Source organism: Nilaparvata lugens, chromosome 3 (genome assembly GCF_014356525.2).
Source record: "Nilaparvata lugens isolate BPH chromosome 3, ASM1435652v1, whole genome shotgun sequence".
NCBI classification, from domain to species: domain Eukaryota; kingdom Metazoa; phylum Arthropoda; class Insecta; order Hemiptera; family Delphacidae; genus Nilaparvata; species Nilaparvata lugens.
The window spans coordinates 3,352,093-3,496,271 of NC_052506.1; the positions used below are offsets into that span (position 1 = coordinate 3,352,093).

Below are 144,179 nucleotides of genomic sequence, written 5' to 3' on the forward strand. Positions count from 1 at the left end.
ATTCAAACATTCAAACATTCAAACATTTAAACATTTAAACATTCAAACATTTAAACATTCAAACATTTAAACATTCAAACATTTAAACATTAAGAGAAATGCCAAACCGTCGACTTGAATCTTAGACCTCACTTCGCTCGGTCAATAACTTCCTGATAAATTCATCAACAAGCACTGCCATTATAACGTGGACCTCACTATAGTCAAGTCACTGTATGGTTAGATTAGTCATGAACTGTCAGCATCCTATAGAAATAGCATTGATACCTCCCATTCGATGCTAACAAAGTGAACCAGACTATATCTAGGTGGCAGTACAGTAACTATATAACTGGTTATATAGTTGGCAGTGGTGTCTAGTCCCAGTATAAACATAGATATATTGCGACAAGTAAACGAACACTATAAGTAGTGGTATCTTGTCCCAATTATTATATATAAGTACCTGGGATTCCCGCCTGCGGACTGGACTAACGACCTCATATGCGTCATAGCGACCAATTGCATGTTAAAATGCAACCTTTTGATTCTAATTTTAGTCCAGTAGACTAGATTGATTATGAACCAGTAGACTAGTAGTTCTGTGAACAGTAGACCTCATGCAGTTTTCTCATCCACAAGTATCTGGTGTCAACTGTTCTAGTTCCAGCTGTACCGTACCAGTCTTTCTCCAAAATATCTGTCATATGTTTTACAGTCTATCATAAACTCCCTAAATTTTAGAGATGGTATAGATGATGAACGTTTTCTTTAATCACCTATTAGATTAGTTTTTACTTTCCTTGCCCTATTACCATGGGTAAGGAAAGTATTGCTTTCCGAAAAAAATTAAGGTACCCCAATTTCTGAATTTCTATACGTTTCAAGGTCCCCTGAGTCCAAAAAAGTGGTTTTTGGGTATTGGTCTGTGTGTGTGTGTGTTGTTTGTGTGTGTGTGTTGTGTGTGTGTGTGTGTGTGTGGTGTGTGTGTGTGTGTGGTGTGTGTGGTGTGGTGTGTGTGTTGTGTGTGTGTTGTGTGTGTGGTGGTTGTGTGTGTGGTGTGTGTGTGTGTGTGTGTGGGTGTGGGGGTGTGTGTGGTGTGAGGGTGTGTGTGTGTGTGTGTGTGTGGTGTGTTGTGTGTGTTGTGTGTGTGTGTGTGTGTGTGTGTGTGTGTGTGTGTGTGTGTGTGTGTGTGTATGTATGAGTGTATGTGCGTCTGTGTACACGATATCTCATCTCCCAATTAACGGAATGACCTGAAATTTGGAACTTAAGGTCCTTACACTATAAGGATCCGACCCGAACAATTTCGATCGAATGCAATTCAAGATGGCGGCTGAAATGGCGAAAATGTTGTCAAAAACAGGGTTTTTCGCGATTTTCTCGAAAACGCCTCCAACGATTTTGATCAAATTTATACTTAAAATAGTCATTGATAAGCTCTATCAACTGCCACAAGTCCCATATCTGTAAAAATTTCAGGAGCACCGCCCTTTCTATGCAAAGTTTGATTTTAGATTCTCAATTATCAGGCTTCAGATACAATTTAAACAAAAAATTCCGAGTGGAAAAGATTGAACATGAAAATCTCTTCAATTAATGTTCAGTAACATTTTCACCTAAAATTGAAAAATAAGCTCGAAATTCGAGAAAATGTTATTATTTCAATTACAAACTGTTGGCAACTGTTGATTCTATTAAATCATTCACTATGAAGAGATAGCAGACCTCATGTGTGTCTCCAGCGTTATTGCCCTGTCACCAGCTGGCTCAAATCTTTGAATAGTAGTCTTGAGATGCGCGGGAACACTAGCGTCAGGTGATAAATTTTCATAACGGCAAGGAAAGTTGTGTGAGTGCGCCACACCAGATTTTTTCAAATGTGAGAATATTGATACTGATGGGCACGCATTATAATATCATGACTGCAAAACAAAACCATGATAGACACGGCTTCTCCAGACATCTGTGTAATCCACGTGTCAGCTGATTGATTATGAATAATTCTATAGTCTGATTAATCCTATCTTCAGAGTAGATGATTTATTTAGTGATATCGGAGTATGGAGGGAATTTCTTTCCCTTTTATATTATCCTGAAAATGCAAAATCTCAAAAAACCTTGTGTATACATTGACGTGCAGTTGAAAAAGGAATATTCCTGCCAAATTTCATAGAATTATATGAACGAGTTTGGCTGTAAATGCGTTACATACATAGAGACAAAAGAAAATCCGAGTAAAAACATAGACCTCTCTACGTTCGGTCAATACGTAATGCCTGTTTCAAAAATGTACAAAAAACTGGTAATAATACAAGATCCTTTGTGTGAGCCTTTACACAAGGCTCATTCTCTTTTTGGCAACCATCATGCACTATACTCAAATCAATGAAACTTGTTTATTAAAACAGATTAAAAAGTTACCTACACCTTTTTCAGCTCCAATCTAGAGTAAAACAGTTCCATTACCGTGTCCAAATACACAAGCTATACTGGAATACTTAATTACTTAATTATACTGGAATTCACTTCAAAATGTCAGTATACCTTATTGTGAACATTAATACTTCCCATTAAAACAATGCTACCACAGACCAACAAGCTACGCCTTCTTCTATTATAACAGTTTCATTAACGTCGAAATTTCAGCTAAAAACTAAGATTCAGTTTAAACTGTCAGAATTACTTGAAAATAGCATCAATTCGTCCCATTCAAAGAATAATATACTATAGTGAGGTCCAAGTTATAATGGCAGTGAAGAAAGATAGGAGAATAACGTTGCCGATCCTCTGTCTTGTCAATGCCTTCTATAGACGGTAGCTGATACAGGTTTATTGATGTGGAATATTAACTGTTCATTCTAGTTTATAATAATCGATTATATTTTATTAATCAGGAAATAATTATTTTTTCAATAATTTCATAATTGAGATGAAATATTTTGTTAATCAATTATCAATTCTACATTGTTGAAAGACAATCTGGCAGCAGAGCAAAGCGAGAAAGAGATACCGCTATCCGCTTTGTTGAATGATAGACAAGGATAGCAATGCTAATCAAACACTGCCATTATAACGTGGACCTCACTATACCAGTTTGAATTTAATCCCAGTGTACCAAATTTTTTTTGTATCCTACAGTCAATTAGGTGGTACGTTTTTCTCCATTAGTATTTACACAATCTTTTCTGAAATCCTATCCCGTTATATTAAGCGAGCAATTTCTGAATAATATATTTTCATATCTGGTTATTTATGTTCAACGGATCTCGAAAACGGCTCTAACGATTTTCACGAAATTTTGAACATAGTAGGTTTATGATATAAACATTCGATTACACTAGGTCTCATCCCTGGGAAAACTCGCTGAAGGACATAAAAAGGATAATTCATCCTTGGAAAAACAGATGATAATTTTGTCGTCTGTCGATAACAGAAGATGCGTGTGCCTGTGTGGAAAATCAGATTACCGTATCTTGCGAGAAATCTAGAAATTTTTTGACTCAATCAAAATAATCTGATTTTTTGACATGAGATGGTATATATCATAATATTCCAAGTTAATCATTATTTTACAGTTCTAATTTATTAGTGACTATAGTGAGTGTTATTTTGTTATTCAATTTGGTTTGTAAACAATCTAAATTAGAACCAAATATTTGGATTGAAAATTTGACCTGAATTCAAATGTATGGAACATAATAACCTATTTTTGGAATATTTATTGACCGAGCAAAGTGAGGTCTAAGATTCAAGTCGAACGTTTGGCATTTCTCTGAATGTTTAAATGTTTATATGTTGCGCATTTACGGCGAAACGCGGTAATAGATTTTCATGAAATTTGACAGGTATGTTCCTTTTTTAATTGCGCGTCGATGTATATACAAGTTTTTTGGAAATTTTGCATTTCAAGGATGATATAAAAGGAAAAAGGAGCCTCCTTCATACGCCAATATTAGAGTAAAAATCAGACTATAGAATTATTCATCATAAATCAGCTGACAAGTGATTACACAGATTTGTGGAGAAGCCAGTCTATTGCTGTACTTCCATAGGGTCTATTGTTTTAATCAGGCACGGTATGTAGAAGAAGACGGTAGGTGTCACGCGCATGTTTGTGCTAAATTTCCGGTGTAGCTGACGTCATTTTATATCCAATCATCTGTTTTAAACAAATAAGTTTCATAAATTGCCAATACGTGTTAAAAACGTCGGTTGGTGGCGATGATGCAATGTAGCTGGCTGGCCACTGCGCACACATTCCATGACCACTACCGTTTTCATCTAAATACCGTGTAATCAGATACTTGTGGATGAGAATACTGCGTGAGGTCTACTGTTCACAGAACTACTAGTAGTGTATAAATCAAAATTCGGGGAAGAAACAGTTTTCGGCTATGCCTGTTAGTCCTTCCCCAATTATTTTGAAGAATTGAGTTCTGTTTATCAATAAATAAATAACGAGCGAAGCTCGGTGCCCCGATATTCCGTATTAAATGGGTATAACTGTACAAAACAATCTGTATACAACAATCTGGGATCTGTATACAATCTGTATTAACTTGAATAAATGCTTGGAATAATGAGATCTCCTTCAGACTGTCATACTATCCAACATTAGTAGTATGATCCTGTCACACTGTGAACATTATATGAATAGGAAGCTATGATATATTTAACACTGACAGTTCTCCGTGAAACTCACCTACAGCAACATGCCAAACAAAGATATGGCAACTTTTTCATGCCATCGGATTTTTCTCTCTAATAATAGCTGACTGCCAAGTTTGAGTTTTTTCTTGAATTTAAATTTTTTGACTTCCCACTATATAAAACTGCAGTAAACTGGTCTCTAATTATTTTGGCAGAGCGTACAACTAAAAAACTGGATGCCATTGAATTCCAGACGTCTATTGCTTTATTGAGTTTTTTAATATACAAAAATATTGTTCTTATGTAAGAGTATGTAAAACTGACAGATTAAAATAACTTCACTTATATGGGCTACTCTTGTTCAAATTAATAAAAAAACTTATAGTACCCTTCAAGTATTTTAACGATAGTTGAAGTTTTTAATAAAGGGTACGGTACTATAAGTTTTTATAATAAAACAATATCACAACTTACTTAGTACCCTTCAAATATTTTAACGACAATTTAAGTTTTTAATAAAGGGTTCTATAAGTTTTCATAATAAAACAATTAATATATAAAACAATATAACAACTTATAGTACCCTTCAAATATTTTAACGATAGTTAAAGTTTTTAATAAAGGGTACTATAAGTTTTTATAAAAAACAATAATATATAAAACAATATAAAAACTTATAGTTCCCTTCAAGTATTTTAACGACAGTTTAAGTTTTTAATAAAGGGTACTATAAGTTTTTATAATAAAACAATTAATATATAAAAAAATATAAAAACTTATAGTACCCTGCAAGTATTTTAACGAAAGTTAAAGTTTTTAATAAGGGTACTATAAGTTTTCATAATAAAAAACAAACAATATATAAAACAATATAAAAACTTATAGTACCCTTCAAGTATTTTAACGACAGTTGAAGTTTTTAATAAAGGGTACTATAAGTTTTCATAATAAAACAATTAATATATAAAACAATATAACAACTTATAGTACCCTTCAAGTATTTTAACGACAGTTTAAGTTTTTAATAAAGGGTACGGTACTATAAGTTTTCATAATAAAACAATATGAAAACTTATAGTACCCTTCAAATATTTTAACGACAGTTAAAATGTCTAATAAAGGGTACTATACGTTTTTATATTGTTTTTATCAACTGGCTGATTATAAATCATATTATTTGTTTTTTATGAGGAATAGAGAATTTTTCGAATTTATTGTATAGCAGCCTCTAGTTCTATAGCTGTATAATAGCTTGAAATACAATAAAAATTATCAAAAGTACCCTTAATTTTATTGATTACTAGCAGGTAATCCGTGCTCTGAAAGAGTCTAATTAAAGCTTGACAAACTGAAAACTTGACCTGCTGAAAAACATGACGAATTTTAGAATAGGTCGATTTTATTGGGTTTTTGTTTACTCATCTGTCGCCATTTTGTGATCTTTGACTTACACAGTAAGTTGGCTTTTAAATGGAATAATTATTATTCAATTGGTTTGTGAGTGTTGATGATGGTATAGGTGGCTTCTAAATTCTAAATCATCCTCAGTCAATCAAGAATCTATATTTTTAGAATGATATTTTTGAAATTTTTATTTGTAAAAATTTAGGAGAAGACATTTTTGGGCTATTCCTATTGTCTTCTCTCAATCATATTATATATAATAATTTTGATTTGTGATTGTCAATAAAATAAATAAATATATGCAAAATTCCAAGTTCACTTGAGTAGTTGACAAGACTTTACATTAGAAGCGAGCTGAAATCCTTGAAATCATGGCGCTTCTCGAAAAACTGTGGACACACCCAGTTCAGTTAGGATTCTGAATTTAGAGAATCTTAGGTTTTTTGTTAGAAAAAACTGCAAGTAATGATTGGTTTGCAAAAACTAGTATCGTAGTGGATAATTGTATCTAAAAGGTCGTTATTTGAATTGTTATCTGATCCTTCAAATCAAATCAAATTTTATTTCGCCATAATAAAAATAATAATCTTTAATACAAGGTTGAAAAAAACATATCATTTTTTTATTTATTGTATTAAATACTATAATCATAATACAATTATGAAATTGGAGGAAAACTAGGCTAAGCCTGTACTATTTCTCTCCAGAGATTTTGATAAAATGTTAATGTTGTCCAAAAGATAAGGTTATATAATCACACTTATTATATTGATTGATGTAACTATATATACACGAAAACAATTTTTCAAAACATAATAGCATGTTTGGCGCTGCCTGCAAAACCGAAGTTCGAGTGCTGGCAGCTGAAATCTCCTTAGTTCTTATTTTTTTTTTACATACAGTACAGTTTTTTAACACTCTTTAAGTGTAGGTGATATTATAGGAAGTAACTAGTACCCTCATAATATTTTTCAATGTGTATATTATACATAATAATATATACAATGTACAGTATTATAAATTTGTGATATTTATCTGTATAAACATCAGCTTACCATCCAACCAATACTAGGAGTTTGAAACAAATCTCACTAGCTGAAATACAGCTTTGTTTTACAAAAATCAGGCATGAGTCAGTCAACTGTTTTTGATCTATATATATAAAAGCGAAATGGCACTCACTGACTGACTGACTGACTGACTCACTCACTCACTCACTCACTCACTCGCAGAACTAAAAATCTACTGGACCAAAAGCGTTCAAATTTGGTAGGTATGTTCAGTTGGCCCTTTAGAGGCGCACTAAGAAATCTTTTGGCAATATTTTAACTTCAAGGGTTGTTTTTAAGGGTTTAAAGTTCGTCTTTTAGCATGTATATTCTTCTTCTCCCAATCTCTTAATTATAATTGAAATTTCCATATCATATGTTACTATAGAACAATAATCTAGATAGAGTACCTCTTCGAAACAGTTGTTAACTGGCAACTAAATTAATAATTTTGTCAGGTTGGCATTAAGTTGAGTTGAATTTGTTAGGTTGGTACCAAGTTGAAGATTCAAATGCATTTATCGCGGAAAAATTGATTGGGCACTGCTACTTCAATCCTGGGAATATAATATTACTAGCCGTCAGGCTCGCTTCGCTCGTCATATCCGTTTAGCCAGACGTTTAGTCTGGACCCCCGACTGGATTGTCCTAACATATGATAAAAATGCTCAAATGAAAAATGCAGGCGAGCGAAGCGAGCCTGCTGATCTCTTTCTTGGACAATCCAGTCGGGGGTCCAGGGGGCGGAGCCCCCTGGCTAGACGGATATGGCGAGCGAAGCGAGCTTGACGGCTAGTATGTTATATAACATACATGGAGAGAAGAAGATTGTGAGAAGATGATTCAACATGAAACGAAAATATCAACATGTATAAAACGTGTTGAACCAGAAAAGAGAGAGAGAGAATGATTCGAGGTCAGGCCCTATCTACTCTACTGGAGTTATCTTTGAGAGATCTCGTCTAATAGACGACCAGTAACATGATATTTAAATGCTGGAACCTGAGAAATTTTGTGGAACTTTTTGAGTGAATGATATCATAGAGAAACGATAGTATAAATAGATATCCCATGGTATAGGGCGTTTATGTCGCAACTTTTACTGTTATCCCAAGCCGATAGTTCTTTCCTATGCAGCTGTGTGACGCTGGTAGTCTCTCAATTTGTGCCGTTCATACACTCTCACCCCAACAAAACAGTAAAAATTGACAATAATCGACAGTAATCGGCTTCAGATAACAGTAAAAGTTGCGACATAAATTCCCTATACCATGGGATATCTACTTACGCTATTGTTTCTCTATGATATTATACATAATAATATAATGTACAGTATTATAAATTTGTGATATTTATCTGTATAAACATCAGTTCCCATCCAACCAATGCTAGGAGTTAGAAACGGATCTCATTAGCTGAAATACAGCTTTGTTTTACAAAAATTAGACATGAGTCACTCAACTGTTTTTGATGTTATATAACATACATGGAGAGAAGAAGATCGTGAGAAGATGATTCAACATGAAACGAAAATATCAACATGTATAAAACGTGTTGAACCAGAAAAGAAAGAGGGAGAGAGAGAGAGACAGAGGGAGAGAGTGAAAGAGAATGCTTCGAGTTCGGGCCCTATCTACTGGAGTCATCTTTGAGAGATATCGTTTAATAGACGATCAGTAACATTATATTCAAAATCTGAACCTGAGAAATTTTTTGAATAAATACTTCAAAGGACACCTTTAAAGAGAGATTGATTGATTGAGTACTTTATTTATGTAGATTACAATATACTGGCTTATACAGTTATATACAATAGCTTACAATACAGCAAAATTATAGATGAATTTACATAATATAGACTAAGAAAATAATTATTGAACTGTATATGATATGAAAAAGTAATTTGTAATATAATAACTATAGATATTATATTGTTATGCATCTACATAAATTGGCGGAGCTTTGGACATATCAATGTCCATTCTTCGGAAAGAATATTAAAAATATCCTCCCCACTAACTCTCTACCAGAGAGAGAGAGAGAGAGTGAGAGGGCAGGATAGAGAATGCTTCGAGGTCGTGTCCAATCTACTGGAGTCATCTTTGAGAGATTTCGTCTAATAGACAATCAGTAACATGATATTCAAATGCTGGAACCTGAGAAATTTTGTGGAAAATTTCGGTTGAATTTCTGGAACCTGAGAAATTTTGTGAAAAATTTCGGTTGAATGATATATACTGACTGGTCCCATCTTTTAATCATAGGTAAAAACTAGTTAAGGGAGTGATTTACATGTAAGTTATTCACAGAAAATTGGGAGAATATTCATCTATTATTATATTACTGTTTGCATTACTACATTGCTTACAATTATTTAAAGTGAATGCACGATATATTTTTTTACTGATACCATAATTATTTTATTTTATTTATTCAATAATTAATTCACTCATTTATTTGTAGCTTATTTAAATCCCAATCAAGTCAAATAATAGACATCAGGAGGATAATGGAGAAAAATAGTAAATTTGAATGAATATTCTCCCAATTTTTTGTGAATAAATTATACATATAAATCACTCCCGTAACTATTTTTTCATTTATTCATTTATTTATTTATTTATACATTGGCTACAATATAATTCTCAACTATGAATGATTGGGAAAGGAACCACAGGCTTGAAGCCCAAAACTGTTCCTTTCCCAAATTTGGATAGAAGTTGTCCAAAAATATATGAACCAATATGATTTATTTTTTTACAAATACAATAGACGTGACTCATCTAGCTAATTTCACTGGTTTCATTTTCTGTCTTTCAAAGTTTGAAGATAGTCTATCAAAAAGTTGGTGATTATAATGAGAGGGTAGAAAACTATAATACGATTAGAATGTAATAAGAAATAACCAATCAAAATTAAGTTTTTTTTTGGTCCTTCAAAATTATTTTTCAAATATATTAATATTTCCTATTTTAGTGATAATAATGTAAATTTTCTTCTATGTTTGGTTTTGAAGCATCTAAATTTAAAAATCTAGAAAAAATGTATTAAAGAAATAATTTTCAAGGACCAAAAAAACAAAACTAATCCTCTTCATCTCTCATTATAATCACCAACTTTTAGTTAACCTCAAACTTTGAAAGACAGAAAATGAAACCAGTGAAATTAGCTAGATGAGTCACCTATTTTAGTGATAATAATGTAAATTTTCTTCTATGTTTGGTTTTGAAGCATCTAAATTTAGAAATCTACTTTGTGAAAATAATTAAGAACTGAAAATTTTGTGAAGTGAACAACTACAAGACTCAATCTATTTCTGACTATGTGTAACCTTATCTAAATTTGGGAGAAGAATAGCATAAGGTTACCTCTTATTTTTTCTCCCCCTATCATTTTTAATAATGTAGGAATAAATAACTACTACTTATATTACCTACCTACTTAACTACTTACTATTACCTTAATAGTAACTACTATAGTAGTACTACTTAGTAATACTACCTACACATATTGTATGAATCAAAGAATAAATAACAATGTCCATGGAAATACGTACCTACTTTCCACTCAAATTACTGCAATGAGAAATTCCTTCTATTCGGGAAAGTTATTGACCGAGCGAAGTGAGTTCTAAGATTAGAGTCGACGGTTTGGCATTTCTCTTAATGTTTAAATGTTTACATGTTTATATGTTGCGCATTTACGGCAAAACGCGGCAATAGATTTTCATGAAATTTGACAGGTATGTTCCTTTTTTAATTGCGCGTCGACGTATATACAAGGTTTTTGAAATTTTTCTTTTCAAGGATAATATAAAAGGAAAAAGGAGCCTCCTTCATACGCCAATATTAAAGTAAAAATCAGACTATAGAACTATTCATCATAAATCAGCTGACAAGTGATTACACAAATGTGTGGAGAAGCCAGTCTATTGCTGTATTTCCCATAAGGTCTATAGTTTCAATCAGGTACTTGTGGATGAGAATACTGCGTGTGGTCTACTGTTCACAGAACTACTAGTCTAGTTTTTTTCTGTTTATAAAAGATTCGTTATAAATCTGTTCCTTTCAAATAATAGTTGATGGAAATTTTTGAACGGTATCAAACTTAGTATGAATAACACTAGTTAAAATGATTCATATCAGAAAAACCTTCTACTCAAGGAAGGTAACTAGTTTTTTTCTGTACCAAAGCAGAAGATTAGTCATAGCTTAACCGTTCCTTACAAACAAAAGTTCATGGAAATTTCCAAACGGTAACTTCACTCCAAGGATAGTAGCCTATATATCTATATACTATTCTTGATTTTACTCAGGATAAATAAACCGTGAACATATGAGAATATATATAATTTACATAAAAAAATTCCTTTCACATAGGAAAGTTGTCCAGTTTTTTATGTTGGCTAAAGATAAATCATAACAGTTTCTCTCATCGGTTAAAGAAAAGTTTTATGAAAATTTCCTATCGACCAGGAAACACCCGGGAAACCGACTTCGTATCTAGAGCTAATCATGCAAAACAGTGGATGTTTTTCTTGCTTTTATGTAATCAAGTTCTATTCAATACATATTATAGTGGGATTTCTAAGCGTATTGCGTTCTTTCAGAGCAAGTTTTAATGATCCATTTAAATTGCACTTCTTGTTTACAACTTAACTGGAACCACAAGCCAATTGGTGGGCTGCTGATGATTTATAATGATAATGATCCAGATAAAAATTCCATCCTCTTAAGAACTTGCTTAACTAGTTACATGCTCTGAGAGGCTTTCATTACTGTTGCATGAGATTAACTTTCATCAATAATTGTATTGATTGTTTCTGGGATAACCCCATCAATCATCAATCATTTCTGGAAAACTGCATCAATCAATCAACTATTTCTAAAAATTGTTTCTAGTAAAATTTTTCCAATGTTATTCACTTATTGAAAGGTTTCCCTGATGAGATTGGAAGAACAATTTTTCCATCGGTTTATTGCAATCAATTTTTTTTAATTATAGACTTTAAAATGTTTCTAGAAGTGGTTTATGGAATTTTTCATTGTAATATAAAAATTATTAAAAATAAATAATTATTAATATTATTATTGACCGAGCGGAATAAGGTCTAAGATTCAAGTCGACGGTTTGGCATTTCTCTTAATGTTTACATGTTTATATATTTATATGTTGCGCATTCACGGCGAAACGCGGTAATAGATTTTCATGAAATTTGACAGGTATGTTCCTTTTTAAATTGCGCGTCGACGTATATACAAGGTTTTTGGAAATTTTGCATTTCAAGGATAATATAAAAGGAAAAAGGAGCCTCCTTCATACGCCAATATTAGAGTAAAAATCAGACTATATAGAATTATTCATCATAAATCAGCTGTCTAGTGGACTATAATACTACCCGTTCAAAAACATCGAACATCTTGAAAATGTATCTTTCCATAAACGTTAGTAGACAGTTGACTATAATACTACCCGTTCAAAAACATCGAACATCTTGAAAATTGTATCTTTCCATCAACGTTGTAGACAGTTGCAGCCAGACCTGATAACAGCGCTCACACTCACATTCCGGGACGAAACGTCACGGTACGATATAGGACAGAAAGCTTTATGTTTATTTAGGATTTTTTCTAGACATTTTTAATAATTGATAAATTTTTTATTAATTTTTGAGAAAACATAACAACAGGTCAACTAGCTCAGTGTAACTCACTGAGCGCGAGGTCTACTGTTCACAGAACTACTAGTTATTATTATTAATTTATTAATTATTAATAAATATTAAAATTTTTATTTCATTTTTTTATTTTTCTATTACATTCTTTTACAATGAGTTATATCTCTGATGACATTAGAAAGAAGTTTTTCATCTGTTTATTTAACCAAGTTTTTTATTGAGATTAATTTCTCCGACAAAACTGTAATTAGATTTAATTTTGTAAATTAATTTTTTTTTCTAAGATTGTAATTAGATTAGATGGAAATTAGACTTTGGAATGATTCTATAGTAAGGTCCACAGTATCTGATTAACATTGGCGCTGCTATCCTTGTCTATTATTCGACAAAACAGATAGCACTATCATTTCTAGCTCCGCAGCGTTGCCAAATTCGTTTTTAACAATGTAAAAATGTAATTAATCAAGGCAGACAAACGACAACACTGTTCTTCTATCTTTATCCACTGTCATTATAACGCGGACCTCATTATAGAAATGTTTTCTGGAATAACTTTTGAGTTCCATTTTCTTTTAGAAACTGGAATGAGATTGGAATGATATTTTCCTGGGATGATATTTTTTATTGGAATGATATTTTCCTGGGATGATATTTTTGATATTATTGATTGGAATGATATTTTCCTGGGATGATATTTTTGATTGGAATGATATTTTCCAGGGATGAGATTGTAAGAACAATTTTACCATCAGCTTATTGACCAAGTTATGTTACCTTCATACCACTCACGAACATGTGTGAATTCCATAAAATTATTATTTATTGCAATCAAATCTTCCAGTGGAATTGGAATTCAATTATTTAGGCTTTAAATTGTAGACTGTGACAAGGATATAATAGAAAATTGAAATTGGCTACTCAAGGAAATCAAGAATTTTATTACTCATGAAATATGTTTCAATTGAAATCATATCAAAAAGTATTATTTGTTTCATTGATGAAAATATAATTTTCCATAGAGGTTGAAAGTTATTGATGTCGGTAGGAGCGTACCGTAGTATGTTGCTATTAAGATAATAAGACTGTTTACAGTAGGCCTATATAGGCCTATTAAATACGTCGATATGATTAGTAGAATTGATGGATTGAAAACTCTCCAAAATAAGAAAACAAAGATATTGTCAAATCTCACAATACTATTATTATAGTGAAATTTGACAATATCTTTGTTTTCTTATAATTACGTCAATATGAATTACAATATAATTATCCAATATCTGTATGAATATAATTTTATAAATTTCAATGTCGTTTCCACCATAAGCTACATTTATATTGCATCTTATTACTGATTTATTTTTGGAAAAAGTCATTATTTGAAAACAGACATTGATTGATTATTATAATGTAATTTTCTTTCATCAACAAGATGCATTGACCTACTTATGAGAAATTGATACGGTGTAATGTACTTGACCCTTTCTCGATAAAAATTATCTTCAAAATAAAAAATGTATCCAACTATAAGAACAAGTTTCTTGATATACATTACAGTGAGTTATCTATCTTTAGTTATCTATAGTTATCTATCTCAGCAGCATTGAAGAAACTTAATTAGTTATGAGATTGGAAGTACTGTATTTGCTGATTAACTTATCTCTAGTGATAATATTTTCAATCTGGCGGCATTCCTTATAGGATAACACCAATGCTTTCCATTTAACCTATGCTGACAGTTTGAGAGTAAATCTGACTACAGCAGTTATTGACACGCCCCTCTAATAATGTTCAATTATTTTGCTTCAATGGAAACATTATTAGAGACCAGCAGGTAATCAAAGGGTCCAATTAGAAACTTGACAAACTGAAAACTTGACCTACTAAAATCTTAATGAATTTGAAATAGGCCTATAACCATCCTCGGTAAATTGAGGGTCGATATGCAAAATTTCAGGTTAATCAGTTGAGTAGTTCAGACGTGATGATGCGTCATTCGTGAATTACTTATACCGAACGTGTACGTATAAGCATAGCCACCTCTAATTTTAAAACCTTAAAAAGATTTTTTAAAATACCAGCTGATCTTTTTCACCAATCATGTATAAAGGTGCGTACAGACTGTCGCTCTGCTCCGCAACCGAACGTCACTCCAGCAGAGCGATTGATGATCGACCGGGGAGCAACAATGGTTCGACCGGGGAACGCGAGAAGATCAAACATCTTCCGTAACGTTCATGATGGGTGCGTGGGCGGCGCGACTGTGGTTCGATGGAGGAACGAGGGCGGTACGAGGGCGGTACGAGGGAGGAGCGTGCTTGGTGCGGGTTGGAAGAGCGCATATGTGTACGCAGCTTTAGATTCTAAAGCTGCGTACACATATTATTCGTGCTTCCAACCCGCACCGAGCACGCTCCTCCCTCGTACCGCCCTCGTACCGCCCTCGTACCGCCCTCGTACCGCCCTCGTACCACCATCGAACCACAGTCGCACCGCCCACGCACCCATCATGAACGTTACGGAAGATGTTAGATCTTCTCGCGTTCCCCGGTCGAACCACTGTTGCTCCCCGGTCGATCATCAATCGCTCTGCTGGAGTGACGTTCGGTTGCGGAGCAGAGCGACAGTCTGTACGCACCTTTAGCCTACGCTGCGACGTTGCAATATCGTAGGCCGGGGCCTTGTATTAGAGGTGGCTATGGTATAAGCTAATTCTTTCCTTCATTATAATAGATTATGAAATACTTTTAGTACCTATGTAGACACAGGTGTATGTGATTGCAAATGTATCATTTCTAAAAAAAATTCAGTGGCCTTCAGATATAATAGGATAACTTTATTAATATCCTATGGCCATTATAAACAACTTTCATAATTCAATATATAGATATTGATTTTTCCATTAAATGTTAAGTGAAGGCTGATTCCTTTACATTTAGATTTTCTTATGTGCATTTCTAATTTATTATATGACCTTTAATCAAGTTATTCATATTAATCCTTCCACGATAAACACCATAGAAACAACTATAAAAAGTTCATAAATACAGTGCAGCCAAAAAATTTATTGTCAGTGATTTTTTAATCAACTATATGATTGAATTTTACGGTCAAATGAGAATATTTTAAACCTACTGGAGGGAATTTTGAAAAATATTTTATGTATTAATAGTTTTGACATGAGTAGGCTGCATAAAATATATTTAGTTAATTATTTTTTTATTCTAAATAGCTATAGATTTAGTTTATGTTTATCAATACTTTTCTTCAACCAATTATGTAAAATATATTAATGCTATGACTATACATAAACTAGTAGTTTTGTGAACAGTAGACCTCACGCAGTATTCTCCACGGTATATAGAAGAAGAAATTTCATCTAAATACCGTGGTATTCTCATCCACAAGTACCTGATTGAAACTATAGACCTTATGGGAAATACAATAGACTGGCTTCTCCACACATCTGTGTAATCACTTGTCAGCTGATTTATGATGAATAATTCTATAGTCTGATTTTTACTCTAATATTGGCGTATGGAGGAGGCTCCTTTTCCTTTTATACTAGTAGCTCTGTGAACAGTAGACCTCGCGCAGTTATAAACCACAGCCTCCTCTTATACTGTCCATCAGAGTAAATCCTGTCTGTATGTCTTGTCGGCGAGATATCGGTGTGAAAAAGGCTAATGGCTGTTGGGGTTGATGTATCAAAAATTCTAACATCAAAAGCTAATCTCCTTCAAGACATACTGGCAACAGGTCCGCCCGAGTTGAAAGCAGAGAAAGGTCGAGAGACAATACTATGCTATTTTAGTTATTATTGTTTGCGTTACCGGTAATGCATGCAACCAAAAGTTCATTTAATAGTGCATAAAAATTGCATGCAATTAATAGTCCACACAGCAGCTGATTTTTTACCAAGTTACATTGAGATATTGAATTGCATGCGTCACGACCTGACGCAGTATTCTCATCCACAAGTACCTGATTGAAGCTATTATAGACCTTATGGAAATACAGCAATAAGACTGGCTTCTCCACACATCTGTGTAATCACTTGTCAGCTGATTTATGATGAATAATTCTATAGTCTGATTTTTACTCTAATATTGGCGTATGGAGGAGGCTCCTTTCCTTTTATATTATCCTTGAAATTCAAAATTCCCAAAAACTTTGTATATACTTCGACGCGCAGTTCAAAAAGTAGCATACCTGTCAAATTTCATGAAGATCTATTGCTGCGTTTCGCCGTAAATGCGCAACATATAACCATTTAAACATTCAAACATTTAAACATTAAGAGAAATGCCAAACCGTCGGTTAGACCTTACTTCGCTCGGTCAATAAAATATTGAGATAATATTCATCAATTCATTTTATAATAATATGTTCAACGCTAGAAAATATTCATCTCCCGTCTAATAAAGGATATTTTCATTTCATTATCATGAGTAACTCTATCATAGATCAGCTTGAAAATAAATCTACAAAAAATATTTGAAGGAGATAAAATTCACATAACACATGTGAGACCACCCACATAAATATTTATTACAAAAGTAGAAGTTTGGAAAAACATCTAGCAATTTGCAGAAAATATTAAGAAAAACTAGATGTTATACAATGAAAAGCACGTCGTAAACATGAAACACCATGCTGTAGAAACAGATTATAAAAACGTTCAAACCTTTATAAATTGCAAAGTGGAATCTTGTCTCATATATTCCTATTTTTTATAGATTGAAACTATTAATAGATCTTCAAACGTTGAGTGAGAACAGCCTTGTATTATTATCCTTTGTTAATACACTCAAGCTTATATTATCTAACTCTCTTGGAAAAAGTTCGGAAAAACTTTTTTTAAGGCGGTGGCTCCGCTTTTTGTATTGAGAGAAAAAAAGTTGAAAACTGTAAAACGTTAATAGACTAGACAGACACCTTTATTCATCAATTCTACATGGTAATTTGAATATTTTATCGATAAAAAAAGCTCAGCAACTGAAAAACTCACCTATTAATGACTAGCATTAAATCAATTATCATAGATCTATCTATTGTTCTTTTATCAATTTACATGAAGTTAGTGATATCACAGTTGGGCGTCATTCCGTATTATTAGAGCCTCTAATGCTAGATCCACTTAAAACTGTCAACAACCTCATAGATTTAACATCAATGTGATTACTAGTAGTTCTGTGAACAGTAGACCTCGCGCTCAGTAAGTTACATTGACCTGTTGTTATGTTTTCTCAGAAACTAATAAATGAATTTCCAAATACAAGAAATATTTTTACAAACTAAATAATCATTACGGTAATAATTACAATAGTTTTTGGCGTAACTGGAAAAAGAAGCCTTGAGCTCCAGCCACGAGTTCTAAAAATAAGAAATACATTTTTAATCTAATAACAGCAGTACAATTGATACAATTCTGTTGATAAATAATTTATCAATTTAAAATGTCTAGAAAAAACCCTAAATAAACATAGAGCTTTCTGTCCTATCGCACCGTGACGTGTCCCGGAATGTGAGTGTGAGCGCTGTTATCAGGTCTGGCTGCAACTGTCTACAACGTTGATGGAAAAATACATTTTCAAGATGTTCGATGTTTTTGAACGGGGAGTATTATAGTCCACTAGACAACTGATTTATGATGAATAATTCTATAGTCTGATTTTTACGGTAATATTGGCGTATGAAGAAGGCTCCTTTTTCCTTTTATATTATCCTTGAAATCCGAATTTCCCAAAAACCTTGTATATACGTCGACGCGCAATTAAAAAAGGAACATACCTGTCAAATTTCATGAAAATCTATTACATTTAAACATTAAGAGGAATGCCAAACCGTCGACTTGAATCTTTGACCTCACTTCGCTCGGTCAACTATACAACCAATGCTGACAGTTTAAAATCAGTTACATCAGTTTTATACTATAGTGAGGTCCACGTTATAATGGCAGTGGAGAAAGATAGGAGAACAACGTTGTCGAACCTCTGTCTTTACAATGCCTTCTATAGACGGTAGCTGATACAGGTTTATTGATGTAATATCAACTGTTCATTCTCGTTTAAAATAATCAATTATATTTCTCTATAATTTCATAATTAAAGATGAAATATTTTGTTAATCAATTATCAATATTCTACATTGCTAAAAGATGATCTGGCAATAACAGAGCAAAGCAAGAAAGAGATAGCGCTATCCGCTTTGTTGAATGATAGACAAGGATAGCATTTCTGATCAAACACTGCCATTATAACGTGGATCTCACTATAGTCATCATATATAATTATTATAAAAACAAGATTGTTGGGGTCTTCATCTAAGCACTGCCTGTTTTAGAGAAACTTTAATAGGCACGGTACTTAAATTTAACAATAAAATACTATAGGCATCATATAATTATAATCAAAACAAGACGGTTGATTTCTAGACACCACCTTTTTTATAGAAAAACTTAAATAGGAATTTGAATAATAATTGATCAATGATCCCTCGTTGTGGGTTATTGAAACAGACCTATTATTATAGAGTTGTTGTATGCATTTTTTTGTATAGTCACGAAAAAGTGATTATCTATAAATTTGCATAGGAACAGTTTTTTGGGAATATAAGTCTGTTGTGCATTTCCGAATGTTCAGTAATTTACAATATACCTATATAATAAATTGATTGATAAGATATATAAAGAGTGATCTGAAAAAGGTGCCCATAGAAAATAGACAAAATCTGTTAAGCTCTCTATTTGTCATGTGTTTTGTATGTAATTGAGGATTATTTTTTCAAGGTTGCGTTTGTCTATTACAGACTTTTTCAATTTCAATTTTTCAATTCAATTTATTTCCACCAAAAAAATACATCAATAAAACATTTACATTACAATTCAATAATAAATATTTTCAGGAAATAAATATTCCCCCACATAGACTATTGGTCCATGTGTGGGGGAAGAATTCCCATCTATTATAACTGTAAAATAAAAAATTCTGCTGATTTCTACCTTAATATTATTCTCACTTAACTATTACAATATTAGAAATATTTTATATAAAGAAAAATAAATATAAATCACTAATAGTTTTTTTTTAATTAACAGAGCATGATGTCGTGGGTTTCTTTTATTAAAGACTTACTATTATGTTGGAGTACCTATCTCCTAAAGTTTTAAAATAACTTATTATAATGTTCAGAGTGCTGCATCACAGTACCAGAGTTAACAGAGTTTGAATCAGAATCTACATATAAGGCGAGTTTATGAGGGCTTCTGATGCCTCCCGACCAATACCAAGCAACCATGTGACTATCTTCTTTTTGTAGTTAGCAACACTGCATCCCTCAGCCTCTTTTATTGTGATTGGAAGATTGTGATGAAGTAGGTGAGCAATACGAAATGGGTTGTTATCGACCGATGTAAAGGTAGCTCTAGGTGTATTAAATCCAAAATTCAACATATGTCTAGTGGGGTAGTTATGGTTTAACTGTGTAAAAATTTCTGTTCTGTACGATTTGATAAAAATAAGAAGAGTTTCAATGTAGATTTGTCTTATGTCAAGAACAGGAAATTCGGTGTAGACTTATTCTACATATTTCTCTTCGAAATTAAATTTTCTACAAGTTCTGTAAGAAAATATTCTGTGTTGATTGTACATTTAATTGAATATATTTATTGCAAGTATTGGTAACTCAATCAAACTAATTCCATCACATATTTTCATCTGAATTTATTTTATTTTTCATGTTTTAATTGATTTTTTGTTTTGTTCTTAGGTCAGGAGATCCTGCTATCAGACCTGAAAGAGCTGCCCTGCCTGGACCTGGGTCATTTCACACTGAGACTGGAGGTCGATTCGCCAACTGAAGATGTCTCCGAAATTGCACGCAAAGAGCTGCGGGAGAGCCCCGACATTGTTCAGGAAAGCGTCAAGGCACTAAGGGAACTACTCAAACGTGAGACAATCCACCAATTTATCAAAATAACAAATTAATAGAATAGAATGGAATAGGATAAAATAGAATATTTATTTCGCAAAAATACAAGATACATAAGACAAAAAATGTAAATTATAATAAATCTTTAGCACAGCCAGCGAAGTCAGACTTGTGAGCTAGCTGTGAGTTCGTGAAAAGAACAGTACAAAATAAAAAAATACTGAAAGATGAATAAACAACAAGAAGACAAGATAAATGAAAATAAAAAGTAGCTTATACTAATAGTAATTCTAATCAATAAAAACAATGATAAAGAAAAAATATGAAGTAATTTTGTAATTATTATTATTAAACAAAAATCCAAATTAAATGCTATAATTCACCCCGAAGACTTCTGCTACTGCACATATTCACAACAGGGTAAACAGCTAGATGGAAATTCGATGATCGCTACTATTCAAAAATTATTTATCAGCCCGGGAATCGAACCCAGTACCTTCAATTGCCGGTCAGGAATGCTTACTCTTACACTAAACTGACAATCTCTGGATAGCAGCGCTCATCGGATTTCCATCTAGCTGTTTACCCTGTTGTCAATATTTGCAGTAGCAGGAAGTCTTCGGGGTGAATTACAGCATTTAATTCTGATTTTCGTTTAACAATAATAATAATAAATTTATTAGCATTTGAATAATTGCAATATCTCAGTAACTTCCATCTGAAGTAATTTTGTGTTAACAGTATATCCACCAAGTGATAACCAAAACAAATCAAATGCAATTACTCTTCTAAATTAGAATGAATAAAGAAAAATACAATAAAAAATATAAAATAAATTAATTAAACAGAATAACTTGATGTATCTTTCTGACTATAGTGAGGTCCACGTTATAAAGGCAGTGGATAAAGATAGAAGAATAGCGATGCCGATTCTCTTTATTAATTAATCATTTTTCAACACTGTCAAAAACATAACTGGCATCGTTGTGGACCGAGAAAAGGATAGTGCCAACGGTTTTGTCGAATGATAGACAAGGATAGCAAAACCAAAGTTGATCAAATACTGTCATTATAACGTGGACCTCACTATAGTAAAACGAATGACAATAGCCTAACTCTTTTTTACAATTTAGTGATTACCAACATCCAAGTGCTTATAATCAATTTTCGAAAATAATATAAAATATTGAAAGACATTCAAAACTCAAACGAAACATAAATTAATTTATTAGAATTTAGGTATTGAATCATATATTCTGCTCAACCCATACATTTATTTTCCTTCAAATAATGTTGTACAAATAATATAATTACATTAACAATATATGTACCGTACCTATTAAAAACACTCTATTTCACATTAAAATATGACAAAGTTCAGAATATAACTACCTTACACTGCTGTCCAATTTTCTTTCAATTATGAAAAAATAATTGAAACATAAATTAATTTATCAAAATTTATGTATTGAAGCATATATTCTGCTCAACTCCTATACATTTATTTTCCTTCAAATAATGTTGTACAAATAATATAATTACATTAACAATATATGTACCGTACCTATTTAAAACACTCTAATTTCACATTAAAATATGACAAAGTTCAGAATATAACTACCGTACACTGCTGACCAATTTTCTTTCAATTAATTTATCAAAATTTATGTATTGAAGCATATATTTTGATCAACCCTTACATTTATTTCCCTTCAAATAATTTTATACAGATAATATTTATACATATTATCAATATATGTACCGTAATTTAAAACACTCTATTTCACATTAAAATGTGACAAAGTTCAGAATAAGTTACTTAAAACACTATAGAAGACCGTACACTGCTGACCAATTTTCTTTCTATCTCTAGGCTACAATATGATTTGAATGGAATAGATTTCTAGAATGGAATAGATTCGGGCCAAGCCTGTTGTTCCTTCCTAATCATATTTATATGATTTGTTATTCTGTCCACAAATAAATTAATAAATGAATGAATATGTTTTATCATGAGCAATTCACTTTTAATCAGCTGACTATATCTGTATTTTCACGGAAATGGCAAGATACAGATATAAAAAGCTTGGCATCAGCTGATTAAAAGTGAATTTCTCATGCTCGTGGCGCGTATATCTGTACGCACCTTAAGATGATACATCCTATTGATATAGGGAGTTATTCTCCAATGTTAAGTTTATAAAAAATGCCTGAGTTTACAAAAATCGTCTTGAATCTTGGAAAATAAACGACCTATACCAGGGGATATCTTCTTATGCTATCTTTTCTCTATGTTTCTATCTGATCTTTTTTATAATGCTGATGAATTAAATGACAGTGGAATTCTCATAGGACAAAATTAAAATTATCCATGAATCTTTTGATATCTATAATATTGTATTATCTTCAATATTTTTTATCCATATAATTAAAAAAAAAAATTGATTGTATGGTAAGAGAATATGTTGTGGCATTTCTCCATAATATTGAAAGAATTTTCAGCTGAAGATGTGGCAGGTGTTGCCATGAAACCTGGTTCTGTAATTTTAATTGATTTTGAACAAATATAGGGGTGTTGACAACATCAACATCTTATTCTTTCAATCGTTTTATTCAATTTCTGTTAAATACGGTAATGAGCCCATTCACGAAATTATCATCTATAATTTTCATTTTGGTGTATGGAATTCGTGACCAGTATGCCTACTGTGCTTAATCAATTTATATTAATTTTTAATTAATTTTTTTTAATTTCAGAGGAGACCGATCTTAAGGCACCAATTGATTCCGATGCTTGGTTAATACGATTCCTCAGACCAACCAAATTCTACCCAGAAAGCGCTCTAACCCTCGTAAGTTTGAATTAAACTCCATAGAACTGTAGTTGCAATAATCCTATTTTGATAGTATAAAGGTGCGTACAAATATACGCGCCTTCAACACGCTCCACGCACGCACCGCAATCACTCCGATCATGAACGTTACGGGAGATGTTAGCTCTTCTCGCGTTCCACTCTTGCTCCCCGGTCGATCATCAATCGATCTGCTCGAGTGACGTTCGATTGCAGAGCAGAGCGAAAGTCTGTACGCACCTTAAGAATTACAAACCACTGTATCATTAACAGGAAATACAACATCCAAGTACCCTTTATTAAAAACTTTTGTTCACTACATGTCTCAAAACATATATTAAGATAATTAAATTTAATTAAGATAAGTATTTTCATCTGATTGAATGAAAAAGACTAAGAAATTGTCAAAAAAACACTGTTTATCAGAGATTGACAATGGTGTAATAACCGAAACCGGTCTTTCTAACTATCAATAAATCAGTGGTTTTTTGACAATTACTTAGTCTTTTTCATTCAATATGAATAATTACCACAATATCAACTTCTCAACTACACAAAAAGTGAAAAAAAATTTTCATTTGAGTTTATAGATAAGCATTTTTAGTTGAGTTCTGAATGTATTTCACTGCTGTTTGCAGACAAGATTTTTCTTAAGCAAACAGTATTGTATTCAATGAGCTGTAATAACATTTGTATAATGGAATTTGTCATGTAAGTGATATCATTGAATAAAACTTGATTTGATTTGATATCATTGTCATTAAAGTAAAAATAAGTAATTTCAATGGATTAATTCTGAAATAACTTTTCAATATTATTTATACCGGACGAGTAGGTCTAGGATGGTTAGTTATGAACTTTTAAAATGTCATTTCAGGTATTTTAATTTGTGTTTCTCATGAGGTAATGTTTAAAAATTATTCCATTCTTTCAAAAATACATTTTAAATCAATTATACGACTTGTGTACTCAAGTATTTCGATAGAATGAAGAAAACAAAATGGCGGCTGAGAATATGGTTTGTTCAGTTTTGTACAGTCACTGTCAAAAGTAAATATACTGTAAAATATTCTGGCAAATAGACAACATTGCAAAGCGAGAGAGAGATAGTGCTATCTGTTTTGTTGTATGCTAGAAAAGGACAGCAACAGTATTGTCAATCGTACACTGCCATTATAATGTGGACCTCACTATAGGACGAAATTAAAATTATACAGGAGTCTTCTGATATCTATAATATTGTAAACTTCAATATTTTTTTATTCATATAATTTGATTGTATGGTACGAGATGTTGTGATATTTCTCCATAATTGAAAGAATGTTCAGCTGGAGATGTGGCAAGTGTTGCCATGAAACCTGGTTCAGTAATTTTAATTGATTTTGAACAAATATAGTGGTGTTGACAACATCAACATCTTATTCTTTCAATTGTTTTATTCAATTTCTGTTAAATAATAGGCCCATTCACGAAATTATCATCTAATTATTTTCATGCTGGTGTATGGAATTTATAACCAGTATTGGGCCTACTGTGATTAATCAATTCATATTAATTTTTAATTAATCATTTTTTTAATTTCAGAGGAGACCGATCTTAAGGCACCAATTGATTCCGATGCTTGGTTAATACGATTCCTCAGACCAACCAAATTCTACCCAGAAAGTGCTCTAACCCTCGTAAGTTTGCATCAACATTCATAGAAGTGTAGTTGCAAAAATCCTATTTTAGAATAGAATAGAATGACTTTTTTATTTATGTTGACGTGGCGAAGTTTGGACAATAATGTCCACTCAACCACTTAACCACGTCAATTCATATTTTGATAGTATGAGAATGAGAAATCACTGTATCATTATAAGGAAATAGAAAATCCATATACACCCTTTATTAAAAACTTTTGTTCACTACATGTCTCAAAGCATATTAATTAAAATAAATCACTCAACTGAAAATGGCATATGTTGTGAATGAAAGTTTTCAATGAAGGGTAGGGCTATGCTATTTGAATGTTTTATTTTCAGATAAATAAGAATTGCTCTCACCAAAAAGTGAACACTGTAACTTTATTTGTAATTGCATATGTAATGATATGTCTCAATCAATGATACGCAAAAATACTGGAAACGTGAGAAAAATGATAGACTTATTTCTTGTCGTCACACTCTTATGAAAAAATACGCATGAGGCTAATTCATTTATTGAGGAAATTTGATTGCTAGTCGTTCTATTTATAAAATAGAATTATAGTAGCCTTTAAAATTATAATTTAAATCAATTTAAAATTAAAATTATAGGACCTTATAAATAGAAGAAAGTAGCCCTGATTCATACATCGTTCTATTTGATATCAAAAAAGTGATTTAATAGTAGGCTATTCAATATTTACATCATTAAATTGGAATTTTCGTTTAATCTTCCAGCGGTCGCGCTGTTGTATAAAGTAGTTTTTTTCTGTACAAAACTATTGGATTGGGTGGTGTCAGTAAATGAGTCACCTATGCATTCCAAAACTTTCTCCCCATCACTCCACTGAGTTGCAGTATCAACCGAGCAATGGTTCAGTCTTTAGGTGCCATTTAGTCGCGACAGTGCATGAGTCGCACTGTGCATAAGATAGGGAAAGACTGTATAGGGAGACTGTAAACGAACCAATAACATAGAATTGATGGCTTTGCTTGATGTACCTTATTGGGCTATGAAATGGTAATCATCCAAATGTTCATAGGCGTACAATAATCCAAGAAGATGGAAAAAGTAATTATACAATTAATTAATATGCTTTGACAGTAAACATAGTACATAACAAATTGGATGTTGTACAAAATACAACACGCGACTGATCGTGTGATTGAGTGGGGCGCGACTACCGGAAGGTTAATACGGTAGTTAATAATGATTTAATAGTGATTAAAAACAACATTGAAGAGCTAATTATTATACTTCTCTGATATTGTTTTTTTCATTAATAATTGTTTGATTTTTAGGTGAAAAACTACTACCAATTCAAAGTGAAGCACAAAAATGTGTATGACAACCTGCTGCCCTCGAGGGAGAAGAACGTGTTCAGCCATGACATCCTCACAGTTCTGCCCAGACGCGATCAACTCGGCAGAAGAATCCTCATTCTTGAGTTGGGAAGTGAGTAACGATACTATTCAAAATATAAAAACTATATTTATAAAATAAAATTATATTACCCTTTTATTGAAATTAATAAAATAATAGATTGATTTTTTTTTAACATGAAGATGGTGTGGGTCGCACTGAAACTACATAGTTGTTATAATGTGTATTTCCAGTATATTATTTTATTAATTTCCAAAAAATATAGCTATTATAATTTATTATTCTTTGTTGTAATTCAGACACTGTGTTACTTGTAAATATTTGATAAAAAATACTTACTTTTATTGGAGTATTGAGGAATGCATTTCACTCCTGAAGTGAAATGTTTAAAGTAAGTATTTTTTTTTTCAAATATTTACAAGTAACACAGTCTCTGAATTACAACAAAGTTATTTATAGTGTTTCGTCATGGAAAGCAACATCAACTATAATACTATTTCATGAATAAATATAAGTAGCCCTGAATTCACACATTTAAAAAATTATATATTTGAAGCACCTAATGATGCTCTAATGTAAGGTAGTATCACTTTTTAGTAGAATTGTTGATAATTTTTATTTAAGGGCGAGCAAACCTCTGACTAGCAATTAGGAGGCACCGGGTTCGATTCCCGGGCTGGCAAATAATTTTTGGATAGTAGCTCTCATCAAATTTCCATCTAGCTTTTAACCCTGTTGTCAATATTTGCAGTAGCAGAAGTCTTCGGGGTGAATTGAAGCATTTAATTTGGATTTTCGTTTAACAATAATTATTAATTCATTTGCATTTGAATAATTGCAATATCTCAGTAATTTCCATCTATCTGATATTATCATACATTTTTTTTCAGACCGAAGCGATAAACTTCAGTTTTAGTAGCTATTAAACTACAATAATTGAATACTTAATTTGGATTTTCGTTTAACAATAATTATTAATTTATTGTATAGAGGTCAAATTCCTAAGTAAGAAACTATACTTTTTTAAATGAAGAAACTATATTTAAAGCAAATAGGTTGATTAATTATCTATTGTTCAAGTTCCAATTCCTGAGCGACGACTCTGTAGCCGCGATGTATTAGCTGCTATAGCTGTATCTGCTGTAGCCATAGCCTACTAGCCTATAGCTGCTCTATAGTCGAACAGCTGTTGATAAAGTCGTCGCGCGACTAGAGTCGGATAACCGAACGTCATCCGGATAACTGGTCCAGATAATCAGTGCTATTATATTAAGCGAGCAATTTCAGTATAATATATTTTTATATTTGGTTATTGGTTAATTATATTTATGGTTATTTATGTCCAACGGATCTCGAAAATTATACATTGAAAAAAACTATATATAAAAACTACAAACAATCGAAAAAAATGGCTCTAACGATTTTCACGAAATTTATAACAAAGGCTAGTATCATATAGCTATCATAGGTTTACCGTATGATATAAAAACTCGATTGCACTAGGTCTCATCCCTGGGAAAACTCGCTGAAGGACATGAAAAGGATAATAATTTTTCATCTTTAAAAAAACAGAATGATGATAATCTCGTCGTCTGTCGATTACAGAAGATGCGCGTGTGGGAGAGAGACAGAATTATGTTATGAAAAACAGAATGATGATAATCTCGTCGTCTGTCGATTACAGAAGATGCGCGTGTGGGAGAGAGACATAATTATGTTATGAAAAACAGAATGATGATAATCTCGTCGTCTGTCGATTACAGAAGATGCGCGTGTGGGAGAGAGACATAATTATGTTCAGCTGTGTAATCAATCAGCTTATCTCACGAGAAATATTATCTAGAAATTTTAATCGACTTGATCAAAATAATCTGGTTTGTTGACATGACATGGTATATCATTCTAAATTAGAGTAGCCTATATCATGATTTTCAAAGTTGAACATTATTTTGAAGTTTCAAGTGTTATTTTGTTATTCAATTTTGTTTGTAAACAATCTGAATTAGAACCATTCTGTTTTCAAATATTTGGACTGAAAATTGGACCTGAATTCAAGTGTATGGAACAAAACCTACTTTTTGGACTATTTATAGTGTATAATTTAAAATTCGGGGAAGAAACAGTTTTGGGCTGTGCCTGTTAGTCCTTCCCCAACAATAGTCTGTTCTTCTTTAGGGCTACTCTTGAATATAAATGAAAATAGAAATCTATGTGTTCTTTTCAAAATATTTACATGTTGTGTAAAGGGTACTAAAGCTTCGTTTACACCAAAGTTACTAACAAAATGTTAATAACTTAATCCTTTTAGATTCTATTAGATTGAACATGACTTATCATACACATGATGAACATTTATGTGTTTGTCAAGTTCCGTTCAATCTAATAGAATCTATAAGGATTAATAAGTTATTAACATTTTGTTGATAACTTTAGTGTAACCCAGCTTTAGTCCTTCCCCAATCATTTTAAAGAATTTATATTGTGTTCTGTTTATCAATAAATGAATAACGAGCGAAGCTCGGTGCCCCGATATTAATGTAATAGATCATTCAAAACTAACAGTACCTATACTGTATTAAAATTGATTCAAATAAGATGAATATTTTTGACAATCAATTAATGCTCAGCTGTTAATGTAATTTGTGTTGATGTTTACAGAGTAGTGGAAGCTCGTCAACTATTAATGTAATTTGTGTTGATGTTTGCAGAGAAGTGGAAGCTCGTCAACTATTAATGTAATTTGTGTTGATGTTTACAGAGAAGTGGAAGCTCGTCAACTATTAATGTAATTTGTGTCGATGTTTGCAGAGAAGTGGAAGCTCGTCAACTATTAATGTAATTTGTGTTGATGTTTGCAGAGAAGTGGAAGCTCGTCAACTATTAATGTAATTTGTGTTGATGTTTGCAGAGAAGTGGAAGCTCGTCAACTATTAATGTAATTTGTGTTGATGTTTGCAGAGAAGTGGAAGCTCGTCAACTATTAATGTAATTTGTGTGATGTTTGCAGAGAAGTGGAAGCTCGTCAACTATTAATGTAATTTGTGTTGATGTTTGCAGAGAAGTGGAAGCTTGTCAACTATTAATGTAATTTGTGTCGATGTTTGCAGAGAAGTGGAAGCTTGTCAACTATTAATGTAATTTGTGTCGATGTTTGCAGAGAAGTGGAAGCTCGTCAACTATTAATGTAATTTGTGTTGATGTTTGCAGAGAAGTGGAAGCTCGTCAACTATTAATGTAATTTGTTGATGTTTGCAGAGAAGTGGAAGCTCGTCAACTATTAATGTAATTTGTGTTGATGTTTGCAGAGAAGTGGAAGCTCGTCAACTATTAATGTAATTTGTGTTGATGTTTGCAGAGAAGTGGAAGCTCGTCAACTATTAATGTAATTTGTGTTGATGTTTGCAGAGAAGTGGAAGCACAACAAGTGCTCGCTGGACGAGGTCTACAAGGGTGCAGTTTTGTTTCTGGAGGCGGCCATGTTGGAGCCGCAGTCGCAGATCTGTGGTGCGGAGGTCATCTTCGACATGGACGGCCTCAGTCTGCCGCAGACCTGGCAGTTCACACCGCCATTTGCCAAGCGCATAGTTGACTGGCTGCAGGTAGGCCTTATGCCTTATTGGTCCTTATGTTAATATACACGTTTTATTACATAGAATTACTATTAGGTCCACGTTATAATGGAAGTGTTTGATAAGCAATGGTATTGCTATACTTGTCTATATAGCAGCTGTGCAAAGGCTAAAAATAAACTTTCTACTCGTGATATTTTTCAAAGTTTTTCGATTTGTATATCATCAAGCTATCAAAATGAAAAAGTTTTCGCAGGAAAACATTTTTTCCGATCATTACTTTTTGAGATATGAGCGTCTGAAGTTTGTATTTTTGGGACAGAACATTTCAAATTCGGTCAGATATAAATCCATGAGATTCAGAGGATGGATTCTCCATGATATTGTGATCTAGTAAAACAAAAATTTTCTGAAATATCAATTTTTTCCTGAGAAAACGTTTTCATTTTGATAGCTTGATGATATACAAATCGAAAAACTTTGAAAAATATCACAATAGAAGATTTATTTTTAGCCTTTGCACAGCCTTATAGGACAACATAGGTTGTTTAAGACAATAGGTTGAAACTGTATGAGAAAATACCTTCTTACATTGGTGCTAAATTATACAACAAATTGCCTGCCGAGTTGAAATCTAAGTCAATAAGCATTTTCAAAAGTAGTTATACAGCTTTCTTGCTGCAAAGGCCTACTATAGAGTTATAGAATTCTGTGATAGCTAGTAGATATTGGCACTTACAAGTTGTATTTAAGCACTTACAAGTTATTGTATAAATACAAGTATAAGCGCATTGCATCAATTATATCGGTATAATTTTCTCTTCATATTTCATTGATGTATGGTTTCTTTCTGTAGCTTATTTTAAATCAATCTCTATGATGATGTTCAACTGTTTATTGTATTACATATTTATGATATAATGTGTTGAATAAATTGGCATCTTATCTATCATTCAACGAAGCGGATAGCGCTATCTCTTTCTCGCTTTGCTTTGTTTCCAGATCGTATTTTAACAATGTAGAATTAATAATAAAAAAATATTTCATCTTAATTATGGAAATCCATTATAAAATTATTGGGAAAAATATGATTTCTTGCTTGATAAAATATATATACGAGGTTGGAAATGGGACAGTTCTATAGTGAGGTTCACGCTATAATGGCAGTGTTTGATTGCTATCCTTGTCTATCATTCAACAAAGCTGATGGCGCTACCTTTATCTCGCTTTGCTCTGTTGTCAGATCGTCTTTTAACAATGTAGAATTAATGATTAATCAACAAAATATTTCATCTTAATTATGGGAATTCATTATAAAATAAAATTTCTTGCTTAGTAAAATATAATTGATTATTTAACGAGAATGAAAAGTTAATATTGCATCAATAAACCTGTATCAGCTACCGTCTATAGAAGGCATTGACAAGACAAGAGGATCGGCAACGTTTTTCACCTATCTTTCTCCACTGCCATTATAAGTGACCTCACTATAGATGGAAATTCGATGAGCGTACTATACAAAAATTATTTGTCAGTCCGGGAATCGAACCCGGTACCTCCTAATTGCCGGTCAGGAATGCTTACCCTTACCCTTTAAAATAATTCAATCAATCAATCAATCAAAAATAGGTATTCTTTATTCCAAAAATACAGTAATTACAAAAATTATGAATAATATGAAATATAAAATACAAATAATTATGTACTTAAATTATCTAACTTTTTTTTCATTTACTGAGATTAACAATAAAATTTATCATTCTCCTTTTATTTTATCAAATTTGCTTGATGAAATAAAAGGGTACCGTACCGTTAACTACTGATAACTTTTATTAATAAAAAAATACTGTTGGTAAAAAATAAAAATATTTCTCAGCTGATCAGCTGATCAAGAACACTTATAAATTCAGACAGGTGTAACAGAGAAATTTCAAGTTTATCCTACTAAACTTTCATTGATCAGAAGACAGCTAATTTACACAAGCAGTAACTGATCAATGCAATACCTTTTGACTTGGATTTCAAAATTAGTAAAAAGAGCGTCAATGAGTGGATTAAGAGGGAATATTCTTTATCTTAAATATAGCTATCCAATTTTAATTCTTTTATTTTCATTTTATAGTCTTTTATATTTTCATGATTCTGCTGTTCTAAAGTTTCTATAGTAATTATTAGTTAAATTTAACCTAAATTTTCTGCATTATTTCGAAATCTTAAGCTGCCTTTACACCAAAGTTAATTATAAAATGTTAATAACTTAATCCTTATAGATTGTATCAGATTGAACATAACTTATCATACACATGATGAACATATGTGTTTGTCAAGTTCTGTTTAATCTAATAGAATCTATAAGGATTAAGCTATTAACATTTTGTTAATAACTTTGGTGTAAGCCCAGATTTATATTTTATTTCTTCTACTGTTTTTCAACTCTCACAGAGGACAAAAAGTTTCTTGTTGCTGGTGATGCCTAGATTTTATATTTAATTTTAATTTTATTCAAGTATATGTATGAGTAATTATGTTATTTTATCATATTTTAAATGATATGTCATATTATAAAGATTTTTTTAATATGTCTATTCTTGAATATTCTAATCGGCAATAAATGAAATTGAAATTATGTTTACCTTTACTATGCAGTTGATGAGAATTCCCTATAATTTTTTTTCTTCTATTTTATCAATGCATAAATTATATTTTTATCTGTTACAGGAGAGTGTACCAATGAGAATAAAAGGTGTCCACATTGTAAACCAACCATTCATCTTCAACATTGTATTTAATCTCTTCAAACCATTCCTGAAGGAGAAACTGAGAAGCAGGGTGAGTAATAATATAATATCTTGTTTTCAAATTCAACACTCGTTAATAGTCCAGTCAAATGGTCGTTTTTCAGGAAACAGCCCCTAAAGAATTTCTCTCGACGGTTCTATATGTATTTTGGGGCGCTGAATTCTAATCTGGAATTTGCTGACACGCCAGAGGGCGGCTCCACCCCCCAAACTCTCCAAAACCCCTCAAAATTTCGGACTTTTTCAATGTTTCTATTTAATCTCGAAAACCTTGAGTTTCTTAAGGAAAAGCATTCTCGACAAAAGTAAAGAGAATGAAATTTCCAATAAATTGAGTGGTCGCGCAGGACTACCATTTTTGGTTCCGGAGCTAGGAATTTTCAAAAAGAGGGTATTTTTTTAACTATACATACAGGGTCTGTATAATAAGTAACCGGACTGACCTCAGGACATTTTTTATTGGCAAAATATGTACAATTTCTCTTCAGGAATCTTTAAAGTAGTTCCCATTGAAGTCGATAAAACGCTGATACCGAATTTTCCAATCCCTGAACGCTCCCTGGAAGTCGGCAACCTCTATACTGTCTAGAGCCCTCGTCGTAGCACGTTGAACGTTTTCCAGAGTCCTGAACCGCGTCCCCTTAAGTTGTCTCTTGATCTTGGGGGCACACCTGCCTGCTCGTCACCGAACAGTTGGCCAAACAGTCGAGGATAACGTTGCCACATCCTCCTTACATCCCGTTTATGGCACCGCCGGACATCTTTTTGTTCCCCAAGATCAAAAGACAACTTAAGGGGACGCTGTTCAGGACTCTGGAAAACGTTCAACGTGCTACGACGAGGGCTCTAGACAGTATAAAGGTTGCCGACTTCCAGGGATCGTTCAGTGATTGGAAAATCCGGTATCAGCGTGTTATCGACTCCGATGGGGACTACTTTAAAGATTCCTGAAGAAAAATTGTACATATTTTGCCAATAAAAAATGTCCTGAGGTCAGTCCGGTTACTTATACAGATCCTGTATATTATAACTAGTATAGGTACTATTTTACAAGATTTTATATAACAGTAGCCTAAGTCATTTTCCATTTATAATCACGTTTTCACTGAGGGATACTCGTATTTACATGAAAATTAAAAATCAAATAACCCTCTTTTAACATTATTCTATTCATTTGAATAGAGATTAAATTTCTTTAGTCTTGAAATAGAAAGTGTACAAAATATTAATAAAAACAATATAAAAACTTGTAGTAACTTATCCTTTATTATTAAAAACTTTAAAATAATTAAAAATAATAATATTAGGTAACGTATGTAAAAATAATAATAATTATTGAAAACATATTTATTATTTTTTAATATTTATTATTTTTTAATATTTATTATTTCAACATAAAATTATGTTAAAATTTCTTAAAGTTTAAGTTTTTAACAATAAAGGGTACTTAAAGTTTTTATATTGTTTTTATCAATTTGTATAAAAGTAGCCCATAGAGGTGGAGTGTTTTTAGTATACAACATGTTTGGACTTTTGGACTATATAAAATATCTATTAAGATAATTTTCTCAGAAATGAGACTTATGCTAGTTGATAGGGCTTATAAATAGCTATCCATGATATGAATTTGAAGAAAATCGTTAGAGCCATTTTCGAGAAAAACGTGAAAAACATGGTTTTTTAGTAATTATCCGCCATTTTTTCCGCCATCTTGAATTGAATTTTATTGAATTTCTTATTGTCGGGTCCTCATGGTATAGGGACCTTAAGTTTAAAATTTCAAGTCGATCGGTTAATTAGGAATGGAGTTATCGTGTTCACAGACATACACACACACACACATACACACATACACACACACAGACCAACACCCAAAAATCATGTTTTTGGACTCAGGGGACCTTGAAACGTATAGAAAACTTGAAATTGGGGTACCTTAATTTTTTTTGGAAAGCAATACTTTCCTTACCTATGGTATAGTGGGCAAGGAAAGTAAAAAATTAAGGTAGGTACCCCAATTATACGTTTCAAGGTCCCCTGAGTCCAAAAAAGTGGTTTTTGGGTATTGGTATGTATGCGTGTGTGTGTGTGTGTGTGTGTGTGTGTGTGTGTGTGTGTGTGTGTGTGTGTGTGTGTGTGTGTGTGTGTGTGTGTGTGTGTGTGTGTGTGCTCGGTGCTGGTTGGAAGCGCGAATATGTGTACGCAGCTCATGAGTGTATGTGCGTCTGTGTACACGATATCTCATCTCCCAATTAACGGAATGACTTGAAATTTGTAACTTAAGGTCCTTACAATAATAGAAGGATCTGACACGAACAATTTCGATTGAATGCAAATCAAGATGGCGGCTAAAATGGCGAAAAGTTGTCAAAAACAGGGTTTTTCGCAATTTTCTCGAAAACGGCTCCAACGATTTTGATCAAATTTATACCTAAAATAGTCATTGATGAGTTTTATCAACTGCCACAAGTCCCATATCTGTAAAAATTTCAGGAGCTCCGCCCCATCTATGCAAAGTTTGATTTTAGATTCTCAATTATCAGGCTTCAGATACAATTTAAACAAGAAAAATTAAGTGGAAAATATTGAGGAAATCTCTACAATTAATGTTCAGTAACATTTTCACCTAAAATTGAAAATAAGCTCGAAATTCGAGAAAGTGTGATTATTCAATTGCAAACTGTTGGCAACTGTTAATTCTATTAAATCATTTACTATGTAGAGATAGCAGACCTCGTGTGTCTCCAGCGTTATTGTCCTGTCACCAGCTAGCTCAGATCTTTGAATAGTTGAAATGATTTTTGTGTGTATGGATTGTAAATTGAGTGTGTAATAGAAGAATTTTGAAGTGACATAACCTCTAGCTACATTTGAACTGTTGTATAAATTAGAATTGGAACCGTTTGGGCGTAAGTTAGCATGTGGTACTTTTCTGTAAGTTGTATAATTCTGAATGATTGAATAAATTTTTTAACACTTTTGCCGGTGTTTTTGCCTCACCTACTGTACCGTACTTATGCATGTGATCATAAATTGAATCTTCATTTTAAAACTATTATTTATAATAAAAAGGATATCATTTCGTTATTATATCTAATTAAATAAATGTATGTATCTTGGTTTAAGTGCAGTAGCATTATACTTATATTTATTTTTTGTAAAGCTTTTTTGTATTTTGTTTTTGGCAAATAAATAAATAGTTGACTTGAGATGCGCGTGATCACTAGCGTCAGGTGATCAACGGCAAGGAAAGTTGTGTGAGTGCGCCACACCAGGTTTTTCATATTATTCAACATCCATAATTTATCAATCAACATTATTTTCAGATTATCTTCCACGGAACCGACCGAGATTCGCTACATCAGCACTTGAGCCCCAAGTGTCTGCCTGAGTGCTACGGCGGTACACTGGATGTGCCGCGTGTCAAGGGGGTCGACTGGTACCAGGTCCTTCTCATGCTCGAAAAGGAATACGAAGGTAAAACTATTCAATTCAAAAATCAAATTTGTATTTTTTTATTCCAATTTACAATACATATTCACAATTACAAGCAATAAGATATCAGAAACACACCTTCTTCAAAAACAGGTCTTTCTCATGCTTGAAAAGGAATACGAGGTAAATCTATTAAATTCAAAATAAATAAGAAATACGAAGGAAAACTATTAACTTTGTTGAAGTTCTGACACTGTGTTACTAGTAAATATTTGAAAAAAAAAACACTTACTTTGTTTGAGTATTGAGGAATGCATTTCACTCCTGAAGAGGAGCTTCATCAGCCAGGCTGATAAAGCCTGTAAAATATTTTTTCAAATATTTACTACTAACAAAATGTCAGAACTTCAACAAAGTTATTATATAGTGTTTCGTCATGGAAAGCAACTTCAATTAAAACTATTAAATTCAAATTCATATTTTTTATTCCAATTTACAATAAATATCCACAATTACAAGCTATAAGATATCAAAATCACACCTTCTCGAAGGATAGGTCGTTCTCATGCTTAAAAAGTGAATCTATTAAATTCAAAAATAATAAATACGAAGGTAAAACTATTAAATTCAAAAATTATAATTTTTATTTTTTATTCCAATTCACCATATTCACAAGCAATAAGATATGAGATATCAAAACCACGCCTTCTCCAAAAACAGGTCTTTCAGGAATATGAAGGTAAATCTATTTAATTCAGAAATAAGAAATACGAAAGTAAAACTATTAGATTAAAAAATTCAAATTCATATTTTTTATTCCAATTTACAATACATATCCACAATTACAAGCAATAAGATAGACAGAAACACATCTTCTCCAAAAACAGTTCTTTCTCATGCATGCTTGAAAAGGAATACGAGGTAAATCTATTAAATTCAAAATAAATAAGAGATACGAAGGTAAAACTATCAAATTCAAATTCATATTTTTTATTCCAATTCACCATATGCTCAAGCAATATAAGATAAAAAACCACGCCTTCTCCAAAAACAAGTCTTTCTCATGCTTGAAAAAGAATACGAAGGTAAATCTATTAAATTCAAAAATAAGAAATACGAAGGTAAAACTATTAAATTCAAAAATTCAAATTCATATTTTTCATTCCAATTTACAATACATATTCACAATTATTACAAGTTATGAGATATCAAAACCACGCCTTCTTCAAAAACAGGTCTTTCAGGAATATGATGGTAAATCTATTAAATTCAGAAATAAGAAAATGCGAAGGTAAAACTATTAGATTCAAATTCATATTTTTTATGCCAATTCACCATATTCACAAGCTATAAAATATCAAAAACACACCTTCTCCAAAAACAAGTCTTTCTCATGCTTGAAAAGTAATACGAAGGTAAATCAATTAAGGCTGTACGGTACATTTTTTTATTATTTAAATTGGATAATGTTTTACAATATAATAGTTAAGATCATTATAAGAGTGAGAAAAAGTGGCAAATGAAATTTTCAAGTGGTCTGATAAGCGAGTTATGGGTTGTTGAAGTGCTAAACTTCGTTTTCTTTCCAGATCATAAACGGTTTTGACTATATTATTAAGATGCGTACAGATATACGCGCCGCGAACATGAGCAATTAACTTTTAATCAGCTGATGCCAAGCTTTTTATATCTCTATCTTACCGTTTCTGTGAAAATACAGATATAGTCAGCTGATTAAAAGTGAATTGCTCATGTTCGCGGCGCGTATATCTGTACGCACCTATAGAACTTCTCTTAAAAATTCAAAAATGTATCTTTCCAAACTAAAACATTTTATTCCCCATATCGTTCATAAATAAAAAAGTAACATTTTTTGTAAATTCGATAACTTTTTTATTCTAGCATTAATCGCAAAAAACGCATATTAGCACAAAGCCAATGATATACTGAATGTATTAAAAAAAACTCCAATGGAAAATTCGAAACCGTTTATGATCTGGAATGAAAACGGAGTTTAGCACTTCAACAACCCCATAACTCGCTTATCAGACCACTTAACAATTTCAGTTGCCACTTTTTATGATCTTGAAAATTATATTGAAAAAGATTATCCGCCAATTAAAATGAAAATAAAAAGGTGTTCCGAACAGCCTTATATTCAAAAATTCAAATTCATATTTTTATTCTAATTTACAATCACAAACAACAAGATAACAAAAACACACAGCTCAGCAGGATGAAAAATAATCATGAATTGATTATTATAGCTAATAGATAAAGGTAACAGAACCTGCACTTGTGTAAACGCATTCTGATATATTATAGTGAGGTCCACTTTATAATGAATTTGTAAAAATATTTGAAGTTTGTTTAATGTTTTTCGAAAGTTATTTTATCATCAATCTAACGACATTTGAAATTGTTTGTTTTATTCTGATGTAAAGTGTCAGACTGATGATTAGTAGCTGAAGAAATTGAAATAGACATAACCTACATTAATATTTAGACAATTTGAGATAAAATTAGGAATTGAAGAAGTTTTGGGCAATAGCCTGTTTTTTTTATTTTCCGACTCTATTGTATTGTTTTTGCTCTATTCAATAAGTAAATAAATAGATAAATAAATGAATAAACCACCGCAGTAAGTAAGTAGTAATGTAAATAAATAATAAAATAAATTTATAAAATGTTCATTTACAAAAACTAATATACTTTTCTATTTTTTCAGCTGTCAACTCCTATGGCTACAAGAACACCAAGAACAACAAGAAGTCATGAGTTGATCGCTAATTCGTGATCAAATTCAAAATGCATTCCTGACAAAGAGGATATAATCAAAATAAACTTAATCAAAAACAAATTTCCAATGACATTTCTGCCAACGAAGAAATCCATGATTTATACAGCCATGTTAGTTGTATACAGCTATTTTATACAGCCATGATTTGTACGGCCATGCTGTATACAGAACTTATTAATTATTCTCGAAATTCATAAGGAAACGAGATTCAGCATATTATATTGAAATAATCATTAAAACTCAAATTAACAAACAAAAAATATTGAATTTCAAAATAATGTTGAATGGATTATCACTATTATACTCATTGGCATATTCTCTTCAACTTTATTCTAGAAATTCATAAGGTAACAAGATTCAGCATATATTGAAATAATTATTAAAACTCAAATTAACAAACAAAAAATATTGAATTTCAAAATAATGTTGAATGGATTATCACTATATACTTATTGGCATACTCTCTTCAACTTCACAACTATGTGTCAGTTGAATTTAACCGCCGTAAGATGACGCATTATATTTCCATTGATGTTTAGGACACGTCATTTTACGGAGGTTCAATTCGATTGGATATTTGTGCATACTAAACCGGCGGCAAGAAATTTTCAATTTCCATGAAAGTTGATTTCAAATCAATTTACCTTAAATTTACTTACCTCATATAATATATCAAATTAGCATAATTGATATTAATTACTATGTATAGATATTGTATAAATTAGGTACTGCATGAGATCATAGACAATTTGTATGAGGATGTGATTATATATACTAGGTATTACATAAATTAAGTGGTTACTGGTTGAATTAAGTTATTATTTCGAAATCAACACTGTAATATAGATATACTTTTTCCAACATGAATGTATTAAAATCCTGTAGATAAAGTTTAATTTTTATTTTTTCAAGTGAAATCATTCCAACTATCATAGAAATCACAAAGAATAAATTATTGTGATATATTGTCTAAATATCAGAGCTTACTGTCTTACTTGAATGTAACTTTTGCATAAAAAATTGGTTAGTTTTTGAATCAATATCGAAATCAGTTTCAGTAAATATTCCACAAAATTAGTTTCGATATTATTGTTTGAAACCTGGCAGAAGCAAAAAATAGCTGAATGCGCAAAAAGTTGAGAAACTTTTATTCAAAATAGGTGACCGATATGCGGTACTGTAAAACAGCTCATGTCACAATCCAGATTTACTAAAATTTAAAAATAATTGAATATAATTATAGAATTTGATATACTTCCCACAATTGGCATTTGAATCACAATTCCAGCAGTGCTTTTCTGATACCACAGAAAATATTGATATTCAGGAATATTAATATAACATTTTATTTTTATGATATTCAGGGAATAATTCCCTTCTCCTTTATCTTCCTGTATAAAATACACAATCGATCAGTTGAATTTGATTGATTGATTGAGTACTTTATTTATGTAGATTACAATATATACTGGCTTATACACTTATATACAATAGCTTACAATACAGCAAAATTATAGATGAATTTACATAATATAGACTAAGAAAATAATTATTGAACAGTATATGATATGAAAAAGCAATTTGTAATATAATAACTATAGATAATAATCATATTGTTATGCATCTACATAAATTGGCGGAGCTTTGGACATATCAATGTCCATTCTTCGGAAAGAATATTAAAAATATCCTCCCCACTAACTCTCTACCAAAGGGAGGAGGACAAAAGACAAAGAAGACTCTCTTTGATTGAGTTTAATTGTATTTAATGGCAATAGTTTTCTTTGTACAAATCAATAGAACATTCAATATCATACTCTCAACCCTTAGTTTGAATATAAGCCTATGGAAGACATTTTATAATAAGAATTATTGATAAAGTTCAATATGGCTAATATTCAATATAAAAGGATGAATTTTGAATATTATCAATTAGTTAAGACAGTCTTCACATCAAATTTTACTTCTTAACACAGAGAAGGGATACTGAATATTTATTATATGGTCTTACATAATGAATAATTGACTAAAAACTATTAGAAAACAATTTCAAACACCAAACATAATATCAAACGCAAGTAGGTTTTTGAAATATGTGCTCCAGGTATTATCGAAGGTGTTATTTGAGAAATCTATTAAAGATTGAAATCTTTAATGAATAATGAATAATGAATAATTGAATAAAACTATTAGAAAACAATTTCAAACACCAAACGCAATCAAACACACTATCAAACGCAAGTAGGTTTTTGAAATATTTGCTCCAGGTATTATCGAAGGTGTTATTTAAGAAATCTATTAAAGATTGAAATCTTAAATTCAATCTTAGATTCTTAAATCTATTTAAGAGATAGATTCTTAAATCTATTCACTGATTTGAATATGATGAGATTCTTAAATCTATTCACTTAGATTTAAGAATCTATCTCTTAAATAGATTTAAGAATTTATGAAAGGAGCTATTAGAGAAACTACTTTTGTTTGGTGTACAACTGTTTTAACCCAACCTTAAAATTGAAGAATTTAAAAATCCAATTCTATGTATTAACCTTCCTACGGACTGAATATTGCTCATTCTTACGTTTTTAGTATATAATATATTATTTTTTACTGTGATTTGTAATTCATTCAATCGGTGTAAAGTAAGATTATATATATTTATTTTTAATAAATCAAAATTGTACCATACAAGATTTTATTTTTGTCTAATTATTTTATTTATCGATAAAAAAAATATCTCGGGCCACTCCCGTGTCTCGGATGGACACGTTAAGTGCCTAAAAAGCAGTCGTAAGGTCATGTCAGAGGCCCTGAAATTGATCAGTTACGACCTGAAAACTCTGACACCAGACCTGAGCCAGCCAGGTCACTCGATATTATTACTTATCGATAATTGACCGAGCGAAGTGAGGTCTAAGATTCGAGTCGACGGTTTGGCATTTCTCTTAATGTTAAATGTTTATATGTTGCGCATTTACGGCGAAACGCGGTAATAGATTTTCATGAAATTTGACAGGTATGTTCCTTTTTTAATTGCGCGTCGACGTATAAACAAGGTTTTTGAAAGTTTTGCATTTCAAGGATAATATAAAAGGAAAAAGGAGCCTCCTTCATACGCCAAAATTAGAGTAAAAATCAGACTATAGAATTATTCATCATAAATCAGCCAACAAGTGATTACACAGATGTGTGGAGAAGCCAGTCTATTGCTGTATTTCCATAAGGTCTATAGTTTCAATCAGGTACTTGTGGATGAGAATACTGCGTTAGGTCTACTGTTCATAGAAATACTATAGTGTGGTCCACATTATAATGGCAGTGGATAAAGATAGAAGAATAGCGATGCCGATTCTCTGCATTGAGTAATTATATTTTTACACTGTCAAAAACATAATATTGGCATCGTTGTGGACCTAGAAAAGGATAGTACCACCGGCTTTGCCGAATGATATACAAGGATAGCAAAACCAAAGTTGATCAAATACTGTCATTATAACGTGGACCTCACTATAGTAGGGTTGCAGAGGCGTGAGGAGGAAGTGAATAGATAGCGCATGCGCTATATATTATGTTTCATTCGTGCTAACAAATAGGGCAGTCAACCTTGTCATCTTCACTCTCTATTGAAATTCACCAAGGTGGATAAAGCATTGAAATTCACCTAATAAAGTCAGCAACTGGTGTTGCTATCCTTGTCTGTCATTAGACACAGCAGATAGCTCTATCCTTTTCCACTCCAGCACTGTTGCCAAATCGTTTTTAATTGACTTTTAAGAAACATAGTATTCACTAGCTTATCATAGCCCATTTATGAATTTCTAGGTTTTAAACTTTCAACTTGATTTTTCTAGGGTTTAAACTTTCAACTTGATTTTTCTCGATTTCCTCTCATCGTTTTTCCCCCCGACCCTTCATATAATTTCTATTATGTTTTTTTTGTCATTTTCGGACATTTCATTATTTAGAAAAAAATTGGAAAGAATAGTTTTGGGCTATGCCTGTTGTTCTATCCCGATCATATTCATATGATTTGTATATTATATCAACGAATAAATAAATAAACTACCAAAAAATTTCATCTCAACTATGAAAATTTATTATAAAATCGTGAGAAATATATTCATTCTATATTCTCATGATTAATTATACATTTTCATACCAAGATTGGATATTATTTTGTACATTATCTTCAAGTGAATAGATTACCTACTGTGCGGAAAAAGATAGATTTATCAGCTTAGTCCAATGACAGTCAGGGATAGCAAAATCGAATCTAGGCTATATCTTGAAATTTTACATAAGAAAATGAGAGACAAGTAAAAGTATTATAAGGAAACCCCCCATAGAAGACTACAGGTCTGTGTGTGGGATGGAGTTCAATATGATATTTATATAATAAGAGCGCTCAACTTATATACACCCTGATTCAAAAAGAATAGGTACCACAACTTTGAAAATCTGTATTAAATAAATGAAACATAATAGAAACTTGGATGGTAAATCAAAATTATTATTATTACATTCCTTAATCACAACATCAAATTAATGATTGGGAGAGAATCAACAGGATAAACCCAAAACTGTTCCTCTCTCTAATTTTGATAAAAATAGTCCAAATGAGGTTATGAAAACACTTTTATAAAGATCACAAAAATTTACAGTCCAAATATACATTATACTAAAAATTTTGTACCTCGGTTGATCAGAAAGATGAAACAAATTATTATTCCACTTGAAAATGCATTAATAAATTGAAAAATATTAAAAAACTTGATAAATTTGAAGCCAGAAAAATCACAAAAACATTCACTATCAGCATATGATCGTACATAATGAAGAGTATTAAAATACGTTTTTCTCCACTATATAAAACAAGTTCACATATGTTAAATGTGACCCCCTCCAGACACTCGAGTGATATCAATACGATACTCGAACTCGTTGCACACCCTCAGTAGCATATCGGGCGTAACAGTTTGTATAGCTGCTGTTATTTCTTGTTTGAGCTCCTCAATGTTAGCTGGTAGAGGAGGTCGATACACTTTAACGTACCCCCACAGAAAAAAATCGGAGGGGGTGAGCTCAGGGCTTCTTGGAGGCCAGTGATGAAGTGCTCTGTCTCGATCTGCTTAGCAGCCGATCCATTGCCTCGGATAGTTTTCATTCGAATAGGCACGGACAGATGAGTGCCAATGCGACTAAATGGGCCATATGAATAAAGTTGAGCATTTGCTTATACTTCTAAAATATGGAGCATTTGCTTTTTTTCTATGGATAAACGTGAGCAAAATCTTTTGCTCATGCTCATCAAAAAAATAGTTTGAGCTTTTGCTCAAAATTGTATGAATAAACTAGAGCATTTGCTCAACTTTTGAAGCAAATGCTTCAAAAAAGGTGAGTCTAGTCTAGAGCAGCTTATACCCTTTTGCTCATAGTAAAACGGCTCAACTAATTCGTATGAGGAAGAGGAAAATATACCAGATACGATCACAACCAATAGTTGAGAACTATAAAACTCTTTTTAGATTCAACCATGATACATATCACCATTATCCCTACAAAAGAATAAATACAAAAGATAGCTACCTACCTGTTATAAAGATAGCCATCACAAAATAGGAAATAGGTATTTAAGAAGATGAAAGTGTAGACGATTATAAGAAGGCTATTGATATTAAAAGAATATGCTGAAGATTATTATAGAGATGACATTTTTTCACGCTATTATTTCAAAATTCTAAAACTCTATTCATAAATAGAAAACAGAGCAGACGACGCAAACACAAGCGGTGCACCCTATTTGCATATTTAGCGCTTCCGTGAGCTATAAAACAAACTAAGGCTACAAAAGCGAATCAGCTGATGAAAAATCTCTAAAGTACGTGAGCATTTGCTCCAGAGTTCAGGAGCATAAGGTAAGAGTAAAAGGTAAAGCTTATTCATATAAAAATGAGCAATACTTTTGCTTCTACATTTTGCTCATGAGCAAAACCTTATGCTCCTTGCTCTTGCTCATGAGCATTTGCTCTGGTTTTATTCATATGGGCCAATAAGGAACTAAAAAAACTTCAGAGCTTCCTAAAATCGATGACTATCGATAAAATCGATAAAATCGATAGTGCTTTACTCTTCGTTTAATCTTTGCAGAGTTATCAATTTTGAAAGTTGTGGTATTCTTTTTGAATCACGGTGTACTTAACTATCCAAATCGACTTTGTGAAAATAATTAAGGACTGAGTGAACAAATATACAAGACAACTTATCTTATCAACTATAACTTATCAACTTCGGTGATGTTTAATTCATGGATTTCATAAAAAATGCAATCTCCCAGATTTGTTATTCAGGCTATGGATAGAGGTTGACCTAACAAATGTCGTGCTATAATAATGAGACGTTTCACTACAATACAGAGTGAGTAATTTACTGAAACATAAAATCTCACCTCCACTCTCAGATCGGAAAAATCACTCATCTTCAAATGCTTATAACTCAAGAATGGGGGTGAATTTTTCCAATGTGATGACATATTATTATTCCTCTCGTCAAGTACTATCATTTCTGATAGTTTGTGCAATTTTAATTTGTTACCATTTTTGCAAAAATCCTTGATGTTTATTCATGGATTTCATAAAAAATGCAAATCTCCCAGATTTGGTTGATATTCGGGCTATAGATAGAGGTTGACCTAACAAGTGTCGTGTCGTGCCATAATATGAGACGTTTCGCTTCAATACAGAGTGAGTTATTCACTGAAACAAAATCTCACCTCCACTCTCAGATCAGAAAAATCACTCATCTCCAAATGCTTATAACTCAAGAATCTATCTATCTATCTATCTATATATATATATATATATATTATATATATATATATATATATATATATATAAAAGCGAAATGGCACTCACTCACTGACTGACTGACTGACTCACTCACTCACTCACTCACTCGCATAACTAAAAATCTACCGGACCAAAAACGTTCAAATCTGGTAGGTATGTTCAGTTGGCCCTTTAGAGGCGTACTAAGAAATCTTTTGGCAATATTTTAACTCTAAGGGTTGTTTTTAAGGGTTTAAAGTTCGTCTTTTAGCATGTATATTCTTCTTCTCCCAATCTCTTAATTATAATTGAAATTTCCATATCATATGTTACTATAGAACTATAATCTAGATAGAGTACCTCTTCAAAACAGTTGTCAACTGGCAACTAAATTAATAATTTTGTCAGGTTAGCATTAAGTTGAGTTGAATTTGTGAGGTTGGCACCAAGTTGAAGATTTAAATGCATTTATCGCGGAAAAATTGATTGGGCACTGCTTCTTCTATCCTGGGAATATTATATTACTAGCCGTCAGGCTCGCTTCGCTCGCCATATCCGTTTGGCCAGCCGTTTAGTCTGGACCCCCGACTGGATTGTCCTAACATATGATAAAAATGCCCAAATGAAAAATGCAGGCGAGCGAAGCGAGCCTGCTGATCTCATTCTTGGACGATCCAGTCGGGGGTCCAGAGGGCGGAGCCCCCTGGCTAGACGGATATGGCGAGCGAAGCGAGCCTGACGGCTAGTATATAATTATATAAAAGCGAAATGGCACTCACTCGCTGAACTAAAAATCTACTGGACCAGAAACGTTCAAATTTGGTAGGTATGTTCAATTGGCCCTTTAGAGGCGCACTAAGAACGGATTTGGAAAAGTTTCCAAAGATACGCCCAAAATCTGCGTTTTTCCAGCGTTTTCTCAGCTTTATCGAGAACAAATGAACAGAAAATGTTCAAATTTAGTACAGAAGCTCAGCTAGGGTGTAATGATGTTGTGTTGGAAGGAATTTACAATAACGTCAAAGATACGCCCAAAATTAGCGTTTTCTCAGCTTTATCGAGCACAAATGAACAGAAAATGTTCAAATTTAGTACAGAAGCTCAGCTAGGGTGTAATAATGTTGTGTTAGAAGGAATTTGAAATAACGCCAAAGATACGCCCAAAATTAGCGTTTTCTCAGTTCTTTCATCAAGTATCTTTGGCGTTATTCCAAATTCCTTTAGACAGAAAATGTTCAAATTTGGTACAGAGGTTTAGCTAGGGTCTAAAACTTTTGTGATGAGGTGGCCTTAATATCTCATCAAAGATACGCCCAAAATCAACGTTTTTCTCAGCTTTTCTGCGTTTTCTCAGTACTTTGAGTTTCTGAGTAGGTTTTTGATTTTGTATTGAATTTTTTTAAATAAGTGCAATATTTCTAAAGTTTTTAATTTATTGTGATACATTCTGTGATTCATTTGGAGTAAAAAATCAACCTTCAAAATTCAAAATTTTAAATCATCATTCCTGGACCGAAAATCAAGTAACGAAGCAGTGTGTGATTACATAACCTTATCTTTTGGACAACTTCAACATTTTATCAAAATTTTTGGAGAGAAATAGTACAGGCTCAGCCTAGTTTTTCCTCCAATGTCATAATTATTGTATTATGATTATAGTATTTTATACAATAAATGAATGAATGAATGAATGAATGAATGATGGAATGAAGCATGTTCAAATGAAAAATGCAAGCGAGCGAAGCAAGCCCGCTGATCTCATTTTTGGACGATCCAGTCGTAGCCTGGCTAGACGAATATGGCGAGCGAAGCGAGCCTGACGCCTAGTAGGATATAAAATCAACAAATAGAACTTTTCTTATACAGCACAATTTTATTGAGAAATAAAAATGTCAACATTAAGGTACGCCACATACAAAGCTGATGCAATATTTACAGAGACAATACAAGAAGCTCTATCATCATCTAAATACCAAAGACATAAATCCTATACCTAACGTGATGCAGTCTTCATTTTAAGTTAATAATTAACAACTGTTTTCAACTAGACAAAGAAGTAATACAACAATATTATATGAAACTATACAACAACGACATAAAAGAAGTAAAATATAATATTCAAAAAGTTTTTAAAAATCAGGTAATTAAAATTAGCAGAAGCTGCCCTATTAGCGAAAAATACATGATTCAAAAAAATATGACCTTCATCTCTACATTATTTTTCATGGAGGTTGCAGTTCTTCACAAAGACTGGTTTTAATATTATTTGAAAGAATAATCAATTTCACAAAATTGCATGTCTTTATTTATACTTATATCATAAAGTTAAATTTTATCATTTTTAAACTTGATTACGTAGGGGGAATTTCTCAAATTTATCCATTTTAGCCCATACTCATATTAAATTGTAAATGGACAGTCAATTTTGTACATTTCCAATGTTTTCTGTTCAAAATCAAGGATTACATTTTCCAATTTTGCAAAATAACAGTTGAAATCCGAGGTTTATTTCGTGAAAACTGAAGATTTCTAAGTTTTCAGTGCCAAGTAAAATATTAGCATCAAGAGGCACATTATTTGAATAGGAAACATTGATCTTATAATTCTGACACTTTCAAGTGAATACCACTAAGAAATCTTCAATCTACAGCAAGTTCTTCGGATGACGAAACATTAAAACATTAAAATTATGTTCCTCCACTTCTCAATTATCAAATAATTAAAATACAACGATTTAGTTACACAAATAAGATAATTCAATAAAATTATTTATGTCTCAATTTATAAAACCATAAATTTTCTGAGTCAAATGTCAAAGTTTGCACTATATTTGAAGAAATCCTGTTCACAAGAAATGTTCAGAACCCTTATTAGAAGAGAAATTCACTACTAGAAATATTATAGAATTTTTATTACAATATTTATAAGTGATTATTGAGAACCTTCTTAGCCAAGCACGCTTTTAAACCAATCAGAACAATGCTGACAAACTTCTATTGGTTGCTAGTCGACCAAAGCTCACGTGGCCAAGAAGATTCTTGAGAATAGGTTATAAAGACTGCCCAGATAGTTCCTTAGTATTTCTAGTAGTGATTACTGGAATTTTCATCTCGTTAAAAGTGAATCTACACCGATGAAATAGAAAACTTCCAACTGTGTAAATATTTCTATCATTATTACACCGTTACAAGTCAGATTTTTCTCTAGAAGTTATAATACACTAGACAATGTTTCAATTTTCAACTTTAACTGGAAAATTAGATCTGAACAATATTTTTTGAATTGGACGTAACCATAATGAAAGGCATAGTCAAATGAATATCTTGAAATCATCACTTCCACTCTATTTAAATGATGGTGTAACAACCGAATCCAGTATCTCAATTTTTCAATGGCTGTGGTTGTGAGAAATTCTGGTAGTTTCTTTTAAAATCGTAATCTACTACAACATTACCTCCAATACAAGACAGATACACAGAAATTAGGCTATACTTGAGTTAAATGATGGTGTAACAACCAAATCCAGTATCTCGATTTTTCAATGACTGTGGTTGTGAGAAATTCTGGTAGTTTCTTTTAAAATCGTAATCTACTACAACATTACCTCCAATACAAGACAGATACACAGAAATTAGGCTATAATTAAGTTCTAAAGGTCGTCATACACCCAGTAATTGTAGCCATGTAGCTAGGACCACGGTATATAGAAGAAGACGGTAGGTGTCACGCGCATGTTTGTGCTAAATTTCCGGTGTAGCTGACGTCATTTTATATCCAATCATCTGTTTTTTAACGAATAGGTTTCACAAATTGCCAGTAGGTGTCGAAAACCTCGGTTGGTGGCGATGACGCAATCTAGCTGGCTGGCCACTGCGCACACATTTCATGTCTCCTACCGTTTTCATCTAAATACCGTGGCTAGGACGACGTAACCGTTCTATCTCCCAATGTTAAATGCTACGCTACGCTGGTGTGAACGGGACAGATTGCGTAGCATTTGTTTAAATTTGAGAGATAGGACAATCAAGGAATACGAAATTGTATTCCTAGCTAAACTTAGCTGGGTGTACAATGACCTTTACAGAGACGATAGAAAACAATTATGAAAAATGATCTATATAAACATATTTCTCACAGAGACGTTAACTATTAATTTTATGTATAAAAAAATACGTTAACAATTATAAATTGAAATGGCATTTCAAGTTACAGTATAGTAATACCATAGAGAAACAATAGTGTGAGTAGATATCCCATGGTATAGGACATTTATGTCGCAACTTTTACTGTTATCTCAAGCCGATTACTGTCGATTATTGCCAATTTTTACTGTTTTGTTGGGATGATAGTGTATGAACGGCACAATTTGAGAGACTACCAGCGTCACACAGCTGCATAGGAAAGAACTATGTGAACTATCGGCTTGGGAGTAAAAGTTGCGACATAAACGCCCTATACCATGGGATATCTACTTATGCTATCGTTTCTCTATGGTAATGCGTTAACGATTTTTCATTCGCAATAGAAACACATGTTGCTTGTACTACAATTTATTACAATAGAATAATAATTTTATTCTTGTAAGGCCACTTTTTACGAGTAACCTATAAACTATGTCTAATGAGAGTGAAATTCGGTGAGAATAACATTTCAAATGGAAGCAATTGTGAATATATTCTAACAGGCTGGAATCAAACGTTAATACTTGGAACTCGATGAAATTTATTACATTAGAATACGGATTTTAATGGCATCTAATTGTTTTCATGATATTTCATGGAGTCTCTAAGGAAATTTTCTTACAATCCTACGTATTCCCAAAGAAAACTCACACATTTCCATATAATTTCATGGATTCTCATAGAAAACTTACTCATGGATTTCCAAATAAAACTCAAGTTCTAACGTCTCAGTACCCAACACACGAAGTTTCCGGGAAGACGAAGTTAGCTGACTAGGCACATTTTATTAACACCAAAGAGTTAGTACTGTACGACCAAATGTACAACCAGAGTACTAATTTGAAGCGCCGCCATTGAGGAGCCTTAGCAATTTGCAAAACGGAACCACTGAATCACTCTATAATCACCTTCAAACGAAGCTCTTTCAAGCTGGATTCGCACTTAACTGTGAACATATGAATTCTAATCGGATCAGCCAGACTAAGGCCCGGTTGCACAAAAGCCGGTTGAATTTTAACCGTGATTAATTCCACGAGAATCAAACAGAAAAGCCGTCTTATCAAAAAGCTGATTGGTTTTCCTGGAAAATAACAACGTTGAAATTATTCCTGGAAACTAATAAGCTTTTTGGTAAAACAGCTTCTCTGATTGGTTCTCGTGGAATTAATCACGGTTAAAATTTAACCAGCTTTTGTGCAACGGTACAAATTGGGTATGAATACTGAATAGTACTATTAGATTTTATGGGAATTATTTATTTACACTTTCACTGTTGTATGCGAATTCAGCTTAATTTATCTTAAATCTATTGATTCCATCTTAGATGTCCGGTTTCACTAAGCTTGATGAAGGCTTTTCAATACAGAGTTATCATAAAAGAATGGTGCGGTTTCGAACATGGTTTAAAGAAAAACCAAATTACTTACAGTTGATGTTGTTTATTCATCTAATTTGTCGTCTCAGGCAGTTTTTTTACATCATTGATAAATTTAAATATGTGCGCCTTTAGTCGTTCGACAAAATATCCAAACGATAATCAATTTCTCTCCAAACATTCGCTAGCATTTCATTGGCTATGGTTGTCATTGCTTCATTAATCCTGTTTTTAAGTGGTTCAGGTAGATTTTTTCTTGTAAATTTACATCAAAAACATTGTTATTCACAAGAAATCGCGAACTGAACCACTTTAAAACAGGATTAAGAGCCAATGACAACCATAATCGAGAAATGTTATCGAATGTTAAGAGAGAAATTTATTATCGTTTGGACATTTGTCGAGCGACTAAGGGGCACTTATTGAAAGTTATTAATCATGTAAAAAACTGTTTCAGACGACAAATTAGGTGAATAAAAAACATTAACTGTGAGTAATTTGGTTTTTCTTTAAAAAATGTTCGAAACCGCACCATTCTTTTATGATAACCCTGTATGGTACGCTTTAGAACGAGTGCACTGGAACATATGATTTCTATGGCGATTGTTACCGACGTTAATTGCAATGCTCACTTGTAAAATAATTATTGTAATTGTAAATCTCACCCGGCTCTACCATGTTCAAATGTCTTGACCCAACTTCCTGAAACCGGAAATCAGTGCTAAGTAAGAAACTTCTCAGGAGATTGGCTTCAAACAGTCGTATTGGTTAAATAGGAAGAATTGATATAATTTTAAACAAATACTAAGTTCCGGTTGCGCAACAGCAGGTTAAATTTTAACCGTGATTAATTCCACGAGAACCAATCAGAGAAGCCGTCTTATCAAAAAGGCCTTCTCTGATTGGTTCTTGTTCTTGGTTCTTAAATTTTAACCGTGATTAATTCTACGAGAACCAATCAGAGAAGCCGTCTTATCAAAAAGGCCTTCTCTGATTGGTTCTTGTGGAATTAATCAAGGTTAAAATTTAACCGGCTGTTGTGCAACCGGCACTAAGGGTCAGTTTCCGAGCTCGGGATTTAGCTAAGTTCTAGACTTTAAACAGCTGGAGTCAGAAAATTGACTTTCCAAAACGGGGCGTAGTCGCAGCTTTTATAATAGTAGTCGCAGTTTTTATTTTCTCATTCCTAAAATTGAGGAGCTGGGTGCAAAAACGACCTCAGGCGGCTGAGGTCGTTTTTGCATCAAACGGTTCAAATCATTCTCCATCATTTCAAGCACATGCCATCAAAATCTCATCGCTGTACCTTGAAAACTGACCAAGTTATACGGAATTTTCTGTCAGAATGCTGGCAGACTCTTCATATAATCAGTGCTGAACGTCAAGTCGTTGACTCTGATGGCATCGCAGCACCATCGGACCTACGGTTTGCTAGGTTATGCTCCAGGTTATTATGAGTATCAATCTTAATAGTTGAATAGTTTATTATTCTAAACAATAGTTCAATATACGTATTGAATATATTTGAGAGACATGACTTTCTGCCTTGAAACTGTTGATGGATGCAAAAAAGACCTCAGTGGACTTATTTTCTATGATAAATATAAAAGTAGCCTGATAAAAAACTATTTATTCATCATTTCAGTAGCAAAATAAAGAGAAAATATTGAATTTTCATTGATATAAACACTTCTAGAGATTGGGTGTGATAATATTGAGAAAAAGTATGAGAAAATCTTTACATGCAATTTTCTCAAAACTACGTTTTGTGACTGAGGTCTTTTTTGCACCAAACTCCTCAATTGGAAACGTTTTTCCTTGACAAAATTAGATATTCCTAAATAATTCGAAATAGCTGAAACTTTACACTATTTTCTTTTATTCTATTCTGTGCTCAATTTTCTAGTTTTTCAAAATTCAATTCAAACGTGACTATGACAATGACTGCGACTAGGCCTCGTTTCGGAAAGACAATTTTCTGACTCCAGCTGTTTAAAGTCTAGAACTTAGCCAAATCTCGAGCTCGGAAACCGGCCCCAAGTGATAAGTGAATCCCTCTCATGGCGGATCTTCAATTTCTTACGTAGGATACTTCACATCAACATTTCCAACTCTTTGATAAGCATATTTTACTATACATTGAACAGTTAGCATTGATGTAATTTCATGAGGAATGATACAGTTTGAAGTGAATCTTCTCTACACCTAGCGCATAACAAGAAGGCCCCTGGTTTTCATTGTTGGCAATGGTTTTCTAATGGAAGCCAGGGGCCATCTCGTTATGCGCTAGGTGCAGAACAGATTCACTCCAAACTGTCAGCAAGCCCCATTAGAAACATCATAGCTTCCCATTCAAAACAATGCTGACAGTTTAGAATCTGTTCTGCACCTAGCGCATAACGAGATGGCCCCTGGATTCCATTAGAAAACCATTGCCAACAATGAAAACCAGGGGCCATCTCGTTATGCGCTAGGTGCAGAAAAGATTCACGTAAAACTGTCAGCAAGCCCCATTAAAAACATTATAGCTTCCCGTTCAAACAATGCTGACAGATAGAGGTGAATCTCGTCTTCTAGTTGTGATGGTTTAGCACTGTCAACGACTGACGACGACAACAGTCACACGTAATTTAATAATCGGTCACAGATTGTCGGCGAGATCAGTCTGTTTTGGTCTGCACTTTGTTTGCCTTCTGCAGCTGAGCGCGCTTCAGCTGGGCCATCAGCTGACTGGACTGCCATAACCAGCTGGCCTGCAACACAAATTTCAAAATCAGCTGATCGAATAATAAGTGACACATAACCTAGCTACATTTGGAGTACAGCTGTATAAATTAGAATTGGAACCGTTTTGGGCTTATAGGCCTGTGCTACTTTTCCGTAAGTTGTGTAATTCTGAATGATCGAATAAACTAGTAGTTCTGTGAACTGTAGACCTCGCGCAGTTATAAACCACAGTCTTCTCTAATACTGTCCACATCACAGTTAGAGTGATCTATTAGAGCAATCTATTAGAGCAAGTTGTAGAGATTATTTCAAAGAGTTAAAGATTCTCCCACTACCAGGTGTATATATTTTAGAGGCTCTTTGTTTTATTGATAGGAATAAAGATAGGTTCAATACAGGAGAGTTGTTCCACTCATACAATACCAGATATAGACAAAACCTCAGAGACGACATTCATCGAACTGGTATGTATGAGAGGAGGGTGAAGAGTGCAGGAATTCGGCTTTATAATTCATTGCCAACACGCATAAAAGCTCTTACAGGTGAAAAGTTCAGAATTAAGGTGAGGGAGGAGTTGTTGCAGGTTTGTCCTTATTCCAGTGAGGAATTCTTTTTGCATTATAGAATGCAAAGATTGACGACTTTAGATTATAATTGACAAATCCTTATACCCCTTTCATAGGTGGTCAGTGGGATGAAAAAAATGAAATGAAATGTCCATCAGAGTAAATTCTGTTCTGTCCTGTCGTGTCGGCGAGATATCGGTGTATAAACGAGTAATGGCTGTTTTGGGTTGTTGTATCGACAATGCTAATAATCTGATGTAAACAGCTACCTATGCTACTATCATCTAAAGCTTACCGAGTTGAAAGCAGAGAAAAGTCGGGAGAAAATACTATGCTACTTTAAGTTATCAATTGCATGCCTCACTGCATGCAATTAATAGTCCACACAACAGCTGTGTTTTCAATAAGTTACATTGAGATATTGAATTGCATGCGTCATTGCATATGTAATGTAGCCGATTATTTGACATGAATTTTCACAATCCGAGAGCATCCATTGTTTAAAAATTAAAAGTGTCGACGACGGTGAAAAATCATGACAAGTAAAAATGACTGAAAAATGTATGCCTCTTGGCAGTCGGTTACGAGGACGGGACCTGGAACTATCTACAGCAGATAATCGGGCCCGGCTCTACCCCTCTGTTCCGAGACATAATTTTCCTGGCGCCTCCACCATGTAATGGGGTAATTGATTAATGGTAATTGGGGTTATATTGAGTATGGTTTTGAGCTGGTATTATAGGGTTGTGAGAACAACCCTAGACATTATGGTAACAATTTATAATGGGGGAATCGCTTGGCTTGCGAGAGGTTAAATTGATCTAACTCTATAACTCATGAGAAAGGAACTATATTTAAAAAGAGTAAACAAATAAACAAATAATCGGCCACATTACACATATAATCCACTCGACAGCTGATTTATGATGAATAATATTCTATAGTCTGATTTTTACTCTAATATTGGCGTATGTAGGAGGCTCCTTTTCCTTTTAATATTATCATTGAAATTCAAAATTTCCAAAAAGCTTGTATATACGTCGACGCGCAATTTAAAAAGGAACATACCTCTCAAATTTCATCAAAATCTATTACCGCGTTTCGTCGTGAATGCGGAACATATAAACATAAAGAGAAATGCGAAACCATCGACTTGAATCTTAGACTTGAACTTCGCTCGGTCAATAAATAATATCAACCATACATTAATCTGAAACAAATAAAACTGCAAGCGAGGTGAAGAGCATCTATAGTGGGATCAACGTTATAATGACAGTATTTGATTAACTTTGATGTTGCTATCCTTGTCTATTATATAACAAAGCAGGTAATACTATCCTTTTCTAGCTTCACAACGATGCCAAATCTTTGAATTGAGGATTAATTGAGGCAGAGAATCGGCAACGCTGTTTTTCTATCTTTATCCACTGCCATTATAACGTGGATCTCACTATAGATAGAATACGGTAGAGGTCCATGTTATGATGGCAGTGGAGAAAGATAGGACAGCACCGATGGGTAGACCGATAAGGATAGGTTAAGATCTAAAGGGTTGAAGACACTTATAAAAAATCTGATGTGGTACACTCACACAACTTTCCTTGCTCATTGATCTATAAGCCTCATTAACGAGCATAATTTAGGGGAATAACATTATGCCGATTGGCGGCTAAATAATTAAAACTACGATCATACTATTGTTATTGTGTTCAGAGTACATTTTCCTTTGAATAGATTATGAAATTTGAGGATTTTTTAAAAGTTGTCAAAACAGCTGTTCTACAAATAAAATATCGACATGTGTTCTTTTGAATAAACTGCTCTACCTACCTCACGTATGAGAAGGAGGTTACAAAGTAAATTTCTCAAGGATTGGGTGGACCCCCTGTTAATTTCTCAGGGAGGAGACTCATGCCAGTTAATAGAGCTGATATATAACTATACAGGGTATGAATTAAAAAAAAATCGGTCAAGTCATTTTTGAGAAAATCGTGATAGAAATTTAACAAAATTCATTCTTCTCAGGAATATTACGGAGCTCCTGCAATTTTCCCAGAAATGAGACTCATGTCAGTTGATAAGGCTTATAAATAGCTATCCAGGGTATGAATGTGAAGAAAATCGTTAGAGCCGTTTTCGAGAAAACCGTGAAAAATATGTTTTTTTAGCCATTATCCACCATTTTTTCCGCCCTTTTGAATTGAATTTTATTGAATTTCTTATTGTCGGATCCTCATGGTATAAGGACCTTAAGTTTAAAATTTCAAGTCAATCGATTAATTAGGAATGGATTTATCGTGTTCACAGGACACACACACACAACACACACACACACACACACACACACACACAACACACACACAAAAATCATGTTTTGGACTCAGGGGACCTTGAAACGTATAGAAATTTAGAAATTGGGGTACCTTATTTTTTCGGAAATCAATACTTTCCTTACTATGGTATAGGGCAAGGAAGTAAATAGAGTAACACAATAAAGAAATAATCGTCTACATTACACATATAATCCACTCGACAGCTGATTTATGATGAATAATCGTATAGTTTGATTTTTACGGTAATATTGGCGTATGTAGGAGGCTCCTTTTCCTTTTAATATTATCATTGAAATTCAAAATTTCCAAAAACCTTGTATATACGTCGACGCGCAATTTAAAAAGCAACATACCTCTCAAATTTCATGAATATTACCGCGTTTCGTCGTGAATGCGGAACATATAAACATAAAGAGAAATGCAAAACCATCGACTTGAATCTTAGACCTCACTTCGCTCGGTCAATAAATAATATCAACCATACATTAATCTGAAACAAATAATACTGCAAGCGTGGTGAAAAGCATATATAGTGGGATCCACGTTATAATGACAGTATTTGATTAACTTTGATGTTGCTATCCTTGTCTATTATATGACAAAGCAGGTAATACTATCCTTTTCTAGCTTCACAACGATGCCAAATCTGTGAATTGGGGATTAATTGAGGCAGAGAATCGGCAACGCTGTTCTTCTATCTTTATCCACTGCCATTATAACGTGGACCTCACTATAGATAGAATACGGTAGAGGTCCATGTTATGATGGAACTGGAGAAAGATAGGACAGCATCGATGGGTAGACCGATAAGGATAGGTTAAGATCTAAAGGGTTAAAGACAATTATAAAAAATCTGGTGTGGTACATTCACACAACTTTCCTTGCTCATCTATATAATAAGAGAGAATAGGGTTGTGTTTGTTCGTGTGTTCGCATCAAAACATGTCAACTTGTGGATTGCATACCGGAAAAACGGGAATGATTTAGATCTCCAAATTTTGAACATAGATTCTAAAAATATCAATCTCGTGCACCTGGAAGCCCAAATTTCAATTCTCCTTCTAGATTTTTCAAAATTAATGTTCAAATTCATCTATTCTACCGTAGGCTACATGAAGTTCCATAGCCCAAAGTGTGTTTTTTTATGAGCAGTTTATAATGGTGTTATAAGACTACTTATTACGAACTTCTATGTAGCGCAGCGGTAAAACACTTGCTTACGGAGCTATAGTTCCCTCGGTTCGAATCCCCGATCCTTCCCATTTTTTTTGTTATTAGTTTTTTCCCTCGAAACGTATTATTATCAATATTTTTTGAAGGAATTTGTTTTCAACTATTGAACTTGGATTTTATCAAAATAATATTTTTAATGTAAAATTTTGCCACCAGTACAAATGATTGGACATAGTCTTCATGCTGTAGGCCTATAATTGAATTCATAAGAAAAACATGAATATATCACAATAAAATAAGTAATAATTATATTATTCAGTTATAATGTACTATCAGAACAAATTCCCAGTGAAACGAGTATTTTAGGTATTTTGTTTGGAATTGGAAAAACAAAGGCTGCCTGATTCAAATTGAGGAGGATCCTAATCGAACTAAAATTTATTGATCTATTGGAAAAATCAATATGATTCTGTGAGGTTTTCAAGTATTATGTATTCTTCAGTTTATATACTATAATAAAGGAAAGAAGGCTTATACACGTAAGGATAGGGAATTATGTTTGACGCATCATCACATACTCAACTGATTAATTGAAATTTTGCATATAGATTCTTCATTAACGAGGATGGTTATAGGCCTATTTTCAATTTCGAATTTTTTATTACGTCAAGTTTTCATTTTGCAGTTTTAAAATAGACCCTTGCGAAGCACGGGTTATCTACTAGTTGATCTATAAGCCTCATTAACGAGCATAATTTAGGGGAATAGCCGATTGGCGGCTAAATAATTAAAACTACGATTATACTATTGTTATTGTGTTCAGAGTACATTTCCTTTGTTGAATTATGAAATTTGAGGATTTTTTAAAAGCTGTCAAAACAGCTGTTCAACAATAAAATATCGACATGTGTTCTTTTGAATAAACTGCTCTACCTACCTACCTACCTCACACGAGAAGGAGGTTACAAAGTAAACTTCTCAAGATGGGGTGGACCCCCTGTTAATTTCTCAGGGAGGAGACTGCATGCCAGTAATAGAGCTGATATATAACTATACAGGGTATGAATTTGAAAAAAATCGGTCAGTCATTTTTGAGAAAATTGTGATAGAAATTTGACAAAACTCATTCTTCTCAGGAATATTACGGAGCTCCTGCAATTTTCCTAGAAATGAGACTCATGTCAGTTGATAAGGCTTATAAATAGCTATCCAGGGTATGAATGTGAAGAGAATCGTTAGAGCCGTTTTCGAGAAAACCGTGAAAAATATGTTTTTTAGCCATTATCCACCATTTTTTCCGCCCTTTTGAATTGAATTTTATTGAATTTCTTATTGTCGGATCCTCATGGTATAAGGACTTTAAGTTTAAAATTTCAATAGGAATGGAGTTATCGTGTTCACAGACACACACCAACACCCAAAAATCATGTTTTTGGACTCAGGGGACCTTGAAACGTATAGAAAACATGAAATTAGGGTACCTTAATTTTTTTGGAAAGCAATACTTTCCTTACCTATGGTAATAGGGCAAGGAAAGTGAAAATAAATAAATAATGAATAAATAAATACTTACAATCATGATCATGCAATTGAGCAGGATTGGTACCGAGAATACTATCGATATGAACAGTCCTTTACTGTCAAAATACTGTTGTTTTGAGAATATCCTGCAAAAAAAAAAATCAAAATTATTTGCATATCAAAAACTATATTATTATAGACTCTATCTAGTCAAGTAAAATAGTGTAATACAGAGGAAAGATAGCATAATCTTAATCCCATGGTCACAGAATACATACAGAATGGAAAGTATATATCATTCCAACCAATGCATTTTACATGACGCCAAGACTTGAGTGCACCAAGACCACTGCGCCATCTTGTTAGAAATTACAATTACCGCTTTCATTACAATGCTGAAATTTCTTTCAAGATGGCGGATTTTGGTGTCAGGGTACTAGCTGACTTTCCATTCTGTACGTATTCTGTGCTATTGTATAACGCGTTTTTTTGTAGACTCTAAGCTAATCAAGTGTAAACATAGAGAAAAGATAGCATAGGAGGATTTAGGCGTTGTGTATCAAGTTGAGATGATACTGTATCATATTGTGTTGATACTGTATCATGTGTGGTGATACTGTATCATTTATAGTGATAACATAGAGAAAAGATAGCAAAGGAAGATATCCCATGGTATAGGGCGTGTATGTTCTAAATTTCACAGTTAACTGAAGCCGATAGTCCTAGTAGTTGTTTTTCGTGAAGCTATGAAACATTCTTACAATTTCACACGACCAAAACAGTAAAATAGACAGTAGTCGACAGTAATCGGTACAATTTAACAAGGCCAAAACTGTAATAATAAACAGTAGTCGACAGTACTCGGTGGAATGTGCAAAATAAACTATCTATACCCTGGGATATCTTCTTATGCTATCTTTTCTCAGAGGTATAGGTATATCTAGTAGGCTATAGACAGCTAATCAAGGACGGTATGAGCCAAGTTATCTAGAATATTCTAGATACCCTGATATAAGCTATTCAAATATAAGTATAGTGAGGTCCACGTTATAATGGCAGTATTTGATTGACAATGGTGTTGCCATTCTTTTCTATCATTGTAGAAAGCCTATGGCGAGTCCCCTCTAGCTTTGCAATGTTGTCAGTTTGCTAGAGATATATCATTTTTACTTTTGGCAGAGACTGTACCAACGCTTATCCAAGTTCAAGGTCAAGCGAACCCACACGCTGGGCTGGGTCTGTCAACCCATGGTCCACGTTCCTCGCTACCCAGACAAAAGCCGAATATAGCCGAAAAACTCGACAAAAGTCGAGTATAGCCGAAAAAACCCGACCAAAATCCGGCAGACTATAGTTTATAGGTCTCAACTAGTATTGTCTCACCATGGGCGATATAAATAAAAACAGAGCATATGCTCATGAGCATGGAGCATAAGGTTTTGCTCATGGCCATTAGGTAGAAGCATAAGAGTTTGCTCATTTTTATATTAATATAAGCTTTACCTTATACTCTTACCTTATGCTCCTGAACTCTGGAGCAAATGCTCACGTATTTAAAAGATTTTTCATCAGCTGATTCACCTTTGTGGCCTTAAATAAAATTAGTAGAATTGATGGTGATGTTGTGAAATCTCTCCATAATAAGAAATCAAATTTCACTGAAAATTTATTAAAAACTTTAAAACAGAGTTAAACAGATCTGTTTTAAAGTTTTTAATAAATTTTCAGTGAAATTTGACAATATCTTTGTTTTCTTATTATTTGTGGCCTTACTTTTTTATAGTGAAAGGTTAGAATGTGCTACTCACGCAAGCGCTAAATATGCAAGTATAGACAAGCACTGCTTGTGTTTGGTCGTCTGCTCTGTTCTCTATCTATGAATTGAGTTTCAGGTTAGTTGAGTTCTGAATTTTGAAATAATAGCGTGAAAAAATGTAATCTCTATAATATTCTTCAGCATAATCTTATAATCTCAATAGCCTTCTTATAATTGTATATGCTCTCTCATCTTCTTAAATGCCCATTTCCTATTGATGTCCTTATTTCGGATAGGTATCTTTTGTATTTATTCTTTTGTAGGAATAATGGTGATATTATATCATAGTTGAATCTAAAAAGAGTTATAGTTCTCAACTATTGGTTGTGATCGTATCTGGTAGTTTCCTTATACTCACACGAATTAGTTGAGCCATTTTACTATGAGAAACCTTTTTTCTTTTTCTTTAAATCTGTAATTGTTTGACAATTTCTTAGTCTTTTCTCATTTGAAAGGTGAAAAGCTGCTCCAGACTATACTAACCTTCTTTGAAGCATTTACTTCAAAAGTTGAGCAAATGCTCTAGTTTATTCATACAATTTTGAGCATAAGCTCAAACTATTTCTTTGATGAGCATGAGCAAAAGATTTTGCTCACGTTTATTCATAGAAAATTAAGCATATGCTCAATATTTTACAAGTATAAGCAAATGCTCAACTTTATTCATATGGCCCATTATGTCTCAACCTATCCTATACAAACTATACTCTGCCGGCTTTTGGTCGGGTTTTTTCGGCTATACTCGGCTTTTGTCGAGGTAGCGTGGAACGTGGACCGTGGGTTGACTTTGCGGACAGACAGACCCAGCCCCCAGCGTGTGGATTCGCTTGACCTTGAACGTGGATAAGCGTGGGTGGTGGCCTACTTTGCGGCAGCCCTCAACCAGGGGCCTATTTCACAAAGGTACAAGTATTGTTACCAACCATGGTTACGAACAAGTATTGTAGTTCAGTTTACAAGTACTCACGTTTCACAAAAATTATGATCTACAAGTTTACAATTTTACAAGTCTACAAGTACTTCAATAGTAACATAACCTATTTTCATGATGATCTCCTTTTTCATCCTTTATAAAGGTTACTTTACTTTTCAATAATTATTTTTGAAAATATTGAAAGCAATATAATGTTTTTTGTACAGTCTACTTCATTTATTGCTGAATTTGTAACCTACACACTATATGTACTCTGTATATATATAGTAGATGTACTATATAATGTATATTATATATACTGGTGTATATATACTATAGTACACATAACCTATGAGTAACACATTAATAACTATTTTGGAATTTATTAAATTTATTTCCTGATGCATATATTTCCAAAATAATGAATTTTAGAGGGATATAGGGCATTATTGATCATTAGAAATATTTATTGAATATTAAAATCATTTTAATGATTACTTGTAAATGCTTTACATAGCTTTCCACCTCGGTAGAAATTTCATAGTTACGAACAAGTAATTTGACAAAATTTGTTGGCTACAATGAAAATCTTTGTGAAACACTTGTTCGTACAAGCAAATCACTTGTAAACTTGTAGAAATTCATTGTAACTACAAGTTTACAATTCTGCTTTTGTGAAACGCTAGTAATCAGCTGTTCTCCAAAACCATGGTTGGCAACAACCTACTTGTTGACTTGTAACCTACTTGTACCTTTGTGAAACGGGCCCCAGGTCCCAACTATTATCAATAGAATATTCCTATAGTTAGATTCATTCAAGCTGTCAGCATTGTTAGAATTTAAATCAAATTGATGTTATCAATAAGGTATGCTGACAGTATGACATGAATATTCATCCATGAAATTTAGAAATTTCAAGTTTAAAATTTCTAAATTTCTAGGTGTAAATTTAGACCTAATTTCTAGGTGTAAATTTTTAAATTTTACACCTACCTCCAGTTATTGGCTGCAAGTTCGTTTATATTTTCAGAGAAGTACACCAGTAACACTGCAAAATGGAAAAATACACATTTCAATAACATGTTCTTAGTATTATACAACGTTAATACTAGTCAAAACCGTTTTGAGATTCACGATCCTCAATTAATCATTTTTGCTGGTAATTTCTATTCCTAAATGATTCACTAAATAACAAATATTCAATGTAGAATAATCTTATAATAACATTAAGATAAAATAGAAGCTCTAGTATGGAATCCTAACTAACTCACTAATTCCTTAAGTAACTCTATAGGTGCGTACAGACTTTCGCTCTGCTCCGCAACCGAACGTCACACCAGCAGAGCGATTGATGATCGACCGGCGAGCAACAGTGGTTCGACCGGGGAACGCGAGAAGATTTAACATCTTCCGTAACGTTCATGATGGGTGCGTGGGCGGAGCGACTGTAGTTCGATGGAGGAACGAGGGCGGTACGAGGGAGGAGCGTGCTCGGTGCGGGTTGGAAGCACGAATATGTGTACGCAGCTATAGGCCTACATAATTCCTTTTCCTCTTCTCTTGTATTGCCGTTTGTTCTTTGCTCTTCTTTCTAAATTTGTAAAGGTTATATTAATTTATTTCTACTTGACAATTTAAGTCACAAAGTATCACAGTATAATGGTACTTGTCCCACACACAAGTCTAAAGGTGCGTACAGATATACGCGCCGCGAACATGAGCAATTCACTTTTAATCAGTTGATGCCAAGCTTTTTACATCTGTATCTTACCGTTTCTGTAAAAATACAGATATAATCAGCTGATTAAAAGTGAATTGCTCATGTTCGCGGCGCGTATATCTGTACGCACCTTTAGGCCTACATAATTCATTTTCCCTTTTCTCTTGTATTGCCGTTTGTTCTTTGCTCTACTTTCTAAATCTGTAAAGGTTATATTAATTGACCGAGCGAAGTGAGGTCTAAGATTCAAGTCGACGGTTTGGCATTTCTCTTAATGTTTAAATGTTTATATTTTGCGCATTTACGACGAAACGCAGTAATAGATTTTCATGAAATTTGACAGGTATGTTCCTTTTTTAATTGCGCGTCGACGTTTAAACATGGTTTTTGGAAATTTTGCATTTCAAGGATAATATATAAAAGGAAAAAGGAGCCTCCTTCTTACGCCAATATAAGAGTAAAAATCAGACTATAGAATTATTCATCATAAATCAGCTGACAAGTGATTACACAGATGTGTGGAAAAGCCAGTCTATTGCTGTATTTCCAAAAGGTCTATAGTTTCAATCAGGTACTTGTGGATGAGAATACTGCGTGATGTCTACTGTTCACAGAACTACTAGTTATTTCTACTTAACAATTTAAGTCACAAAGTATCACAGTATAATGGTGCTTGTCCCCACACAAGTCTAAGACTCATGTGGGACTATTTTCAATTACAATTACAATTTTTTGTTGTGTCGGTGCAAATCAATATTATGTATTTCGTAGGCTATATTTTGTATAGTTTTTTCGGCCATCGGTTGGTAGCTGTGTCGTGGTTGTCTGTTATTAAATAATAATGGTGGCACGGTTGCGAAATGCAGTCGTTGACTGATGGCTCAGGATTTTGTATAACGAAATTACAAATTTTCTACAAAACTTGCAAATTTTGTATGACCTAGCGATAATATTCTTGGTTGATAATGCTTTGTAAACTGATTTTTAGTCCTATAGCCTAAAACATTTATGTATGTATTCTTGTGCACTGTATATGACAATAAATAATTATTGAATTGAATGTTATTCCATAGAGAAACAATAGCGTAAGTAGATATCCCATGGTATAGGGCGTTTATGTCGCAACTTTTACTGTTATCTCAAGCCGATTATTGTCGATTTTTACTGTTTTGACGGGTGGTAAGAGTGTATGAACGGCACAATATGAGAGACTACCAGTGTCATAAAGTTCACAGGAAAGAACTACGTGGACTATCAGCTTAAGATAACAGTAAAAGTTGCGACATAAACGCCCTATACCATGGGATATCTACTTATGCTTTGTTTCTCTATGGTTATTCTTAGCTACCACAATATCAAATTCAATAATGCACAGAACTGTGAATTTTGATTTTCGTTTAATAATAATTATTAATTCATTAGGCTATCATTTGAATAATTGCAACAAGGAATTTTCTGTTAAAAAATGGGATATCTACTTATGCTATTGTTTCTCTATGGTTATTCTTAGCTACCACAATATCAAATTCAATAATGCACAGAACTGTGCATTTGGATTTTCGTTCAATAATAATTATTAATTCATTATCATTTGAATAATTGCAACAACAAGGAATTTTCTGTTAAAACACGAGTTATTAACTTTTGTTAAGATAAATTTTTAACAATTCAGTCAAGTTAATAACTCGAGTTATTAACTCCGGTATAAACGCAGCTTTAGGCCGGTTGCAGACGAACCACTATCGCATGTGGGATTTGGGACCGACATACCACAGAACAATACGTCTAAAGCAGAGAGTCTTTCACACTACATTTGAGAAAACGCTCATTAGTGTGATTGTGGTATAAAAGCTAGGGTTACGTCCGATGAGCGATTTCCGATGAGCGATTTTGGGGGTTAGCAGTCCACTGAGCGATCCATTGTTCAGAATGACAACAAGGATAGGCAGACGCTATGAATGGGAGGACTTGGGTGTCATTAATCATCAGCGACAGTGACGGAGAAAGGCTACAAGCGATAAAGTATCTCACAGATATCAAGAAGATTCAAGATCAACTTCACATCTGAAGAAATCTACAACTACAAGTAGTCACAAATTTCAAGTTTATGCCATAGAGAAACAATAGCGTAAGTAGATATCCCATGGTATAGGGAATTTATGTCGCAACTTTTACTGTTATCTCAAGCCGATTACTGTCGATTATTGTCAATTTTTACTGTTTTTTTTTTGGGTGATAGTGTATGAACGGCACAATTTGAGAGACTACCAGCGTCACACAGCTGCATGGGAAAGAACTACGTGAACTATCGGCTTGAGATAACAGTAAAAGTAGCGACATAAACTCCCTATACCATGGGATATCTACTTATGCTATCGTTTCTCTATGTTTATGCCAATCTACAATCATTATAGAAGTAATACATATAGTATAATAGAAGCGAAATGGCTCCTATATTTATTCACATAACAGATTCCATCAACGGAGCTCAAAATCTACATTTAAACTTAGGCGCTTAAATCCCAAAAATTAATAATCTGAGATGTTTTTCATTGAGTTGTTTGATAATACCCAAATCGAATTTTTTAACGGTTTGTTGAAATATTGTTTATTGGATACAATATTATCTTCAGCAAATGATTCATTTTTATAGGTAGGTACTGATTCAATCATCATCAGAGTATACACTTACGCTTGTGGCCTTCCTCCGTCTCTGTCCCTATTTGGTAGAGAGTTAGTGGGAAGGATACTTCGAATATTCTTTCCGAAGAAATGGACATTGATATGTCCAAAGCTCCGCCAATTTATGTAGATGCATAACAATATTATCTATCTATCTATAGTTATTACAATTGTTTTTTTTTTCATATTATATAAGCTCAATAATTATTTTCTTAATTTATATTTGTAAATTCATCCATAATTTTGCTGTATTGTAAGCTATTGTATATAAGTGTATAAGCCGTATATATTGTAATCTACATAAATAAGTACTCAATCAATCAATCAATCCCTGATTATTAATTACTCCTAAGTCCTCCCATTCATAGCGTCTGCCTATCCTTATTGTTATTCTGAACAATGGATCGCTCAGTGGACTGCTAACCCCCAAAATCGCTCATCGGACGACACCGAAGCTAGGGGAAGCGTGGTGCTCAAACCAGTGATACCACAATCTCAAGGAAAATAATCGCTACCACAGGGCGCAACGCCATGTAGAAGTATCAGTGCCACTGCCATGCCTGCCAATGTATTCCAAATGCGCTGCGTTTGTGGTACCACAGATGGGAAATAGTAGCTCCCACATCCCACATGCGATAGTGGTTCGTCTGCAACCGGCCTAAAGCTGCGTTTACACCAAAGTTATTAACAAAATGTTTATTTTGCCGTCCTTATAGATTCTATTAGATTGAAGATAGCTTATACACATTATGTGTTTGTCAAGCTCCGTTTAATCTATAGGACAGAAAAATAAACATTTGTTAATAACTTTGTTGTAAACGCAGCTTTAGTTTTTTTATTAGTCATTATCAATATTTTTATCACAGCATTCAGTTCACTTATTCATTAAATCGTAAAGTATTTTAGCCTATATCATTGGAAATCACCTATAGATACAATTGGACATTTTTGAATTGATTGAATATTTCCTATCATTGATTAGATTTAGTATTCTATTTTGAGGGTCAGGAAGGAACTGACATTTTTTTGAAATTGAAATTTATTCACAACACTGATATATTTTACAAATATTTTTACAATGCAATCATTATATTTATAAACTATTTTATAAACTATTTTGTAAACTATTTGAACACATGCTTCAAAATGCAGAAAAAAGCACTTCGGGTTCTTGAGGAGGGAGTCCTTCTTCTTCCTGTAAACCTATACTCAGGAGACTCCAGCTTCTTTCTGTTCCAGCTATCTATTTCTTGCAAGTGGAATTTCTTTTGTGTTCAAAAATTCAGAAATTTTCAATGTTGACCGAATTAATCATGCATACAGAACTCGAGGTAGAAATGCATGTTTGTTCCAGCTCCCAATTCATAGACTCTCTCTGCTTGAAAGAGGGCCGTATTACTCAGGATTGAAGTTTTATAATTGTATTCCAGAGGATATTAGGTTGTGTGGTGGTTATAAAGTGTTTCTATCTAAGATGACCAGGACATTGGTGGAGGCATGTCCCTATAAAATAGAGGAGTGCTGCAACGCATTCTCAGGATCCCGATCCTGAACTTGACATGTTGCATGCCACTTGAGCCTTGCTCAAAAATGTGTGACTTTACGCAACTAAATTGTAATAAATAAATAATAAAAATAAATAAACACACTCCCACAGAAAACTTGATGATAATTTAACCCCTCTATAAAGGAAATCCTGATATTTTTTTTTGATTTCTTTAAAAAAAATCTAAAAATTTTCTTTTCATCCCTTGACAATCGTTATAATAAGGTTAGACAGTTTATATCATAATGTTTTGTACTCTATTGCTACAACCCTTTTTCACGTATCGGTCGATATTAGCCGAAACCCGATTAGCAAAGAAGTAAGTTGACTGGTGGTTGTTAGTTTGGAAGCTGCTTTACATAATTGGATTACTGTATTGCTTTACAACAAACAGATACACTTCACTTTCATTTTTGGTTAAAAAATTGGGTACACTGAAATTTACAGAAATTTGTCAAATTTACCAAAATTCAACCTCCCAAACTTCATCCTCTTGAACTTCAAAAAACCGATTTCCATTATTTTTGAGTCGAATTTATTTTGTAAGATTCTTAATTTAATTGAAAAATATAATTTCTTGCTAAATCCTATTATATTGAGCGAGCAATTTCTGTATTTATATATCTGGTTATTTTTATATCTGGCTATTTTTATAACTGGTTATTTATGTTTTACGGATCTCAAAAACGGCTCTAACGGCTTTCACTAAATTTGGAACATAGTAGGTTCATCATGTAAAAATTCGATTGCACTAGGTCTCATTCTTTGGAAAACTCGCTGAACGACATTAAAAGGATAATTCATCCTTGGAAAACAGATGATAATTTCGTCGTCTCTCGATAACAGAAGATGCGTGTGCCTGTGTGGGAGAGAGGCAGAATTTTTTCCAGCTGTGTAATCATAATCAATCAGCGAGAAATTTTATCTAGCTAGACAATTTAATCGATTTCATCAACATAATCTGATTTGTTGACATGACTCATGATAATCCTTCTAAACTAGAGTATATATCATAATTTTCAAAGTTGATCATTATTTGACAATTTCAAGTGATTAGTGAGTGTTATTTTGTTATTTAATTTGGTTTGTATATAATCTAAATTAAATCTTTTGTTTTTAAATTTTTGAACAGAAAATTGAACCTGAATTCAAGTGTATGGAACGTAACCTAGTTTCTGGACTATTCATAGTGTATAAATCAAAATTTGGGAAAGAGACAGTTTTGGGCTGTGCCTGTTAGTACTTCCCCAATCATTTTAAAGAATTGTGTTCAGTTTATCAAGAGTCAATAAATAAATAACGAGCGAAGCTCGGTGCCCCGATATAAAAATAAAATTGATTGATTATAAGATTGATTTTAAACAAGAATGAACTGTTAATATTACATCAATAAACCTGTATCAGCTACCGTCTATAGAAGGCATTGACAAGACAGAGGATCGGCAACGTTGTTCTGCTATAAATATATCTCCATTACCATTATAACGTGGACCTGACTATAGGTATCTATATCCTGCCCGCAGATCGCTTTCTGTGAGTCCAGTCCCTCAGTTACTGAAATCTTCAAATGCTTCCCATCACTACTATTGATTACTTATGCATTTATTGACCGAGCGAAGTGAGGTCTAAGATTCAAGTCGACGGTTTGGAATTTCTCTTAATGTTTGAATGTTTATATGTTGCGCATTCACGGCAAAACGCGGTAATAGATTTTCATGAAATTTGACAGGTAAGTTCCTTTTTTAATTGCGCGTCCACGTATATACAAGATTTTTGGAAATTTTGCATTTCAAGGATAATATAAAAGGTAAAAGGAGCCTCTTTCATACGCCAATATTAGAGTAAAAATCAGACTATAGAATAATATTATTCATCATAAATCAGCTGACAAGTGATTACACAGATGTGTGGAGAAGCCAGTCTATTGCTGTATTTTCATAAGGTCTTTAGTTTCAATCAGGTACTTGTGGATGAGAATACTGCGTGAGTTCTGTGAACAGTAGACCTCGCGCTGTTATAACGAAGTCCCAAACCATAAGCACATCCACAATGATACACTAATTATTTATTTGATCAGATCATGCTTATACAAGATTTAATTATCATATAACGCTTTCCGGAATTTAGCGCGATAAAACCAGAAGACATCTAGTCGCCCAGACGAGCTGTTATAAGTTCTTTGCATCCTATCTAATAGTGCATAAAAATTGCATTCAATGAGGCATGCAATTTATAGTCTACACAGCTGCTAATTTTTTACCAAGTTACATTGAGATATTGAATTGCATGCGTCATGGCATGCAATTTATAGTCAACTCGATAGCTGATTTATGATGAATAATTCTATAGTATGATTTTCACTCTAATATTGACGTATGAAGGAGGCTCCTTTTTCCTTTTATATTATCCTTGAAATGCAAAATTTCCAAAAACCTTGTATATACGTCGACGCGCAATTTAAAAAGGAACATACCTGTCAAATTTCATGAAAATCTATTACCGCGTTTCACCGTAAATGCGCAACATATAAATATTTAAACATTCAAACATTTAAACATTTAAACATTAAGAGAAATGCCAAACCGTCGACTTGAATCTTTGACTTCACTTCGCTCGGTCTACTAGTATGAGAACCTAATTCAAGTACATAATTATTTGTATTTTATATTATTCATCATTTTTGTATTCACTGTATTGTGGAATAAGGAACATTCTTGATTGATTCAGATTTCTTAGAGGAGTTTAATTCTGTCCAATCAAAATAGGTGGGTCATTGACTTAGTAACCCCTAGCAGGAAGCTCATTGCTAGAGGTACATTACAAATGTCCTATTGTTCTTATCGCCCCACTCAAGTCATTAGCTTCAACGGAATAATCAAAGTAAAATTACACTAATATACAGTAATTATTATTGTCTTAGGAAGAATTAGACTGTTGATGAGGACTGCATTTTGAAAATTTTCTTTTGAACAACTTATTGTTTAATGTTGATGATTCTTAGTCCGAGTTTGTCAAAAATATTAATCAACATATGAAATGATAGGATGGCATGGTTGCCACTTTTTCCATCATCTATACTATAATAAGGGGAAGGATTATTAGCTTATAAACGTACGGGATAGGAAAATTATGTTTGACGCATCATGACGTCTGAGCTACTGGACTTGAAACTTGAAATTTTGCATATACATTCTTAATTAACCGAGGATGGTTATATGCCTATTTTCATTTCTTCAAGATTTCAGGTTTCAGCTGTGAATAACAAATAGTAGGTTTTTGATTTTGTATTCAAATTTTTTAAATAAGTGCAATATTCCTAAAGTTTTTAATTTATTGTGATACATTTTGTAATTCATTTAGAGTATAAAATCAACCTCCAAAATTTAAAATTTTAAATCATTCCTGGACCAGAAATCAAGTGACGAAGCAGTGTGTGATTACATAACCTTAACTTTTGGACTACATTAACATTTTATCAAAATTTTTGGAGAGAAATAGTACAGGCTCAGCCTAGTTTTACCTCCAATGTCTTAATTGTATTATGATTATAGTATTTTATACAATAAATAAATAAAAATAAAATAAATTTCATTACGTCTTTGTTTGTCAAGTTTAAAATTAGACTTTAATTTAGAAATTAAATTTTGAAAAACTAGAAAATTGAACACAAAATATAATAAAGAGAGAATAGGGTAAGTTACAACCATTTTGAATTATTTAGAAATGTTTCATTTCGTCATGGAAAAACGTTTATAGAAATGAGAAAATAAAGATTATCATAACAACTACGACAACGCCCCGTTTTGGAAAGCCATTTTTTTGACTCCAGCTGTTTAAAGTCTAGAACCATAGAAAAACAATAGCATAAGTAGATATCCCATGGTATAGGGCGTTTATGTCGCAACTTTTACTGTTATCTCAAGCCTATAGTCCATGTATTTCTTTCCTGTGAAGCTTTATGACGCTGGTAGTCTCTCATATTGTGCCGTTCATACACTCTTACCCGGTCAAAACAGTAATAATCGACAGTAATCGGCTTCAGATAACAGTAAAAGTTGCGACATAAACGCCCTATACCATGGGATATCTACTTACGCTATTGTTTCTCTATGCTAGAACTTAGCTAAATCCCGTGCTCGGAAACCGGCCCTATATTTTTATATGAATTAAAGATATATAACAATATAAATTGGATTCAATAATAGAAGTTCATTATATCTTCATAATTAAAAATATATATTTTGGTATTAATTTCTTCATAGTGAACAAACAATTTGGCAAAGGTGCTTAGTTAGAAATGGATTGAACTATCTGCTTTGTCTAATGACAAACAAGGATAGCAACACCAATGTTAATCAGGGGCCTGTTACATTAAAACTTGGAAGTCCTGTAATACAGGAACAGCTGATTTTTTCGGCCATATTGAGCATGTAATTGGAATGGTGATTCTCCTGTATTACGTGTATTAATATTTTAATAATATATAACAACGTGACTTAGGCTATAAGTTTTATGAAACAGGGCCCAGATGCTGATTTTGAAAAGTGAATCTCTCTATAGAGTGTTTCATTCTAATTTGAAATATCAATTCAATTCGTAACCGTGATAAAATCAACGACACTGTCAAATAGCATCACTAATTAATAGACAATTCGCACTATTTAATAGACACAAATATTATAGTTCTACAAGAAATTCGTTGCAAGCATTGACAGGTTAGTGAGAAAATAATGATCTAGTTAGAGCTCTGGAATCACTAGATTTACAGAATAAACTCTGCTAACGATAGGAAACTTTCTGTTATAATGGGAACTATTAATTAAGTAGTAGGCTATAGAAATCGAAAGAAAAATACCCTTTTTGAATCATTTAATCACATAAAATAATTCAAAAAGGGTACTGAGATTTTTATTTTTCTTTTTATTTCTATAAAAAGTAGCCCTATACAGAAAAGAAATAGGCTATATTATAGTGAGGTCCACGTTATAATGGCAGAGAAGAAAGATAGGAGAAAAGCGTTGCCGATTCTCTGCCTTGCACTGCCTTCTATAGAGGATAGCTAATACCCGTTATCTGATCTAATATCAACTGTTCATTCTTGTTTAAAATAATAAATTATATTCTAATCTCCAAGAAAATATATATTTCAATGATTGAATAATAAATTTTCATAATAGAGATTTAATCTATTATGTCCCGATGTTTTTCAATGTTTTTCAATGTTTTTTCGATGTTTTTCAATGTTTTTTCGATGTTTTTCAATGTTTTTTCGATGTTTTTCAATGTTTTTCGATGTTTTTCAATGTTTTTCAATGTTTTTTCAGTGTTTTTCAATGTGTTTCAATGTTTTTTCGATGTTTCTCGATGGTTTTCAATGTATTTCAATGTTTTTCTATATTTTTCAATGTATTTCAATGTTTTTTCAATGTTTTCTCTCTCAATTTATTTTCTTTTCAATATCATCTTATAATCGTAATATTATAAAAATATATTGTTAATTATATATTTATATTTCTACATGGTTGAAAAACCCGATCTGGCATGGTGCGGAGCTAGAGAAGGATAGCGCTATCTGCTTTGTCGAATGATAGACAAGGATAGCAACACTTATGTTTATTACAGACTGCCATTAAAACGTGGATCTCCCTATAGTAACTCACATACGGTACCCTACATTTTTCCAAAAAAAAATCACAATTGAATAGGCCTATCAAGTTTTTGTGACGAGAAAATTATTAAACAAATACAAAGGACTAATTTATATCATCCCACGCCAGAAGTATGTATGTAGCTTCAGATTGACAAAACATTTCAAGGACAGCTGGTTTAATTACATGTTATTAATCCTTCAGTTAACCAATTACATACATGTTATGTAATTGTCACTGTTTAAACAAGTTGAAAAGTGAATGTATCCAATTACGTTCTTCTACATTCATTAATCATGACTTGAATAAAATAAAACTGATATCCTATACTATTAAACGAGCAACTTCTGTTTATAGGTTCATATGTTTAGATGTTTTTATGTTTGTATTTCACCGGATCTTGAAAACGGCTCTAACGATTCTCACGAAATTCAGAACATAGTAGGTTTATAATATAAGGATTCGATTGCACTAGGTCTCATCCCTTGGAAAATTCGCTGAAGGACATTAAAAGGATAATTATTATTCATCCTTGGGAAAACAGGTGATAATAATTATTTCGTCGTCTGTTGGTGATGGAAGTGAGTGAGCGAGTTCATGTGTGTGGGACTGTGTCAAAATTATGACTCAGCTGTTGAACTTTTGTAATCATTCAATCAGGTACTTAGTGCCGGTTGCAAAAAAGCCGGGTTATTTTCAATCCTGATTAATTCCAGTATATCCATCTTTTTGAAATGGTCTTCTCTGATTTGGTTCACGTGAAGTTAATCAGGGTTAAAATTTAACCGGCTTTTGTGCAACTGGGCCTTTGTGAGGGAAATTTTTGCATTCCTCTGGGAATTGATCTCAATGTACTGTGATTAGATAGAACATTTCTTTATGGATGCTATTATAATTTCTTCTTTCGTAATAAATTTTTTATGCTTTTGTACTCCAGAGCGAAGCTCGGCCCCCGATATTGGCTTTATTATTTTTCGAGTAGATAAAATCAACTAGATTATATGAAGGATATTATTTTTATATGAAATCATCTCGAACTAAAGGTCTGAAGTGAGTTCGTCATTAGTGAGGTTCACGTTTATAATGGCAGTGTTTGATTAGCAATGGTACTGCTATCCTTGTCTATCATTCAACAAAGCGAATAGCGCTATCTCTTTCTCGCTTCGCTCTGTTGCCAGATTATCTTTGAAAAATGTAGAATTAATAATTAAGGAAATAATTCATCTTAATTATGAAATTTCAGCATTGACAAGACAGAGAATCGGCAACGTTTTTCCCCTATCTCTCACCCGGTCGTGTATTAATGGGAAGGATATTTTATATCCTTCTTAAAGAATCGACAATTATTTGTTGAAACACCGCCGATTTATGGAGTTACATCACATTATTATATTATCGTTATTCTAATTGCATTTCTATATTCATTCTCATTGATTAATTACTTATACTTTGTGAAATTCGTTGAATAACTAGCATTATCGTCATTTAATGTAAATTAGTGTATAAGCCAGTAAATATTGTAACATAAATAAATAAAGAAATCTAATCTAATCTAATCCACTGCCATTATAACGTAGACCTCACTATAGATTATGAAGGATATTAATTTTATATTAAATCATCTCAAACTGAAGGTCTGTCTGAAGTGAGTTCGTCTACCATCAAAGATTGTATCCTTTTTTCATAATTATAACTTGATTTTTGATCATCAACAAGTTCATCACTCCCATTATTAATAAAAAATCTTCAAGTCTTATAGAAATGAGCACAAACTCTCAGCGCAAACTTAATAAAATCGGAATTAATAAACAAAAATTTATGAACTTACAGAGTGTCAAGAAAAGAACAACTTGAAAATTGCCATGATTCCTAGTCAGGATGGCCATCAATGTTATGATAATATGAAATCCGATCAATCCTATCAGCCAGGGATCACGCCAATCAATCTGCAAAAATTAAAAAAATACAATACAATACAAAAATGTTTATTTTTTTAAACTAGCTCACTAGCTTCTTATTTTGAAGAAAAATCTACTTATTTATTAATTGACCGAGCGAAGTGAGGTCTAAGATTCAAGTCGACGGTTTGGCTTTCTCTTAATGTTTAAATGTTTTATATGTTTTCATGTTGTGCATTTACGGCGAAACGCGGTAATAGATTTTCATGAAATTTGACAGGTATGTTCCTTTTTAAATTGCGCGTCGACGTATATACAAGGTTTTTGGAAATTTTTCATTTCAAGGATAATATAAAAGGAAAAAGGAGCCTCCTTCATACGCCAATATTACCGTAAAATCAGACTATAGAATTATTATAAAATAAGCTTATTCATCATAAATCAGCTGTCTAGTGGACTATAATACTACCCGTTCAAAAACATCGAACATCTTGAAAATGTATCTTTCCATTAACGTTAGTAGACAGTTGACTAATACTACCCGTTCAAAAACATCAAACATCTTAAAATGTATCTTTCAATCAACGTTGTAGACAGTTGCAGCCAGACCTGATAACAGCGCTCACACTCACATTCCGGGACGACACGTCACGGTACGATAGGACAGAAAGCTCTATGTTTATTTTAGGATTTTTTCTAGACATTTTTAATTCATAAATTATTTATTAATTTTTGAGAAAACATAACAACAGGTCAATGTAACTCACTGAGCGCGAGGTCTACTGTTCACAGAACTACTAGTGTAATGAAATTTATCATAAATTCATATCCAAAGATAAATATAAGATCGTGGGAACATAAAAAACAAGTGTAAATAAAGTAGAATATTGTGATAGTTTTTTATGTGCGCTTCAATGATCATTATATTATCAATGCTAGTCACCACCACCACACTAGAGGTCAATAATGCTGATAACGCATATGGTGTGATGGTGTGATCTTTCAAGAGCTCTCCATGCTATCAGGAAAAAATAGTGATTAATCATTGGAAGACTCAACGTATTTCCGTGCTCAAGTATGTCTGTATTGATGAATTTGTATTTTCAAACAGAATAGCCGCGTTATTATTTTATTATTATTTTTATTGCATCCCAAACATCCGAATAATCAGACTGGGGATAAGTCAAAAAGAGCAACCTAAAGGAGGTTCTCAACACATATCATGATACATTAAAATACTGTAATTATACAATAGTCACATGAAATATTAATAAATATATATATACAGTATATAAAAACGCAGTTAGTCAAGATTACCTATGTACAAGGACCTGGGAAGAATCAAAGACAAGGAACAATAATATATCACTCCTGCAGAAACTCATCCACAGAATAGTATGGCCTTCCAAGTAACAGCCTCTTTAACATTCCTCTGAATCTTCGTAAGTCCGCCATGTCTCTAATATCCTGAGGTAATCTATTATATATTTTTGGGCCCATATATTGCGGAGATTTTTCAAACATGGCGGTTCTATGAGCAGCCACTGATAGGGAGGCTGAGTGCCTTGTATTGTAACTGTGGATTTCATTATTGCGGGTGAAGTTTGGTAGGTTTTTGTGAACGTATGAACAGATCTCCAAGACATACAGTGACGGCGTTTGTTAATAATCAATTATTATCAATTGAATATGTTACAAGTTGATCTACGAATTAATCATGAGTCATTCATATGTTACACATATGAATTGTAAAGATGCATTTTCAATTTATTCACAAAATAGTAAGTACAACAGTACAATGTTTAGTTAGTTTAGTCAAGCAAGTCAATGAGAAACTTGTTGATTTATATCAAACTTGTCAGAAGAATATTGTCCACAAGTAGTTTTATACAAAAAAAAATGTAAATTATTTTTTGTGAAAAACAGATTACTGTTCTCAAATTTAGAGCAAGAAAAGTTGTCAATTTTTTCCGAGAGAGAGTAGGCCTAGTCAGTGTGAACTTGTAGAGGAGACCATTTTTTGGCAACTTTCTCAGTGTTTCTCACACAGAATGGGAAACAAAAAATTTGTTAAAAAAAAGGTTTTTACAAGTTGACGACAAAATGATGTTGTGCTTCTGTTGAGAAATTGGGAACAAATTGTAGAAAACTTAGTTGACAACACTGGTTGGAATCACATTTTTTTGGAAACAAAGACATGAGTTCCGGAATTTGTTGGAAACTCATGCCTTGTTTTCAACTATTTTTTTTGGATGTTTACCTTCCAAATTGTATAGCTCGTTTTTAGCGCAGAAACAAATTTTCAACATTTTGATCTTCAACTACACTGAGTGGGGAAACAATAATTATGTTTCAAACAATTATTTCCTCACTCAGTGTAGGTGAAGATCAAATAAATTTGATAAAAACAATTATTTCCCCACTCAGTGTAGGTGAAGATCAAATAATTTTGTTGAAAACAATTATTTCCCCAAGTTGACAAAATGACAAAATGGTGTTTACTAGTGTTGAGAAATTGACAAAAAATTGCTGGAATCTGTTGAAAACTCATTCCTTGTTTTCAACAAAATTTCTTTCCGACCAGTGCTGTCAACTAAGTTTTCAACAAATTACAAAAGTTTGATGCCAGTTTAAGAAAAAGGAAAGCATTACCTTCCACAAGTTTTGCAGCTGTTATTCAGCTTAACAACAAGTTTGCAACATCTTGATCTTTATCGATACTGAGTGGGGAACAAACTTTAGAGTTAAAAGATGTCAACTAGACATTTTGTTAAAAGAATTTCCAAAAGATTTTTGCTGTGCTTTTTCAAGAAATTGGCAAGCGATTGCCGGAATTTGTTGAAAACCCAATTGACAACTCTGGTGTAATTGCGGTTTAATAAATTGAACTAGAAAAAGGCATTAATATATGACTGTGTTTGATATAGTTAGGCCTACCTTTATAGCTAGAAACAACAGTAAAATTGCAGTCATAAAGCACACAACCTGTAACAAATTTTACTCAACAAATAATTTTACAAAATTTTTAAGACTAGAATCACAAGAGACTTAAGCAGTAGTCTTAATAATATTTTATATTGAATACTTACACTGGCAAGAAAGATCCAAAAACTAAAGTCGGGTACTTCAGTCTCCATTTCAAATTCTCTCATAGCACATTTCCCAACTTACATAAGTCTAAAAGAAGTGTGTGTATTAAACACAATCAATAGAATGTAACCAAAACGGAATAAAATAGTAGCCAGAGTTACAACACAACAATGAAGCAGAATGATAAAAAGTCATTGACAATATAATTTATAATGTAAAGCCAAAAACGTGAATACAAATCAGGTTAAATTCATTTACACACCGAATTTATTAGGCTACCTTGTTCAACAAACATGAACATGAACATCTGTCATCTGTCAAGAAACAAGAATGAAAATAGTGATGAAATCAGGTTGGAATCAGTTGGTTGTTGGAATTAAAAAGCATAAATAATACATCTTTATTGAGTCATAGATTTGGGTTTTAATATGAAAATGAATATAATAATGATCATTATTAAATATATACTTTTTCAAATACCAAATAGATCTATTGGTTTTAAATAAATACAACTTCAAATGGATTATTTTTGTATAGATCAGCTGCACGTCAAGTTGGCAACAACAGAAACAGCAAAGCATTGAAGCAGCTGTTGGAATAATTGTTGCACGTTGCTTTTGCTTGTGAATGCGGTAAGCGGTTTTGTGGTTATTAACAATCAGTAATCAAACAATATTAATAAATTACTGTTTAATAATAAGCTATTCATTGTTTACAAACTTTATTTCAAAATGGTTGTACTTTTAGGAGATTTGTTTCCAAATTTTAAAGCAGACACGACTATAGGGAACATTGAATTTCATGAATGGATTGGGAATGGGTAAGTTGGTTAGCGGTTCTTGTTTACTATTAAAAAAATTATTCATCATATAGAATGTTTATGTATATAAGAATTATGTATGAATAGTTTTATAGACAATTGAAGACACAGAAGCATAATCTAATCGCTCAAGCGGTACTGATATTTTTAGTATTTAGTATTTATTTAAATAAGTCCATAAAAGGGATCACTAAAGTGAAGCCCACTGGGACACGTCAAAATGTAAAAAAACAACTGCACAGAGGCAAAAATTAAATATGAAAATAAGCACTTAACACACTGCTCTCCAACATATAGAACTCACGGAGTAAGTATAGAGGGTGATCCGTCAGCAGGCTCTTCAGAGCTCCTCGAAACCGCTCAGCAGGCATATCCCTGGCCAACAGAGGCTGATAGACATATGAACCCAGTCCGACTTCTGCTCAGCCTCTGGTAGGGTAAATCCAGCCTGAGTCTACCCCTAGTCTCATATGGGTGGAAGCTCTGTCGGGTCACGAGCAACCCCACGTTCGCATGTGTTCTGCAAAGGGTATGGAGAACATAGAGGGAGAAGACGGTGAGGATCCTCTCTTTGATAAAGAGTGGGCGACAGTGGGCTAATCTACCAGCCCCACAAATAATCCTCAGGGCCCTCTTCTGGAGACGAAGGACTCGGGCGACATCTGTGGCTCCACCCCAGAGGGGGAGGCCATATAAAATCACGCTCTGAAAAAAGCCAAAATAGCACATTTTAAGATAATGAGGTGGCACACTGTGTTTGAGACCCCTCAGCAGGAAAACCACTCTGCTCAACCTGGCGCAAACTGTCTCAATGTGCTCGCCCCATGAGAGCTTCCTGTCAAGGGTAAACCCTAACAGTTTGACAGGCGCAAAATTGTATTCATTCCCATTTCTGAGACTGAACACAATAGACTGAGTTTTGTCTTTTGAGGAGGAAGCGATTGGCAGAGAACCAGTCCGATGCAAATGCTGCAGTCTCCACCATAGCTGCCCTCAGTACTCCCATCACGACCAGCATTGAAGGGTGGTGTCGTCCGCATAACAGACAACACACCTGCCATCCACCTGAGCTATATCGTTAACTGAAATAAGAAACAACAGAGGCCCCAGGACAGAGCCCTGAGGCACTCCACAGTCAACACAATCCCTGATCTCAGAGAGAACTCCATTAGCCAGCACCGCCTGTCTGCGACCCCCAGGTAGGCCTGAATCAGTTTGAGAGGAGACAGTCCCACACCATAATGCCTAAGCTTGTCCACGAGAATAGCATGATCCATTGTATCAAAGGCCTTGCTGAGATCACACAAGGTGAGCCCAGCAAGTCCCGTGCCTCAAAGCAATCAAATATCTTGGAAAGCAGGAAATCTACTGCATCAGTGGTGGATCTACAAGTAGTTTTATACAAGCAAATTGTAATTATTTTCTGTAAAAACAGATTGCTGTTCACAAATTTAGAGCAACAAAAGTTCTCTTTTTTTACCGAGAGAGAGAGTAGTCAGTGTGAACTTGTAGAGGAGACCATTTTTTGGCATCTTTCTCAGTGTTTCTCACACAGAGTGGGAAACAAAAAAATTGTTTAAAAAAAAGGTTTTTACAAGTTGACGACAAAATGATGCTGTGCTTCTGTTGAGAAATTGGGAACAAATTGTAGAAAACTTAGTTGACAACACTGGTTGGAAACACATTTTTTTAAATCAAAGACATGATTTCCGGAATTTGTTGGAAACTCATGCCTTGTTTTCATAAATTTTTTTTTAGATGTTTACCTTCCAATTTTATAAGTCGTTTTTAGCGCAGCAACAAGTTTTCAACATTTTGATCTTCCACTACACTGAGTGGGAAAACAATGATTTTGTGAAAACAATTATTTTCCCACTCAGTGTAGGTGAAGATCAAATAATTTGATGAAAACAATTATTTCCCCACTCAGTGTAGGTGAAGATCAAATAATTTTGTTGAAAACAATTATTTCCCCAAGTTGATGACAAAATGGTGTTTAGGCTACTAGTGTTGAGAAATTGACAAAAAAATGCTGGAATCTGTTGAAAACTCATTCCTTGTTTTCAACAAAAATCTTTCCGACCAGTGTTGTCAACTAAGTTTTCAACAAATTACGACAGTTTAATGCCAGTTTAAGAAAAAGGAAAGCATTACTTTTCACAAGTTTTGCAGCTGTTATTCAGCATAACAACAAGTTTGCAACATCTGATCTTTATCGACACTGAGTGGGGAACAAACTTTACAGTTAAAAGATATCAGCTTTAGAAAGTCTCAATTTGACATTTGTTGAAATAAGAATTTCCACAAGATTTTTGCTGTGCTTTTTCAAGAAATTGGCAACCAATTGCCGGAATTTGTTGAAACACCAGTTGACAACTCTGGTGTAATCGCTGTTTAATAAATTGAACTAGAAAAAGACATTAAAATATATGATGTTTTAAATAGTTAAGCCTACCTTTATAGCTAGAAACAACAGTAAAATTGTAGTCACAAAGCACACAACATGTAAAAAATTTTACTCAACAAAGAATTTACAAAATTTTAAAACTATAATCACAAGAGACTTAAGCAGTAGTCTTAATAATATTTTATATTGAATACTTACACTGGCAAGAAAGATCCAAAAACTAAAGTCGGGTACTTCTGTTTCCATTTCAAATTCTCTCATAGCACATTTCCCAACTTACATAAGTCTAAAGAAGTGTGTGTATAAAACACAATCAATAGAATGTAACCAAAATGGAATAAAATAGTAGCCAGTTACAACACAACATGAAGCAGAATGATAAAAAGTCATTGACAATATAATTATAAAGTAAAGCCAAAACGTGAATACAAATCAGGTTAAATTCATTTACACACCGAATTTATTAGGCTACCTTGTTCAACAAACATGAACATGAACATCTGTCATCTGTCAGAAACAAGAATGAAAATAGTGATGAAATCAGGTTGGAATCAGTTGTTGTTGGAATTAAAAAGCATCAATAATACATCTTTATTGAGTAATAGATTTGGGTTTTAATGTGAAAATGAATATAATAATGATCATTATTAAATATATACTTTTTCAAATACCAAATAGATCTATTAGTTTTAAATAAATACAACTTCAAATGGATTTTTTTTGTATAGATCAGCTGCACGTCAAGTTGGCAACAACAGAAACAGCAAAGCATTGAAACAGCTGTTGGAATAAAATTTATTGTTGCACGTTGCTTTTGCTTGTGAATGCGGTTTTGTGGTTATTAACAATCAGTAATCAAGCAATATTAATAAATTACTGGTTAATAATAAGCTATTTATTGTTTACAAACTTCATTTCAAAATGGTTGTACTTTTAGGAGATTTGTTTCCAAATTTTAAAGCAGACACGACTATAGGGAACATTGAATTTCATGAATGGATTGGGAATGGGTAAGTTGGTTAGCGGTTCTTGTTTACTATTAAACAATGTATTCATCATATAGAATGTTTATGTATATAAGAATTAAGTATGAATAGTTTAATAGACTATTGAAGACACAGAAGCATAATCTAATCGCTCAAGCGGTACTGATATTTTTAGTATTTAATTAAATAGGTCCTTAAAATGGATCACTAATCTGAAGCCGACTGGGACACGGCAAGAAAAAGTGAAATGAAAACAACTACTCGTAAGCATAAATTAAATAAGAAAATAAGCACTCACCACACTGCTCTAACATATAGAACTCACGGAGTTCAGAGGGTGTTCCGTCAGCAGGCTCTTCAGAGCCCCGCAAAACCGCTCAGCAGGCATATCCCTGTCCAAAAGAGGCTGATAGACATATGAACCCAGTCCGGCGTCTGCTCAGCTTCTGGTAGGGTACATCCAGCTTGAGTCTACCCCTAGTCTCATACGGATGGAAGCTGGAAGCTCTGTCGGGTCACGAGGAACCCCACGTTTGCATGTATTCTGCAAAGAGTATGAAGAACATAGAGGGAGAAGATGGTGAGGATCCTCTAATAAAGATCGGGCAACAGTGGGCTAATCTATCATTCTAATCGTTATTATTGATCAGCAAACAGGATGTATTGGATAGATTTTCTCATCAATTGTTCTTGTGTTTTGCTAATTTAAGCATTTTCAATTACAGATGGGCAGTACTATTCTCGCATCCGTCAGATTTCACTCCGGTGTGCACAACTGAACTAGCCAGAGCTGCTCAACTAGTTCCTGAATTTGAAAAAAGGAACGTAAAGATCATTGGACTTTCATGTGACACTGTTACTTCTCATAACCTATGGATACAGGTAATGTTTGCTGAGCTGTTCAATTCAAAGTAGTGGTACTGAAAGTTGTAATCTTTGTTCAGAAATTGAGCATCACTCCAGTTTTTCAAAATGTAGTTCATGAGATTTTGAATAATTCACTTCCTACTGAAGCCGTGTTCACATCAGATCTTTCAACAAATTGCGACAATTTTTGTCGATTTATTGAAAAGCACAGCAACATTTTGTCTTCAACTTGTGGAAATCCTTGTCTCCAACAAAATAGGAAACACTGAGAAAGTTGCCAACAAAATGTTGTTTCTCTACAAGTACACGCTGACTACAATTATTGACAACTTTTGTTGATCGAAATTTGAGAACAGCAACTTGTTTTCTACAAATAAATGGACACCTTCCTCGTGGAAAAATATTTATGGGCAGCATTTTGATGACAACTTTGATATAAACGAAGCTTAAAAATGCTCTCATCAATTAAAACTTGTTTAATTCAATTTTTCTTCTGTCTGTGACCAGTGTATACAGGTGTTCTGAAAAAAGGTGCCCATAAGCCAGGGCGTGATTACTCACATCAAAAGAAGAAAAAGTTCTAAATAACATAGGTCCGAAAATGCTTAGTTACCAAGTGAAATATTTCGTCTGAATTTCAGTTCCCCTGCCGAAATGAAGCCCTATGGGTATTTGTTGGCTGTTAATTAAGATGTAAAATTCAGCGTACTTTATGTAAAATAAACTTAAAAATTGAATAAAACCGTTTCCAGACCTGTAGCTACAGTAGTTTTTAAGATATGTGACAAAATAGGCGAAACTTGGTCCCGAAAACAAGTTCTTTTAAGGTTTGAAGCAGATTTGCTTTGTTAAATGTACAATAAACACAACATATTTTTTCACACAACTTGTAGAAAATTTAATTTCGAAGAAAAAGATGTAGAAAAAGTCTATAATAGACAAACGCAACCTTAAAAAATAACTCTTAATTACTTATAAAACGCATAAAAATAGAGAGCTTAACAGATTTTTCTGTTTTTCATGCGTTTTGTATTTAATTAAGGATTATTATTTTAATGTTGCGTTTGTCTATTATAGACTTATTCTACATCTTTCGCTTCAAAATTAAATTTTCTACAAGTTTTGTGAGAAAATATTTTGTGTTTATTGTACATTTAACATAGTAAATCTGCTTCAAACCTTGAAGAAACTTGTTTTTCGGGACCAAGTTTCGCGTATTTTGCCACATATCTTAAAAACTACTGTAGCTGCAGGTTTGGAAACGGTTTTATCCAATTTTTCAGTTCATTTTACATGAAGTACACTAAATAATACATCTTAATTAACAGCAAACTAATATCCACACCCATAGGACTTCGTTTCGGCAGGGGAACTGAAATTCAGACGAAATCTCTCACTCAATATATCTTGGTAACTAAGCTTTTTCAAACCTATGTTAATTGGAATTTTTTTCCTTCTTTTGATGAGAGCTGTCACGCCCTGACTCATGGGCACCTTTTTCAGAACACTCTGTATAATTGATAGACATTGTCGATACACAAAAGTTCAAATATTTACAATATTATCTCAAGATGGCCGATGAAAGAGACTGACAAAGTCTCGAAGTCTCTGTGTTATGATTGTGACTGGCCTATATGTCGAACTGTGATGTTGAGGCTAATAAAGATATGTTATTCTGTTCTATTCATTGTAGGATATAAAGAACTATGGTGGACTGACGTGTGACAACTTCCCTTATCCGATAATCTCGGATGCCGATCGCACATTGGCTGTACAGCTGGGCATGCTGGACCCAGTAGAAAAGGACGCCGACAATCTGCCTCTCACTTGTCGAGCGATCTTCGTCATTGATCCTCATAAGAAACTACGACTTTCCATTCTCTACCCGGCCACCACTGGCAGGAATTTTGAGTGAGTAATCCAATTAAAATCAATTTTTTTAGTTTTATTTAAATTAGTTTTTGTCTGCAAATTGAATTGGAATTGTGTGAAAACACATATTTAAATTAGTTTTTGTCTGAATTGGAATTGGAATTGTGTGAAAACACAGCCATCTCTTAAGCAGTGTTGTCAACTACGTTAAATTTCGGCAATTTGTTGTCAGTTTCTTGAAAAGCACAGCAAACTTTTGTCGTCGACTTGTAGAAAACTTTGTCAACAAAAAGGTTGTTACTCCAAAGTTGCCAATAAAGTTTTGTCAATTGGTTGTTGGCAATACCAGCAGAGTTGTCAACAAATTTTCTCTCACACTGTGCCGTTCTTACACTCACTCAACCAAAACAGTAATAGTAGAAGGTAATCGGCTTGAGAGAACAGAACATCGGCTTGAAATTTGAAACATAAACGACCATAAGGGGGCATGCTTCGACTGCATCGGACGTGCTACTGCTTCAGAAAAAGGCAATCAGAATCATAACCTTCTCGGACCGCCTGGAACATTGCAGGCCACTGTTCAGAAAACTGAGAATTATGACAATGTTCAGCCAGTACATACATATATTGCTCATTAATATATGTAAAAGACAAAGTGGACAGCCTGAAGAAACGGAGTAGCGTACATGTTCACCAAACCCGAGGTGCAGGGAACTTGGATATACCCCGTAGCAGACTGACAGGGACCCAAAGGAGCTTCCACATAGCGGCTCTTAAATTGTTCAATCAGCTCCCCAGGTCTATTAAGGATGCTGAAAAAAAATGCTTTCAAACGCACGATAAAGGAGCGACTGGTAGAGCGGCCCATCTATTCGCTGACGGAGCTGGAGGATGAGCCTTTATTCCCCAACGATGTCCATGGTCTCACCAGAATCTGAGGGAACGTGCCCCTCATTTTCCTTGACACAGTCTGTCTGGTCATCCCAGCTAACGACGAAGGATTCAAGTATCAAGTAAGTAAGTACCTATATACCATGGGGTATCTCCTTGTGTTATCTTTTCTCTATGGTATTACCATGAATGATACAGTATCACCACACATCATGATACAGTATCACTACACATGATACAGTATCATCTCAACTTGATACACATCACCAATATCTTATTATGCTATCTTTTCTCTATGGTAATACTTGGCTATACAGTGCCATTCTCCATAATGCATTTATTAAGCTGACCACTGACGATTGTTCCAACAAGCTAACACGTCAGAATGTCCCCCGATTGGCTAATTCTCACCAACAGCTGATTCAGCCAATCGTAGGACATTTTGGGTGACGTGCTGGAATGATCAACAGTGACAAGCATTTAGAGGTATCTGTGGTTGAAGACCTAATCTTAAGTCGGACTGGTCAGCTCTAAATTAATTCATAATTTAATAATTTTTACTTTCCTTGCCCTACTACCATAGGTAAGGAAAGTATTGCTTTCCGAAAAAATTAAGGTACCCCAATTTTTAAATTTCTTTATGTTTCAAGGTTCCCTGAATCCAAAAAAATGGTTTTTGGGTATTGGTCTGTATATGTGTGTGTGTGTGTGTGTGTGGTGTGTGTGTGTGTGTGTGTGTGAGTGTCTGTGTACACGATATCTCAACTCCCAATTAACGGAATGACTTGAAATTTGGAACTTGAGGTCCTTACAATATAAGGATCCGACACGAACAATTTCGATCGAATGCAATTCAAGATGGCGGCTAAAATGGCAAAAATGTTGTCAAAACAGTTTTTTCGCGATTTTCTCGAAAACTGTTCCAACGATTTTGATCAAATTCCTACCTCAAATAGTAATTGATAAGCTCTATCAACTGCCACAAGTCCCATATCAGTAAACATTTCAAAAGAACCCCGCCCCATCTATGCAAAGTTTGATTTTAGATTTCCAATTATCAGGATTCAGATACAATTTAAACATAAAAATTCAAGTTGAATAGATTGAGTATGAAAATCTCTACAATTAATTTTCAGTAACATTTTCACCTAAAATTGAAAATAAGCTCGAAATTCGAGAAAATGTGATAATTCAATTGCAAACTGTTGATTCTATTGAAATCATTAACAACAATTAAAATCATTAACTATGAAGAGATAGCAGACCTCGTGTGTCTCCAGCGTTATAGTCCTGTCACCAGCTGGCTCAGATCGTTGAATAATAGACTTGAGATGCGCGAGAACACTAACAGCAAGGAAAGTTGTGTGAGTGCGCTACACAAGATTTTTCTATAAGGTACGCCAGAGAAACTAACTTATTTGAAAAAAAATTCCGCGCGGTGAATTGGTCGTGTTAAGGGGCAGGAGGGGTCGCATCTGGAGAGGGAAGTTCCCAATTTTATCCTCCATCAAGTAAGTAGTCATCATGCTCTGGTCTAGAGAGCAGCGGGCCTTCGCAGCTGCTATGGCGATTTCTGACTCCACTGTTCGACTAATTTCCAATGAAGACATTCAACTCCATGCCTATAAATTGGCTGCTGTTCAAGAATTGACTGAACGCGATTTTGTTGCCCGTCAAAATGCATGTGATATGCTGATTGACAACCTGCCTGAAGACGCGGTCACAGAATAGGTACAGAATGGAAACTTGTAATCAATCGCCTATCTAACCAATGCTTTTTACATGACCCCAATACTAAACACGTCACGTGACCTTGGGAAGTTCCAATCCTGGTCTTCTGATTGGCTCGTAGCAGTGAACGAGATCAATTGATCCGGATCATTGAAGTGATCCGAACCTACCATTCAATACTATTACAATGCGGCGCTTCCTAACAAGATGGCGGATTTTAGCGTCAGGGTACTAGCCAAGTTTCCGTACTGTATGTATACTGTGACGCGGTCATTTGACAAGGCTCATTTCCACATGCGTTTCCTCAATTCGATTTTTTTTATTGGGTTTATTTGAAATCACTGGTTTATCTCGATCGACCACGGACCATAACATACCTCAAGAACAACATTCGCGACGCCATTGCCAACTCACCGATTGATATACTGCAACGAGTGGATACAAATTTCAAAAATCGACTTCATCAGTGTATGCGCAATGGGGGTCGCTATTGATCTGATGTCATTTTCAAGACTGCATGAAAAACATAGGGTTGTTGTATTCTCGTATGAAAAGGTAAAAACATAAACTAGAGTACTTTTGTGTTTATTGACCTTTCAAATAAGTAAGTTTCTCTGGTGCACCTTGTATAAATTCATAATTTTGAATATGTCTCGTATGCCAGCGCCACACTCTTGTCAAGTGTGTACAAATGACGACGAGCGCGAGAGTGTGGGTTGCTAGTATGCTAGCGCTCGCCTTTACTCCAATATTATTGTCGCGACGAGAGAGAGAGTATTGTCGAAGGCGAGTGGCGAGTCGAGCATCCCATCCACACTCTCGTCAACATTTGCGTGCTTGCGGCAAGCGACTTGGCAAGAGTGTGGCGCCGGATAGGCAAGTGGCGAGTCGAGCATCTCATCCACACTCTCGTCAACATTTGCGTGCTTGCAGCAAGCGACTAGGAAAGAGAGTGGCGCCGGCAAGCCAAGCAAAGGCAAGTGACGAGTGGAGCATCCCATCCACACTCTCGTCATCATTTGCGTGCTTGCGGCAAGCGACTTGGCCTAGGCATGACGCATGAGAAAACAGCATTTTAATCTGTTCATTAAAAACAGTAGTTGTTCATTAAATACAACTACTAAAATCGTTTAAACTTCTTGTCCTAACTGTGTATATTAGCTTTGATTAAACACAGAATGCATTACCCTAATTCCAGCGCCACACTCTCACCAAGCCACTTGCCAAGCGGCTCGCTGTATGCATCTATATGTGCTGATTGAAGGCGAGCGGAGGCATAGTAGAGTAGTCATCCACACTCTCGTCAAGTACAAACAAATGTCGACGAGAGTGAGATTGTGGATGGCTACTTTCGCGCATGACGACACTCGTATTCACTTGGCGAGAGTGTGGAGCGGCATAATGGCACTACCTCCGTAAACAAAGCCGTAGTGCATTCGTGTGACGTCAGCACAGGTAGGGCTCCTACACCAATAAAAACACCAGCTAATATAGATCAGCTGAAATCAACGAATTTGTATTGGTGTAGGAGCCCTACCTGTGCTGACGTCACACGAATGCACTACGGCTTTGTTTACGGAGGTAGTGCATAATGGTCGTTTCAGTCGATGGTTGAAGCATCTATCCACGTACAAGCCTAGGGCTTGAGTAGGCATCATCATCAGCGAAAAAACTCTAGTCTTGAGAAATATTGTCATAGTTTGCAGTCATATTTTTCTTTTTTGTGCGCTTTGTTCTTTTTTCCTGCAAAAGTTGATGCTCTCATGAACCCTAGGCTTGTGCTCGTGTAATGGGATGACAAATCAAATTTATTGCCTTACAAAAAATGTTAACAAATAAACACAGATTACAAAATGTAATATTTTAGAATAAGAAGTATAATTTTTTAACATGATAATATACTAATTCGGCGAAACCAGCAAAACCACAGTTTGAGTGCCGGTGACGAGTACCTCTCTAAGAGAGATGTTTTTTTTTTTAAATAGAAATAATGCGTAAGATACTTCTCAAATGAGTTGTTCTGAAAATGTTATAAGTTAAGTTATATGTTAAGCTATTGACCCAGTAATTGGAGCCTTATCTAATCACTAATATCATAATAATCGTCGTGCTCCTATGTTAGTCTTTGTATGCTTAATGTTTTTATCAAATTTCTACATCTAAACTTTCACCTCTTGCGTGAAAAGTTTGTGAAATTGAACGTTGTAGCCTACCTGAATGAACTGACCGATTATTGAGTTTTTGAAAAATATTTCTTATTGTTACAGTGAAATTCTGCGAGTCATTGATTCAATGCAGCTGACCGACACGAAGAAAGTGGCTACACCTGTTGATTGGAAGGTTAGTTGTCTGATATTCAATTTGATTAAGGACCGAATTCACCAAAAGAAAACTTGGTTTGAGCGCCAGTTGTTTCTAAATGAACAAAAAATTATATTACAAAATCAAATCAAAATCATCTTGACTTAGAACCAACTGCCGTTCAAACCTAGTTTTCGTGTGAATTTGGGCCTAAATAAATAATGAATCGTCTAAAGGGCACGCCACACCAAGCTCGCTACCGCGGCGGTAGCGAAGTTTTAAAAATCGCTAGCCATGTATTCAGGTTGATCGCGCCACACCGAGCTCGCTACCGCGGCGGTAGTACGGCGCACTACCACCTACGACCGCCTGCTAGGCGATTCAACAAAACTTCGCTGAGAGGTAGTACGGCGGACAAAGCGAGCTCAGTGTGGCGCGCTCAACCTGAATACATGGCAGGCGATTCGAAGAGGTAGCGCATGCGCACAGAGTGATGACTCATTCGGCGTTCCTCCTTGCAGCACAACGCAACTAGTACGTCTCACTCCCACACTGTAGTTGGACTCCCTCCCCCCACTACTAGACTCATTACTCGGAGACTACCGCTAGCGGACGTTTTTCGGTGTGGCGTGCTCAGCCGAGAAAACTACCACCAGCGGTACTACCTCGGCGGTACTGGCGAGCTTGGTGTGGCGAGTCCTTAAAGGTGCATACAGCACCTTCGACGCGTATATCTGTATATCTTGTTCGCGGCGCGTATATCTGTACGCACTTTCACTTGCTTGAAAAATACCTTTAAAAAATGATGCACCACACAATGGGTGTTTACATTTGAAATTTTCGAGTTACAACCCCCTAAGTCACCCCCTCATGAGGGGTTGAGATTCAGTTGTACGTCAAAATGTGGAGTATTCGGCCAATAACTCATCCTGGAAGTTACAGTATCATATCTACAACAGTCTTCAACTTGTTGAAGGGTTCCCATACATATGACTCACTCTGTATGTCTCTGTATTATTGTAAATACACTTTCTCTAGATGTAAATCATTGGCATTGAGCAATTATTATTATCATTCAACTACAGTAGAGAGAAGTCATCTAAAGCATTGGGACTCACTCTGTATACGTATTTGCTTCTCACTTGCACATTCACGTATTCAATGGCCCATATGAATAAAACCAGAGCAAATGCTCATGAGCAAGAACATGGAGCATAAGGTTTTGCTCATGAGCAAAAGGTAGAAGCAAAAGCATTTGCTCATTTTTATATGAATAAGCTTTACCTTATGCTCCTGAACTCTGGAGCAAATGCTCACATATTTTAAAGATTTTTCATCAGCTGATTCGCTTTTGTAGCCTTACTTTGTTTTTATAGCTCACGGAAGCGCTAAATATGCAAGTAGGGTGCACCCAAAGACCTTAAAGATGCATAGACTCACATGCAGCGCTAGTGTCTTACTTGGAATTGAAATCCGTCATTGAGGGGGCAACCCATAAGATTATTACATACCAATGCCACCAATGCCTTTGTGATCTATAGTATTACAAATATTATATATATATATAATATCTCGTGCTAAAATACTCCAATGGCGGCCTTCAATTTCAAGTAAGAGCTATCATCGGGAAGGCATAGGCATTGTGGGTCTATATCTCTTTAAGGTCTTTGGGTGCACCGCTTGTGTTTGCGTCGTCTGCTCTGTTTTCTATTTATGAATAGAGTTTTAGGTTGGTTGAGTTTAGAATTTTGAAATAATAGCATCTCTATAAGAAAATTCATCATATTCTTATAATATCAGTAGCCTTCTTATAATCGTCTACACTCTCACTTCTTAAATGCCTATTTCCTATTTTGTGATGGCTATCTTTATAACAGGTAGCTAGCTATCTTTTGTATTTATTCTTTTGTAGGGATAATGGTGATATATATCATGGTTGAATCTAAAAAGAGTTTTATAGTTCTCAACTATTGGTTGTGATCGTATCTGGTATAGTTTCCTCTTCCTTATACGAATTAGTTGAGCCATTTTACTATGAGCAAAAGGTGATAAGCTGCTCTAGACTAGACTCACCTTTTTTGAAGCATTTGCTCCAAAAGTTGAGCAAATGCTCTAGTTTATTCTATTCATACAATTTTGAGCAAAAGCTTTTACTTTTGAGCAAATGCTCAAACTATTTTTTGATGAGCATGAGCAAAAGGTTTTGCTCACGTTTATTCTTAGAAAATGAAGCAAATGCTTCATATTTAGAAGTATAAGCAAATGCTCAACTTCATTCATATGGGCCAATGTGATCACACTCTAATTTTTTGGCCTCCACCAATTAATAGCTCTGTTAATCCAATGCCCCTTTCACGGTTTCAGCAAGGAGGCGATTGTATGGTACTGCCAACCGTCAAGAATGAAGAGATCAAGGACCTGTTTCCGAAGGGGATCAGCAACTACATGCTTCCATCCGGCAAACAATACATTCGCACCACTCCTCAACCATAGAGTGCATTAAAACACCTAAGAATCAATGGTTGTTACCATAGAATAGATGACAACACCATGGAGTCAATTGTAAATGGTTTACAACACGATAGAGGTTGTAACTGATGGATTACAACACCATAGAATAGGTTTTGTGATTGGACAAGTTGAAAATAAAGTGCCTTAATCTTTTGTAAAACGTTATGAAGAAATTGTCTTTGATTTTCGTTTAAGATTTAATATTCCCAGTAGGATTAAAGAGATTGAAAGAAAATGCTGAATAAATTCACGTGTGTTGATTTTCGTTTAGCAGTTAATATTCCAATTAGATTCTAATATTATTAATATTCCCTGATTGAATCGGTCTGAAGAGAAAGGGTCCATGTCAAAAGTCAGAATTTTTCAGGGGAGAGAAAAAACTGAATACAGATTAAAGTATTGATAATTTCAAGATTGTTTTTTGTCATTGGGGTGCAAACTCTTTTAAGACAACAATTTTAATCCAGTGTAAGCACTTATAATTATAAGATTCACCCCTTAAAATTGAGTTTTTTGTTACCTTATGATTTACCTTTATGATTTACCTTTGATTTACCTTTTTTGTTATCTTACTCATGATGATATTATAAATTATCACTCTTCAACTTTTACAATAAACACCTCAACCGAAAGCAATCTAACCTCAAAGCAACACGTCTTTGATTCACGCGTTGCTTCGAGGTTAGATTGCTTTCGGTTGAGGTGTTTATTGTAACAACAAAAGCATAAAAATCGCAACTGACAAACAGTTGATTCTCGAATTTTCGGCGTTGAAAGGAAACATGTGTGTCATGACTATAAGTTCCAGTTTAGTTATAGTTCCCTTTCACTCCAGTACAGCAAAAATAGATACGGTATATGTTTCTCGTTTAAAGAGAATGCTGACATGTTCCCTTTCAACTCCAATCGATGTATCCCACAGTAAACAACTCATTTCAACCATAAAAAAATGAAAAATTTTGACATGTTCCCTTTCTCCTCAGGCCGATTCAATTATTCCAATTAGGGTTAATATGAGATGGAACAACAGAGATCGAAACAACAGAGGTCACGCAACACAAACCAAAACATTTTGAGGTTAGGATTGAGCGACTTTTTGATCACTCTGTATATTTGAAATAAAATTGTTTTGATTGGATTTAAAGATTAAATTTAATAGAACAAGATCATTCCATATTTTTTTATATAATTTGCACTAAGAAAACGTTTGTATATTTTAGTTTATACTAGAGACTATCAAAATTATGTAAAATTGTTTCATTGGATTCAAAGATTAAATTTAATAGAACAAGATCATTCCATAATTTTTTATTTTCATAATTTGCACTAAGATGAATAAAACGTTTGTATATTTTAGTTTATACTAGACTATCAATATTATGTAAAATTGCAGATCAATTTCCAATATGGTACGGTAGGTAATCCAAGTGAAACTATTCTGCTGGAAAAATTGAATAGGCCTACTGCGAGTAGATTTTTGCTTTCAATAAGTATAATATTTATAAATATTGAATAATTAAGAAAAATTGATAGTAACTAGCCTATTTGTAAAATATGGACTGTTATATTTTTTGTCTAGATATGAGAATAATTTGTATGTTGTTGAAACATAATAAAACTTGTGATACTTGATTTTTTGTTGTGATTTTTGCCGCATTCAATTAGGGTATACTTTCAAGCTACATCTTCTGATTAAAGATGAAACACAAAAATCCTTTTTTTTCGAAGACACGAGATCAGTTGTATGACATCGAATTAAATTCAACCATCTTAAAATGGTGTCATTTGTGATGACGTCAGATTCGTTGTCTATGCCATCATTCTACGACTGCGGTTAAAGTTTTGGTTTTGAAGTCTGCTAAATGGCAGTGTCTAAAAGCTGGTCTGGTTCACCTTCCACGAATAATAATATTATAACAAATTAAAATCGACTACAGCGAGGTCCACTTTATAATGGCAGTGTATGATTAGCAATGGTATTGTTATCTTTATCATTCAACAAAGCGGATAGCGCTATCTCTTTCTCGCTTTGCTCTGTTGCTAGATCGTCTTCTAACAATGTAAAATTAATAATTAATTAACAAAATATTCCATCTTATAATATAAAAACTCAATATGAAATTATTGAAAAATATAATTTCTTAATAAATATAATTGATTGTTTTAAACGAGAATGAACCGTTAATATTACATAAATAAACCTCTTTCAGCTACCGTCTATAGAAGGCATTGACAAGACAGAGGATTGGCAACGTTGTTCTCCTATCTTTCTCGGCTGCCATTATTGAACGAGCGAAGTGAGGTCTAAGATTCAAGTCGACGGTTTGGCATTTCTCTTAATGTTTAAATGTTGCGCATTTACGGCAAAACGCGGTAATAGATTTTCATGAAATTTGACAGGTATGTTCCTTTTTTAATTGCGCGTCGACGTATATACAAGGTTTTTGGAAATTTAGCATTTCAAGGATAATATAAAAGGAGCCTCCTTCATTCGCCAATATTAGGGTAAAAATCAGACTATAGAATTATTCATCATAAATCAGCTGACAAGTGATTACACAGTTGTGTGGAAAAGCCAGTCTATTGCTGTATTTCCATAAGGTCCATAATAGTTTCAATCAGGTACTTGTGGATGAGAATACTGCGTGAGGTCTACTGTTCACAGAACTACTAGTAAAATATAATTGATTGTTTTTAACGAGAATGAACGGTTAATACTAGGTACATCAATAATAACCTCTATCAGCTACCGTCTATAGAAGGCATTGACAAGACTGAGGATCGGCAACGTTGTTCTCCTATCTTTCTCGGCTGCCATTATAACGTGGACCTCACTAAAATAAGCGAGATAGTCAGCTCGCAAGCCAATCCAGCTGGAAGCTGGCAACGTTGTAAAAGTAGGATTATAGGTTCAGCTGGTGAGACTGCTTTGCTAGACAGGTGGTCGCAATGCAGGTAACGAGATGGCCCTTTACAGCCATTTGAAACAATGAAAACCAGAGGCCATCTTGATGTGCGCTAATAATAAAATGAGTCATTGCATTACAACCTATTTCTTTCATGTTCACTACTATTAAATGTATAGGTGACCACCTGGTTTTATACAGTAAAGGTGTCAAAGAAGGCCTAATACGACAAAAAATGTCCTGTGCATAATTATAGAAAATGTGAGGATGCGTCTGGAGTGAGATGGCCTCACCTACGAAAGTACTTATAAGAGGACGCGCATCCTACCTGGCTGAAGGTTGGTCATAAATCATTTCCTTGAGAGTACGAAGACGCGCGTCATTTCAGTGCGCTCCTTTGGTAATTGCCGCACCTTTTTCTAACTGTTCTCTACTTGCTTTCATGAAATTATGATAATATAATTATATATAAACATACATGCTACTACTTATCTTCTAGTTTTCTTCAATAAACCCCTTCAAAAAAATCGACATGTTGAGGACCGAATGGTGAATATTGAATTAGTATATTTCGCACCTAGAGCAGAAAATGAGATTTTTTCGGCTCGAAATCAGTTTTCAAGTCCGAGGACTAGAAAAGATTGAGAGAAAGATGATGTTCAATTATGTGGGAGGTTGAGTTTATACTTTCTTATTCTTTCAAATGACAATAAGATGTTATTATTATAAATGTTTCATTATTGAATAATGAACACAAATAATGAAAAGTTTTCTGATCACCTTTCTTAGTTCCATGTTAGCGGCTGGAAAGGGTACTGTTTCCGGCCTAGGCCGGAAAGAAACCTGGCGTCAGACGAGAGTCGTCTGCAAACAATGTCTTTCAGATCTACGTAGAGACTGGAAAACAACTGCTTTCTGTGCAGTGTGGCGAAAAATATTAATATTGTAGATTTCAGTTATTGTTCTCCAGTTGTGTTGAAGTGATTAGATAAAAGCCGAATTTATTGATATGAATTCCAGTGAACTTCAATTTATGTTAACTGTTAATTTTATTATATTTTTGTGTTTAATTTTAAGTGTTAATTTTATTTTTTGACTGGAGTTCGATTCTGCTAATTACTTCAAAGCTGCAATACCGGTACAGTAATTTCAACAACATAGAAGTAATTTGGACTTCTATGTTGTTGAAATGATTGCAACTTTCAAGCATTTCCACAGTATTGAAGCTGATTGATCAATTCTCTCTAAAGTTCTAGTCAAATATAAAAACAGGCAGAAAACGCCTCCAGTAAGTCACAAGTGAGAACTTCGCTAACGCTCGTTCTAAAGTGGAGACTTATGTTTCAAGCTATATATACTCAGCCTGAATTTTGAACCCTTGTCAAACTCGAATCGTAGAGAGCGCGCTCTCTTCGTACCTCACTGATTACCCTTCTGACAGCTTGACAGAACTTTTGCATGCGCGCCGTCTTCGTTCTCCCCTCACCTATACTGCAATGCTAAAACGAAGTCGGAGCGGCCATTTTGTCTGGCTCTGTGTATGACACCCTTATAATAATTCTCATGGAAGAAAGAAAACCAAGAAAGGTATTCTTTCTTCCATGATAATTCTTTTTAAACCTAGAGATGTCTGTGCCATTACTCAAGTTACACAGAGATGCACTTCAAACTGTTCTAGGTATCAAATCTTCCCATTCAAATGCTGAGTTGCACTCAACCGCAACTATATAGTCAACAATTTACCAATTTTTGTGTCTAGAAATCAACTTCTGTCGAGTTGAGTAGACTCAATCGATGACCCACCTTATCCTGTTCACATAATACCAGTAAATTGAAATAAAGATAGAGAATCAACATTTGTTCGATGCAAAATTATATCGCAATGAAAAAGAGAAACTGGTATAGATCGTTGTAAAGATGAGAGAAAGGTTTGCTAGTAAAACAAATAGGTAGTATCATTTACTAAGAAAATGATACCTCAATGAAAAAAACTGTGGTGTAGATGGCTGTCACGTGACTGAACCACATATTTCTCCTGAATAAATACATCACCAAACTCACGAGAATAAACTGAGTTTGAGCGTCAGTTGGATCTATTCCGATAATTTTAAATCAGTTCAGCAAAATGATTCTTTGTTGTGGTTTGGACTCAAAATGACGCTCAAACCAGGTTTTCGTTCTTGTAAAATTGGACCTTGATTACAGCACGATATAGCTCTGCAATACTATTGTAACATGTAGTAGCTACTTATTACATAAGGCCAGGAAACCGGAGTAAACAGCTGTTAGCCACCGCAGTGACCATGCCGTGTTCGCTACAGTTGTGACTTGTGAGGCCTATAAGTACACTTTCATAGAGCAAATATTAGCATAAGCTATGATATATCGTAGAGAAAAGATATCATAAGCTAGAGTGAGGTCCACGTTATAATGACAGTGGAGAAAGATAGAACAACGTTGCCAATCCACAGTCTTGTCAATGCCTTCTAAAGACGGTACTGTAGGTAATACAGGTTTATTGATGTAATATCAACTGTTCATTCTCGTTTTTAATTATCAAAATTTATTAAGCAAGAAATTATATTTTTCAATAATTTCATAATGAATTTTCATAACTAAGATAAAATATTCTGTTAATTAAAGACGATCTGGCAACAGGGCAAAGCGAGAAAGAGATAGCGCTATCCTCTTTATTTATCATTTCAACTTAAGGACACAGACTACAGTCCAAAACTTCTTTTCATCCCAATTTCATAAAATAAATTGTCCAAATAAAGGTTAAGTGCAACTTTTCAATTCTTCACTAATTTCCACATTGAAAAGCGCTATCCGCTTTGTTTAATGATAGACAAGGATAGCAAACCATTACTAATCAACACTGCCATTATAACGTGGACCTCACTATATGATGTAATATGTATAATTGGACCAAATTGATTAGGCAGCTTCAGATAAAAATCACAGTGCGATTCAAATAAAAAAATTTATTCAAGCCTTAACAGCAAACTTCCTGGGGGGGAAGACACTTCGCTTCCTGATCTCCTTCATGGTCTTCAGTTTCTTCTCGTGTTTTGTGAGTTCCCTCCTCTTGGCCCTGGTCAGCTTTGGTCTCAGGTCCAATGGCTTGTGCTTCTTCTTCTGCAAAACACACACAACATGTACGCTATTAGAATTAGAAAAAATCTGGTGTGGTACACTCACACAACTTCCTTGCTCATTGAACTGTAAGCCTCATTCTTAACGAGAATAATTTAGGGGAATACATAATGACGGTGTTAGTTGCAAGAAATAAAGAGAATCTAAAAGAACTTTTCTGTACAGTGAGGGATGAGGCTGGAAGTGTGGGTCTGGAAATAAACATTGAAAAAACAAAGTACATGAGAATGTCAGCAAATGAGCAGAGGAGAGGAGACAGGTAAATAACTGAAATATCAGATGGTTGTGAAATAGAAGGCGTTAGTAAGTTCAAATACCTTGGGGTAATGCTAACTGGTGATAATAGAACGAGTAATGAATATATGACAGGATCATGATGGGCAACCGTGCATATATGCAAACCAAAAAATTTCAAGAGCAGACTCATTTCGCGTAAAACAAAAGAAAAAATGTACAGGACGTTAATAAAGCCGGTTGTGACATACGGATCGGAGACATGGACAATTTTGAGCAAGGATGAGAGAGCACTGAGCTCATTTGAAAGAAAAATGTTCAGAAGGATTTGGGGACCAAAATGGGATGATGGAAATTGGAGAGCCAGGTAGAATAGTGAGATGCCATTGGGCAAGAAAACATTGTACGGTCCATAAAAGCAAAACGTATAGAATGGCTGGGTCAAGTGGCAAGGATGGGTAAAGAGAGAGTCCCATTGAAGATGATGGATGAGATGATGATGGGGACAAGGAGAAGAGGAAGACCAAGGAGGAGATGGCTGAATGACGTCCTGGGCGATCTTCTGCTAGCGATCTTCTTGCTAGCGATCCTCTGCTAGGAGTGGCAGACTGGCGACGAAGAGCCCAGGAGAGAGAAGTTTGGAGGCATTATGTAGAGGAGGCCAAAGTCCACCCAGGACTGTAGAGCCACATAAAGTAAGTAAGTAACATAATGACGATTGGCGGCTACATATTTCATTACTACGATCATACTAATATATTTCCTTACGCGTTGTTTTCAGAGTACATTTCTCTTTGTGTAACAATTGTGAAATTTGATGATTTTCTTTCAGAGTACATTCTCTTTGTGTAACAATTGTGAAATTTGATGATTTTCTAAGTCATCAAAACAGCTGTTCTACAGATAAAATACCTCGGCTATGTGTTCTTTTGAATAAGCTGCTCTACCTATCTACCTCGTGCACGAAAAGGAGGTTACAAAGTCCATTTCTCAAGGATGGGGTGAACCCCCTGTTAAGTTTCCCAGTAAGGAGACTCATGCCATTCGAGAGCTGATAAATAACTGGGTATGAATTGGAAAAAAGTCATTTTCGAGAAAATTGTGATAGAAATTTAACAAAATCAATTTTTCTTTAGAATATTATGGAGCTCCTGCAATTTTCCCAAGAATTAGAATCATGTCAGTTGATAGGGATTATAAATATCTGGGGTAGCAATTTGAAGAAAATCGTTAAAGTGCGTACAGATATACGCGCCGCGAACATGAGCAATTCACTTTTAATCAGCTGATTATATCTGTATTTCTACAGAAACGGTAAGATACAGATATAAAAAGCTTGGCATCAGCTGATTAAAAGTGAATTGCTCATGTTCGCGGCGCGTGAATCTGTACGCACCTTTAGAGCAGTTTTCGAGAAAACCGTGAAAAACATGGTTTTTAGTCATTATCCGCCATTTTGAATGAATTTGGATCATGGATCAGGACCACAAGTTTAGAATTTCAAGTCAATCGGTTAATTAGGAATGGAATTATCGTGACACACACACACACACACACACAGACCAATACCCAAAATTCATATTTTTGGACTCAGGGGACCTGAAACGTATAGAAAACTTGAAATTAGGGTAACTTATTTTTTTTGGAAAGTAATACTTTCCTTACCGATGGTAATAGGACAAGGAAAGTAACAAACTATTGAATTCTTTTTTTATCCTCAATAACCAACGTTAAATATTGAGGATTTGGCCGTCATGTGGGAGAGACAGTGCTACTATTATTCCATTATGCTATTATTATGTTAGGCCACTTTAGCACCAGTGTTTTCTTTAAATTTGTATAGTTAATTTAGTTAAGTCAAATACATAAGGTCTATCAGAATTAAATATGAAAATATAAATAAAACACTGGTGCTTAAGTAATAATAGTAACACACTTTTTTCTTTGCATTTCACACGACATGTAGTCGCGAATATTCAAGTAATAATCTAATTATCTACTTCTAGTGTTATGATCGTGATTCGAAACTGGTCACAAATGCATAAGAACGCGATCATAACACAATACTTTGTTCAAATTAACTTCCGACTTGGGATGGACATGCGCAGTAGAGAAGGCATACAGCGGCAGGGATACAACGGCGGCTATGTTGCCGTTGTGTACCGGCCAGCGTTCTCTAATTTCCAGTGAGTATTCAAGCGCTCATGTTAAACTTAGGAAGTTTCCTCTCTGCAATCACAGACTCGACTGACTCTATTCGACAAATTGACAACTACGCTTCCACCTATGACTCAATCCATCTCTGTAATTGGCTGACCTCCCTCCATTTCTCTCCGCCGCAAATTCCTCCAAGTCTGAAGAAAATTTTCACGAAGTATAGAAGTAGAAACAATATAGCTTCAAGACAGCATAGGTTGAAACTGTATGAGAAAATATCATCTTACATTGGTGTTAAATTATAAAACAAATTGCCTGCCAAGTTGAAATCTAAATCAATAAGCATTTTCAAAAGTACTTTATACAGCTTTCTTGCTGCAAAGGCCTACTATAGAGTTATAGATTTCTGTGATAGCTAGTAGATATAGGCACTTACAAGTTATATATTAGCAAATCAAATTCAAAATTTCTAGATTATTCATTTCTGGACTGAAAAGTGGACTCAAATCAATTCAAGTGGATAGCATAACCTATAATTTTATTCATTCATAACTCTACCTTCATTGTATTATCATTCATCCCATCACCTAGGCTTAAAATACCAGTAAGTCACCTTTGTAAAATAATAAATAAACTTACAAATTATTGTATAAATACAAGTATAAGCGCATTGCATTAATTATATCGGTATAATTTTCTCCAATTATCATATTTCATTGTTGTATAGTTTCTTACTGTAGCTTATTTCGAATTAATCTCTATGACGATGTTCAACTGTTTATTGTATTACATGTGTGATATAATGGGTTCAATAAATTGATATATTATCTTAAATTCTTTTACTCACTGACTGTAGTACTTTCGACCGTCTCGCGATCATTTTCAACAGTAAAAATAGAAAAAAGTGTAATCAAGCCTCAACAGCAAACTACCTTGGGGAGAAGTTTGACTGTTGAAAATGATCGCGAGACTGACTACAGTCAGTGATTAAAATAATTTTATTATTTACTTAAATATTTGACTGCATGTCGTTTGAAATACATAGAAAAAAGTGTGTTAATACATTGTAGCTCGGGATGGATCGAGAAAACATCATCTTTACTATATCACGTACACCCTGAGTAGCTTCAGAGGTGGGTGATTGATACCCAGGTGTTGCTCCTGGATGACTTTGCTCAGTCGTAATGTGGGCGGGGAAAGGAGGCAAGTCGAAGTTCCTCTTCCTTCTTCTTTGTGCCTCAGCTGGCGTGAACAGCACCTCCTGGTGCTTCTGACGGCGTGAAGGTCGCTCTCTTCTCTGATGACACCACTTTGATGTAATTTTGTATCGGCCTTACGGCCTCGGTTCCACTCCAGTGAAGTAGGAAAAGGAAGGACAGACAGGATAGGGACGGCAGACAACGGTCCGCTGTGCCCTGGGGAGAAGGAAGAATAGGGACGGCAGACAACGGTCCGCTGTGCCCTGGGGAGAAGGAAGAATAGGGACGGCAGACAACGGTCCGCTGTGCCCTGGGGAGAAGGAAGAATAGGGACGGCAGACAACGGTCCGCTGTGCCCTGGGGAAAAGGAAGAATAGGGACGGCAGACAACGGTCCGCTGTGCCCTGGGGAAAAGGAAGAATAGGGACGGCAGACAACGGTCCGCTGTGCCCTGGGGAGAAGGAAGAATAGGGACGGCAGACAACGGTCCGCTGTGACCTGGGGAGAAGGAAGAATAGGGACGGCAGACAACGGTCCGCTGTGCCCTGAGGGGATGGAAAGAATAGGACGGCAGACAACGGTCCGCTGTGCCCTGGGGAGATGAAAGGACAGGGACGGCAGACAACGGTCCGCTGTGCCCTGGGGAAAAGGAAGAATAGGGACGGCAGACAACGGTCCGCTGTGCCCTGGGGGAATGGGAGGACAGGGACGGCAGACAACGGTCCGCTGTGCCCTGGGGGAATGGAAGGTCAGGGACGGCAGACAACGGTCCGCTGTGCCCTGGGGAAATGGGAGGACAGGGACGGCAGACAACGGTCCGCTGTGCCCTAGGGAACTGGGAGGACAGGGACGGCAGACAATGGTCCGCTGTGCCCTAGGGGGATGGGAGGTCAGGGACGGCAGACAACGGTCCGCTGTGCCCTGGGGAAATGGGAGGACAGGGACGGCAGACAACGGTCCGCTGTGCCCTAGGGAGATGGAAGGTTAGGGACGTACGGCAGCCAACGGGCCGCTGTACCAGGAGCAGGAAGGTTGTGAGCGGAATGCTGTGGTCTGGGGCTCGTCCGGCCTTTAAATACTCCCCCAAAGTGGAGGGGATGGAGTTGAGCCGCCGCCAGAGGCGGTGGAAATCGTCTCGATGCGCGGAAGATGGTGCGCCATCGGTACCTTCCTTATCTCCGCGGTCGGCTAGCGTTGCTGATAGCCGAGCGTCTTTCTTCAATATTATTAATTATTTAACAATATTTTCCGTCACAATTTTACTTTGTGACAACTAATAGTAACCCAACATAAGTAATACGGCCTCCTACATGACGGCCAAATCTGAACTGAATTACGGTACCGTAACTACCAATGAATCACAGAGGACGATACGACTTTTGTTTGGATATCATTTGATGTTATTCATTTACATGAAAACTGTTTGATTTATAATATGTTGTAGCTGATGCTCCACGGTTCTATGTGGGAAGTCCGATAGTGGAAGAATATTAAGGAGAAATGAGAGGTTTTTGAGAAGATGAAATCGAAGGAAAGGTTGAAAAAGAAAATGTTTGAGAAAGTAAAAGGGGAAGATGTTTGGATATGTGAAGTTATTCAATCACATAATGACTGTTTGATTTATAATAAGTTGTTTACTTAGTTTAGTTTCATGGTTTATTTTAGTTTAGTTTTTTTTATCTACGTAAATAAAGAAGTTTTCATCAAATGATTAAGAATTTATTAAGATATTTTAAACAACTTTCAAAAATGAAATGAAAATATATGCAATATCAACAATCCAGAACTTAATTGAAGATTTTCTTAGATATTCCTGCAAATTATCCTCATTATATGGTTGACTCTGTTCATTTATATTGTATTTTGTATAAGAAATAAAATATAAGTAACCATTGGTAGCAACTGAAAAATGTCGTTGATTTGGAGAAGGGTAATGAGTCTGATTTGAATAAAAAGGAATATGTAACAGACAGGTGGGCCGTCCACTGGAAACGATTTCGTCCGAGCTAGCATCGGCCGAAACCTACCGAACTCGTCCGAACGATCCCCCAACAAAGAAAGCTATAGATGCTCGCCCATTGCAATAGGTTCCTCCGTGCACGGCCGTATCCGGCCAATAAGGTTTTCGATCCGAATTGAATAAGATTTTCCGACTTTATCCGGCCGAAGTCGAGCTGAGACAACATCATCCTAACCTTAAAACTGTTTCACTTTTTTTTGTGTAGTTGAGAAGTTGATATTGTGGTAATTATTCATATTGAATGAAAAAGACTAAGAAATTGTCAAAAAACCACTTATTTATTGATAATTAGAAAGACCGGTTTCGGTTATTACACCATTGTCAATCTCTGATAAACTCTGAGAAACTTGTTCCACATTGTCTGTTTTTGATTTTTGAACTTTTATAATGTTTTAAATATGGACAATGAAAATTTGATAAGTTCGGTTTAAGAGCATGTTCCATTGTGGGATATGCAAGACAAAAGATTCAAAGGAATCTATAGACAAAGATTACTGAACAAATAGGATCTCAAGCTAACATTAGCTCGCTAAGTCTAATCTCAGCCTAAAAAAATTGTTGCAACCTTTGTTTTAGATGTTTCAACTTCTAATTATTTTTCTCCCAGTTGAAAATATATTGCAAATATTTGGATGATAGTCCAGTCAAGGAAAAGTTGTAGAGGGAAATGTTAGGAAGACAATTTTTTACCCCGCAGTTCTGTTTAGAGTGGTAAGAAGGTAAACATATCAAAAGTCCCCACCACTACCCACTGTGCTAAGGGGGTGGGGGTGGTTTGAAGGTACCATTTTTTGGTTTCTCGCATAAAAATAGAAAACTATGCATCATAAGGACTTGACTGTTATCTAACAAAGTGAAGCTTAAATAATTTCCTACATTATTCATCTTATAACAATTTTTATAACTCCCAAGTCCTTAGGATGCATAGTTTTCGAGTTTTTTGCGAGAAACCAAAAATGGTAGCCTACCTTTAAACCACCCCCACCCCCTTAGCACAGGGGGTAGGGGTAGGGACTTTTTATATGTTTAGCTCCTTACTACCCTAAACAGAACTGTGGGGTCAAAAATTGCCTTCCCAACATTTTCCTCTACACCCTTTTTGAGCATTCATTGCCTGGACTAAGAGTGGAAGAAGAGTATGAATTAAAGAGATTCAAATAGCACACCATTTTTTTAGCAGATAAATATCATACCAAAGCATGCAACTCAGTTTGAACAAAGATTCATTAATAGAAATCAAAATTGATGGAATCTACTTTGAAATAGTCTATGAGCAATGAAATTTACAATTATTACTGCGATAAGCAAAATTTCAAAATTAATACCCTACAGGTTTCTTTAGAGATCTTATTCTAGAATGAAAAATTACCAAATAAACTCATGTAAAAATTATTAGTACGGAGCAATATGGCCTGTACAAAACATATTTTGATACTTTATTATAGGGGTTTGTGAAATAAGATAAAGAACTGGATAAATTAATTATGGATTGATATTGAAAGACAGTACTTACAAGGAAGAATTTCTTCAAGTTCTCCTTTTGCTTCTGGTGCATAACAATGTACACTCGTGCGATTGCTTTCCTTACGACGCGGCTGAAACAAAAAATAATCTATTGAAATACACATTTTCCATACATAAAACAAAAAATTCACCTCACAATAAAAAAAATTACCACCTAGAAAAAAAAAGAAACAACTACTACACGTTGTGCAAATATAAAGGCATTAATTGCTAGTTCAGTAATATTTGAAAATGATCATCACCCATAGATCTGAGCTCACCTCATTTGATTTTTTATCATTAAACGGGGGGGGGGAATTTACTTGAAAATTGGAAAATATAAAATTATGTTATAAAAATTACAAAAGAAAGGAACGTAGTAGACAAAAACACGTAAAAAAATTCGTATGGCTTTTGTTGGTGGGAAATCTCTTGCGAAAAGGTCGCCTGAATAATTCCACCTTTCCTTTCAAGCCGACAATGGGCCTAACAACTGCCATACTTTAACCGGGACCGTCATAAAACGTGCCCATCCAATAACACAACACTAGAAACAATGAACTTAAAACCCGGAAAGAAGAATAAGACTAATAAAACAAGAGATCACAAAAGATGTCATGTTTACAACCAGATTGGAAAATGTTGATGTCAGGTTATGTTTGTCAGCGGTGGACGACGTAGGTCAAATTTTATTTGGAAGCATTCAACTTTTGTTTTAATTCACATCGGAATATTTTAGTGTGATTATCAATAGTAAGTTAGTAAATATTACAGCTAAAGACCAAATCATAGTTTATGTGTAAGTGCACGTCCAGTGCCAACATACCTGTCATCAAATTTTTGGTTGGGATCGATTTAGTATGTTATTTTGAGCACAAAATCACAAAAATTAAACGGCGCTCACTATTGTTTTTTTAAATAAACTAAGTTCAAAGTAGCATAATTTTACATGCATTTAACCTATGAGTAGCAGCCATTTTGATTATTTTTAAATCATCAAATTATGATATTCCTAATCTGAGTTTTCCTAACCTAAGCTTTCCTAACATAAAGCTTTTCCTAACTTACAACTTTTCCTAACCTTAGCTACTTATGGTTGCTACTTATAGGTTAAATGCATGTAAAGTTCTGCTACTCTGAACTTAGTTTAATTAAAAAACAATAGTGAGCGCCGTTTAATTTTTGTGATTTTGTGCTCAAAATAACATACTAAATCGATCCCAACCAAAAATTTGATGACAGGTATGTTGGCACTGGACGTGCACTTTAGCCGGAAAAAATTAAAACCTTTAGGCTACTTACATTTTTGACAGCTTTGATGCAGCCCCACCGGTAACTTTGGCAACCCTCAGGTTGGTGAGTTCGGTTTTCAACTCATCTAGCTGCTTGACAAGATCCTTCTTGTCCTTGTTACGAAGTTCAGAACACTTGACTTTCCCCTGAAAAACAAAACAATAGAATGGAATAAATCAAAAATGATTTGGAAATAGTTCAACATATAATTCATTGGATGAATGTTCCTATTCCTTTAAACAATAATTATAAAGATGTGCTTTAAGCTAGAAGTTTTATGATAGTCGAGTAAATTTTATAGGTTAGGTATATGTATCAACTGGATAAAACCAGAAGTGTTTAGTAAAATTTCAAGTAAATAACATCGGAAATTAATATACATGACCAAACTTATCAAATTAGGTGTTGATTATTATAAATATTACTTTTAAAAGACAAAATTGACCACAAAGACGAATGCCACTGTGAAGTTCTCAATTCAACCATGCTGATCAGATGGACAAATATAACAATATCAAAGTAAGAACAATTCTAAGCAACAAGAAATTATTAAATATAACAAGATTTGATAAATATATAACATTATTGTAAAAGATTTTAAAGCTATAAACGGATAAAATTCTAATTTTGATAATACTCACCATTTTCGCAACGTAGAGGAACAATCGCGTTTGTTCCGAACGGAAAAGAAATCTATACCAGTTTCAACAACCTTACAACTTACAAGCCGTAAAGTTGAATAATTGCCGAAATGAAATTAGAATTTGTCAATCACAATTCACATCAAACTCTTGGAAATATCATTCCGCTTGTTATTTAAAATATATTTTTCTGTAGTAGAATCAAATATGAATATTAAAAAATATAAAATTATCAAACCATTCACTGCTATTAAGTTGCCTTAACTGGCTGTCAATGGGAGTGGAAGGAAAATATTTTCGTTTTCGTACTAGACAATTTTAGGTTAAATACTAGTATTCTATCACCGGTATCAAATTGTTCATTTTGATCTTATATTCTCTAATAATGGCCAAAAACACATCAAGTTCAGCTTTCAGGAAGATCGATGTCGATCAGTACAATGAGGACAATTACAGAGAGGAAGAACAAACCGATGTGCAAACCCCACCTGTGGGTCCTGACGAAGGAGAAGTGACTATGTTATTAAATCAGTATCCTTTATTAAATAGGTTTTATTAATATAATTTATAAAATCAGGGATATATTCATGCTCGATTTATTCAACTTATCTCTTACGATTGTCAACTATATCATATCTAGGACTAGAATCAAACATACAGAGATCATTGTCCACTCCTACTCTAGAGAATATCTTAAAAACTTTTAAAATCCCAGAAATCCTACATCTTTATTTTAAGATATCTTTGCACTGGTAATTTATTTATTGTTGACTACAATTTGCATCAATACATATTGTAGTTGCCTATTTATTCTTATTGGTTGTTTATTTTTTGCATAGCTGGCCACTAACTAAGACATGCATGATAAATATGTTTATCATGCACACACACACATGTACATCATGCATTATTTGTCATCACTACTGAGTTTCTATGGTCTAAGAGCCTTGGCTCTTTCCATCTTGGGCTAAAACCTTTCTGGAAGTACTCAGCTTGTCTCCCTCAGTGATGTAAACTCCCTGACTCTTCCAGTGGCTTTGGTTGTTACTCAGGGATTAGTGCTAGGGCCTACACTGTTCCTTGTCATGATAAATGACCTCAACGACCATGGTTCTTCTCTGATGTTGGCGGATGATACATCTCGACGACAGTCGAGTGCTGAGCTTGAGTGGGTTTTGGAGGCATCTGCTGAGAATCTTCGATCTGCCACCTCGTGGTTCCTGGCTAATCAATTCAGCTGAATGAGGACAAGACCTAAAGGATCATCTGCAACTTGTCATGAGAACTGCGTGACCCTCAGAATCCAGTGAAGCTGCTGGGTTTTTTCTTGCTCTGCAAACTCAGCTGGAACAGTTAAAATACAGTAGGTAACCAGCCGACTCTCCCGCATTTGCTTCCTGCTGCTCAAGATGAGGAGCCTGGTAACTGAGAGGTATCTTTCAATTATGTATCACGCTCTCTTCCATTGCCACATCACATATGGATTGATTCTGTGGGGTCATTTGGCAGGGGTTGCTGATGTCCTGAGGCTGTAAGAATACAGGGGCTGCTGATATCCTGAGGCTGCAAAAGAGGGCTTTAAGATTTATAACAGGCAGCCACCATCTTGCCTACTGTAAGCCCATCTTTGCTCGCTTGGCTACTGACGGTCATCAGCCATTACATCCTCCTGTGCTTGGTGTATCTCAAGAGAATACAACATACTCTAGTGACATCCACTACCACAACACCAGGCGCCGTGAGCTGTTGGATATCCCCAGGAGACGCCTCCACCGATCGCAGGCCTGTTATGGGATTTCTTCCCTGAAATTCTTCAACAAGCTGCCTAATGGTGTGAATATGAGGGATCTGGTCAAATTTTTAATTGCAATGGCATTCGATTTTATATGTTATTAATTTCCACTAAAGCCTCAAATGCTTCAACGTAATACCGTACATTAAATTCAAATTTTAGAAACCGATGTATTAGATTTTAAATTGTTTTTTACTAAATTATCAGAGATATTCATTGAATTCAATAATACATTCAAGTCAATAATACTAAGTATTTGGGAATTATAATTGATGGAAACCTTAAATGGGATGTTCATATTAAATACATATTATGTAGAAAAATTAGATATTTATCTTTTAAATTTTATCAAGTTAACAGATTTCTTAATAAGAACCACCTGAAAATGATGTATCATGCTCTAGTCGAGTCAATTTTGCAGTATGGCATAGTTGTTTGGGGAGGCTGTTTCAACTGTCATATTGCTGAATTATTTGTAGCACAAAAACTGATAATCCCCATTTCTCCCTTCCTTTTTTTCCTCATTACTTCTCTTCTCTTCTTTGCCTGCCTATTACATGGGAAACCATAGTTGGCTAGGTACCTTCCTCTCTTTTTTTTTCTCTTCTCCAACACACCCAAACACTAAGCCCATTGTTTTTTATATTCGTAACATTTTATTGTGTTTTGTTTCGTAAATCTTTGTAATTTTGTTTTGTGTGTTTTTAATAAATTGAAATTGAAATAATTACCAGTTTTCCTCAATATTTTTCTTGACCTTGAATTTTCAGAGGCCGCAACATTGACGCTCTCAATATTGTATTGAGAAGTGCACCACTAGGGTCGAAAACTCAACAAGTAAAGGTAACACATCCCACTTATTATAAGGTTATGATCAGTTGGTTGCACGTATGTGCAAGTGCACGCGTGGTCATGCATGCACTTGCTGGTGGCGTCCAGTGTGAGCAGCTACGAACACGTCATAACGTGTTTCTATGGCTCTTTCCAGATTTTGTTCCTTTAAAATCTTGCACATACCTGCATCCAATATGATCATACCCTAATTCAAGCACGATGCACACTGGGATAATAGTAGCATAGAAAAAAATAGCGTAAGTAGATATCCCATGGTATAGGGCGTTTATGTCGCAACTTTTACTGTTATCTCAAGCCGATTACTGTCGATTATTGTAGATTTTTACTGTTTTGTTGGGTTGAGAATGTATGAACGGCACAATGTGAGAGACTACCAGCGTCACATAGCTGCATGGGAAAGAAATACGTGGACTATCGGCTTGAGATAACAGTAGAAGTTGCGACATAAACGCCCTATACCATGGGATATCTACTTACGCTATTTTTCCTCTATGATAGTAGCTTCCATTAAGCTAGGTTTACGCTATGTAGCAGGGCTACGTAGTTATTACTGTCATTACTGTAGCCTACATGTTGCACAGCTGCTATATAGCTCTGCTACAAGCTCAAAAATCTGGTGTGGCGCACTCACACAACTTTCCTTGCCGTTATGAAAATTAATCACCTGACGCTAGTGTTCACGCGCATCTCAAGTCTACTTATAAACAAAGATCTGAGCCAGCTGGTGACAGGACAATAACGCTGGAGACATACGAGGTCTGCTATCTCTTCATAGTGAATCATTTAATAGAATCATAAGTTGCCAACAGTTTGCAATTGGATAATCACATTTTCTCGAATTTCGAGCTTATTTTCAATTTTAGGTGAAAATGTTACTGAACATTAATTGTAGAGATTTTCATGCTCAATCTGTTCGACTCGAAATTTTTTGTTTTTATTGTATCTGAAGGCTGATAATTGAGAATCTAAAATCAAACTTTGCATAGATGGGGCGGAGCTCTTGAAATTATTACAGATATGGGACTTGTGGCAGTTGATAGAGCTTATCAATGACTATTCTATGTATAAATTTAATCAAAATCGTTGGAGCCGGTTTTGAGAAAATCGCGAAAACCCCTGTTTTTGACAACATTTTCATCATTTTAGCCGCCATCTTGAATTGCATTTGATCGAAATTGTTCGTGTCGGATCCTTATATTGTAAGGACCTTTAGTTCCAAATTTCAAGTCATTCCGTTAATTGGGAGATGAGATATCGTGTACACAGACGCACATACACTCATACACACACACATTCATACCAATACCCAAAAACCATTTTGTTTTTTGATTTTCCATTTTGATTTTCTTTTGTTACCTATGGTAATAGGGCAAGGAAAGTAAAAAGCTACACTGGAGATCTGCTATATAGCCCGGCTATAAACAGTTTTAAGCCTATTTTCTCAGCTTTATAGCAGAAAATGAGCTATCCAAAATTTTCGGCAAACATCAAGAGAGTCTGAGCTAAATGCAGCTCTGCTACATGTCAATTTTTACTTTCCTTGCCCTATTACCATAGGTAAAGAAAGTATTGCTTTCCGAAAAGAATTAAGGTACCCCATTTTCTAAATTTCTATACGTTTCAAGATCCCCTGAGTCCAAAAAAGTGGTTTTTGGGTATTGGTCTGTATGTGTGTGTGTGTGTGTGTGTGTGTGTGTGTGTGTGTGTGTATGAGTGTATGCGCGTCTGTTTACACGATAACTCATCTCCCAATTAACTGAATTACTTGAAATTTGGAACTTAAGGTCCTGACTATATAAGGATCCGACACGAACAATTTCGATCAAATGCAATTCAAGATGGCGGCTAAAATGGCGAAAATGTTGTCAAAAACACGGTTTTTCGCGATTTTCTCAAAAATGGCTCCAACGATGTCGATCAAATTTATACCTAAAATAGTTATTGATAAGCTCTATCAACTGCCACAAGTCCCATATATGTAAAAATTTCAGGAGCTCCGCCCCATCTATGCAAAGTTTGATTTTAGATTTTTCAATTATCAGATTTCAGATACAGTTTAAACGAAAAATTTCAAGTGGAAAAGATTGAGCATGAAAATCTCTACAAATAATGTTCAGTAACATTTTCACCTAAAATTGAAAATAAGCTCGAAATTCGAGAAAATGTGATTATTCAATGGCAACTGAATATTAAATCATTCACTATGAAGAGATAGCAGACCTCGTGTATCTGCAGCGTCATTGTCCTGTCACCAGCTGGCTCAGATCTTAGAATAGTAGACTTGAGATGCGCGTGAACACTAGTGTCAGTTGATCAATAATTTTCATAACGGCAAGGAAAGTTGTGTGAGTGCGCCACACCAGATTTTTGTTTATAGCAGAGCTAGATGTAGCTGCTCTGTTCTTGAAGGAAGGCTGCCGCAGCTGTTTACTGTTGTTTGCAGCTGTTCAGTGCCTGCTGGGTTTACACCAGATTATACTGTACCCATTTGATGTCAGAGTGCTAGTAGCCTACTGCGCATTGCGAACGAATTTCATAAGTCATGTCGTCTCTATCATCCTCATTAGGTCTTTCAAAAGGTCACTATCACTGTATAGTTTCCTAGCCTGAAGTGAGGGTCTTATCCAATTTCTGCTTTCTCTTCTCTGTGCTGAAAATATCACAGTAGCTGCGGCGAAAGCAGTGGCTGCTGCAAGAACTACCTTCTTCTTTGGCATCTGGCTGGGAACTGAGCAGTGAATACTGGTTAATCCCAAGCTATATGTAGCTCTGCTAAAAGTAATGGCATCAAAGTTAATTATAGCAGAGCTACATATAGCTTTGCTACATAAAATTAGCGTTAAATCTACTTATAGCAGAGCTATATGTAGCTGACAAAGCTATATGTAGCTACGTTTACACTAGTAGCTGGAGAGCTACATAAAATTTGAGCTACATATAGGTCTGCTAGATGTAGCTCTGCTATAAGTAGATTTAACGATAATTTTATGTAGCTCTGCTAGGTGTAGCTCTGCTATAATCAACTTTGATGCCATTACTTGTAGCAGAGCTACATATAGCTTGGGATTAACCAGTATTCACTGCTCAGTTCCCAGCCAGATGCCGAAGAAGAAGGTAGTTCTTGCAGCAGCTGCAGCTACTGTGATATTTTTAGCACAGAGAAGAGGAAGAAGATATTGGATAATTTCGTCTCTATTGCAGTCAAATTCACTCCATCATTGCACAATAATATATAAATCAAAAAGAAATGCTCGCAATGCGCAGTAACCTACTAGCACTCTGACAACAAATGAGTACAGTATATCTGGTGTAAACCGAGCAGACACTAAACAGCTGCGGCAGCCTTCCTTTTCAAGGACAGAGCAGCTACATCTAGCTCTGATATAAACAAAAATGTATCCAGTTGAATCAGCGAAAAAATACGATATAATTATTACTCATCTACCGGATATATGCAATACCTACTATTACTTAGTAATAGTAGGTACTGATATATGTCAACCGTATACAATTCAGACTCAATGAACCATTTCACAATTCATATTGAAGTGACACATAACCTATAGCTACTTTGGACTGTTGTAGAAATTAGAATTGGAACCGTTTTGGGCATAAGTTAGCCTGTAGTACTTTTCTGTAAGTTGTATAGTTCTGAATGATTGAATAAATAAATAAACATATCAAGAACTGAACTTGTGAGTACAAAAATAGGAAAACGGACGACATAAGACGGATGCGTGTGGACGCAATTTTACATCAGTCTTTTGCTTGAACCAAACGATCCGTCTTTTGCTTGAGCAAAATATGATGGTAAACATAAGCGTCTGGACCCGGCTTAATATTAACTGTTCATTCTCGTTAAAATAATCAATTATATTTTATTAAGCAAGATATTTTATTTTCAATAATTCATAATGAATTTCATAATTAAGATTAAATAATAATTATTAAATCTATATTGTTAAAAGACGATCTGGAAAAAGAGCAAAGCGAGAAAGAGATAACGCTATCCGCTTTGTTGAATGATTGACAAGGATAGAATACCATTGCTAATCAACACTGCCATTATAACGTGGACCCCATTCTAGCCGCCATCTTGAATTGTATTTGATTGAAATTATTCGTGTCGGATCCTTATATTGTGAGGACCTTAAGTTCCAAATTTCAAGTCATTCCATTAATTGGGAGATGAGATATCGTGTACACAGACGCACATACACTCATACACACACACACACACACACACACACCACACACACACACCACACACACACACACACCACACACACACACACACACACACACACACACATACAGACCAATACCCAAAAACCACTTTTTTGGACTCAGGGGACCTTGAAACGTATAGAAATTTAGAAATTGGGGTACCTTAATTTTTTAGGAAAGCAATACTTTCCTTACCTATGGTAATAGGGCAAGGAAAGTAAAAATTGACATGTAGCAGAGCTGCATATAGTTCAGATTCTCTTTGATGTTCACAGAAAACCTTGGATAGCTCATTTTCTGCTATATAGCTGAGAAAATAGGCTTAGGTACCTCAATTTTTTTTTGGAAAGCAATACTTTCCTTACCTATGGTAATAGGGCAAGGAAAGTAAAAATTTATCCAGTTGAATCAGCGAAAAAATACGATATAATTATTACTCATCTACCGGATATATGCAATACCTACTATTACTTAGTAATAGTAGGTACTGATATATGTCAACCGTATACAATCAGACTCAATGAACCATATCACAATAATTCATATTGAAGTGACACATAACCTATAGCTACTTTGGACTGGTGTAAAAATTAGAATTGGAACCGTTTTGGACGTAAGTTAGCCTGTATTACTTTTCTGTAAGTTGTATAGTTCTGAATGATTGAATAAATAAATAAACATATCAAGAACTGAGCTTGTGAGTACAAAAATAGGAAAACTGACGACATACGACGGATGCGTGTGGACGCAATTTTACATCAGTCTTTTGCTTGAACCAAACGATCCGTCGACTTTTGCTTGAGCAGAAGACTGATGGTAAACGTGAGCGTCTGGACCCGGCTTAATATTAACTGTTCATTCTCGTTTAAAATAATCAATTATATTTTATTAAGCAAGATATTTTATTTTTCAATAATTTCATAATGAATTTTCATAATAAGATTAAATAATTATTATTAAATCTATATTGTTAAAAGACGATCTGGAAAAAGAGCAAAGCGAGAAAGAGATAACGCTATCCGCTTTGTTGAATGATTGACAAGGATAGAAATACCATTGCTAATCAAACACTGCCATTAAAACGTGGACCTCATTATAGTGTGATCCTAGTGTCAACCTATAGTGAGGAGGTTGTGAATTTTTCTGTCGATCTCTTCAATTTTTGACCGAGCGAAGTGAGGTCTAAGATTCAAGTCGACGGTTTGGCATTTCTCTTAATGTTTAAATTTTTGAATGTTTAAATGTCTATATGTTGCGCATTTACGGCGAAACGCGGTAATAGATTTTCATGAAATTTGACAGGTATGTTCCTTTTTTAATTGCGCGTCGACGTATATACAAGGTTTTTGGAAATTTGCATTTCAAGGATAATATAAAAGGAAAAAGGAGCCTCCTCCATACGCCAATATTAGATTAAAAATCAGACTATAGAATTATTCATCATAAATCAGCTGACAAGTGATTACACAGATGTGTGGAGAAGCCAGTCTATTGCTGTATTTCCATAAGGTCTATAGTTTCAATCAGGTACTTGTGGATGAGAATACTGCGTGAGGTCTACTGTTCACAGAACTACCAGTTAAGATGAAATATTTTTTAAATTATTATTAAATCTACATTGTTAAAAGACGATCTGGAAACAGAGCAAAGCGATAAAGAGATAACGCTATCCACTTTGTTGAATGATTGACAAGGATAGAAATACCATTGCTAATCAACACTGCCATTAAAACGTGGACATCATTATAGTGTGATCCTAGTGTCAACCTATAGTGAGGAGGTTGTGAATTTTTCTGTCGATCTCTTCAATTTTGACCGAGCGAAGTGAGGTCTAAGATTCAAGTCGACGGTTTGGCATTTCTCTTAATGTTTATTTTTGAACGTTTAAATGTTTATATGTTGCGCATTTACGGCTAAACGCGGTAATACATTTTCATGAAATCTGACAGGTACGTTCATTTTTTAATTGCGCGTCGACGTATATACAAGGTTTTTGGAAAGTTTGCATTTCAAGGATAATATAAAAGGAAAAAGGAGCCTCCTTCATACGCCAATATTAGATTAAAAATCAGACTATAGAATTATTCATCATAAATCAGCTGACAAGTGATTACACAGATGTGTGGAGAAGCCAGTCTATTGCTGTATTTCTATAGTTTCAATCAGGTACTTGTGTATGAGAATACTGCCTGAGGTCTACTGTTCACAGAACTACTAGTTAAGATGAAATATTTTTTAAATTATTATTAAATCTACATTGTTAAAAGACGATCTGGAACAGAGTAAAGCGAGAAAGAGATAGCGCTATCCGCTTTGTTGAATGATTGACAAGGATTGATGAGTTGTTCCACTCATACAATACCAGATATAGACAAAACCTCAGATGACATTCATCAAACTGGTATGTATGAGAGGGGGGTAAAGAGTGCAGGAATTCGGCTTTATAATTCATTGCCAACACGAGTAAAGGTTCTTACAGGTGAAGAGTTCAGAATTAAGGTGAGGGAGAGTTGTTGCAGGTTTGTCCTTATTCCAGTGAGGAATTCTTTTTGCATTATGGAATGCAAAGATTACGACTCAGATTATAATTGACAAATCCTTATACCCCTTCCATAGGTGGTCAGTGGGATGAAAAAAAATGAAATGAAAAAAATGAAGAGGATAGAAATACCATTGCAATCAAACCTGCCATATAACGTGGACCCCACTATTGTGTGATCCTAGTGACAACCTATACTGAGGAGGTTGTGAAATTTTCTGTCGATCTCTTCAATTTTATCAACTAGATTTAATTAATCTTCCGTTTGCTCCGCTTTTAGACAACGCGCTGAACCTGACAATGAAGGTGCTACTATCGATCAAGGCGTCGCAGATCGAGGAGGCAGTGTCGAGAGTCGACAAAGACCTGATCGACGTGCTCATGAAGTACATCTACAGAGGCTTCGAGATGCCATCAGAAAAGAGCAGCGGCCATCTGCTTATGTGGCATGAGAAGGTGTTCGCGTCGGTGGAATGGGCAGCATTGTCAGAGTGCTCACGGACAGTAAACGAATCTGAGTAAATCATCCATAACTATATCTATGCATTTTATCTATATGTTTATATTTGTTGTATTAATAAATTAGTTTAATCTCCGAGATGAAGTGAATTTCTCCAGTGGAGTTGTGTATCCCATGGTGTTGTTGTGTATCAAGTTGAGATGATTCTGTATCATGTGTGGTGATCATTTTCTGATGATACTGTATCATTTTCTGATGATACTGTATCATATTGTGATGATACTGTATCATTAAGTGTTAATACTGTATAATTTTGTGGTGATACTGTATCATTCCTGGTAGAAACTTCCTGGTGTAGAGATTCCTGGTGTTGATACTTTATCATATTGTGATGATACTGTATCATTCATGGTGATACGATAGAGAAAAGATAGCACAAGAAGATATTTCATGATTTACGGCGTTTATGTTCCAAATTTCAAGTCGATTTTTGTCAACTCAAGCCGATTACTGTCGACTAATGTTTATTTTTATTGTTGTTTAGGTTGGGTGAAGGTGCATTTTCATTTGTGCGTGAATTTCCGCAGTCGACGACGGCAAGCATTGTTGACATTCATATTTCAATTTCAATTTATTCAAAAACGTTATACATTACATAGTATCTAAAAACAAAGTAAACGCAATATATTAGATTGTAACATTAATATGAAAAACAAGTAAAAAGTAAATGAATAACTCCATGCTTGGACGACAAGTCCGTGTGCATGGAGGAGTCTTCTGACAATCGATAAGAAAAATAATAACAATACTCTATTGACACTAGATACTATATAAAATCTAGTTACTAAGAAAATTACTATAAAATAAGAAATTGAAAATTATAAGCAAAAATATTGTCCAAATTTCAAGTGTGCCAAAACAGCTGATCAAATAACTTTTTATAATTTTACTTTCCTTGCCCTATTACCATAGGTAAGGAAAGTATTGCTTTCCGAAAAAAAATAAGGTAGGCCTACCCCAATTTCTATATTTCTATACGTTTCAAGGTCCCCTGAGTCCAAAAAAGTGGTTTTTGGGTATTGGTCTGTATGTGTGTGTGTGTGTGTGTGTAAAGGTGCGTACAAACTTTCGCTCTGCTCCGCAACCGAACGTCACTCCAGCAGAGCGATTGATGATCGACCGGCGAGCAAGAGTGGTTCGACCGGGGAACGCGAGAAGATCTAACATCTTCCATAACGTTCATGATGGGTGCGTGGGCGGTGCGACTGTGGTTCGATGGTGGTACGAGGGCGGTACGAGGGAGGAGCGTGCTCGGTGCTGGTTGGAAGCGCGAATATGTGTACGCAGCTTATGAGTGTATGTGCGTCTGTGTACACGATATCTCATCTCCAAATTAACGGAATGACTTGAAATTTGGAACTTGAGGTCCTTACACTATAAGGATCCGACACGAACAATTTCGATCAAATGCAATTCAAGATGACGGCTAAAATGGCGAAAATGTTGTCAAAAACAGGGTTTTTCGCGATTTTCTCGAAAACAGCTCCAACGATTTTGATCAAATTCATACCTAAAATAGTCATTGATAAGCTCTATCAACTGTCACAAGTCCCATATCTGTAAAAATTTCAGGAGCTCCGCCCCATCTATGCAAAGTTTGATTTTAGATTCCCAATTATTATCAGGATTCAGATACAATTCAAACAAAAAAAAATCAAGTGGAAAAGATTCAGCATGAAAATCTACAATTTATTTCCAGTAACATTTACACCTAAAATTGAAAATAAGCTCGAAGTTCGAGAAAATGGATTATTCAATTGCAAACTGTTGGCAACTGTTGATTCGATTAAATCTTTCACTATGGAGAGATAGCAGACTTTGTGTGTCTGCAGCGTTATTGTCCTGTCACCAGCTGGTTTGGATCTTTGAATAACAGACTTGAAATGCGCGTGAACACTAGCGTCAGGTGATAAATTTTCATAACGGCAAGGAAAGTTGTGTGAGTGCGCCACACCAGATTTTAGTGTTTATTATTAAAGATTAAACATTTCTAATAATATCAACTTATTGCCATTTAAAAGTATAAAAAAGTATAAGTTCAACCTGTCCCATTAAACGTAATTGAACATAATATTTTAGGTTATGTAGACAAATTGAAATCTACCCAATCTGAGATTCTTTCCCTGTCGTGGTCGACGACGGCATTTACGCTCAAACGAAAACCCAGCTTCAAGGTAGACGCACACAGATCGTCATCGGACGGACGGCACGCATCGGACGGATCGGATTATTATTGCATTGTTTTTATGCATTGTTTTCAATTTGAGTGCGCATACCTATCCGTATCCGTATGGGTATGCGCATCCAATTGAAAACAATGCATCAAATCTAATCGTCCGATGCGTGCCGTCCGTCCGATGACGATAAGTGTGCCCCTACCTTTAGAGTGTAAGAACGAAACAGTATGAGAGACTACCAACGTCACATAGCTTCACGGAAAACAACTACTAGGACTATCGGCCTGAGTTAACATTGAAATTTGGAACATAAACGCCCTATACCATGGGATATCCTCTTGGGCTATCGTCTCTCTTTGAACATATTCACAAGCAATCGAATTTCTTCTATTGTGAGGAGGCTAACGGACAGTAAACGAATCAAGTAAATCATCCATATTATATCAATGCATTCTATCTATGAGTTTTTTTTCTTCATAGAGAAACAATAGCTTAAGTAGATATCCCATGGTATAGGGAATTTATGTCGCAACTTTTGCTGTTATCTCAAGCCGATTACTGTCGATTATTGTCAGTTTTTACTGTTTTGTTGGGGTGAGAGTGTATGAACATCACAATTTGAGAGACTACCAGCGTCACACAGCTGCATGGGGAAAAACTACGTGAACTATCGGCTTGAGATAACAGTAAAAGTTGCGACATAAACGTCCTATACCATGGGATATCTACTAATGCTATTGTTTCTCTATGGTATCTTATTCACAAGAAATCAAATTATCTTCTATTATCAGGGTGCTAACGTATCTAAGTATCTTCCCTAGATCAATCATACTATATCAATGTATCTTATCTATATGTTTATATTTGTTGTATTAATAAATTAGTTCAATCTCAAAGATGTAGTAAATTTTTCCAGTATCATATTTATTTATTTATCTATTTTTTATCCATTTATTTATTTCATTGACAATTACAAATCATGATTATAATATATAATATGATTGGGTGAAGACAACAGGCATAGCCCAAAACTGTCTTCTCCCAAATTTTTACAAATAAAAGTTTCAAAAAATAATGAGGTTAAGATTTCACTTTTCACTTCAAAAAGTATTCACAAGCAATCAAATTTCCTCCCACTGCATAAGATTCAATTCAAAATGTCAGCTCGGTAGAATTTGTCTCCGTCAATTTTTGTCTTTTTCAATTTAATCATTGTTATCCATTTACAGTTTGATTAACTATAGTGAGGTTCAAGTTATAATGCATTTACAGCTGTGCTAAAAGTGGTTGTGTTTCTTTTCTGGCTCAACATTTTGCAAAATTACTCAAAAATTTCCAATTTATAGAGATTTAAGTGAAATATTCTTGTTTTTAATCAGTTTTTAAATATCAAAATTTTTAGTTTAGTCATTAGTTTTGAAGTGGAAATTGGACTTTTTGAAGTGAAAGTGAAATCTTAACCTTATTCTTTTTGAAACATTTATTTGTAAAAATTTGGGAGAAGACAGTTTTGGGCTATGCCTGTTGTCTTCTCCCAATCATATTATATTTTATTATAATAAATTTTATTATAATTATGATTTGTAATTGTCAATGGAATGAATGAATGAATGAATGAATAATGGCAGTATTTGATTAGCATTGGTGTTGATATCCTTGTCTATCATTTGACGAAGCAGATAGCTCTATCCTTTTCTAGCTCCACTACGTTGCCAGATCACAATGTAGAAATATAATTAATTGACAGAATATTTTCATCTTAATTTTGAAAATTCAGTATTCAATCATTGAAAATTTTTTTTGGAGGAATAAATTATAATTGGTTATTTTAAACAAGAATAAATTGTTAATATTACATCAGATATATCGGTATCAGCTATCCTGTATAGAATTGATTGATTGAGTACTTTATTTATGTAGATTACAATATATACTGGCTTATATAAAATGGCTAGCAAAATTATAGATGAATTTACATAATATAGACTAAGAAAATAATTATTGAACTGTATATGATATGAAAAAGCAGTTTGTAATATAATAACTATAGGTAATAATCATATTGTTATGCATGTACATAAATTAGCGGAGCTTTGGACATATCAATGTCCATTCTTCGGAAAGAATATTAAAAATATCCTCCCCACTAACTCTCTACCAAAAAAGTCTCTATCAAAAAACTCTCTACTAGAAGGCAGTGGCAAGGCAGAGAATCGGCAACTCTGTTCTCCCATCTATCTCCCCTGTCATTAAAACGTGAACCTTACTAAAGCTTGATTAACTAGTTGATTTCAACCTCACTAAAGCTTGATTAACTATAGTTGATTTCAACCTCACTAAAGCTTGATTAACTAGTTGATTTCAACCTCACTAAAGCTTGATTAACTAGTTGATTTCAACCTCACTAAAGCTTGATTAACTAGTTGATTTCAACCTCACTAAAGCTAAATTAACTAGTTGATTTCAAACTTCCCGCCTTGGTTCAATTCACGCCACATCGCCTTGTACTTTCAGTTGACTTCAAAGTGGCCGCATTAGTTTAACGAGAAGCGTTAGTGTTTTTTTTATGAGAAATGCTGTGAAAGTGATTGTCACTCAAGATGTTTTCCCTTTTGATAATCTTTGTAGTCGCATTAATCTTTAGGGTAGATGCCATTATACAAAGTGTCTGATGAGTCACTCCCTATTTTTATACAGCTATAATGTCTTATTTATGAACCAATTTTGTTAGAACTACATTTTGAATGAAAAAGACTAAGAAATTGTCAAAAAACCACTGATTCATTGATAATTAGAAAGACCGGTTTCGGTTATCACACCATTGTCAATCTCTGATAAACATTTGTTTATCCGATATATCTGATGTAATATTAACAATTTATTCTTGTTTAAAATAACCAATTATAATTTATTCCTCCAAAAAAATTTTCAATGATTGAATACTGAATTTTCAAAATTAAGATGAAAATATTCTGTCAATTAATTATATTTCTACATTGTGATCTGGCAACGTAGTGGAGCTAGAAAAGGATAGTGCTATCTGCTTCGTCAAATGATAGACAAGGAAAGCAACACCAATGCTAGTCAAATACTGCCATTATAACTTGGACCTCACTATAGTTAATCAATCTGTAAACATTTGTTTATCAGAGATTGACAATGGTGAAATAACCGAAACCGGTCTTTCTAATTATCAATAAATCAGTGGTTTTTTGACAATTTCTTAGTCTTTTTCATTCAATATGAATAATTACCACAATATCAACTTCTCAACTACACAAAAAAAGAACTACATTTGTTAGATGTAGACACTCCTCGAGGTTGTGTTTAACGCCAATTTTCATTTGTTCCAGTTCAAAAATGCCCCCTCTTTTGATTGTGAAAGAAAGAGCCAAAATAGCAGCTCGTTATGAGGTCTGGGGATCTGCGGAGCGTGTACAAAGGTGGTGGAGGGCTGAACGAGGGATCCACGCAACACTGGATGCAAGAACGTTGAAAATTTCCATTCCAAATTACTAACAACAGGGAGTGTCGCAGATACAAGACGATCAGGAAGACCATCAACGTCAAGGACAGCAGAGAATGTTGACAGAGTTCGTGAAATGTTCATGAGGAGCCGTAAGAAATCACTGCATCAAGGATCTCGTGGAAGTGGTCTTTCACGTTACTCTGTTGCAACGATTCTTAAGAAATATCTCATTGTTTTTGCATCCAGTGTTGCATGGATCTCTCGTTCAGCCCTCTACCATAACCTTTGTACTCACACCGCATATCCTCAGGCCTCATAACGAGCTGCTATTTCGGCTCGTTCTTCCACAGTTGAGAGAGGGGGCATTTTCAAACTCAAATGAAAATTGGTGTTGAACACAACCTCAAGGAGTGCTCTATCTAACAAATGTAGTTCTAGCAAAATTAGTTCATAAATAAAGACATTATAGCTGTATAAAAATATGAAGTGACTTATTAGACACCCTGTAGACTTAGATTGATTGATTCTTTAATAATAATTTCCCTGATTGCCAATGAATTACAACCAGAGGAGTTTACTGTCAAAACATATACATAATTATTATATTATACATACAAAAGTTGCTAATACTGAACTTAGTTCTAATTTTTTCACTTTTTGTGTAGTTGAGAAGTTGATATTGTGGTAATTATTCATATTGAATGAAAAAGAATAAGAAATTGTCAAAAAACCACTGATTTATTGATAATTAGAAAGACCGGTTTCGGATATTACACCATTGTCAATCTCTGATAAACTATAAATTCTTCTCTCTGTTTATAGTTTATCAGAGAATGACAATGGTGTAATAACCGAAACCGATCTTTCTAATTATCAATAAATCAATGGTTTTTTGACAATTTCTTAGTCTTTTTCATTCAATTAGTTCTAATTATGATACATAATTATCACAAATGACATGGTTTCATAGTGATCACATAAAGAGTGATTCCAAGCCTTCTGCACAAATGGACAATAGTGGCATCCACTAGACTTGGCATTTAGTGGCGGCTACTAAAATTTCGTCTTTTGTGCGAAGTGGTTTGAACGCTGCTAATGTCCCTGTGTAATGGCTCTTTGTCTCTACTGGCGGCTAAAAGTGAACGCGACTATTGTTCCTGTGTGTAGGGGGCTCGAGGGCCACTATTTTCCCTGTGTGTAGGGAGCCTGAGGGCCACTATTTTCCCTGTGTGTAGGGGGCCTGAGGGCCATTATTTTCCCTGTGTGAAGGGAGCTCGAGGACCACTATTGTCCCTGTGTGTAAGGGGCTTGTGGGACACTATTTTCCCTGTGTGTAAGGGGCTTGTGGGACACTATTGTCCCTGTGTGTAGGGGCTTGTGGGCCACTATTTTCCCTGTGTGTAGGGGCCCTGAGGGCCACTATTTTCCCTGTGTGTAGGGGTCTAGAGGATCACTATTCTCCCTGTGTGTAGCGGGCCTGAGGGCCACTATTTTCCCTGTGTGTAGGGGTCTCGAGGATCTCTATTGTCCCTGTGCGTAGGGGGCCGGAGAGCCACTATTTTCCCCGTGTGTAGGTGTCTCGAGGATCACTATTGTCCCTGTGTGTAGGGGGCCTGAGAGCCACTATTGTCCCTGTGTGTAGGGGGCCTAAGGCTACTATTTTCCCTGTGTGGGGAGCTCGAGGACCACTATTGTCCCTGTGTGTAGGGGGCCTGACGCCACTATTTTCCCTGTGTGTAGGGAGCTCGAGGACCACTATTGTCCCTGTGTGTAGGGGGCCTCAAGGGCCTTTATTGTCCCTGTGTACAGGGCTGAGGATTAAAGCAAAGTAAGATTAAAATCACTGATATAATAGTTTCTTCAAATTTCGTTTATTAATATTTACACAGTAAACTATACTATATTCGGTTTCATAATATTAACTATAGATTAATTATAAAGTTTCTTCAAATTTCGTTCATTAATATTTACAAAATAAACTACACTATATTCAGTTTCATAATATAAACTATGGGTTACTTTTCAACCATTGAAACAAATATTTCAACCATTAGCTATGTATTCAGTTTGTATTGTTTAGGAAGCTGAAGTAGGAGTAGGCAGCCTGTAGTAACTGTAAAAAACAATATAATTCAATTACATAAAATTATATAAAAATAATTGAAACATTAGAGGTTGTCCTGAAACAAAACTAGTATATAACAAGTCCACATTGGACAAACAAGATGAATCAATCAATAATACCTTGGAGAAAAGATAGCATAAAAACATATCCTATGGTGTTGTGTACCAAGTTGAGATGATACTGTATCATATTGTGTTGATACTGTATCATTTTGTGGTGATACTGTATCATTTATGGTGATAACAAAGAGAAAAGATAGCATAAGATGATATTACATCGTATAGGGCGTTTATGTTGCAAATTTCATTGTTAACTCAAGCCGATAGTCCTAGTAGTTCTTTTTGGTGAAGCTATGTGATGCTGGTAGTCTCTCATACTGTGCCATTCTTACACTCTCATCCAAACAAAACATTAATAATGACAGTCAACATTAATTGGCTTCAGTTAACAAAAAACCGGCTTGAAATTTTGAAAATGATCGACCTATACCATGGAATATCTGCTAATGTTTTTTTTTCTTTATGATAATACAGATCTAAATCTATGAATATAATCTACAACATAGATTAAAATAAAAATAATCGGCCTATACCATGGAATATCTCCTAATGTTTTTTTCTTCTTTATGATAATACAGATCTAAATCTATGAATATAATCTAATACAAGTGCGGCTTGTAAATTAAGTCATTTACTTTAAGTACCATGCGAGGTTTTTTCAATGAATTCAAAAATTCGACTGAGTCATTGTCAATATTGTAGAACCGTTTCATAATTGAATAAAAACACACATATGTTGTTAAGTAAAGTTTCCAGTCAACTTGAAAATGTGACCGGTGTGGTCACGAAACCATGGTCGTGTACCGAATAAAACTGTGTAGAATTTGACAACATATTTGTGATTTTATTCAATGAATTCAGTTCTGCTTGGCAAAAAAAAATACCAATGGTTTTCATAAGAGTATTTTCCATTTTGCCAATGTGTGAATCACACTTCCATAAAAACTAACCGCATTCAATTTAATAAAGAACATTAACATTCTGCCTATCACTTTTTGTTATCAGAAAAAACGACTAGCAGTCAGATATTTTACAATAAATGATTTAATCACTCACTGTAACAACGAGATCTTTCGGCAGGTCAGCCATCTTCTTGACAACCAAGAAGATGGCGGATCTGCCGAAAGATCTCGTTGTCACAGTGAGTGATTAATTCATTTATTGTAAAATATCTGACTGCTAGTCGTTTTTTAATAACAAAAAGTGATTTAATAATAAGCAGTTCGTGATGGGAAACAACAATGAAGAATTCTGTCTATGTTTTGTACAGTTTCATAAGATCTAATCGTGTTCAATTTAAAACATTACCATTCTGTTAATGTGTGTGAACACTCTCATAACAACCAATGGTGATCTTTTCCAAATATTATATGAGAAATACTCACACTGCTGACGTTACTCCTGTTAGTTTTGAAAATTCCGTAGAAATTAATTTCGAAATCCTGTGTGTTTCTCATCATCATGATTAGAAGCGCTTTCTGTACCCAGATTGGTTTGTCCATCCAGGAACATTCGTAGATTGCCTTTCTCGTTTTTTCACCCTGCAATATATAATTTACTAGTAGAGCATCGTCTCTATTAGATGTTTCACTGCAGTGATTTATAACGGTGTAGAAACCAAAACTAGTTTCATGTTGTTTTAATTAAACATTGTTGAATAGTAGTACTGACCACGGTATATAGAAGAAGACGGTAGGTGTCACGCGCATGTTTGTGCTAAATTTCCGGTGTAGCTGACGTCATTTTATATCCAATCATCTGTTTTTAACAAATAATAAGTTTCATAAATTGGCAATAGGTGTTAAAAACCTAGGTTGGTGGCGATGACGCAATCTAGCTGGCTGGCTACTGCGCACACATTTCATGACCCCTACTGTTTTCATCTAAATAGGTACCGTGGTTCTGATTTTTCAATTCAGTTCGAAGTTGTAGTATCATGATGCAATTATTTCAATATCAGTATACTACTAGTAGTTCTGTGAACAGTAGATCTCACTCAGTATTCTCATCCACAAGTACCTGATTGAAACTAAAGACCTTATGGAAATACAGCAATAGACTGGCTTCTCCACACATCTGTGTAATCACTTGTCAGCTGATTTATGATGAATAATTCTATAGTCTGATTTTACTCTAATATAATTAGCGTATGAAGGAGGCTCATTTTTCCTTTTATATTATCCTTGAAATGTAAAATTTCCAAAAACCTTGTATATACGTCGACGCGCAATTAAAAAAAGGAACATACCTGTCAAATTTCATGAAAATCTATTACCGCGTTTCGCCGTAAATGCGCAACATATAAACATTCAAACATTTAAACATTAAGAGAAATGCCAAACCGTCGACTTGAATCTTAGACCTCACTTCGCTCGGTCAATTAAATTATCGATAACAGTGACGTATCCAGGGGGGGATATGGGGATGTATCCCCTCCGAAATGGAACCTGGATTTTTTGTGGCTGGATAAGCCACAAAAATTATCATCTAATGCCATATTTTCGTTATATTGTACTATGTAAGTCGAGAAATATAATATAAGGGATCAGAGAATAGCACTGCGATAGCAATGATAATATTGAGCTATTTTCTTATAGACAGTGAGTGGTCTAGTGCATAGGGACTAGATAGCAGGGGATAGAGAAACTACAAATAGCACTCAAAACTAGTTCTCTTTTTACTATCTATTATTATGAAGAAATTCAATGTAGCTTATATTGTTCTAGTTGGTCATAGTTTTATTCATTTCCATGCATATCCTTAAACAAAGCTCCAGCAGCTTCCTCTAGAGAGAACCCCCGAAAATTTCACAGTTATGATGAACGGGCGTAGTTTCTACCGTGGACAGGAGGGAAAAAAATAGTTGGAAAAAATGTTTTATCCCCTCCCAAAAAAAAACAATGTAAGTTTGAACACTCAAGTAAAAATCATGTGAATTTGAAAAAAATTGTTAATCAAGTTAAAACTAAACCTATAAAGTTGGTTGAAATAGTGCTTTATTGGAGCCAAAATTTAAGCATTCTATCTTGTTATCTAATAATGAGTAGGCCTTCTACAAAATCTCCTGTTAACAATCGATTGACTAATAAAATTCTACTACATTCCATTCTATTTGCTATTTAATCAAAAACGCTATGACATTTCCAAGGGAAGATCGAAATAATAAGTGGTCTACTGATCACAAAAAAAACTTGAATGGAATGTTTGTTTTCAAGTGGAAATTGCGTAAAATCGCACCAAATTGAAGGTATATTTTCAAAAGTTTTCGGGGGAGGACCCCAGGAACCCCCTTTGGTGGGAGGACCCCTCTACACCCCCCAGTGTCACCCTCAAAGTTTTGGTGCTTCCTACTCCCTTGACTACTTTACTCCCTACTACTCCCTAAGACTACTTTGGGGAGTCCGATCTCACTAGGCATCAAACCTGCATCCATGTAGAAACCAATCTGAAAAAACAAACCAATTCAAACTCCAATGTACCCGAATTTCTTTTCTGGATACGTCACTGCTCCATAATATTGATAGCTATTTGTGCAACGTGCAACAAGTGTAGAATCATCATCTTTGTCAATCTTAGAATTTGTCCGTATGAGAGACGTAGGTTACTGGATTTGTTTAATAAACACTTTCATTCTTTTCTAATTAGTTCCTATCTTTCCACCTAATCACAATCGACTATTCTTGACGATACAATCGTCATAATCTTTCATCTACTATGAACTAGCAGGTAACCCATGCTCCGCAAGGGTCTAATAAAAAACTTGACAAATTGATAACTTGACTTACTGAAATCTTGAAGAATTCAAAATAGGCCTGTAACCATCCTCGGTAAATTAGAAATCTACATTCAGAATTTTAAGTTAATCAGTCCAGTAGTTCAGACGTGATGATTCGTCATTCATGAATTTCCTATCCCGTACATCAAGGAGCAGGTAATCAAGTGTCTAATTAAAGATTTGACAAACTGAAAACTTGACCTACTAAAATCTTGATGAATTCAAAATAGGCCTATAACCATCCTCGGTAAATAAGGATTAAGAATCTATATATGCAAACATCAAGTTAATCAGTCCAGTAATTCAGACGTGATGTTGCGTCATTCATGAATTTCCTATCCCATACATGTATATGCCTATTCTTTTCTTTATTATATCATAGATAGATGACATGTTATTAATCATTTCTCTATCATACTATTATAAATAGGATACTCAAATAGTTATGTGTACATCTTGAGTGAAAAGTGCTGTTTTTTCTCCTTGAGGGAAAAGTTTGAAGTCCGAGGCGAAGCCGAGGGAAACAATTTTCCTGAGTGAGAAAAAGCATTTTTTACTCGTGATATACAAAACATTTTTCCTATCTGTCGGCAAAAGTTGTAACAACAATGGCCGCCACAACTACAGCTATGATGAGGTTCCTGTTTCAAATTTGATTAGTTAATAAGGAATATTCGTTGACTGGTATTTTGAATAGCATGGAATATAAAAAAATATTTATACATTTTTTTAGTATAGTGATATGAAGTTCGTTATAATTTTAGCATAAAAACATATATTTCATATGTTGATCAAATCTGGTTGAGTTTAGTTGGCTCAATGACTGACTACTCCATATACTTCCTCATCTGAGCTTAGACCTTCTTACCTATTACAGTGTAAGTTTTCAAAATAGAGATGCTTCCCATGTTATTTAAATGGAGTCACTTTTCCTCCCTAGGGAGTTTTTCTGTTTTTTACTACCGAGAGCGAAAAAGTGACACTTTAGTATTATGTTTCAGAGAGTAAAGTAAGTACTTTAGACAGTAGGTGGAGGAAAATTATATTCATTACTCTACTTTCTGAACACATTTTTTTACACCCTGCAGATCAGCATTTCATTTATTTATCATTTACAATCAACTCAAGGAGAAAGAAACAGACTACAGTCCAAAACTTCTTTTCATCCCAATTTCATAAAATAAATTGTCCATAGCAACTTTTCAACTCTTCACTAATTTCCACACTGAAACAAAAACACAAACACTTGAAACAAGTAAAAATGAAAAATTTACTTGGAATTATCTGTTATATGTGCAACTTTTCAACTCTTCACTAATTTCCACATTGAAACAAAAACACAAACACTTGAAACAAGTAAAAATGAAAAAATTACTTTAAATTATTTGTTTTCATTTTTCAACTCACCCTGTTCATTAAACGTTGTCCATTCTCTGAATAAACCATACAACCAGCTAACATACTCAATGCCAATATACCGTATCTAACTTTCAAGTGATGTGATGTCACTCTCTAGAAACATAAAAATAAATTAATTATTGAATAAAATGAATAATTTGATAGCATAATTAAAACTACATGTTATTTAAGCAATCTTTTTATGAATGTATTCATTCATCCAATACAATAGTTGCTCTCTCTCTCTCTCTCAACCTCTCTCGCTCGCTCTCTCTCTCTCCTCTTTACTGAGTCCTTCTCCTAGTTAATTCGTCCACATTACTCTTAATTTTATAAAGTCCAAAAATAAAGGCATCTATCGTTGTATGTTTGTGATATAATTCCCATACTTTTACCATAGTATAGAAATTGTTAAAATATGAAACAAAACAGAATCTGTTATCTGATATCACACAAAAAATAACTCACTTTATTTTCCTACAAATATTTTTTGTGGTATAGTAGACTTTTATCAACAAACTTTGCAACTTCTCACCAAAAAACATTCTAAATCCTCTAAATCAGTGGTTCTCAAAGTGTGGGGCGCGACCCCCAAGGGGGGCGCGATGAATACTCAGGGGGGGGGCGCAAAGCTTAGTTGGAAAATGTTTTTAATTTAATTCTAAAAATAATTACGATAAGCAATCTTTCTATTTACAAAATTACATGTGAGTAATTTTCACTCATAAAATATTTATATCAACCGTATTGTCAAATTCATATTCTCAATCAATTAGTGCTCCCTCAATTTGATAGAAAAATAAAACCTCATTGATCTCCAAGGTAACTTTGCGCTTAAAATGAAGTTCGAAGAATATTCTCTTACATCCTTCTGGATTGGTGTGCAAAAGGAACACCCAATTTTGAGTAAAAAGGCATTGAAGATATAGACTCCATTTGCTACAATTTATCCGTGTAGAACTGGGTTTTCTGCTCTAGCTGCCATGAAAAGTGAATATAGACCAAGACTGGATGTGACCCAGGAACTTAGAGTAGCGTTATCGGAGCTGACACCTCGTTTCAACAAACTCTGCGAAAAAAACAAGCTCATCCTCCACACAGACGCTCTTTGTATTGTTAATTTCTATGAGAATCAAAAATAACAACTATTTACTATAGTAGCTGTAGTACCTGAATAAATTATAATTTATTGTTTGTATAGAATTTGTTGTTTTATTATGATTGAAACTATTGCAACATTGGGTTATGTGTAGAATGTGCAAAACTCAAGTAAATAAATATTGAGTGTATAATGTATATACCTACATACATACGTATACATATATGTACAACATGTATAGTAGTCTATGTTTATACTTGTAGGGGGTCCGGCTTACAGCTGAATTATGCAGGGGGGGGGGCTTGAAGTAAAAAGTTTGAGAACCACTGCTCTAAATGTTCCCTGTGAATGGAAAGTTCTCTTATAAATTCAAGGCCCATATAAATGTAGGCATTAATTCAAAAACTATTGTTCTATGGTGCTATGAAACATAATCCATTAACCATCTAATATCATTCAACCAATTAAATCATGGGTTAGGTCATGTCAGAGGCCCTGAAATTGATCAGGTGTGACCTGAAAATTCTGACACCAAACCTGAGCCAGCCAGTTATTATAAGCAATCAAATCATCCAATTATTGAAAAAACTACTTTAAATCATATAAATCAAAGATAATTGTTAAGGAACACTTATTTTCTAATTGTATGAGTAAATTTTTAAATTAATTCATGTATTATTATTATTATCATTATTATAAACAATAAATCATTCAATTATTGAAAAAACTACTTTAAATTATAATATAAATCAATCTTATTTATCAATTTTATGAGTTTAATAAATTTATATCACCTGTGTACAAAATATGGCTAAGCATAGAAGTGAGCACAGACTTGCATTCACATAGAAAAGATGATATCGTCCACCCTCTTCAAACATTGACATTTTCCTGAAAATAATTGTTTTTTCATGTAAATTGAAATATTACACTATAAATTGTGAATTAACAGAGATTAAAATTTTGAGATAAAATTAGTTTAGTTAGATCTAAGATTGTAATAAATAGCCATATCAGGAGAGAAAACTATTGAACTGCATCTATACTAGTATCAAAAATCTGGGTCCAAGAGAAAGAAATTCTTTAGGATGGTTAGAAATTGGTCCAATCAAATCAAATCTTTTATTTGTCCCAAAAACATAATTACAATGACAAAAATGGTTATTAATGAAAAAAGTAAAATACTATATAAAATGAAAAAGAAAAATACCATTAATAGGATTATACATAACTATATTAAAAACGGGAAGTCCCTGCAAGGTTCGAGGAACCTGAGCGCAGAGGCCGAGTGTTCAATGCTTAACAGTACAAGAAAATAATAATGGGATATTATTAAGAAATAGGGAAAAGAAAAAGTGAGTGAGGAAGGGAAGAGAAAGAGCAGAGTGAAGGCATAGGGGGAAGTAAAGAATAGTTGAAGATTACATAAAAAACATGAGAAGTCTTTATACTAAGCTATGAGGAAATTACATTGCCAAAATTACATTGTTCGAGATTATCCATGTATGAATTTCAATTAGCAGTTTTCTATCCAATTTACTAGTGATAAAACGGTTAGGAATAACATTGATGAGCTTTGATACCTGATATAAAAATTGTTTTCTACAAATTGATAAAATAGTATCTGTAATTTGAAAGGTAATAGATAAGGGACAGAGTTTATATGGTGAAACACGCAGGTTGAAAAGATTCATATGTTTATTTATGTAGATTATTAAATTTTTTATGTAAAGCTGCCTGACAGTTAAAACATCTAGCTCACTAAACAGGTACTCACTTGGATAGAGTCTGGGTTTTCCCAATATAGCTCTTATAATGTGTTTTTGAATTACAAAAAGTTTCTCCAAGTGGTTTGAGTATGTTCCACCACTAACATTCCAAGTGATGTTTTATGTTCTTGTAAAAGTTATAAAATACTTTATGTCATGATTTTTATTTGCATCTACCTAAAACTGGCACATGATTATTCAACTGAAAACTTTTTTCATTAGCTAGAACCAAGCCACTAGCTTCTAGATTATATTCAATCGACACAATGCTTGTGTTTTCAACCGCCAATATGTTGAGTGTTTCTATAGTGAGGTCCACGTTATAATGACAGTATTAGATCAACTTAGGTTTTGCTATCCTTGTCTATTATTCGACAAAGCCGATGCTACTATCCTTTTCTAGGTCCACAACGATGCCAATTATTTTTTGACAGTGTAGAAATATAATTAATTAATGCAGAGAATCGGCATCGCTATTCTTCTATCTTTATCCACTGCCATTATAACGTGAACCGCACTATAACTCACTTGAAAATCATGTGAATGTATAGTTTCATGGTTTATACTCACTTGAAAATCATGTGAATGTACAGTTTCATGGTTTATACTCACTTGAAAATGATTTGATGATGAATACCCAGCGTCCTAATTATCTTTTTCAAGTGATCTGCATCCCGCGCTGAAATGTTCTGTCCTCCCGCCTCATTTTCAAATTTGAAACCACTCAGCTCCTCCAGGGTGATCAGAAACAGTTCGATTTCGGTGAATATACTGTTGTAGGCAAACAATCTTGAGGAATACAGGACAGACACAATTATATAGCCGAAATATAGATACCAGCATTGTAGCAGAGCCACAACTATGTACAAGTAGCCACTCTCTGTAGTTTTCGTGTAGCTAGCCGGCAGGAGGAAGGAAAACGTGATTGGAAGATCATCGAAAGGACGGAATTTGTAGATGCACATCAGGATACCGTGGACACAGTTGAAAGAGTATCCGAAACAGAAGAAGAGGAGAATATTGCTGAGCGCTCTCGAGTTTCTGATAGCTGTCTCCTCCATTTCCCCAACTTTGTTGCGTTTCTTTTCCACCAGGTTTGCGTCCGATTCGGTTTCGAACACCTCGAATTCGGTCTCGATGATTCGCAGGAAAATTTGTAGGCGCCCGTTGACGTAGAACACCTCCATTGTGACTAGAAACACGAACAGGTTGTAGCTGAGGTTGGCGAACAGCTCGGGACGTGAGTTGATGTCGTAGGAGTCCCAGTGCAGCACTAGTAGAAGTGCGGTTTGGGTCACGAAGTATGTGACTATCAGTGTGATCACTACTTCGACAGCTGTGATCTTGGGGAACGGTGTGAAACGGGATTTGTTCCAGATGCGGTCTCTCAGAGTTGGTTGTTGAGACTGGTCGTCCTGAAAATTTGAAAAGAAATTGATAAAATTAGATTGTTTGTAAAATTTCGACTGAGTCACTGACAATATTGTAGAACCGTTCCATCTTCTTCTATATAAATAAAAATCGAGACTCAAATTTTTACATTCAATAACTTTTTTATGTGTACATTGAATTTAATGATTTTTTTAGTTGTGTTTGTTATGCTCAGGAGCAGGTTTATGGCCTATCAAACTTATGATCCGACTTCAGGACTCTTCCCTGCGGTCCTTCAAAGTTTACATGTAATCATTATGGGTGAAGATTTTTGAGCTGACCACACACAAAATTAGAAAACAGCTGTTATAAAGGTGCGTACAGACTATCGCTCTGCTCCGCAACCGAACGTCACTCCAGCAGAGCGATTGATGATCGACCGGCGAGCAAGAGTCGTTCGACCGGGGAACGCGAGAAGATCTAAAGGTGCGTACAGACTTTCGCTCTGCTCCGCAACCGAACGTCACTCCAGCAGAGCGATTGATGATCGACCGGCGAGCAACAGTGGTTCGACCGGGGAACGCGAGAAGATCTAACATCTTCCGTAACGTTCATGATGGGTGCGTGGGCGGCGCGACTGAGGTTCGATGGAGGAACGAGGGCGGTACGAGGGAGGAGCGTGCTCGGTGCGGGTTGGAAGAGCGTATATGTGTACGCAGCTTAAGATGTTAGCATCTTCCGTAACGTTCATGATGGGTGCGTGGGCGGTGCGACTGTGGTTCGATGGTGGTACGAGGGCGGTACGAGGGAGGAGCGTGCTCGGTGCGGGTTGGAAGCACGAATATGTGTACGCAGCTATATCATTGCGTCATCCAACAGCCGTCGGTAGATCTGTCTTTTTATTTTCTTTCTACTAAAGCTGCGTTTACACCGGAGTTAGAAATTTTTGACGATTCAGTCAAGTTAATAACTTTTTGTTAGTAATTCGTGTTATTAACTCCGGTGTAAACGCAGCTTTATTCACAAAATTTCAATTCTAATAATAATGCCGCGGTACGAACGACGTCCAAACTTGGCTAGAAATGCTGTAAATTTAGAATATGCACGGGAAAATCAGCAACAAGGAGATATACAATTCAATTTTCCAACAAGCTGCATTGAACTATATCCAAAATACAAACTACTGCAAAACTAGCTAAGCACATAGGAAGTCCATATTGAGATATAAATGTAAATATTGATTGTTGGATAATTTTCATAAAAGTATAGTGCATCAGATTAAGCTAAGGCTAAGCACACCTGAGGAGGCGCAGCTTGGTGATACGAAGTGTTGATCTTATGGAGATTGCCTTAACACACCGTTCCACGCCATGCTCGATTCAGTGTGTGTGAGTTCTTCCATTCAAACCAATAAGCAAGAAGCACCTGGATGCAAAATGCCGCATCGTGCCTCCTCAGGTGTGCATCCAGCTAAATTTTGTCATGAGATGCATTAACTGTTTGGCGGTACGAAGTTCGCCGGGCCAGCTAGTAATTAAATAAAACCATAAATATGTTGTCAAATTCCACACAGTTTTATTTGGTACAGGACATGACCATGGTTTCGAGTCCACATAGGTCACATTTTCAAGCTGACTTTAAACTGAGCTAAAACTTTTAAACTTTAATTTTGAAAATGTGACACGTGTGGTCACGAATCCATCTTCCTGTACCAAATAAAACAGTGTAGAATTTGACAACATATGTGTGTTTTTATTTAATTCTATTTTTTTGTCCTGAAAATTTATGAAATTAGATTTTAGTTTGTTCTTAATATTTGTGAAATTGTTCGTCCTGAAAATGCACATTGATTGAAGAATTGTGAAACATTTACTAAATTCAGATTATTGGCCAAATTCTACTCAAATTAGATTGTTCGTCCTGTAAATGCGAATCAATTATTTTATAAAACATTTGAAAAAAATCAGATTATCAGCTGGAATCTACTCCTATTACTATAGTGCGTGGAGTGATCCGTGGTCTAGTGGATAGAGTGCTTGCGTAGCAACATAGAGATCCCGGGTTCAAACCCTCTCACTACCAAAAGTTTTTTAACCAGATCACTCCCGTGTTATCGGATGGGCACGGTAAACTGTCGGTCCGGGCTGAAGTATGACAGTCGTAAGGCCCATTGACGGCTTAAATTATATATTCAGGCGGTGGGACCTTCCCGCAAGGGACTCTCCACCAACAAAAGCCATACGAATTTACTTTTTTTACTATAGTGCGGTCCACGTTATAATAACAGTGGAGAAAGATATAAGAACAGCGTTGTAGATTCTCTGCCTGCTTTCATAGAGGGTAGCTGATACCGGTATATCTGATGTAATATTAAGGCTCAACTCACACTTACACGACTCAGGTTGAGAAGAGACTCGACTCTAGTCGAGAGTATGTGTTTTCAAATGGTGACGTCGCAGAGACTAGAATCGACTGGTCTGAGTGTCTCACCAAGTGTGAGTTGAGCCTAACCGTTCATTTTTGTTTAAAATGATCAGAATCATATTTTATTTGTCAATTTTATTTTTAGCCAACGAACTAACTTGATCTGTATAAAGCTACGTTTACATCAAATTTGTCAACCAAATATTGTTCACAGGTAGTTTCTGCGAGAATTTGTCAATTTTTTGTAGAAAAATAAGTTGCTGTCGTTCTCAAATGTAGAAAAACAAAATTTGACAATTTTTTGTAGAAGACGAGTTACTGTTCTCAAATGTAGAGAATCAATATTTGACACTAGTATAGTTGAAATTTAAGGTATTTCTTCCTAAGCAGATAAGCTTTCTGTTTTCAAGCAAAAAGTATACTCAACCCAAGGTAAATATATAGACATCGATCTATATGAATAAATTATCTACATATAAATAAAAATATAAATCTACCCTTTTTAAAATTATTTAGTCGCACAACATGTTTCGGCTATATTATCAAGATAATGGCATAATATAGCCAAAACATATTGTGACTAAATAATTTTAAAAAGGTTACTTAGATTCTATTTATATTCAAGAGTTGCCCTAAAGAAAAAAGAGATTCTACACACTACACTTTGATATCTTTGTATCAATATGTCTAGCACTCAACCTACCATATTCTTGAATACTTTTCAATAGTCTACCGCTCTTGAAAATAAAACAGTTCAGAATTCATCTATCAGCTAAGGAGTCTCAACCTGTTCTGACTACAAATCTTGGCTGTCGATCGGATTTGAACATGAGATTTTGTTCGTATAGAATCCTTGGGGTCGCATGCCAGATTACACCAATCATTGTTATTATTTTCATTCAGGTACCGTTCGGAAAATCAGAAAATCTCGGGAAATCTCAGTCGACTAATGATGGTAATTATTGTTGTGAAAATAATAGTGCAAAGGGGTGGTGATTGATGGGGTTGCAGGTGCTTATTACTATAAGATGACAGCTCTTGAGAATTGTCTGACACCTGATATTAGAACAGAAATAATTATTTTCTGAGTTGAAAGTGTGCAGATCCTTTCTTGTCAAGGCTGGTACTGTCAATCATTTTTGTTATTATGTTTTGTAAAAAGATTCTAGATCAGATGTACTCTAGGAATAGGATAATGGTGGGGTGATTCTTCGAATAAGTCACTCACAAAATAGTAAGTTGTTATTGCTTATATTTTAGGGAAAAGGTTTCAAATTAGAGGCATTTAGAGTGAGATGGCGAGTGAGGTGATCACTCTCACAAAGGGTGAAAAATAGTGGACCGGTGAAGTCAGTGTGTATCAGAGAAGGTAGAGGTAGCTGAGAGTTTTGAAAAGTATAACTATGTACTTATGTTAACTAATGTTAAAAAACCATCTACATTCAAATGTGTCAGAATACATAGCGAAGCGGCGAAGGTACAGTATCAGAGCTATAGGTGACAGTGTTAAGGCTGTGCAAAGGCTAAAAATAAACTTTCTACTAGTGATATTTTTTAAAGTTTTTCAATTTGTATACTATTAAGCTATCAAAATGAAAACGTTTTCACAGGAAAATATTTTTTCCGATCATTACTTTTTGAGATATGAGCGCCTAAAGTTTAAATGTTTGGGACAGAACATTTCAAGTTCAGTAAGAGATAAAACCATGAGATTTAGAGGATAGAGGATTTAGAGGATGTATGGTATTGTTGATCTAGTGAAACAAAAATTTTCTTAAAATATTGATTTTTGAGAAAGTTATTCAATTTTTACTAAAAATTACAAAAAAAACCTTTTAGTTGAGTTATTTTCGGTCATTTTTGGTAAATTGAATAACTTTCTCAAAAATTGATATTTTCAGAAAAGTTTTGTTTTACTAGATCAACAATACCATGAAGAATCTATCCTCTAAATCTCATGGATTTATCTCTTACCGAACTTGAAATGTTATGTCCTAAACATTTAAACTTTAGGCGCTCATATCTCAGAAAGTAATGATTGGAAAAAAATGTTTTCCTGAGAAAACTTTTCCATATTGATGGCTTGATAGTATACAAATAGAAAAACTTTGAAAAATATCACCAGTAGAAAGTTTATTTTTAGCCTTTGCACAGCCTTAAGAAAAGAATCTGGTGTGGCGCACTCACACTACTTACCTTGCCGTTATAAAAATTGATCACCTGACGCTAGTGTTCACGCGCATTTCAAGTCTACTATTCAAAGATCTGAGCCAGCTGGTGACAGGACAATAACGCTGGAGACACACAAGGTCTGCTATCTCTTCATAGTGAATGATTTAATAGAATCAACAGTTTGCAATTGAATAATCACATTTTCTCAAATTTCAAGCTTATTTTCAATTTTAGGTGAAAATGTTACTGAACATTAATTGCAGAGATTTTCATGCTTAATCTTTTACACTTGAATTTTTTTGTTTAAATTGTTTCTGAATCCTGATAATAATTGGGAATCTAAAATCAAACTCTGCATAGATGGGGTGGAGCTCCTGAAATTTTTACAGATATGGGACGTGTGGCAGTTGATAGAGCTTATCAATGACTATTTTAGGTATAAATTTGATCAAAATCGTTGGAGCCGTTTTCGAGAAAATCGCAAAAACCCTGTTTTTGACAACATTTTAGCCGCCATCTTGAATTGCATTTGATCGAAATTGTTCGTTTCGGATCCTTTTATTGTAAGGACCTTAAGTTCAAAATTTCAAGTCATTCCGTTAATTGGGAGATGAGATATCTTGTACACACACACACACACACACACACCACACCCAAAAACAACTTTTTGGACTCAGGGGACCTTGAAACGTATAGAAATTATTTAGAAATTGGGCTATCTTAATTTTTTTCGGAAAGCAATACTTCTTTTGTTACCTATGGTAATAGTCAAGGAAAGTAGAAATGCATGTATGCAAATAATGTGTCAAAATAGTGGAGCGGCGAAGGTAGATGAAAGTGTTGAAAAGTAATTCATGTAGGTAACAAAATGTGTGGGAGCAGAGTGGAGCAGCGAAGGTAGGGTAGAAGGTAGAAGGAACCGGAGAAATTTAGTTACATGCATTATGAGATATGGAGTAATTTTTGGGGAAAAGTATAGAGAATAATGGAATATTCATACTGCAGAAGAAAGCCATTAGGATAATTTATAAGATTAATACAATGCGCTCTTGCAGACCTTATTTTAAAGAAAAGAGATTGCTGACGGCTCCTGTTATTTATATATTAGATTTAGCAATCTTCGTTTTTAAAAATAGACGAATGTAGACTATGAGGAGAACCAGGTGAGTCATCCCCATAATACAAGATTTAGAGGTTTTGTTTACCCACATCACAAACTTAGCCTGCTGGAGAGTGGCCCATTTTATATGGGAATGGAAATATTTAATTCAATCCCATCTCACATAAGAGAAATTGATGGCTTGAAGGAGTTCAAAAAAACACTTAGGGAATTCCTTATTCCATTGTGTCCGTACAGGTTAGCAGACTTTATTGTTAAATAATGTTTGATTGATGTATGTTATGTGGCATCTGTTGTGTTGAAATAGGAGGGATGGTAGATATTAGATTAAACTTTGACGTGTCATATACTGCGGGATCGTTGCTCCCTTAATGCAGTTCAATAATTGCGACGAACAAGAAAAGTAAAGTAAGTAAACACTTAGCTACCTTCTCTGATACCCTCTACCTTCGCCGCTCTACTTTTTTCACCCTAACACACAAATATGTATAAAAACGTTACCAGGCTTTCAAGCCTCGATCACACCAGAATTCTCAACGAAGTTGTCAACAAAATTGCGGCAATTTATTGTCAATTTCTTTAAAAAAAACCACAGCAACATTTTGCCGTCAACGTTCGGAATTTCTTGTTTACGAAAAATTTCTGTTTCACTCAGTTTAGGAAACATTCAACATAAAAATAGCTTTGGTTTTGTTCTAAAACAAGTACTCTTAGTAGCTTTTGAAGCACTAAAAGAAGCTTTTAAAGTAGGTACTATGTGCTCGCATTACCTATTGAATTTGATTCAAGCATCTAGCTCAACAAACCCAGAAATATTTTAAAGGAGAGATGTAAGAATGTAGTGAATATTTTATAAAAACAATATAAAAATCTTGAAGTACCCTTTATTCTTTGAAAACTTTAGAAATAGTTCAACAGACCCTAACTTAGGTCATTTTCAAGTTGAAAATATTTTATCATATTTTGAGGCTGATAAAGCTCCTCTTCAAGAGTGGAATGCATTCCTCAATACTCCAATAAAAGTAAGTGTTTTTCAAATATTCACAAGTAACACAGTGTCTCAACTACAACAAAGTTAAATATTCTACATTCAAATTATTTGGGATTATCAAAAATCCTTATTTCAAATCATAGTATCCAAAATTTTTAATAAGACAGCTTTCATGCCCTTTTCCAGTACGGTATTTCAGTTGAAAATCTACATTACAACCTTTTATAGTCACGCTTTCAAATACATCATAACTCAATCACATTCCTCACTGTGAAATCACATAACGCTTTTGGTTGTTGACTTGTGTAGGATACGTCAGCACAGTGTCTCTAAATAGCAGTCGATAGTGGCATCACGTTCTAGATCTAAAAGGCACTGGATTGTAAATTCGAGAATCGTGAGCGCATTTACAAAAGGAAGCCATGTTGTTTTTCTAGGAATAGCGTCCTCGCCATAACATAAGTGAAATTTAGATCTGGTTTGTGAATTAGTTGTAAGTTACGCGGTTTTTAACAGTGTGAATGAAGTTTTTTAGCTTTGCTTTTGAGTGTTGACGGTTGTAGTCCTATAACTCGTTGATTATTGATTAATTACGGAAATGGGACCTGCTCGAGGTCGCGGAAGGGGCCGTGGTAATAGAATGCCACCCCCGCCTCCACTCATGGCTCGTAACAACATGATGCCGCCCCTCAGATCTCCACCCCTCATGCCTCCAAAGGATGCGACATCCGCCACCTCCAGGAATGAGAGGACCGCCCTTTGCTCCTCCACATCCACCTCATCCTCCTAGACGTCCGCCTCCTCCCGGGTTTAGAGGAATACCTCCTAGACCTCCTAGGTTGCCTCCAGGTCCTCTTCCTCCACCTTCAGCTAGAAGATTTCCTCCCAGACCCATGTTTCCTGGCCCCCATGGACCCCCACTATTACCTCTACCTCCTGGTCCCCCCATGATGGACGGACCTCATGCTCGTTTGAGAAGACCCCCAGGACCACCTGGGGGACCTCCGTTCATGCCTTTTGGACCAATGGACCCGATGATGAAAAAATGGAACGTCAATAATCAAATGAACTCACAACCAGCAGTCAAGGTAAGTAATAAATCAACTTGGCTCAATAATTTAGCCCTTGTTTAGCTACCATAGAACAAAACCAACAAAATATATTATTTTATGTTGTATATTGTGAGCTTTGAGCTTACAGGTTACAGGCTAATATCTACGACTTTGAATATTTCCTGAGTTTTGAAGTGTAGGCTAGGCTAATCTGTTAACCTTCAGGTAGCATTCGCAGTGAAAAACCAACTGAATCTGCTACCAGGGCAGCAGAATTATGCAAATATGTTCTGGTAAGCTTTTGGGGTGTTAAAAATGATGATTGATGTTATAAAAATAACTTTATCGTTACATAAATCATTCAAATAAGAATGGGTCCTGTGCAAACACTGAAGACCTTAACCTAACCTCAAACATACATTTTTGTTGAAACTCTTTCCTACTGAAAGCAAGTTAAGTACTCAAGCTGAGTTTACATTTGATTTGTCAACAAAACATTGTCCACAAAAAAGTTGTCAACTTT

At 34.6% G+C, this 144,179-nt stretch overlaps 6 protein-coding genes and 1 pseudogene across 8 annotated transcripts in view; 4 read left to right on the plus strand and 3 right to left on the minus strand.

Moving 5' to 3' along the window:
• Positions 1-20,513: 20,513 nt before the first annotated feature.
• LOC111062447 (alpha-tocopherol transfer protein-like) lies at positions 20,514-41,258 on the plus strand (the record flags this gene model as incomplete). The annotated part of the gene is made up of 7 exons (XM_039425298.1): positions 20,514-20,709; positions 23,449-23,543; positions 26,531-26,684; positions 30,018-30,211; positions 32,900-33,010; positions 36,306-36,456; positions 39,143-41,258. Coding segments are annotated over 7 exons (951 nt in total), but the record flags the coding sequence as incomplete, so codon positions are not given.
• Positions 41,259-53,617: 12,359 nt separating this feature from the next.
• LOC111058331 (transmembrane protein 18) lies at positions 53,618-82,937 on the minus strand. 2 transcript variants are annotated; one of them, XM_022345848.2, is made up of 5 exons: positions 82,653-82,937; positions 76,068-76,185; positions 63,637-63,691; positions 59,967-60,060; positions 53,618-54,347 (listed from the first exon to the last, which is right to left on the minus strand). In XM_022345848.2, the coding sequence occupies exons 1-5, from the start codon at positions 82,713-82,715 to the stop codon at positions 54,255-54,257; spliced, it is 423 nt and encodes a 140-aa protein (XP_022201540.2). In that variant the 5' UTR covers positions 82,716-82,937; the 3' UTR covers positions 53,618-54,254. The 2 variants fall into 2 exon arrangements, with proteins under 2 accessions (XP_022201540.2, XP_039278557.1); XM_039422623.1 differs by lacking the exon at positions 82,653-82,937 and adding an exon at positions 79,227-79,544.
• On the plus strand, positions 79,814-95,245 carry LOC111058328 (peroxiredoxin-6). Of its 2 annotated transcripts, none has more exons than XM_039422622.1 (5): positions 79,814-80,047; positions 84,166-84,322; positions 86,001-86,218; positions 91,069-91,141; positions 93,467-95,245. In XM_039422622.1, the coding sequence occupies exons 1-5, from the start codon at positions 79,959-79,961 to the stop codon at positions 93,593-93,595; spliced, it is 666 nt and encodes a 221-aa protein (XP_039278556.1). In that variant the 5' UTR covers positions 79,814-79,958; the 3' UTR covers positions 93,596-95,245. The 2 variants fall into 2 exon arrangements, with proteins under 2 accessions (XP_039278556.1, XP_039278555.1); XM_039422621.1 differs by lacking the exon at positions 79,814-80,047 and adding an exon at positions 83,220-83,464 and having other exon boundaries at positions 93,467-93,878.
• Positions 95,246-99,483: 4,238 nt separating this feature from the next.
• On the minus strand, positions 99,484-109,015 carry LOC111058329 (60S ribosomal protein L35). Its single transcript, XM_022345846.2, has 4 exons — positions 108,723-109,015; positions 108,091-108,227; positions 106,799-106,880; positions 99,484-99,657 (listed from the first exon to the last, which is right to left on the minus strand). Exons 1-4 carry the CDS (start codon positions 108,723-108,725, stop codon positions 99,508-99,510), a joined length of 372 nt encoding a protein of 123 aa, XP_022201538.1. The 5' UTR covers positions 108,726-109,015; the 3' UTR covers positions 99,484-99,507.
• Positions 109,016-109,077: 62 nt separating this feature from the next.
• Positions 109,078-118,653, plus strand: LOC120350172 (annotated as a pseudogene).
• Positions 118,654-131,580: 12,927 nt separating this feature from the next.
• LOC120350169 lies at positions 131,581-139,098 on the minus strand. The gene is made up of 4 exons (XM_039422616.1): positions 139,025-139,098; positions 135,139-135,941; positions 133,552-133,648; positions 131,581-131,772 (listed from the first exon to the last, which is right to left on the minus strand). The coding sequence occupies exons 1-4, from the start codon at positions 139,025-139,027 to the stop codon at positions 131,659-131,661; spliced, it is 1,017 nt and encodes a 338-aa protein (XP_039278550.1). The 5' UTR covers positions 139,028-139,098; the 3' UTR covers positions 131,581-131,658.
• A 3,910-nt stretch (positions 139,099-143,008) lies between these two features.
• The window catches only part of LOC120350170 (neural Wiskott-Aldrich syndrome protein-like), a 10,714-nt gene continuing 9,543 nt past the window's right edge, over positions 143,009-144,179 (plus strand). The window contains exon 1 of the mRNA XM_039422620.1: positions 143,009-143,692. Within this exon, the coding sequence (XP_039278554.1) occupies positions 143,324-143,692 (369 nt within the window). The 5' untranslated portion in view covers positions 143,009-143,323. The remainder of the gene's footprint in view (positions 143,693-144,179) is intronic.

Coding starts and splice junctions, on each gene's coding strand:
- LOC111058328 (XM_039422622.1), top strand. CDS start 79,959: ATGGTTGTACTTTTAGGAGATTTGTTTCCAAATTTTAAAGCAGACACG. Junction 80,048..84,165: donor CATGAATGGATTGGGAATGG/GTAAGTTGGTTA, acceptor TTTCAATTACAG/ATGGGCAGTACTATTCTCGC. Junction 86,219..91,068: donor ACCACTGGCAGGAATTTTGA/GTGAGTAATCCA, acceptor TTATTGTTACAG/TGAAATTCTGCGAGTCATTG.
- LOC111058331 (XM_022345848.2), bottom strand. CDS start 82,715: ATGAGAGAATTTGAAATGGAAACAGAAGTACCCGACTTTAGTTTTTGG. Junction 60,061..63,636: donor CTTGCAGCCAATAACTGGAG/GTAGGTGTAAAA, acceptor TTTTTTTTGCAG/GATATTCTCAAAACAACAGT. Junction 54,348..59,966: donor TCAATTGCATGATCATGATT/GTAAGTATTTAT, acceptor TTTGTGTTGCAG/GCCAGCTGGTTATGGCAGTC.
- LOC111058329 (XM_022345846.2), bottom strand. Junction 106,881..108,090: donor GCATCAAAGCTGTCAAAAAT/GTAAGTAGCCTA, acceptor TTTTTGTTTCAG/CCGCGTCGTAAGGAAAGCAA. Junction 99,658..106,798: donor ACTTGAAGAAATTCTTCCTT/GTAAGTACTGTC, acceptor TGTGTTTTGCAG/AAGAAGAAGCACAAGCCATT.
- LOC120350169 (XM_039422616.1), bottom strand. Junction 133,649..135,138: donor CATCATCAAATCATTTTCAA/GTGAGTATAAAC, acceptor AATTATTTTCAG/GAAAATGTCAATGTTTGAAG. Junction 131,773..133,551: donor TAGCCATATTTTGTACACAG/GTGATATAAATT, acceptor TTATGTTTCTAG/AGAGTGACATCACATCACTT.